The 112500-nt window shown below is 45.2% G+C and overlaps 4 protein-coding genes and 1 pseudogene across 6 annotated transcripts in view; all 5 read left to right on the top strand.

Moving 5' to 3' along the window:
• LOC149453303 (uncharacterized) overlaps nt 1–11326 on the top strand; it is a 15223-nt gene extending 3897 nt beyond the window's left edge. Inside the window, exons 2-7 of the mRNA XM_089688319.1 lie at nt 353–502; nt 618–761; nt 861–999; nt 1251–1450; nt 1994–2123; nt 9299–11326. Of these exons, the coding sequence (XP_089544445.1) occupies nt 404–502; nt 618–761; nt 861–999; nt 1251–1450; nt 1994–2123; nt 9299–10782 (2196 nt within the window). The 5' untranslated portion in view covers nt 353–403 and the 3' untranslated portion in view covers nt 10783–11326. The remainder of the gene's footprint in view (nt 1–352; nt 503–617; nt 762–860; nt 1000–1250; nt 1451–1993; nt 2124–9298) is intronic.
• A 29192-nt stretch (nt 11327–40518) lies between these two features.
• Nucleotides 40519–88180, top strand: LOC149453301 (uncharacterized). The gene is given in 9 exon segments (XM_089688566.1): nt 40519–40751; nt 40868–40965; nt 41083–41232; nt 41345–41488; nt 41587–41728; nt 41982–42079; nt 42725–42863; nt 45799–47883; nt 77047–88180. Coding segments are annotated over 9 exon segments (4527 nt in total). The 5' UTR covers nt 40519–40666; the 3' UTR covers nt 78633–88180.
• Nucleotides 66053–68182, top strand: LOC149453302 (uncharacterized). The gene is made up of 5 exons (XM_089688594.1): nt 66053–66247; nt 67118–67252; nt 67339–67450; nt 67567–67868; nt 67985–68182. The coding sequence occupies exons 3-5, from the start codon at nt 67378–67380 to the stop codon at nt 68180–68182; spliced, it is 573 nt and encodes a 190-aa protein (XP_089544720.1). The 5' UTR covers nt 66053–66247; nt 67118–67252; nt 67339–67377.
• A 3949-nt stretch (nt 88181–92129) lies between the features above and the next one.
• Nucleotides 92130–105996, top strand: LOC149453300 (uncharacterized). Of its 2 annotated transcripts, XM_089688200.1 has the most exons (10): nt 92130–92200; nt 92801–92935; nt 93022–93137; nt 93254–93351; nt 93518–93664; nt 93780–93923; nt 94023–94164; nt 97719–97816; nt 98568–98709; nt 102472–105996. In XM_089688200.1, the coding sequence occupies exons 3-10, from the start codon at nt 93053–93055 to the stop codon at nt 104706–104708; spliced, it is 3093 nt and encodes a 1030-aa protein (XP_089544326.1). In that variant the 5' UTR covers nt 92130–92200; nt 92801–92935; nt 93022–93052; the 3' UTR covers nt 104709–105996. The 2 variants fall into 2 exon arrangements, with proteins under 2 accessions (XP_089544326.1, XP_089544327.1); XM_089688201.1 differs by lacking the exons at nt 92130–92200; nt 92801–92935; nt 93022–93137; ... (3 more) ...; nt 94023–94164; nt 97719–97816 and adding an exon at nt 97826–98021.
• A 2356-nt stretch (nt 105997–108352) lies between these two features.
• LOC149453299 (uncharacterized) overlaps nt 108353–112500 on the top strand; it is a 17972-nt pseudogene continuing 13824 nt past the window's right edge. Inside the window, exons 1-7 of the transcript XR_016314679.1 lie at nt 108353–109376; nt 109490–109686; nt 109791–109940; nt 110056–110199; nt 110299–110437; nt 110691–110788; nt 111336–111474. The product of XR_016314679.1 is annotated as an uncharacterized LOC149453299 (transcript). The remainder of the gene's footprint in view (nt 109377–109489; nt 109687–109790; nt 109941–110055; nt 110200–110298; nt 110438–110690; nt 110789–111335; nt 111475–112500) is intronic.

Below are 112500 nucleotides of genomic sequence, written 5' to 3'. Positions count from 1 at the left end.
GCTGTCAGGGAAGTGAGAGACAGCACAGCTACTGCAGCTGTGCTCTGTCACTGTTTGCCGCCGATCGCCGGGACATAGCCGCTAAGGAGCGGCTGTGACCCGGCGACTGACATCTGCGGCAGAGAACCGCGGGACAAATAGGGCGGTGGCGCGCCTCGCGCGCGCCCCCTATTTGTTTACAAAACACACGTCTTAAAACGTAGTTTTGCCTGTGAGTGCCGCCCTGCCGCCATATATGTACAGTGGCTTTGCGGCATGCGGTTAAAAAGGTTTCTAAGCTATGAGAGGACATTTTTCTATGTTATTTCTTTTTCCTTTTTCATAAATGTATTCCATCATCTTTGGGGTTTAGGTTGAAGAACTGAAAGACATCAAAGCTGAGATTAAAGAGGAAGAAGAAGAGATGTCAAAGAGTGGAGCTCAGCAGTCTATGGAGGAGGGTGGTCCTCTTTATTCCCCAGATTCCAGACAGGAAGATCACACCATCCCTCACCACCATCAGGTAGATGGGACTAAGCAACTGAAACTCCGTGAGAATTCTAATCTTTAAGATGATGTTCTTCTATGTGATATCTTGCTCGTTTTTACAATTGTGTTCCAACATCTTTGGGGTTTAGGATGAAGAACTGAAACACATAAAAGTTGAGATTAAAGAGGAATTGACGCTGGTGATTGGAGCTCAGCAGTCTATGGAGGAGGGTGGTCCTCTGTTTTCCCGGGATTTCACACAGGAAGATCACACCATCCCTCACCATCACCAGGTAGATGGGAAGAACATAAAAGTGGCTCCAGACTGTATGAGATTATTCTCTTCTCTTATCCTATTGGTCGTCAAGTTTCCTTTCTTTTTGGTGGTTTAGCATGAAGAACAGATGTCTGTGAAAGATGAGGTTAAAGAGGAGGAAGTGATGACTGTGATGGGTCATCAGGAGTCTATGAAGGAAGTTGGGATGATGGTGACAACTAAAGAAGAGGAACCTTCTCTAGATATCAGCACAGGTGAGTAACGAACACTAAATACAGAAACTGTTCAAGGATATAGGTTGCTGATTGGGGATATGTAGACTTTCACATCAGTTAGTATGATCTCTACAAGGACGTCATGATGGACAATCAGCCGCCCCTCACATCACCGGGTAAGAGGAGACTATTGTAAAGGAGAGAGCAGTACGGAGGGTCCACCTGGATCCCCCATTATCTGATAAACACATAGAAACAGTGGATTCAGTCAGTGTGTGTGTTTCCTACAGATGGATCCAGTAATGGGAACCCACCAGAGAGATGTCCCCGTCCTCTGTATTCCCGGGATTCCACACAGGAAGGTCACACCATCCCTCACCATCATCAGGTAGATGGAACCAGTAATGAGAACCCACCAGAGAGATGTCCCTGTCCTCTGTATTCTCAGAATTCCACACAGGAAGATCACACCATCCCTCAGCATCATCAGGTAGGTGGGCATCTAAACCTAAATATGTACTTTATGCTTTTGAGATGACATTCTTCTATGTATTCTCTTGTTTTAATGTCTCCTTTTACATCTGAAATGCAGCTTTTGCCCCTCCCCCCACCCACCATCCCTGTTGCTAGCTCCTTTAAGCACCTTACAATCCCCACCCCCATTCTTCAGATCAGTAACACCTTCCTATCTTGTCCCTCCCCCAGCCTGTGACTGGATAGTGAAAGGAGAAGCAGCAGACTGATGAGCTCATCTCTGTCACTCTGCTCTCTCCTGCTATCAGCATGTCCCTTGTTAGAACAACAGCACAGTTGAGTGGCTCCTTGTTCTGCTGCTCCCTCTCCCAATCTGAGATTTTATATACAGAAACTGCAAGAGCCTGATACCGGGTCCCATTCAGGTACTTACACTGCTTACATTTATTTTTAACACATTTAGTGATGTAGTAGGAAACGCAAAGTTTCTGTCATTTGTGTCTTTTATATCTTCCTTGAGTTCATTTTAACAGATGTTTTTTATTATTTTGGGGTTTAGGGTGAAGTACGGATTACTATAAAATCTGAGGTAGAAGAGGAGGCATATGTGGGGGGGGATCAGCCGTCCACGGAGGTTGGGATGGTTATGAAGAATGAACAGGAAGAAATTTCCCCACCTATCAACACAGGTAAGTACTATGGAAGAAACGGGTCACAATCTCATTTTACTTCTGAGTAGAAGATTTGTAGTTTAAGGAAAAATGTGGGATAATTCTCAGATCTTCACATTGTCCTGCAGGCAGGTGCTAAATGGTTAAATATGTGCCTAATAAAGGGTTAATGTGTGGTGTTTCAAGGGTTAACACTTGGTGCTGTGATGTACCTTCCCCCACACGTGTCACTTCCTGCTTCTGAAGATATATATGCAGGAGGAGACCGGACCTTGTAGTCTACAAAAAAAAAAATGTAAGCCTGGGTAGAATTCCCCTGGAGGTAGACCAATGGTGCGCCAAAGCTCACAGTGTCTTCCCGGCACTTTGAACACCCTAGGAGTAGGAGAACTATGAAAACAGCCCCCCCTTCCTGGCTCGGGGACAGACAGAAGGGCAAGAAGTCAATTTCCAGGCAGGCAGGCAGGCAGTGGCACACACATGAAATTAACTACCAGACTCTGTGACGCTCCCGAGTCAGGCCCAGGTGGTCCCTCCAAAGTCCAGAACAGCACTGACAGTCTGACTTACAAACAGTCCCCTGCTTGCCTTTGTGCTCATCTGTGACCGTCCCACATTGTAACACGGGAGGCTTGGGCTCCATAACAGATGACATCACATACTGGCGCTCACGCTCAGTCCACCGCCTCCACCAAACCCGCCGCCTTCCCAGCTGCCCGAACACACACAGTAGCAGGAAGTGCACTCGGATGGTCTCCAATGTCTCCTGGACTGCACACGTGCAATTCTGAGCCATATTTTTCACTGGCATGCGTTCCCTGTTATGGGCACTGGCTGCCTGTAAAACCACAGCCGGTCGGTAACATGGCCTGTGGGACCAGGACCTCCATAGTGGGTGTCACCACATAGACAGGAGTGAGACCAACAAATGTTCGTTCGCTGATTTCCCTTCCCTAATAAGAGCCTGGAAGCGATGTGGACTGAGGATTGGTATAGCCGGCACTCGTCTCCCCGAAGAGTAAACTTCACTGAACGAGTAAAATGTGCATAGAAAACGGTTTACGCATTTCGGCAATAAGCCTTCGTCCTAGCAATAAAGTACAAGTCAGGACATTACATTCATATATACAAAATTTAATTGGTATATAATATTTAGTGTATATATACAGTATCTTACAGAAGTGCACTCAACTTCTTTAGTGGACCATGGCGAGGCCTGTTCTGAGTGGAACCTGTCCTGTTAGACCGCTGGATGGTCTTGGCCACCGTGCTGCAGCTCAGTTTCAGGGTCTTGGCAATCTTCTTATAGCCTAGGCCAGTGATGGCGAACCCGTGGCACGCGTGCCACAGCCGGCACGCCGAGCCTTATCTGTGGGCACGCCAGGAGAATCCAGCGGCGCGCTGTCTTCCCGGCTGTAGTGTGCGTGACAGCCGGGTCCCAAGTGCGCATGCACAAGAAGCAGTGCTCTTTGTGAATGGTAAGGCGGTACCTGGGACACATGACAGATCCCAGAAGCCGCCGGACCAATCACAAAGCGCAGCGCTTCTCGCGCATGCGCACTGGGCATCCGGCTGTCCGACGAGCGCCCACACTACAGAAGCCGGGAAGACAGCGCGCGGCTGGATAAAGGAACAGGTAAGATAAAAAAAAAAACTCTGCGGAAGTAAGAGCGGGTACCTGTCAAATTCAGGTACTCGCTCCCCCTCCCTCCCCAAAGGTCAGCAGTCATCTCTTTACTGTCCGCAGTCTCTGGTCATCCCTGTGCTGTCCGCAGTCTCTGGTCATCTCTGTGCTGTCCGCAGTCTCTGGTCATCCCTGTGCTGTCCGCAGTCCCTGGTCATCCCTGTGCTGTCCGCAGTCTCTGGTCATCCCTGTGCTGTCCGCAGTCTCTGGTCATCCCTGTACTGTGGCCGCAGTCTCTGGTCATCTCCTGTACTGTGTCCGCAGTCTCTGGTCATCTCTGTACTGTCCGCAGTCTCTGGTCATCCCTGTACTGTGTCCGCAGTCTCTGGTCATCCCTGTACTGTGTCCGCAGTCTCTGGTCATCCCTGTACTGTGTCCGCAGTCTCTGGTCATCTCCTGTACTGTCCGCAGTCTCTGGTCATCTCCTGTACTGTCCGCAGTCTCTGGTCATCTCCTGTACTGTGTCCGCAGTCTCTGGTCATCTCCTGTACTGTGTCCGCAGTCTCTGGTCATCTCCTGTACTGTGTCCGCAGTCTCTGGTCATCTCCTGTACTGTGTCCGCAGTCTCTGGTCATCTCCTGTACTGTCCGCAGTCTCTGGTCATCCCTGTACTGTCCGCAGTCTCTGGTCATCCCTGTACTGTGTCCGCAGTCTCTGGTCATCCCTGTACTGTGTCCGCAGTCTCTGGTCATCTCCTGTACTGTGTCCGCAGTCTCTGGTCATCTCCTGTACTGTGTCCGCAGTCTCTGGTCATCTCCTGTACTGTGTCCGCAGTCTCTGGTCATCCCTGTACTGTGTCTGCAGTCTCTGGTCATCCCTGTACTGTCCGCAGTCTCTGGTCATCTCCTGTACTGTGTCCGCAGTCTCTGGTCATCTCCTGTACTGTGTCCGCAGTCTCTGGTCATCCCTGTACTGTGTCCGCAGTCTCTGGTTATCCCTGTACTGTTAATTAGTTTGCACTACTGTACGAGTTGTTTTTTCTAAACCAAAAGCTCGATATTCAGGTTTCATTGCAGTGTTGGCACTTTGAAAGAAATAAGTTGGTTTTGGGTTGCAGTTTGGGCACTCGGGCTCAAAAAGGTTCGCCATCACTGGCCTAGGCCATCTTTATGTAGAGCAACAATTCTTTTTTTCAGAGTTCTTTGCCATGAGGTGCCATATTGAACTTCCTGTGACCAGTATGAGAGAGTGAGAGCGATAACACCAAATGTAACCCACCTGCTCCCCATTCACACCTGAGACCTTGTAACACCAGTCACATGACACCGGGGAAGGGAAAGGGCTCATTCTGCCCAATTTGGACCTTGTCACTTAGGGGTGGAGGCATTTTTGTTGCCAGCGGTTTAGACATGAATGGCAGTGTGTTGAGTTATTTAGAGGGAACAGCAAATTTACGTTATACAAGCTGTACACTGACTAAGTCACATTGTAGCAAAGTGTCATTTCTTCAGTGTTGTCACATGAAAAGAGAGAATCAAATATTGACACAAATGTGAGGGGGGGGACTCACTTCTGGGGGATACTGTGTGTGTGTGTGTGTATATATATGTGTGTACATATATATATATACAGTGGGGATCGAAAGTTTGGTCACCCCAGCTAAAAATTTGTATTAATGTGCATAAAGAAGCCAAGAAAAGATGGAAAAATCACCAAAGGCATCAAATTACAGATTAGACATTCTTATAATATGTCAACAAAAGTTAGATTTTATTTCCATCATTTACACTTTCAAAATAACAGAAAACAAAAAAAATGGCATCTGCAAAAGTTTGGGCACCCTGCAGAGTTAATATCTTGTACTGCCCCCTTTGGCAAGTATCACAGCTTGTAAACGCTTTTTGTAGCCAGCCAAGAGTCTTTCAATTCTTGTTTGAGGTATCTTTGCCCATTCTTCCTTACAAAAGTCTTCCAGTTCTTTGAGATTTCTGGGCTGTCTGTCACGCACTGCTCTTTTAAGGTCTATCCATAGATTTTAAATTATGTTGAGGTCAGGAGATTGTGAAGGCCATGGCAAAACCTTCAGTTTATGCCTCTTGATGTAATCCCCCGTGGATTTCGGGGTGTGTTTAGGATCATTATCCATTTGTAGAAGCCATCCTCTCTTTAACTTCAGCTTTTTCACAGATGGCATCAAGTTACCATACAAAATTTGCTGAAATTTTATTGAATTCATTTTTCCTTCTACTGTGCCACTGGCTGCAACACAACCCCAAAGCATGATTGATCCAACCCCATGCTTAACAGTTGGACAGAGGTTCTTTTCATTAAATTCTGTGCCCCTTCTTCTCCAAACGTACCTTTGCTCATTCCGGCCAAAAAGTTCAATTTTAACCTCATTGGTCCATATAACTTGTTTCCAAAATGCATCTATATGTTCATTTGCAAAGTTCAAACGATGATTTTTGTGGTGAGGACGTAGAAGAGGTTCTCTTCTGATAACTCTTCCATGAAAACCATATTTGTACAAGTATCTCTTTATAGTGGAATAGTGTACCACAACTCCAGTGTCTGCCAGATCTTTCTGGAGGGATCGTGCAGTCAAACGTGGGTTTTGAATTGTTTTTCTCACAATCCTGCGAGCTGTTCTGTCTGATATTTTTCTTGGTCTTCCAGATCTTGCTTTAACTTCCACTGTTCCTGATGACTGCCATTTCTTAATTACATTCCGAACAGAGGATATTGACATCTGAAAACGCTTTGCTAACTTCTTATAGCCTTCTCCAGCTTTGTGAGCGTCAACTATTTTCAGTTTCAGTTTTCTAGACAACTGCTTAGAAGAACCCATGGTGCTGATTGTTGGGGCAAGGTCAGATGAGTCTGGGCATTTAAAACCTTTGAGATTGACATAACCTGGTCTTCCCAGACAATGATTGAGAACAATCCATGACACTGGCAGGTCTCAGCTTTGCAAAGGGGGCAGTGCATGCTATAAATTCTGCAGGGTGCCCAAACTTTTGCAGACACCATTTTTTTGTTTTCTGTTATTTTGAAAGTGTAAATGATGGAAATAAAATCTAACTTTTGTTGACATATTATAAGAATGTCTAATCTGTAATTTGATGCCTTTTGGAGATTTTTCCATCTTTCCTTGGCTTCTTTATGCACATTAATACAAATTTTTAGCTGGGGTGCCCAAACTTTCGATCCCTACTGTACATACACACACACACACAGGTGAAACTCAAAAAATTTGAATATCATGCAAAAGTTCATTTATTTCAGTAATGCAACTTAAGAGGTGTAACTAATATATGAGACTCATTACATGCAAAGCAAGATGGTTCAAGCCGTGATTTGTCATAATTGTGATTATGGCTTACAGCTCATGAAAACCCCAAATCCACAATCTCAGAAAATGAGAATACTGTGAAAAGGTGCAATATTCTCAGCTCAAAGTGTCCCACTCTAATCAGCTAATTAAGCCATAACACCTGCAAAGGGTTCCTGAGCCTTTAAATGGTCTCTCAGTCTGGTTTAGTAGGAATCACAATCATGGGAAAGACTGCTGACCTGACACCATCATTGACACCCTCCATTAGGAGGGAAAGCCCCAAAAGGTAATTGCAAAAAAAGTTGGATGTTCCTAAAGTGCTGTATCAAAGCACATTAATAGAAAGTTATGTGAAAGGGAAAAGTGTGGAAGAAAAAGGTGTACAAGCAGCAGGGATGACCGCAGCCTGGAGAGGATTGTCAGGAAAAGGCCATTCAAACGTGTTGGGGACTTTCACAAGGAGTGGACTGAGGCTGGAGTCAGTGCATCAAGAGCAACCACACACAGACGGATCCTGGACATGGGCTTCAAATGTCGTATTCCTCTTGTCAAGCCACTCCTGAACAACAATGTCAGAAGTGTCTTACCTGAGCTAAAGAGAAAACAGACCTGGTCTGCTGCTCAGTGGTCCAAAGTCCTCTTTTCTGATGAGGCAACTTTTGCATCTCATTTGGAAACCAAGGACCCAGAGTATGGAGGGAGAATGGAGAGGCACACACTGCAAGATGCTTGAAGTCCAGTGTGAAGTTTCCACAGTCTGTGTTGATTTGGGGAGCCATGTCATCTGCTGGTGTTGGTCCACTGTGCTTCATTAAGTCCAGAATCAACGTAGCCGTCTATCAGGAGATTTTGGAGCACTTCATGCTTCCTTCCGCAGATGAGCTTTATGGGGATGCTGACTTCATTTTCCAGCATGACTTGGCACCTGCCCACACTGCCAAAAGCACCAAAACCTGGTTCAATGACCGTGGGATTACTGTGCTTGATTGGCCAGCAAACTCTCCTGACCTGAACCCCATAGAGAATCTATGGGGCATTGCCAAGAGAAAGATGAGAGACATGAGACCGAACAATGCAGAAGAGCTGAAGGCCGCTATTGAAGCATCCTGGTCTTCCATAACACCTCAGCAGTGCCGCAGGCTGATAGCTTCCATGCCACACCACATTGAGGCAGTAATTGCTGCAAAAGGGGCCCAAACCAAGTACTGAGTACATATGCATGCTTCTACTTTTTAGAGGTCCGATATTGTTCTATGTACAATCCTTGTTTTATTGATTGCATGTAATATTCTCATTTTCTGAGATTGTGGATTTGGGGTTTTCATGAGCCGTAAGCCATAATCATCACAATTATGACAAATCACGGCTTGAACTATCTTGCTTTGCATGTAATGAGTCTATCTCATATATTAGTTGCTGCACTGAAATAAATGAACTTTTCCACGATATTCTAATTTTTCGAGTTTCACCTGTGTATATATATATGTCTGTGTGTGTGTATACATTGTATACAGTCTGGGGGAGGGGGGACTCACTTCTGGGGGATATTGTGTATATATACACATTGTATACAGTGCGGGGGAGGGGGGATTCACTTCTGGGAGATCCTGTGTGTGTGTGTATGTATATGTATGTATGTATGTATGTATGTGTATATATATATATATAGTATACAGTGTGGAGGAGGGGGGGGACTCACTTCTGGGAGATGCTGTGTGTGTGTGTGTATATATATATTTTGTATACGGTGCGGGGGAGGGGTGGCTATGACGGAGGCTTATTGCCGAAACGCGTAAACCAGTTTCTGTGCACATTTTACTCGTTCAATAAAGTTTGCTATTCAGGAAGACGAGTGCCGGCTTCACCAATCCTCATCCAGTTGCCCCTGTGCTGGGAAGACACACAGAGCCAGAGCACCGACATTTCACCTCCGCGGGGAGGATCTCTGGGCAAAGCATCTACTTGCTCAAAGCCATGTGAGTGACATCACTTCCTGGTCCGATTGTCACTTTCCAGGGGCGCTGTGGCTGGGGACAAAAACAAATGGAGTGCAATCTACACTTCATTACCTTCAATCAGAGGCAGGAGAGACATGGACACTTTTTTGATCAATTTTGGAGGGAAAACAGGAGCCCAGCTGTGAGATCGACATTTCCACTTATTCCACTGACGAGGGAGGAGCTAAATCTCCAGTTATTTGTGAATTCTGACATTTCTTCCATTTCTCTCCATCAGATGGCGCTGATGTCAGGAATTCCTCACAGAGACATCTTCTATTATCTGCTGATTGGAAGTCAGAAGATAATGCCATCACGCAGGATTCTCCAGGAGTGAATCCAAATACACCCAATATCCATCACAGACCTTCCTGTCCGGAGACATCAATGGATCCCTCTGATCAGGCGGAATCTTCTGACCAATCACATACTAGGAGTGCAAATGTCCATTTAGGATCCCACACTGCAGAGAGATCAACAGATCCATCTAATCCCGAGGATTCTTCCACACCCCATGAAGGAGCTCACCGAGGGGACAATCTATTGTCATGTTCAGAGTGCGGAAAATGTTTCAGTAAGAAAAGATACCTTGTTAAACATCAGAAAATTCACACGGGTGAGCGTCCTTATTCATGTTCAGAGTGCAGGAAATCTTTCACTCAGAAAAGACACCTTGTTACACATCAGAGAATTCACACGGGTGAGCGTCCCTATTCATGTTCAGAGTGCGGGAAATCTTTCACTCAGAAAAGAGACCTTGTTACACATCAGAGAATTCACACAGGTGAGCGTCCTTATTCATGTTCAGAGTGCGGGAACTCTTTCGCTCATAAAGGAGATCTTGTTGTACATCAGAGAATTCACACAGGTGAGCGTCCTTATTCGTGTTCTGAGTGTGGGAAATGTTTCACTTCGAAAGGAGGACTTGTTGTTCATCAGAAAATTCACACAGTTGAGCGTCTTTATTCATGTACACAGTGCGGGAAATCTTTCATTCATAAAAGAGTCCTTGTTAAACATCAGAAAATTCACACGGGTGAGCGTCCTTATTTATGTTCAGAGTGCGGGAAATCTTTCGCTCATAAAGGAGATCTTGTTGTACATCAGAGAATTCACACAGGTGAGCGTCCTTATTCATGTTCAGAGTGCGGGAAATGTTTCACTCAGAAAGGAGAACTTGTTGTTCATCAGAGAATTCACACAGGTGAGCGTCCTTATTCATGTACACAGTGCGGGAAATCTTTCGTTCGTAAAGGAGAACTTGTTAGACATCAGAGAATTCACACAGGTGAGCGTCCTTATTCATGTACACAGTGCGGGAAATCTTTCACTCAGAAAATAGAACTTGTTGTACATCAGAGAATTCACATGGGTGAGCGTCCTTATTCATGTTCAGAGTGCGGGAAATGTTTCACTCAGAAAGGAGAACTTGTTGTACATCAGAGAATTCACACGGGTGAGCGTCCTTATTCATGTACACAGTGCGGGAAATCTTTCGCTCGTAAAGGAGTACTTATTGTACATCAGAGAATTCACACGGGTGAGCATCCTTATTCATGTTCAGAGTGCGGGAAATCTTTCCATAAAAAATATAATCTTGTTAAACACCAGAAAATTCACACGGGTGAGCGTCTCTATTCATGTTCAGAGTGCGGGAAATTTTTCACTAATAAAGGAGGCCTTATTAAACATCTTAGAATTCACACAGGTGAGCATGCCTAATCATGTTCAGAGTGCGGGAAATCTTTCAATAGAAAAGAAAACCTAGTGCTACACCAGTGTTTAAGAAATCTTTCTGTAGGAAATATTAGTCTTTTTAACAACAGAAACGTTTAATGTGGATGGTGGGAGGAGAGCTGTCAGAGAATGTAGTGTGGATGGTGGTGGGTGGAGAGCTGTCAGAGAATGTAGTGTGGATGGTGGGGGGAGAAGAGCTATCAGAGAATGTAGTGTGGATGGGGGGAGGAGAGCTGTCGGAGAATGTAGTGTGGATGGTGGGAGGAGAGCTGTTGGAGAATGTAGTGTGGATGGTGGGAGGAGAGCTGTCGGAGAATGTAGTGTGGATGGTGGGGGGAGAAGAGCTATCAGAGAATGTAGTGTGGATGGTGGGGGGAGAAGAGCTGTCGGAGAATGTAGTGTGGATGGGGGGAGGAGAGCTGTCGGAGAATGTAGTGTGGATGGTGGGAGGAGAGCTGTCGGAGAATGTAGTGTGGATGGTGGGGGGAGGAGAGCTGTCGGAGAATGTAGTGTGGATGGTGGGGGGAGGAGAGCTGTCGGAGAATGTAGTGTGGATGGTGGGGGGAGGAGAGCAGTCGGAGAATGTAGTGTGGATGGTGGGGGAGAGGAGAGCAGTCGGAGAATGTAGTGTGGATGGTGGGGGAGAGGAGAGCAGTCGGAGAATGTAGTGTGGATGGTGGGGGGAGGAGAGCAGTCGGAGAATGTAGTGTGGATGGTGGGGGGAGGAGAGCAGTCGGAGAATGTAGTGTGGATGGTGGGGGAGAGGAGAGCAGTCGGAGAATGTAGTGTGGATGGTGGGGGAGAGGAGAGCAGTCGGAGAATGTAGTGTGGATGGTGGGGGGAGGAGAGCAGTCGGAGAATGTAGTGTGGATGGTGGGGGGAGGAGAGCAGTCGGAGAATGTAGTGTGGATGGTGGGGGAGAGGAGAGCAGTCGGAGAATGTAGTGTGGATGGTGGGGGAGAGGAGAGCAGTCGGAGAATGTAGTGTGGATGGTGGGGGGAGGAGAGCAGTCGGAGAATGTAGTGTGGATGGTGGGGGGAGGAGAGCAGTCGGAGAATGTAGTGTGGATGGTGGGGGGAGGAGAGCAGTCGGAGAATGTAGTGTGGATGGTGGGGGGAGGAGAGCTGTCAGTGAATGTAGTGTGGATGGTGGGGGGGAGGAGAGCTGTCAGAGAATGTAGTGTGGATGGTAGGGGGAGGAGAGCTGTCAGAGAATGTAGTACTGACATTGAGAGAAGAGACACAACACCCGGCTGCAGAGTGTTTAGTGATGTGGACTCTACTGAGAACAATGGGTGGTGGGGCTGTAGACACTGATGATAAAGGAATGTCCCTACCAGGTTGCCATTACTGAGAATGCAATGTGTGGGCTGAGGACTTTTCTGCATTGTAATGTAAAATTCCACAAGAGACTGGATCTGATAAGAGCTGCATCTCCTTTAGGAGTTCATTCATAGTTGATGATAACATTCTCAAATACCATAGATCAGGACAATTACTCAGATCCAGGGCTCTATGCACTGAACACTTCCAGGAAGTTCCAAATGAATAGAGGAAATTTTTGATAAAAATGGGAAGATGTATTATCCATGAAATAGTGACTATACCTTAGTTATCTTACTATATATATATATATATATATATATATATATATATACACACACACCAATAACTTACAGTGATGTCAATTGTGTAAATTTACCATAAAGGATACTAAATAAAGGACTCTTGTGTTTACATTGTATCCATTTTAAAACATTGTTAATTCATGTATTAATGCAGTTACTATGTGTACTTTATAAATCATGTGCATCAATTTCAGTTTGGCTTTCATTCTTTTGTTTTTCCATTATTATAACTATTGATGAGATGAACTTACCTGGGTTTTATTCGGTGCCGGTTTAGCGAATGCTACTGAAGTTTGGATCCTGAAGGCAAACCTTGGATATCAGTGATGGCCATTTTCTGGGCTAATAGGCAAGGGATTGTCCAAGAAAGGGAGCTGGGCAGCTGCCAAATGTTAGATTTTATTTTTCAGTTGCATCTGTGACGTTGATGGTGACATGCTCAGCATTTGGCAGTCCCATCCACTGGCGCATTGTCTAAGGATTAGGGTGTATAACTTGGTAGTATCGCTTACACAAATCAATGTCAGGAGAAACCAGTGGGACACTTTCCTCCACAGACCAATAAAAGATGCGCCACGGCGGTCTCGTACCTTGATCTCCTTCATTTTTATGGCTACAAAGCAACCCACAGTCCACGTGTAGAAATCCCCTCCCCTTAATTTTGAGAAGGTCAAGTCCAGAATACAAGGCATTTTTTATTCATGAAAAGCTTACTTCGATCCTGGAGGATGAACATGATACATTTTTTTAAAGTCTGGCAGCCCTAGCTTGACTACCAACTGGTCTCTTGTTTTACTACGCACTTGCTTCATTTGTGATCCAAGAGTTTATTATGGTTGTCCTCCTACTTCGCCTTAGCTTTCGGGAACAGAAACCGCTGTGCCCCATGGCAAAACTTCCTCTGCCCCTTTTTTCCATTTTTTTTTCTCTTGGTTTTCAGAATCCTTCACCTACTTTCCCCCTCTCGCTTCAGGGTCATCCTTTTATTTTTTCTTACAGCAAATTTTGAGCCACTGATTTGCCACAAGATTTGCAGCACACCTTTCTTGGATAGCCCACAATTTCATAGGGAGAGAGTAAGCACAAATCAAAAATAAATGCATTTATCAGGAGACTGAAGATGTCACATTATCAAATTCAAAGATTGAATAGAATTGCACCACACTTGTCAAGCCTTCACTCGAGTTTTTCTTACCACAAATTTTGAGCAACTGATTTGCTGCACACCTTTTAAGTCTTTCTTGGATAGCCCACAATTTCATAGGGAGAGAGCAAGCACACAAAAAATGCATTTATCAGGAGACTGAAGATGTCACATTTTCAAATTCAAAGATTGAATAGAATTGCACCACCCTTGTCAAGCGTTCACTCAATTTTTTCTTACTGCGAATTTTTAGCCAATGATTCACCACAAGATTTGCAGCACACCTTTTAAGTCTTTCTTGGATAGTCCACAATTTCAGAGAGAGAGAGAGCAAGCACAAATAAAAAAAATGCATTTATCAGAAGACTGAAGATGTCACATTTCAAATTTAAAGATTGAATAGAATTGCACCACACTTGTCAAGCCTTCACTCGGTAAGGATGAAATTTATTAGAGAGATTGTAGATAGATAGCACTTAAAAGAAAAAAAATGGTTTCCTTTTTCACAGCCCAAATAAAGAAAAAATGCTTTTAGCAGGAGACTGAAGATGTCACATTTTCAAATTTAAAGATTGAATAGAATTGCACCACACTTGTCAAGCCTTCACTCGATTTGTTTCTTCGCACATTTTGAGCTACTGATTCGCCACAAGATTTGCAGCACACCTTTTAAGTCTTTCTTTATGTCAGTGTGGCTGCAGCTGCATTTTCTCCCTGAAGCCTAAAATATGGGTGTCCCTATAGAGGAGGTACAGCCAGCACTGAGCCCTGCTCCTTCTGCTGCACTCTGGCACCATATCTCTTCTGTTTATTGCAGATTAAGGTGGAACCCACCACCAGCTATACCGGGCACAAAGAGTGAAACTTTTTTTTCTCTCAGACAAGTGTAGTAGCTAGCTTATACTGTTGTCAGCTTGTGTTTTGGTGAATAAAAGTGTACCCCTGGTAGTAGGTCCAGATTCAGTCTGCAAAAATATAGAAGAGATGAGAAGGCCAAGCACTTCACAGCAAAGCTTAGAAGGAGGAGTAGACAGGAGTTGTATGGGCTCTGTATGCACCGACTGTCACCCCCTCTCCCAAAGTCTAGAACTTCATCTACATTTGTCAGTTTTGTTGGTTATTGGTGGCAGGGCCAGATATCCACCAACTGCTCCTCCTGGACTTATGCTCAAATCTAAACATGGACTGATTTATAGTTCAGACAATTCCTAAATATAGAGCCATTTATCCAACTCTTCATAAAGAGCCTCTGGTTTATAGACCGGATACGTCCTAAATATAGAGCCATTTATCCAACCGTCCATCCAGAGCCTCTGGTTTATAGACCGGATACGTCCTAAATATAGAGCCATTTATCTAACTGTCCATCCAGAGCCTCTGGTTTATAGACTGGATACATCCTAAATATAGAGCCATTTATCCAACTGTCCATCCAGAGCCTCTGGTTTATAGACCGGATACATCCTAAATATAGAACAGTTTATCCAACCGTCCATCCAGAGCCTCTGGTTTATAGACCGGATACATCCTAAATATAGAGCCATTTATCCAACCGTCCATCCAGAGCCTCTGGTTTATAGACCGGATACATCCTAAATATAGAGCCATTTATCCAACCATCCATCCAGAGCCTCTGGTTTATAGACCGGATACATCCTAAATATAGAACCATTTATCCAACCGTTCATCCAGAGCCTCTGGTTTATAGACCGGATACGTCCTAAATATAGAGCCATTTATCCAACCATCCATCCAGAGCCTGTTATCCTATAATAATCACATGCTGATAATATTATTATTATACAGTATTTATAAAGCACCAGCAGTTTGCTCAGTGCTGTACATTACAAAGGGAGACAATACATGAGACAGTACAATAACAATACAATGCGATACACGAGGGGTTCGAGGGCCCTGCTCCTTGGAGCTTACAATCTAGGAGGGAGGGGATAGTAGTACAGGAGGAGATCGCTGTGGGGGATGGAGTGGTAGGAAGAGTGGAGGAGATCGGCAATTATCAGGGGGTGGGGTAGGCTTCGCTGAAGAGGTGTGTTTTCAGGGTGTGCCTAAAGGAGAGGAGAGTAAATGATAGTCTGATGGATTGGGGTAGGGAGTTCCAGAAGATGGGTGATACCCTGGAGAAGTCCTGGAGGCGGGCATGGGAGAAGGAGACTAGGGAACTAGATAGTAGGAGGTCTTGTGAGGAGCGGAGAGTGCGTTTTGGGTGGTATTTAGATATCAGGTCGGTGATGTAGTTTGGGGTGGTATGGACAGCTTTGTACGTCAGTGTTAGGATTTTGAATTTGATCCGTTGGGCAATCGGAAGCCAGTGGAGGGATTGGCAGAGGGGGGTGGCGGAAACGGAGCGGTTGAAAAGGTGGATGAGTCTGGCTGCCATGTTCAGGATCGACTGAAGTGGGGATAGCCTGTGGTGAGGCAGGCCAGTGAGGAGGGAGTTGCAGTAATCGAGTCGTGATATGATAAGGGAGTGAATGAGTTTCTTAGTGGTTTCTGGGGTTGGGAATGGGTGGATTTTGGCGATGTTGCGGAGGTAGAGTCTGCATGAGTTTGTTAGCGATTGGACTTGGGGCTGGAAGGATAGATTGGAGTCAAGAATGACACCAAGTACTCTGGCTTGCGGGGTGGGCCTGATGGTGGCATTGTTGGACGTGATGGAAAAGTCAGTACGGGGGGGGTGCGCGGGCTGGGGGGAAAACGAGCTCGGTTTTGGAGTACTTTCCTATTATAGAGCGGATGGTGACATATAGAGTGGAACACGGAGACAGGAAGAGCCTGATTGTACCGACACAGGAAGTGATCCTACAATTGGGGAGGAAGTGGTACAAGGTGCTGACAGAAAGTGATAGGTAGACAGACAGGAATTGATGTAAAGGTCTAAAAAGGAAGTTTCCAGAGATGTGAGTTAGTAGGAAGAAGAGAGGAGGTGATAAGATCCTATTTTATATTTACACCTAGTAACACCCATCATATCCATCCTCTTCCTCCATAGTCACTGTAATGTCTGTCCTTTTCCTCCATAGTCAGGTCCATCCTCTTTCTCCATATTCAACGTGATGTCCGTCCTCTTCCTCCATAGTCACTGTGATGTTCATCCTCTTCCTCTATAGTCACCGTGATGTCAGTCCTCTTTCTCCATTGTCACCATGACGTCCGTCCTCTTCCTTCATAGTCACTGTGACGTCTTTTACCTCCAAGACAATCCTCCATCCTTCCTCTACACACCTAAATGAACTATTCTGGATAAAACAAAAGTATATATATATATATATATATATGAACCTTCACTCAACCCACTTTGGTTCGGTCACATGATTCGGCTTCCATGTGTCCGGCTGCATCATGGGAGCCTACAGGTAATGTCAGCTTCTGGCTTTTACAGACATTGTTGGTCTATTCTGCAGCTGAAGCCGGCTGGTAAGTATATACATTTTTTCATGCAGGATAGTTGGTGTAATGAACCACCTGGTGGGACCTCTAGTAACCCACAAGATAGGATTCCCCAGAGCACGGAGTCTAAGTCCCAGTCTGCTTGTTCACCAGGGCCCCTGATGGTGGGGATGGACTTGGAGCGGACCGAGACCAGGTTGCGGACCCTGGGTACACCCACCTGTGGTAGAGGGGACCGCCAGAGGTATCTGTAAGGACAGAGCCTGATGTGAAGAGACGGATGGCCTCGAGCGGGACGGATGCATGGATGGATGAGCAGAAGCGTGGTCAGACAAGCCGAGTCGGTAATCGTGGGAGCAGCGCGGTACAATGCAGTGGACAGAGAATAGTCGGGTCACTCGCCGAGTCAGTAACAGAAGATCCAATCCAAGAGGGGGCATCCAAGAGAGAGGTCAGGCAAGCCAGGGGGTCAGAGCAGGAGAAATCAACACAGTCAGGGACAATCCGGGTCAGCACCGATCAGATACAGAGGCTACAGGAACACAGGAAAGACCAAACGGCAATCCATGTCAGCGCAGAGCGGATTTAAATACCGGGTCCTGCGCTGTCATTGGTGCCAGGTGCGCGGCCGCGAGTGCGCATGCGCGAGTTTATCTTCGCCTGACATTACCCCCCCCCCCCTACAGGCAACCTCCAGGTGCCAAACCGATCTCTCCACTGCGGGTGGCTACGATAAAATTCCTGGACAAGCCTGGGGGCATGAACATTCAGGGCTGGTTCCCATGAGTTCTCCTCAGGACCATAAGCCTTCCATTTGATCAGGAACTGTGTCTGGCCCCCCCTTTTCCAGCAATTCAGGATCGCTTCCACCTCAAATTCCTCCTGTTCCTCAATAGTTATTGCTTCTGGAGGTCTGGACTCCCGATCAGGAAAGGGGTCTGGCATAGCTGGCTTCAGTAGCGACACATGGAAAACTGGGTGGATTTTAAAAGTTTCTGGAAGAGTAAGTTCATATGCCACCTTATTGATCATTTGCTTCAACCGGAATGGACCCACGAACTTCGGTCCCAGTTTCTTCGACGGGCAAGACATCTTCAAATTTGTTGTTGCCAGCCAGACCTGATCCCCAGGTTGCAACACCAGTTCTCCCCTTCTTTTCCTGTCAAAAGGCCTTCTTGTTCTCTTTTTTTTTTTTTTATTATTATAAATATTTATCAATTTTTCAATCCAAATACAAATCACTTTGACATTTCTATTAAAATGATAATCAAAACAGTATCTTCCAACTTGCATTATTTGTTTATATCAATCCCCTCTACCCTTCCCACTCCCCCCCCCCCCCCCCTCCACCCCTCCATTCCACTAGAGGGAAGTGCTGAGTCCTTCATCAATGAGGTAATGAGCCCAGCTGAAGGTAGTGGGCTCATTAAGACCTGTATAAAACTTCCCAGAGTGCTTAGGGAGTTGCTCCAACCTGGAACCAGATCTGTGCCTGAACTGTCTGGGCAGCTGACATCTTATCTGTGTGCAGAGACCAAAGCCTGTGTGGCTAGCCTCCAGTACTAGCAACTAGGTATAGCAGCAGGCTGTACCTAGTGGGTAGCTAGGGAAACGTGGTTGTTGCAGTAAGTAGCTGAGTTGGCCAGGATTTATTTTGATGTTTCTTTTTGGTTTGCCTTTTTTGTAAATATTGTACATAAATTGCACCTGTTTGTTTTTCACCTCCACTGTGGTTGTGCTGTGCCTGTTTTTTTTGTGTTGTGCACCCATCCAGGGGGTCACACACACCTGCTGCCGAGCTAACCCTGTTACATCTCGTTTACACTATGTATTTCTATTATTTCTAAATCCAATTCCAGGGGTATTATATCTTCATATATTTCACCTTTTCTCTATATTCTTCCCATCCTTTCCATTTTATATTATACATCTCCATCTTGTCCATATGCATATAATACAGTTTTTCTGTCCCACAGATCTGATTCATTCTGCCCATCCAATCCTCCTCAGTTGGCACCTCTCTTTTTTTTTTTCCAAAACCTAGGTATCAGGCTCTTTGCTGCGGTCAGATAATGCCATATCCCCGATCTCTTATATGATTTCACTGGGAGTTCTGAGAAATGGAGGAGACATAATTCTGGGTCTAATCCTATGTTAATTTTAGTGATTTTTCCCTATCAAATAAACTATCCTCCGCCAAAACACCTGTATTTCTGAACACTCCCACCACATATGATACCACGTGCCCACTTCTCCACAACCTCTCCAACATAACATTAGGGGTAATGTGCCATCTCATCAAACACTTATAATTTATTTCTACTTCCCTCATACTAATATTTTCGTGAATTAATGTGAGCATTTTCCTCTGCTCCTCCTCCTCTATTTCTCTTTCCCATTTCTCTATGTGTATTAGTTTTGTGTCAGTGTCTAAATCCATTAATATCTTGTGTATTTTTGCAATTCCGTGTCTACCATTTCCCCGTGTCTCCAATATTCTCGCAAATGGATTCAACTCTTTTCTAGTTCTTATAGGCTTTGGAAGACTCTCAAAAAAGTGTTTCAGTTGGTAATATCGTAGTCTATCCATCTTATTGAAAATTTCTCCCTTTTTTTCCTCCATGTCCTTATATGATCCAAATTCTTCCCCTACCATTATATCTCTCACTTGCGCCTCTTGTTTTATAATCCATTTCCCTGCGATAATATCCTTTCCAGGGGTGAAATATTTTGTGTTCCTTAATGGAATTAATTGTGAATTAAAAACCCATCCTTTTTGTCTGTGCAATAAATCCCATTCTCTTAAAATGTTAACAGTGTATGTACTAGTGCTATCCTCTAATCCCCTATATTGTGCAGGTACCCAAATAATCTTACTTAAATTTGTTCCGCTCAGTGTATTTTCAATTTTAACTCAGCTTTTCTCAGGATTGTGAGTCCAGTCAAAAATTCTCGCAATAATCTCTGCTTTATAGTATCTCTTAAAATCTGGTACCCCCAATCCCCCTCTTTCCTTACTTCTGGTCAGCATTTCATAGCATATTCTAGGCTTTTTGTTTCTCCATATGTATTTTATTATTTTTTTAAGTTCTTTAAAGTATGCCTCTGGGGGTTTAATTGGGATCATTTGAAATTTATATAATACTTTGGGTACAATTACCATCTTTATCAGGTTTATGCGACCTATCCATGATGGGTTTCCAGTTCCCACTCTCTTTAACTCTTCCTTAATCTCATTTAAAAATGAAATATAATTAACTTTATATAAGTTCTTAATTGAGGCTGATAGTTTTATTCCTAGGTATTTTAATTCTTTATCTTTCCAAACAAAAAGGAATTCATCTAGTAACTTTTTCTTTTTCACTATTTTTAAGGTTTATATTTAAGATTTCAATCTTTGTCGGGTTAATTTTTAAATTTGATAGTTCCCCATATTCCCTCAGTTTTTTCATTAAGTTTGGGAGTGATGTTCTGGGATTTCCAACATAAAACATCAAATTGTCCGCATAAGCCGCTACCTTATGCTCTCCGTCACCTATCCTTATTCCTTTTTATATCTATGTTCTTCCTAATCGTGGACAGTAAAGGCTCCAATGATAAAACATATAACAGTGGGGATAATGGGCATCCCTGTCTTGTACCGTTCGACATCTTGAAGTGCTCCGATCTTCCTCCATTTACCATTATGGCGGCAGTAGGGCCTCTATATACAGTTGCAAGAAAAAGTATGTAAACCCCTTGGGATTACGTGGAGTTTCGCATGAATTGGGCATAAAATGTGCTCTGAACGTCATCTAAGTCACAACAATAGAAGAACATAGTCTGCTGAACATAATACTAACAAACATTAGACGTTGCCATGGTTTAATTACACATAACATGTAAACATTCACAGTGCAGGGAGGAAAAAGTATGTGAACCTTTGGACTTAATAACTGGTTGACCCTCCTTTGGCAGCAATAACCTCAACCAAACATTTCCTGTAGTGGCAGATCAGACCTGCACAACGATCTGGAGTAATTTTGGACCACTCCTCTTCACAAAACTGTTTCAGTGTAGCAATATTCTTGGGATGTCTGGTGTGAATCGCTCTCTTAAGGTCATGCCACAGCATTTCAATCGGGTTGAGGTCAGGTCTCTGACTGGGCCACTCCAGAAGGCGTATTCTGTGCTGTTGCAGCCATTATTTTGTTGAATTACTTGTATTCTTTGGGTCATTGTCCTGTTGCATCACCCATCCTCTGCGGAGCTTCAATTGGCGGACAGATGGTCGTACATTTTCCTGCAAAATGTCTTGATAAACTCTGGAATTCATTTTCCCATCAATGACAACAATCCGTCCAGGCCCTAAAGCAGCAAAGCAGCCCCAAACCATGATGCTCCCTCCGCCATGTTTTACAGTGGGGATGAGGTTTTGATGTTGGTGTGCTGTGCCTTTTTTTTCTCCACACATAGTGTTGTGTGTTCCTCCCAAAAAACTCAATCTTGGTTTCATCTGTCCACAGTATATTTTGCCAGTAGTGCTGTGGAACATCCAGGTGCTCTTTTGCAAACTTCAAACGTGCTGCAATATTCTTTTTGGACAGCAAAGGCTTCCTCCGTGGTGTCCTCCCATGTACTCCATTCTTGTTTAATGTTTTCCTTATTGTAGATGTGTCAACAAAAATGTTAGCATGTGCCAGAGATTTCTGTAGGTCTTTAGCTGACACTCTGGGATTCTTCTTTACCTCATGCAGCATTCTGCGCTGTGCTCTTGCAGTCATTTTTACAGGACGACCACGCCTAGGGAGAGTAGCAACAGTACTAAACTTTCTCCATTTGTAGACAGTCTGTCTTACCATGGACACATGAACATCAAGGCTTTTGGAGATACTTTTGTAACCCTTTCCAGCTTCATGCAAGTCAACAATTCTTGATCGTAGGTCTTCTGAGAGCTCTTTTCTGCGAGGCATGGTTCACATCAGACAGTGCATCTTGAAACCAGTAAACCCAAAACAGGTGTGTGTTTTTTAAGGGCAGGACAGCTGTCAGCAAAACATCCAATATCATCACACTGATTGGAGTCAAGGTTGGCTCACTCCTGGCTCCAATTAGCTCTGGGAGAAGTCATTAAGCTAGGGCCTCACATACTTTTTCCTCCCTGCACTGTGAATGTTTACATGTTATGTGTAATTAAACCATGGCAACATCTAATGTTTGTGTAGTATTATGTTCAGCAGACTGTGTTCTTCTATTGTTGTGACTTAGATGACGTTCAGAGCACATTTTATGCCCAATTCATGCAAAACTCTACGTAATCCCAAGGGGTTCACATACTTTTTCTTGCAACTGTAGCTCTCCAATCCACTTTCTCATTCTATCTCCCATTCCTAACTCTTCTAGGGTGTCCATCATAAAACCCCAACTCACTCTGTCAAATGCTTTCTCAGCATCAATCGACATCAGTATCATTGGGGTTTTCCTTTTTTTACCTTCCTGTATAAGCAACAGTGATCTCAAACTGTTATCTCTGCCTTCTCTTCCTGGGACAAACCCCACCTGATCTCCGTGTATCCACTCCGGCATCAGGTCTTTCAGTCTATTTGCCAAAACCTTTGCGTATAGTTTAGTGACTACATTCAACAGCGCTATTGGTCTATAGCTCGGACATTGCAAGGGGTCTTTATCTTCCTTCTGGATTAGAACTATATTAGCCTGTAAAAATTCTCCCCTTATCTCCATCCCATTTCCCAGAGCATTCATATAGATCTTCAGCTTGGGTATTAAAAGATCTTTATATTTTTTATAATATTTAACCATATACCCATCCGGACCTGGGCTTTTCCCCCCCGCCATGTCTTTTAACGCTATTTTTATTTCCTCTGAAGTTATTTCTGCTTCTAGAGAGTTCAGTTGTGTTTCACTTAGTTTCGGTAGGCCTGCCTCCTCTAGGTATGTCCTTCTTTTTTCTCTATTTACTATTTCCATTTTATTTAACATATCCTGAGGTGTGATATTATATAGCTCATTATAATACTCTTTAAATATTCTAGCAATATCCTTGGTTGAGTGTACAAATTCCCCCTTGGGGTTTCTTATTTTCTCTATATAATTTCTATTTTTCTTTCTTAAAGTTCTCATTAAATACTTTCCCGGCCTATCTCCCCATTTATACCTTTCACTTATTATTTTGTTAAAGACTCTTCTTTTTTTCCTCCTCCATTACATTCTCTAGTTCTTCTTTCTTCTTTATTATTTTCTGCATTATCTCCTTAGATCTTTCTCTTTTATGAGCCTGTTCAAGATCATATATTTCATTTAACAATCTATTAATCTTTTCTCTCCTTTCTTTTTTGCCCCTATTGCAATGAGTAGACCTCTAATGTAGGCTTTATGTGCTTCCCATACTGTTGCAACCGACACATCCTCTGTTTCACTCTTCAAAAAACCATTTAATTTCCCTCTCAATTCTTTGGCCGATCTCTTCATCCATGAGAAGTGCCTCATTCATCCACCAGACATAGCCTTCTCTCTCTTCTCTACCCCATCTTAACTTCATTGCAACAGGGGCATGATCTGACAGGGAACTTCCTCCAATTTTTACTTCTACTACCAACTCTATTATTCGATGTTCTACCAATATGTAATCTAGTCTAGAGTAAGTCTCGTGTACATGTGAAAAAGTATAATCTCTCTCCTTCATATTCTTAATTCTCCATATGTCCACAAGTTGACACTCGTGCATCAGTTTCTTTAATAGTCTTAAGGACCTGCTCTCCTGCCTCCTTACACAGGAAGTGGTATCCATCCGCGGATCCATACAGATATTAAAGTCTCCTGCCAATATCATACACCCCCTTTTAAAGTCCATCAATCTCCAACACTTCTCTCAAGAACATCTCCGGCCTCTTATTGGGACAGTATATGTTAGCTATTGTACACTCAATTCCCTGTAATTTACCTCTCAAAAACAAAAACCTTCCCTCCAGATCCGTTATTCTCTCCTCCACCTCAAACCTTATATTCTTTGCAAAACCTATAGCAACCCCTTTTGCTCTTTTGATTGGTGAGTCCGCATAAAACCATGTTGGAAAATGTCTAGTCTTCAATCTAACCTTTGACTCCATTTCTAAATGTGTTTCTTGCAAAAATACCACTGAGGATGTTCTGTATTGTAGTTCTTTAAATAGCCTGAATCTCTTCCCTGGACAACTTAACCCCTTTTACATTATAGGTTATAAATTGGATTTCTTCCATCTTACTCTTCTCCTCTTAACTCCTTCTTTCTTATTCCTGCAGAGTGTTATTATCCCACTACACTTTTCCCTCCCCTTAGCCCTCACCCCTTCTCCCAGTGATCCCCTCTGTCCCCCCCCTCCCCCCTCTTTTTAGGCCTTCAATTTGCCTAACAATCATTTGTGGAGATAAAATCCACCTTTGATTTGATCTTTAGGGCTACACTCTTCCCATGGACGACTTCCCCTCTGTCCAAACCCCCCGTTGACCCCCCTTCTACATATACATCTCAGAAATGGAGGTAAGCCGGAGGGGTGAGGGAAGAAAAGGAGGAGGAAAGAGAGGGAAAAAAAGGAATCTCTCTCCCTTATATTTCTCCTTCTTTCTCTATTCTCCTGAATCTCTGCTCTATACTGCAGTTTTTCCTGAACTTTCTCCATATTAATTATCTTCTTTTCTAATTCGGAGATGACTTGGGTCTGATTTTTAACTTTCTGCTCCATTTCTTCCAATCTTAACAGCAACTGCCCCAAGTCATTCCGAATATTTACCATTTCTTGCTTTTTTGTTCTCTCCAATTCTTTAAACATTTCTGCCATCTATTTTTTATTTGGTATTTGTAGATCTTTTTCCACCTCTGATATTTGTTGACTACTTGTATCCAAATCCAGACTCACTCACCCTCCTTGCACTTCTCTTCTCGTGAGACGGCTCCAGGCTCCCTCCTCCAGTCCTTTCAGCAGGTCAGCTCCTCTCCGTCTCCTCTCAGGGGGACCCCCCCAGGCCTTTCTCCACTCTCTCCTTCCTCAGACCAGGCTGTTCTTCCCTCCGCAGCACCTCAACAGGTCTCCTGAGTAGCTGGTCGTCAAGCAGGTCAGCGTCTCTCCTGGTCACTGTCAGCCGCCGGCAGGCCGGCTTCCTCGCCTCCCAGGGATGCACCGCGGCCAGCCACGTGTCCTGGGAGTGCCTCCTCGTCTCCCGGCAACCAGGCACACTGTCCCAGACTCTTGCCGCCACTCTCCAGCTCCAGAGCTCTCCCTCCCGCGGGCCGCCGTCCATCCAAGGGAGCCCGCGAGACAAAGGTAAGTCTCAGCCTACTGGAGCTCTGCACTTCATTGGGGATTTGGGGTCAAGGGGGGGTCGGACAGAGGAGCCTCATACAAGAGCTCCTACATCAAGCTCTCCTCCGCCGCCATAGTCAGGCTCCGCCCTCTCAAAAAAAAGAAGAGGTTAAAACATCTTTGAACCCCTGTCTCTCTTGTTGTCCTCTTGAGCTTTCGCAATGGTTCCTGCAGTACCTTGTTGTTGGCAAAAAATTCAGCGTGCTTTGAGTGGCAGGAACTGAGCTTTCGGCGATCAAATCTGGCAGAAATGAGGGATGGAACCCATAGTTCGCAAGAAATGTTGACTGCCCCGTAGCTGAATGATTTGCGTTGTTATAGGCAAATTTAGCCTAAATTCAGGACGTGTAGCATCTCAAATATTGCTCCAACATTTGGTTTGTCATCTCCATCTGCCCGTTTGTCTGTGGGTGGTAAGTGGAAGAAAGGGACAATCTGATTCTTAAAGCTTCACATAATGCCTTCCAGAACTTCGAGGTGAACTGGACTCCCCGTTCTGAGACAATGTCTTCAGGAACTCCATGCAGTCTTACCACTTCTCTTATGAAGATCTGTGGAGTTTCCAAAGCTGATGGCGTATTCTTCAAAGGTAAGAAGTGGGCCATTTTCGACAGACTGTCCACAATTACGAAGATCGTGGTGTGGCCTTGAGACAAAGGAAGCTCGACTATAAAGTCCATTGCAATCATTTGCCACGGTCGATCAGGAATAGGCAGTGGGCGTAGCAAACCCCAGGCCTTGCTCCTAGAGGGTTTGTTCCTTTGGCAGGTGGCGCAGGTCTTGACGTAGTGCTCACAATCCTTGATCATACTTGGCCACCAGAATGTGTGCTGAAGTAATTCTAGAGTCTTTGCCATGCCGAAATGACCTGCCATCGGGTGATCGTGGCAGTGTCCCAGGACCAATGTTCGGACCTCTTCTGGTACCGCGATTAGGCCTTCCTTCCATAAGAGCCCTCCCTTGCTCTGGAGGGACACCCCAGGTGGACTTGGCATTCTCATGGATGCATCCTGCAGTCTAGAGCGCAGCTCCATCTGGAGGACAAGAACGTTTCCTGGGGATAAAATAGTGTCAGGCTTGGGGACCTCTTCAGGATCTTCAAACATGCACGAAAGGGTGTCGGGCTTCGTGTTCTTGGAGCCCGGCTTGTACGGGATGTGGAAGGAGAACTGGGAGAAAAAGAGGGCCCATCTTGCTTGGAGTGGTCTCAAATGTTTTGCCGTTCTCAAATATTCTAAGTTCTTATGATCGGTGAAGATCAGAATTGGATGCGTGGCCCCTTCCAGCAGGTATCTCCACTCCTCTAGTGCGGTCTTTATGGCCAGAAGTTCCCGATCTCCGATATCGTAGTTTTCTCTCTGCCGGTGCAAGTTTCCTCGAAGAGCGCCACTGGGTGCAGGAGCTCTTTGGTGCCCGTTCTCTGGGACAGGACGGCCCTTATGCGTTTTCTGAAGCATCTACTTCCAGGACATAAGGCAGGGAGGAATCAGGATGACTGAGAATGGGAGCGGTGGTGAACAGCTTCTTCAGAGTTTCGAATGCTGCTTGAGCCTCGGGCGTCCATTTGAAATGGACCCCCTGTTTGGTCAATTGGGTAATGGGGGAAACCAGGCCAGAGAAGCTCCTGATAAACTTTCTATAAGAATTTGAAAACCCAATAAAGCATTGTACGCCCTTCTTATCAGTGGGTACTGGCCAATCCAAGATCGCCGAGACTTTCTGTGGATCCATCGCAACCCCTGTGGTGGAGATGATCAGCCCCAGGAACGTAATACTGTGCTGCTCAAAGCTGCACTTGTCAGCCTTGGCGTACAGTCCGTGTTGGCGCAATCGTTTTAAAACACTTGTCACATGACCTCTTTGAGCTTCGAGGGAAGAAGAGAAGATTAATATGTAATCCAAATGGATAACTACGAAAACTTCAAGATAATCTCAGAATACATCGTTGATGAAGTGTTGGAATGTGGCCGGGGCATTGCAGAGTCCGAATGGCATGACCAAATACTCGAAATGGCCGAATCGAGTAGGAAATGCTGTTTTCCACTCATCCCCCTCCCTTATACGGACTAGATTGTATGCACCCCTTAAATCTAATTTTGTGAAGACCACTGCTGATTTCAGTCTCTGGAAGAGTTCTGGGACCAGGGGCAGTGGTAGCGATTTTTTTTTTTTTTTTTTTTATCGTGATCTTGTTTAAATCGCGATAATCAATGCAGGGCCGTAAGGACTTATCTTTTTTTCTCCACGAAAAAGATTCCGGCCCCGGCTGGTGACGTGGAGGGATGAATGAACCCTTTTCGGAGGTTCTCGTCGATGTACTCCTTGATGACCCCTAATTCTAGTTCAGACGGGAAAAATCCGACCGAACGGAATCTCAGAACCGGGTAGGAGGTCAATGGGACAGTTGTATGTTCGGTGTGGAGGAAGGACGTCTGCCCCCGTTTGTTAAAGACGTCCAAAAAACTATGGTAGGCCGGACAAATGGCCTGAATTAGATTGGAATCTCCGTCCGTGCAAGCTGAGTCGGTAATCGTAGGAGCAGCGTGGTACAATACAGCGGACAGAGAATAGTCGGGTCACTCGCCGGGTCAGTAACAGAAGATCCAATCCAAGAGGGGGCATCCAAGAGAGAGAGGTCAGGCAAGCCAGGGGGTCAGAGCAGGAGAAATCAACACAGTCAGGGACAATCGGGGTCAGCAACGATCAGATACAGAGGCTACAGGAACACAGGAAAGACCAAACAGCAATCCATGTCAGCGCAGAGCGGATTTAAATACCGCGCCCTGCGCTGTCATTGGTGCCAGGCGCACACCTAGTGCCCGTACTCCAGCGCGAGTCGGCACATTGCGCCTGCGCCGAGTCCTGCGCCGCAGCGGACCCTGACAGTTGGTATAAGTGTTAAGAGGAGGTAGGGAGTATTTTAACCACTTGAGCTCCTGAGGATTTCCCCCCCCCCCCCCCTTAATGACCAGGCCTTTTTTTGCTGTTTTGGCGCTGCACTAATTCAAATGATAATTGCGCGGTCATGCAATGCTGTACCCAAACAAAATTTACGTCCTTTTTTTTCACACAAATAGAGCTTTCTTTTGGTGGTATTTGATTACCTGTGCGCTTTTTGTTTTTTGCGCTATAAACAAAAAAAACACAAATTTTGAAAAAAAACAATATTTTCTACTTTCAGCTATAAAAAATATATCGTAAACTCAAAGTTAGTCATACATTTAAGCCAAAATGTATTTTGCTACATGTGTTTGGTAAAAAAAATCCCAATAAGTGTATATTGATTGCTTTGTGTGAAAGTTATAGCGTCTACAAACTATGGTATAGATAATTTGAAATTTACACAGCTTTTACTTTCTGACCGCACATCACATCTCTTGAGGTGCTAAAATACCAGGATAGTACAAACACCCCCAAATGACCCCTTTTCGGAAAGCAGACACCCTAAGCTATTTGCTGAGAGACATATTGGCCCTGATTTACTATTTGGCGTGGGCGCACGCCCAATTTTTATGGGCGACCGTCTATTTTTACCCCGCAACGAGATTTACTATTGAGCAGCGCCCATAAGCAGATGCCCAATCGAATTTACAAAAAGACACACGCCCGGACTCACAAAGCAGACTTGCTAAGAAGCATGTCTAACACCATGAAAAATCACTGCAGAGACATATTCACTTAGAAATTTGGTTTGCCAAATATCAGGACTTCACTTTAAACAATATCTGCTATTTCCAAAAAAATTAAGAATGTGTTAATCGTTTTTTTCCAAGGAAATCGACACAGTAAAAATCTAGACGCCCGTGCAGTGTCTTTGGCCGATATAAATGCGCATGTGCAGAACACATTTTAGGTGTCTGCCATGGGCGTTTGCTTTTTAGCCACTGCCCAATAGTAAATCTCACTGTGGATTCCTCTGACAGCCGGCACTCGGTCGCATCTACTGTGTTTAATAAACAGCACTAAGCATATCTTTATGTATTCTAATTTGATTTCCTTAGTTCTATTGATTCTATTTTTGTTTCTTATCCTTTATAATTATTTCTGTAATGATTTTACTTATTTCGAAGGTCTAGATAATATTTATTTTGACAGCTGAATGTAAAAATAGAGGTCCGCAATAAAAAAAACAAAACAGCGTGGGTCCCCCCTCTCATCGTTACCAAGCCCTTCAGGTTTGGTATGGATATTAAGAGGGAACTCCACGCTGAAATTTAAAAAAAACAGCGTGGGTCCCCCTCAATATCCATACCAGACCCTTATCCGAGCATGCAGGTCAGGAAAGGGGGGGGGGACGAGCGAGCGCCCCCCCCCCCTGAACCATACCAGGCCACATGCCCTCAACATGGGGGGGTGCTTTGGGGCAGGGGGGGCTCCCCCCCAAAGCACCTTGTCCCCATGTCGATGAGGACAAGGGCCTCTTCCCCACAACCCTGGCCTGCAGGCGGGGGGCTTATCAGAATCTGGAAGCCCCCTTTTAACAAGGGGTCCCCCAGATCCCGGCCCCCCCCCCTCCACGTGAATGAGTCTGCGATACATGGTCCCGCCACTCATTCACAAAAAAACTATGTGTGGTGTAAAAAAAACACAGTACAGGGTCTTTGACAAGTTCTTTATTAAAACAATGTCCCCCGATGTAGATCCGTCAATCGCGGCGACCCGAAAAAAGAAAAAAAAAGTTCCGCTTCTGTCGGAGGCTTCCAGCCTTGTGAAGAAAAGGCTAGCTGACATTTCTTATATAGGTATGGGGCGGGGCCAGCCGGGGACATCATCCGAGTGACCCGCCCCATGTCACATGCTTGCTGTTCCCGGCTGGCCCCGCCCCATACCTATATAAGAAATGTCAGACTGTCTCCTGCATTCAGCTAGTTAGCCTCAGTGGAGAGACAGGGTGACATTTCTCAAATAGGTAAGGGGCGGGGATGATGTCCCCGGCTGGCACCGCCCCATACCTATATAAGAAATGTCAGCTAGCCTTTTCTTCACAAAGCTGGGAGCCTCGGAGCGGAACTTTTTTTTTTTTCTTTCTTTCTTTTTAGGGTCCCTGCCGCCGCCGTGATTGACGTTGGATCTACTTCGGGGGACATTGTTTTAATAAAGGACTTGTCAAAGACCCTGTACTGTGTGTGTGTTTTTTTTTTTTTTTTTTTTTTTTTTTACACCACACTTAGTTTTTTTGTGAATGAGTTGCGGGACCATGTAGGGGGGGGGGCCGTAATCTGGGGGCCCCCTTGTTAAAGGGGGCTTCCAGAGTCTGATAAGACCCCCGCCCGCGGACCCCCACAACCACCGGCCAGGGTTGTGGGGAAGAGGCCCTTGTCCTCATCAACATGGGGACAAGGTGCTTTGGGGGGAGCCCCCCCCTGCCCCAAAGCACCCCCCCATGTTGAGGGCATGTGGCCTGGTATGGTTCAGGAGGGGGGGGGCGCTCGTCCCCCCCCCCCTTCCTGACCTGCCGGGCTGCATGCTCGGATAAGGGTCTGGTATGGATATTGAGGGGGACCGACGCTTTTTTTTTAATTTCAGTGTGGAGTTCCCCCTTAATATCCATAGCAGACCTGAAGGGCTTGGTATGGATGAGAGGGGGGACCCCACGCAGTTTTTTTATTTATTTAATTCACGGAAATAATTTAAAATTCAGCTGTCAGTGGGAAACCCCGAGGACAGCTGAAACATTCCTTCTGTCCCTGCAGAGAGCTCCGCTATTATATTTGACATTAAAAAGTATAGAGACTGCAACAAACAGATGTTTTTATTCGGATACATATAGATACAATGTTGCAACCTTTATACTTTTTAATGTCAAATATAATAGCGCAGCTCTCTGCAGGGACAGAAGTAATTACTTCGCTATTATATTTGCTGGCCATAGACAGGGCGAAAATCAGACAATTTTTTTTTACCATTGGTGGTAACGTCGGCCCATTGAACAACCGATTTTTCGTTTTTTTGTTTTTTTTTTAAAAACGGTCAGTTTTCGCCCCAGCTATGGCCTGCATTTTTTCTTTTTCTTCTTTTTTTTTTTTTTTTTAATTTTCTTCTTCTTCTTGCAGGTCATGGCTCATGTGCAGATTTTTTATCTGTTAAAAGATCAGCCACTTTGCCGATCATTGCAGCTAAAATTGGCCGATCTGCAAAATTGGCCGATTTTTATCCAAATTTACCAATTAAAAAAAGTTGCAAAATCCCCAAAAATGGCTGACCAATTAACCCACTAACGGCCCAAAAATCAGCCGATTTTTTTTATTTTTTTTTTTTTTTTTTTTCCCCCGGACGATTTTAGACCCATCTAAAGCAGGTCTAAAATCTGCCGATTTTTCTGCCGGAAAAAAAATCAAACGATTTTCGGGCCGTTAGTGGGTTAATTGGTCAGCCGTTTTCCGGGATTTTGGCACATTTTTTTTTTTTATCAGTAAATTTGGAAAAAAAAATTTCCAACTTTACTGATAAACAAAATATGCTAAAATCCCAAAAAATGGCCGACCAATTATCCCACTAACGGAAGAGGCCCTTGTCCCCATTAACATGGGGACAAGGTGCTTTGGGGGGGAGCCCCCCTGCCCCAAAGCACCCCCCCATGTTGAGGGCATGTGGCCTGGTATGGTTCAGGAGGGGGGGGCGCTCGCTCGTCCCCCCCCCTTTCCTGACCTGCCGGGCTGCATGCTCGGATAAGGGTCTGGTATGGATTTTGGGGGGATCCCCAAGCTGGTTTTTATTTAATTTCGGTGTGGAGTTACCCCTTAATATCCATACCAGACCTGAAGGGCTTGGTGTGGATGGGAGGGGGGACCCCATGCCGTTTTTATTTATTATGGTGCTGGTTTTTAAATGTAATTCTCCCTTTTTTTTTCTTCACTATAGCTCAGAAATTCACCTGTCACTTCCCCCAGCTAAAAGAGAAAGTTTTCTTGGAATTTTTATCCCTAAAGGAAACAATGTTTACTTTGAGTTTATTTAAAGATACAAAGTTTTCTGTAACTTCGGGGAAAGTGACTTCTAAGCTTGTGAACTATAGTGAAGAAAAAAAAAAAGGCTGGCATTTGAAAATCGGCGCCGACATACACTTTGTATTGCGAAAAAAATTATTTACAATTGTGTAAACCGAGGCATTATTTTCAATGGATTTTCATTCGTAAACCGAAAATTACGTAAACCGAGGCGTTGGTAAACCGAGGTACGCCTGTATTAGTATTGCAATACTTTGTATTGGGATACATAGAACCAACATACATCTGAATTGGCAACATAGCACAACATTTGTGTTGCATTTGAGATATCTGGCTAGTTACACTGACCTTGCCCAGGGACCTAGGATTGATTCACACCACAGAAATACAGGCAAGATTAGTGTTCAACAGCTCCGTGGATTAGTGGTTAGCACTACTGTCTCACAACGCTAGGGTTGTTGGTTTGAATCCCAACCACAGCAATGAATCTGCATGATCTCTGTGTGACTACCCTAACATACATGTGCTGGTGGCAGCATCTTTGCTTTCTGTTTAAATGATCCCTAGAATGTGAATTAGAATGAGGCCTTGTCTGTTCAAACACCTTTAAAGTAGCACCTTATGTGAATGTCAAACCATGGGATGAGATAAGAGCCTGGACTAATGATTGATTGGATAATGCTGGTTTGCACTCCACATCCTTTGGGAAAGTTTGTTAAACCATGAGAAGAGTGAGCGAAAGAGATGGATTAAAAAAAAATAATAATAATAATGGCATGGAGTCCCGTCCCCCCGTCAAATCCATAACAGACCCTTATCTGAGCATGCAGATACCACATGCCTTCTAGGATTTATTTCCTTTGTTGAATTGCCTGCTTGGTTCACACTAGATGTGATTTAAAATTGTGCTTTTTGTTGGCAATTTCACCGTGTTTTCTGTAGATTTACCAATGAGCTATTACGTTTTCAATTGTGGTTTGCATTGCGATTTCTATTGTAGTCTATATGTGAAATCGCTAACACTCTCCAACTTTACACAGTTGTACTGCTGAGTGGACAGTGATAGGGAGCACAGTACTGGATGAAATGGCGAAGGGGGGGAGCTGCTGGAATTATTTCTTCATATTAATAAGCTGGTGATTGGTTGTTAGGACCGCCTGGCTTCCGAGCAACCAATCACCAGGCACCTGGCAGCTCCCACCCTCCATTCAGTAGAGCGGAGAGTGATAAGGCAGCACAGTACTGGGTGAAAGGGCAGAGGGGGGGAGCAACCAATCACCAGACACCCAGCAACTCCAAATGTTACCCGAGGCAGCTCCCGCCCTCCATCCAGTACTGCCTCCCACTGTTCACTCTTCAGTTGGGGGGGAGTCACCGCCAAAGTCCTCTGTGTTCACAATCTACTGGTTGGCTGTCTGTGGTCGATAGGTAGATCGCGATCAATGTCTTGGCAACCCCGTCCTAGAGAATGTAGTACTGACATTGAGAGAAGAGAGACAACACCGGGGTGCAGAGTGTTTAGTGATGTGGACTCTGTTGAGAGAACAATGGGTGGTAGGGATGTAGACTCTGATGATCAAAGATTGTCCCAACTACGGAGTAACGCTGAGGACTTTTCTGCATTGTAATGGAAAAACTGGAAAAGACTGGATCTGATTAAGAGCTGCATCTCCTGTCCGAGTCCATTCATTCCTGGTGATAGATCCTCCAGCACTGTTGGTTGGGCTGACTTCTCAGATCTGAGCTCTGCTCTCTCTACTGAGTACTTTCTGGAAACACAGGGCAGAATTCCAGATGAAAAGAGGAAATTCCAATATCTTTTGATAAAAATGGGAAGATGTATTAGCCACGAAATAGAATTGCTATACCTTACAGCTATCTTACTATATACACTCACCGGCCACTTTGTGACGTCCACCTGTCCAAGTGCCTGGCAACACAAATTGCTCATCAGCCAATCACATGGCAGCAACTTGATGCATTTAGACGTGGTGAAGACGACTTGCTGAAGTTCAAACTGAGCATCAGAAAGGGGATTTAAGTGACTGTGAACGTGGCATGGTTGTTGGTGCCAGACGGGCTGATCTGAATATTTCAAAAACTGCTGATCTACTGGGATTTTCCCACACAACCATCTCTAGGGTTTACAGAGAATGGTCTGAGAAAGAGAAAATATCCAGTGAGCGGCAGTTGTGTGGAGGAAAATGCCTTGTTGAGATCAGACGTCAGAGGAGAATGGGCAGACTGGTTGGAGATGATAGAAAGGCAACAACTCCAATAACCAATTGTTACAACCAAGGTATGCAGAATACCATCTCTGAATGCATAATACGTCCAACCTTGAAGCAGATGGGCTACAGCAGCGGAAGACCACACTGGGTGCCACTCCTGTCAGCTAAGACCACACCTTTTGCCACTCCTGTCAGCTAAAAACGGGAAATGGAGGCTACAATTCACACAGGCTCACCAAAATTGGACAATAGAAGATTGGAAAAACATTGCCTGGTCTGATGAGTCTGGATTTCAGCTGTGACGTTCAGATGGTAGGGTCAGAATTTGGCGTAAACTACATCAAAGCATGGATCCATCCTGCCTTGTATCATTGGTTCAGGCTGGTGGTGAGGGTGTCATAATGTGGTGGATCCATCCTGCTTTGTATCAGCAGTTCAGGCTGGTGGTGGTGTCATGTGGTGGATCCATCCTGCCTTGTATGAATGGTTCAGGCTTGTGGTGGTGGTGTCATGGTGTGGTGGATCCATCCTGCCTTGTATGAATGGTTCAGGCTTGTGGTGGTGGTGTCATGGTGTGGTGGATCCATCCTGCCTTGTATCAATGGTTCAGGCTGGTGGTGTCATGGTGTGGTGGATCCATCCTGCTTTGTATCAATGGTTCAGGCTTGTGATGGTGGTGTCATGGTGTGGTGGATCCATCCTGCCTTGTATCAACGGTTCATGGATGTGCACCCGACAAATCTGCAATCATGTCAATATGGACCAAAATCTCTGAGAAATGTTTCCAACACCTTGGTGAATCTATGCCACTGAGAATGAAGGCAAAAGGGGGTCCAAGCCAAGACTGGCAAGGTGGACCTAATAAAGTGGACCTAATAGACTATCTATACCATTGCCTCGCTATCATTTCCAGGGATGTCAAACGTGGTAATTTATTATGAAAGGACACGAATGATACTAAATAAATGAGCCCTGTGTATATTGGAAACCATTTTAAAACCTTATTAAAAAACTAATGTATTCATGCCAATATTGTGTGTACTTTATACAATTGGGCACCAGTTTCGGTTTTGTTTTCATTTTTTTTGTTTTGCTATAATTATAATTTAGGGATGATACCTAGGTTTGATTCAGCGACCGTTTCTGAAGTTTGGATCCTGAAGCCGAACCTTCGATGCCAGTAATAGCCATTTTCTGGGCTAGTAGGCATGAGATTGTCAAACACCCGGAGCTGGGCAGTGGCCTGAGGGATATGTACCAATGCAAAAAAAAAAATTTAAATGATCGTTCAGCAGGAAGAGTGTCTTTTCAGGCAGCCTAAAGGTTAATAATAAAAAAAACAAAAATCTATTAATCTAAATTGCCAGAATCTGACTTGGTTGTGGCCAGCTCAGTGGATTGCTGTAGGAAAGTCCTGGATTCTTTCTTGGATACACAGAATATAACTGGATATATCATTTATAGGTAAAGTTGATCCAGGGAATATCCCATTGCCTGTCGGGGATCAGGAAGGAATTTTTTTTCTCTGCAGGAGCAAAGTGGATCATGCTTTACTGTTTTTTGTTTTGCCTTCCTCTGGATCAACTGTGGGTGTAGGATTATAACTTTTTTTATTTTATTTAATGATTGAACTGGATGGACTTTTTTCAGCTAGACTAACTATGTAAATGCTTAGGGGATGCCTCAAAACTATATGTGGTTTCACAGAACATTACAATTCTCAGGGAACAGCATTAGTTACAACATATTGTGGCATTAAATACAAATGCATACGTTGTCATTTTGTTGTCTTTTCTCATTGGCTGTAAAACAGCAGTGGCCACCCAATATGGCTGATTTTCATTCCAAAAAAAGTCTTCATTGGGTAGTTTTTTTTTTTTTTTTCAGCAATTTTTTGTTGCAATATCATACAATAAGTGGGCACTGGAAATAGAAGAGACAATACAGATACCAAATACTATGCAAAAAATATAGTTCATGCTATCACCTTTATGCACATTGCCAAAGAGTGGCAAAAGAAGTCACATGTGATCTTAGTTTTAGTACCTCTCTGTATTCTGTACAAAATTTGTCAGCCCATAAGGCATGAAAACACCAACCCACATTCCAGAGATGAGGCCAAACTTAAAAATGTCATTGCCATGTTTTAGAGACAACAGCCAAACATGGCGCAGTGGCTGGAGAGTATGGAAGCAAATTGATTTGGAACTTGGGCAGAAATCCAAGAGGGAGAGATTATTCAATGTTTGCTCTTGAAATAACAACTAGAGAATGTTTTTTTCAAAGAGAGGAGTCATTAATATTGTATAGACTTGCTTCCCATTTTGCAAGCATTTGTACTTGGTAACTATGAGGCGTATGTTACGTATAAATAATTTTGCTTATTATGTCAGAATCAAGAGCCAAAAATATTTCTCATACTCACTGCACACCATGTAAGTGTTGTTACTAGGCCACAATGTAAGATGGAGAGAAGTGGCCAGCTTACATGTAACTAAAGGGTTATTTTCCAGAGACACATACAAGAAGAAGAGGACATGTGAAAGGTCCCAGAAGACTATGGGGCCATTCACAAAGCGCAGCACTTCTTCCGCATGCGCAGTGGGCACCCGGCTGTGAAGCTGCAAGCTGTCAAAGCTGGGTGCCCACACTGAAGATGCCGGCACCAGGGAGTGAAGACGGCCAGTGAAACCAGCTGTGGTGAGGAAGGGAGAGAGCTGGCCGATTATATGTAAAAAAAAAACAAAACAATAAATAAAACTTGTCTTTTCCTTGAATGGAAGATTTGCAGTACACTTTTTCAAAGATAGTCCACAATTTCGCAGGGAGAGAGCAAGCACACTGCACTTAGAAATAAAAAAATAATCATGATAGAATTTGGGGTGCTTTTTAAATGTGAGTGTATTTATGTTGGAATTTTATTTAATAAAATAAAATCAGAGTATACAGAGAGCACTATTTTTGCTCCCATTTTGTATTTGCATGTACATTTGTTGGAGAGTGCAATAATGCTGGCGGACAGCAAGAGCCTGAAGGAGGGCAGATGCCTAATAGCCTATGGCGGGGCCAAAAGCGTGTTATGACCTTAATCTCTTACCAACCGCTCTACAGCAGATATACTGCTACATGGCAGCTGCTCTGCACAAAATCACATACATATACGGGATTTTGCATTTCTGGATAGGGATACACTAGCGCCGCATTAAGATCACTGCACACTGGTGGAGGACATCTGGGCCAAAATTTGAAGACTGGACATTTTTGTTTATGTATTATGCTACATCTAAATTTATGAAATATGGTATATAGACCGGATACATACTAAATATAGAGCCAATTATCCAACTGTCCATCCAGAGCCTCTGGTTTATAGGCCGGATACATCCTAAATATAGAACCATTTATCCAACTGTTCATCCACAGCCTCTGGTTTATAGACCGGATACATCCTAAATATAGAGCCATTTATCCAACCGTCAATCCAGAGCCTCTGGTTTCTAGACCGGATACGTCCTAAATATAGAACCATTTATAAAACCGTTCATCCAGAGCCTCTGTTTTATAGACCGGATACGTCCTAAATATAGAATCATTTATCCAACCATCCATCCAGAGCCTCTGGTTTATAGACCGGATACGTCCTAAATATAGAGCCATTTATCCAACTGTTAATCCAGAGCCTCTGGTTTATAGACCGGATACATCCTAAATACAGAGCCATTTATCCAACCGTCCATCCAGAGCCTATGGTTTATTGATCAGATACATCCTAAATCTAGAGCCATTTATCCAACCGTCCATCTAGAGCCTCTGGCTTACAGACCGGATACATCCTAAATATAGAACCATTTATCCAACCGTCCATCCAGAGCCTCTGCTTTATAGAGCAGATACATCCTAAATATAGAACCATTTATCCAACCATCCATCCAGAGCCTCTGGTTTATAGACCGGATACATCCTAAATATAGAGCCATTTATCCAACCGTCAATCCAGAGCCTCTGGTTTCTAGACCGGATACGTCCTAAATATAGAACCATTTATAAAACCGTTCATCCAGAGCCTCTGTTTTATAGACCGGATACGTCCTAAATATAGAGCCATTTATCCAACTGTTAATCCAGAGCCTCTGGTTTATAGACCGGATACATCCTAAATACAGAGCCATTTATCCAACCGTCCATCCAGAGCCTATGGTTTATTGATCAGATACATCCTAAATCTAGAGCCATTTATCCAACCGTCCATCTAGAGCCTCTGGCTTACAGACCGGATACATCCTAAATATAGAACCATTTATCCAACCGTCCATCCAGAGCCTCTGCTTTATAGAGCAGATACATCCTAAATATAGAACCATTTATCCAACCATCCATCCAGAGCCTCTGGTTTATAGACCGGATACATCCTAAATATAGAGCCATTTATCCAACCGTCAATCCAGAGCCTCTGGTTTCTAGACCGGATACGTCCTAAATATAGAACCATTTATAAAACCGTTCATCCAGAGCCTCTGTTTTATAGACCGGATACGTCCTAAATATAGAATCATTTATCCAACCATCCATCCAGAGCCTCTGGTTTATAGACCGGATACGTCCTAAATATAGAGCCATTTATCCAACTGTTAATCCAGAGCCTCTGGTTTATAGACCGGATACATCCTAAATACAGAGCCATTTATCCAACCGTCCATCCAGAGCCTATGGTTTATTGATCAGATACATCCTAAATCTAGAGCCATTTATCCAACCGTCCATCTAGAGCCTCTGGCTTACAGACCGGATACATCCTAAATATAGAACCATTTATCCAACCGTCCATCCAGAGCCTCTGCTTTATAGAGCAGATACATCCTAAATATAGAACCATTTATCCAACCATCCATCCAGAGCCTCTGGTTTATAGACCGGATACATCCTAAATATAGAGCCATTTATCCAACTGTCCATCTAGAGCCTGTTATTTTATAATCACATGCTGATAATAGACGGGACTCCTCCTTTAAGGACATTACTCTCAAGGTGGAGAACTTTCCTATTATAGAGCGGATGGGGACATATGGAGTGGAACACAGAGACAAGAAGAGCCTGATTGTACCGACAAAGGAAGTGATCCCACAAATGGGGAGGAAGTGATGTCAGGTGCAGACAGGAAGTGATGTAAAGGTCTAAAAAGGAAGTTTCCAGAGACGTGAGTTAGTATGAAGTAGAGAGGAGGCAGCAGAGGAGGTGGTAAGATCTTATTTTATATTTACACCTAGTAACACCTATCATGTCTGTCCTCTTCCTCCATAGTCATGTCCATCCTCTTCCTCCATAGTCGCCGCGATGTCCATCCTCTTCCTCCATAGTCTCTGTGATGTCCGTCCTCTTCCTCCATAGTCATGTCTGTCCTCTTCTTCCATAGTCACTGTGACATCTTTTATCTTCAAAAAAATTCTCCATCTTTCCTCTAAACACCTAAATGAACTATTCTGCATAAAACAAAAGTATATATATATGAACCTTCTCTCAACCCATTATAGTTCGGTCACATGATTCGGCTTCCATGTGTCCGGCTGCATCATGGGAGCCAACAGGTAATGTCAGCTTCTGGCTTTTACAGACATTGTTGGTCTATTCTGCAGCTGAAGCCGGCTGAAAATAGGTAAGTATATACATTTTTTCACGCAGGATAGTTGGTATAAGTGTTAAGAGGCGGCAGGGAGCATTTTAAGACTAGTTAGGCTTTAGCTGGAATTCTCCTTTAAACCTCACCCTGGAGATCACCTGCCTGCTGACTGGAGAGGTGAGGAGGATTCTGGGAGGTCACATGACATCACTCTTATCTCTATTAATAAAACATGGACTTAACCGGAGAGGTGAGGAGGATCTTGAGAGGTTAAATGACATTACTGGCTTCTTTCAGTGCAGAGCAATACTCTGGTGCAATCTGGTGACCATTTAATCATCACAGTGCCTTCACCTCATTCCCTGAAACCCAAGAGAAAGAATTGCAAGAAGATTCTAGAAGTCACCCAGAAGATCATTGATCTGCTGACAGGAGAGGTGAGCGGTGTCTGGAATTCTGGGACATTCTCCAGTAACAGACAAGGGATGTGTCTGGATGGTGACTGTATCATTGTGTGTGTCAGGTTCCTATAAGGTGTCAGGGTGTCACTGTCTATTTCTCCATGGAGGAGTGGGAGTATTTAGAAGGACACAAGGACCTCTACAAGGATGTCATGATGGACAATCAGCCGCCCCTCACATTACCGGGTAAGAGGAGACTTTATTGTAAAGGAGAGAGCAGTACGGAGGGTCCACCTAGATCCCCCATCATCTGATAAACACATAGAAACAATGGATTCAGTCAATGTGTGTGTTTCCTACAGATGGATCCAGTCATGGGAACCCACCAGAGAGATGTCCCCGTCCTCTGTATTCCCGGGATTCCACACAGAAAGATCACACCATCTCAGACCATCATCAGGTAGGTGGGACTGAGTAACTAAAACCTTAAAAAGATTTCTGAACTATGAGAGGACAGTTTAGTATGTTATTTATTTTTCCTTTTTCATAAATGTATTCCATCATCTTTGGGGTTTAGGTTGAAGAACTGAAAGACATCAAAGCTGAGATTAAAGAGGAAGAAGAAGATATGTCAAAGAGTGAAGCTCAGCAGTCTATAGAGGAGGGTGGTCCTCTTTATTCCCCAGATTCCATACAGGAATATCACACCATCCCTCACCACCATCAGGTAGATGGGACTAAGCTGGAACTCCGAGAGAATTCTAATATTTAAGATGATGTTCTTCTAGGTGATATCTTGCTCCTTTTTACAATTGTGTTCCAACATCTTTGGGGTTTAGGATGAAGAACTGAAACACATAAAAGTTGAGATTATAGAGGAATTGACGCTGGTGATTGGAGCTCAGCAGTCTGTGGGGGAGGGTGGTCCTCTGTATTCCCGGGATTCCACACAGGAAGATCACACCATCCCTCACCATCACCAGGTAGATGGGAAGAACATAAAAGTGGCTCCAGACTGTATGAGATTATTCTCTTCTTTAGCCTATTGGTCGTCAAGTTTCCTTTCTTTTTGTTGGTGTAGCATGAAGAACAGATATCTGTGAAAGATGAGGTTAAAGAGGAAGAAGAGGTGATGACTGTGATGGGTCATCAGGAGTCTACGGAGAACATTGTGATGATGGTGACAACTAAAGAAGAGGAACCTTCTCTAGTAATCAGCACAGGTAAGTAACGAACACTAAATACAGAACGTGTTCAAGGATATAGGTTGCTTATTGGGGATATGTAGGCTTTCACATCAGTTAGTATGATCTCTACAAGGATGTCATGATGGACAATCAGCCGCCCCTCACATCACCGGGTAAGAGGAGACTTTATTGGAAAGGAGAGAGCAGTACGGAGGGTCCACATAGATCCGCCATCATCTGATAAACACATAGAAACAATGGATTCAGTCAGTGTGTGTGTTTCCTACAGATGGATCCAGTCATGGGAACCCACCAGAGAGATGTCCCCGTCCTCTGTATTCCTGGGATTCCACACAGGAAGATCACATCATCCCTCACCATCATCAGGTAGGTGGATCCAGTAATGAGAACCCACCAGAGACATGTCCCCATCCTCTGTATTCCTGGAATTCCTCACAGGAAGGTCACACCATCCCTCGCCATCATCAGGTAGGTGGGAATCTAGACCTAAATATGTACTCTATGCTTTTGAGATGACATTCTTCTATGTATTCTCTTGTTTTAATGTCTACTTTTACATCTGAAATGCAGCTTTTGCCCCTCCCCCCACCCACCATTCCTATTGCTAGCTCCTTTAAGCACCTTATAATCCCCACCCCCATTCCTCAGATCAGTAACACCTTCCTGTCTTGTCCCTCCCCCAGCCTGTGACTGGATAGTGAAAGGAGAAGCAGCAGACTGATGAGCTCATATCCCTGTCACTCTGCTCTCCTGCTATCAGCATGTCCCTCGTTAGAACAACAGCACAGTTGATTGACTCTTTGTTCTGCTGCTCCCTCTCCCAATCTGAGCTTTTATGTACAGATACTGCAAGAGCCTGATATCGGGTCCCATTCAGGTACTTACACTGCTTACATTTATTTTTAACACATTTAGTGATGTAGTAGGGAACGCAAAGCTGCTGTCATTTGTGTCTTTTGTATCTGCCTTGAGTTCATTTTAACAGATGTTTTCTACTATTTTGGGGTTTAGGGTGAAGAACGGATTAATATAAAATCTGAGGTTAAAGAGGAAGAAGAGGAGACGTATGTGGGGGGGGATCAGCCGTCTGCAGAGGTTGGGATGGTTATGAAGAGTAAACAGGAAGAAATTTCCCCACCTATCAACACAGGTAAGTACAGGCACTATGGAAGAAACGGGTCACAATCTCATTTTACTTCTGAGTAGAAGATTTGTAGTTTAATGAAAAATGTGGGATAATTCTCAGATCTTCACATCGTCCTGCAGGCAGGTGCTAAATGGTTAAATATGTGCCTAATAAAGGGTTAATGTGTGGTGTTTCAAGGGTTAACACTTGGTGCTGTGATGTACCTTCCCCCACACGTGTCACTTCCTGCTTCTGAAGAGATATATGCAGGAGGAGACCAGACCTTGTGGTCTACAAAACAAAATGTAAGCCTGGGTAGAATTCCCCTGGAGGTAGACCAATGGTGCTCCAAAGCTCACAGTGTCTTCCCGGCACTTTGAACAGCCTAGGAGTAGGAGAACTTCGAAAACAGCCCCCCCTTCCTGGCTCGGGGACAGACAGGAGGGCAAGAAGTCAATAGGCAGGCAGGCGGTGGCACACACATGAAATTGACTACCAGATTCCGTGACGCTCCCAAGTCAGGCCCAGGTGGTCCCTCCAAAGTCCAGAACAGCACTGACAGTCTGACTTACAAACAGACCCCTGCTTGCCTTTGTGCTCATCCGTGACCATCCCACATTGTAACACGGGAGGCTTGGGCTCCATAACAGATGACATCACATACTGGCGCTCACGCTCAGTCCACCGCCTCCACCAAAATCACCACCCTCCATCCAGGCTGCCCGAACACACACAGTAGCAGGAAGTGCACTTGGATGGTCTCCGATGTCTCCGGGACTGCACATGTGCAATTCTGAGCCATATTTTTCACTGGCATGCTTTCCCTGTTATGGGCACTGGCTGCCGCTAAAACCACAGCCGGTCGGTGACATGGCCTGTGGGACCAGGACCTCCATGGTGGGTGTCACCACATAGACAGGAGACCAACAAATGTTAGTTCGCTGATCACCCTTCCCTAATAAGAGCCAGGAAGCGATGTGGACTGAGGATTGGTATAGCCGGCACTCGTCTCCCCGAAGAGTAAACTTCACTGAACGAGTAAAATGTGCATAGAAAATGGTTTACGCGTTTTGGCAATAAGCCTTCGTCCTAGCCATAAAGTACAAGTCAGGACATTACATTCATATATACAAAATGTAATTGGTATATAATATTTGGTGTATATATACAGTATCTTACAGAAGTGCACTCAACTTCTTTGGTTGACCATGGCGAGGCCTGTTCTGAGTGGAACCTGTCCAGTTAGACCGTTGGATGGTCTTGGCCACCGTGCTGCAGCTCAGTTTCAGGGTCTTGGCAATATTCTTATAGCCTAGGCCATCTTTATGTAGAGCAACAATTCTTTTTTTCAGAGAGTTCTGTAGAGATGTGCTGGTTGCTTTAAATCTTAAACAGCAGTTACAAAGCATTTTTTTTATTTTCCTTCTTTGTAAGTGACAGGAAAAGCAGGACTGTGCTCTGATTGGTTGTTGCTACAGCTGAGAAGGATCCACCCATAGCAGCACTGTTGCAGTTGGACTTATGATTGGCTGTGGAGGAAAGGAGAGAGGAAAAAGGAAGAAGAAGTGTTAGGGATGCGGGTGTGACCAGAAATGTGTGGACTGACACAGGGAAGTAGCAGGCTTCAAGAACACAGGCGTAGTCAGGGCTGGAGAGGTGGAATGGTCAGGCAGGCCGCAAGGTACTGTCAGGCTCCACCCAACGGGATCTCTAGTGGTCCACAGCACGGGGTTTCCCAGGACGCGGAGTCTACGTCCCAGTCTGCCTTTTCACCAGAGCCCCTGATGGTGGGGATGGACTTGGTGCAAGACTGGAACCAGGTCGCGCCCCTGGGCACCCCCGGCGGTGGTAGAGGGGTCCCGCTGAGGGTGTGTGCCCGGGATGAGCCTGCTGTGAAGGGGATGACAGGTCCCGATCCGAGCGGGATGGATGGATGACTGCTAGGAGTGAGCGAGGTCAGACTAGCCGGGTCGGTATCGTGAGGGCAGCGTGGTACAGGAGGAGCAAGCGGAGAATGGTTGGGTCACAAGCCAGGTTCAGCAGGTAGCGGGCAGCGCGGTACCAAGGATCAGGCAGAAGGATGGTCAGGAACGAGCCGGGGTCAGAGCAGGAGAGGGTCAGCATAAAACAGAACAGGCAGAGTTTGGCAACAAGGAAACGTACTTACAGGAACAGGAACAAGATACAGGATACAAGGGCTCATGGGAAACATTTACACCAAGGCACAGATCACAGGCCTGGTCATTCCTTAAATACACCTGCTGTAAACAGCCCCAGGTGTTGGCTGACTGCAGAAGTGAGCTTCTGGCTGCTGAGAGCACCCGCTGGTCAGTCCTGGTACTGCAGCCCACACGGCAGGTGAGTCCCACCACCAGTGCTGAGTCCATTCCTGACAAGAAGCACTTCTAGGAGATGCTGTGTGTGTATATATAAATATATATATATATATATATATATATAGACACACACATTGTATACAGTGCGGGGGAGGGGTGGCTATGACGAAGGCTTATTGCCGAAATGCGTAAACTGTTTTCTGTGCACATTTTACTCGTTCAATAAAGTTTGCTATTCAGGAAGACGAGTGCCTGCTTCACCAATACTCATCCAGTTGTCCCTGTGCTGGGAAGACACACAGAGCCAGAGCACCGACATTCTACCTCCGCGGGGAGGATCTCTGGGCGGAGCATCTAATTGCTCAAAGTCATGTGAGTGACATCACTTCCTGGTCCGTCTGTCACTTTCCAGGGGCGCTGTGGCTGTTGACAAAAACAAATGGAGTGCAATCTACACTTCATTACCTTCAATCAGAGGCAGGAGAGACATGGACACTTTTCTGATCGATTTTGGAGGGAGAACAGGAGCCCAGCTGTGAGATTGACATTTCCACTGATGGGGGGAGGAGCTAAATCTCCAGTTATTTGTGAATTCTGACATTTCTTCCATTTCTCTCCATCAGATGGCGCTGATGTCAGGAATTCCTCGGAGAGACGTCTTCTATTATCTGCTGATTGGAAGTCAGAAGATAATGCCATCACACAGGATTCTCCAGGAGTGAATCCAAATACACCCAATATCCATCACAGACCTTCCTGCCTAGAGACATCAATGGATCCCTCTGATCAGGGGGAATCTTCTGACCAATCACATATTAGGAGTGCAAATGTCCATGTAGGATCTCACACTGCAGAGAGATCAACGGATCCTTCTAATCCCGAGGAATCTTCCGCACCCCATGAAGGAGCTCACCGAGGGGACAATCTAGTCTCATGTTCAGAGTGCGGGAAATGTTTCAGTAAGAAAAGATACCTTGTTAAACATCAGAAAAATCACACGGGTGAGCGTCCTTATTCATGTTCAGAGTGCGGGAAATCTTTCGCTCATAAAGTAAACCTTGTTGTACATCAGAGAGTTCACACTGGTGAGCGTCTTTATTCATGTTCAGAGTGTGGGAAATCTTTCACTCAGAAAAGCTACCTTGTTACACATCAGAGAATTCACACAGGTGAGCGTCCTTATTCGTGTTCAGAGTGCGGCAAATGTTTCACTTCGAAAGGAGAACTTGTTGTTCATCAGAAAATTCACACAGTTGAACGTCCTTATTCATGTTCAGAGTGCGGGAAATCTTTCATTCATAAAAGAGCCTTTGTTAAACATCAGAAAATTCACACGGGTGAGCGTCCTTATTCATGTTCAGAGTGTGGGAAATCTTTCGCTCATAAAGGAGATCTTGTTGTACATCAGAGAATTCACACAGGTGAGCGTCCTTATTCATGTACACAGTGCGGGAAATCTTTTGCTCATAAAGGAGCCTTTGTTAAACATCAGAAAATTCACTCCGGTGAGCTTCCTTATTCATGTTCAGAGTGCGGGAAATGTTTCACTCAGAAAGGAGAACTTGTTGTTCATCAGAGAATTCACACAGGTGAGCGTCCTTATTCATGTTCAGAGTGCGGGAAATCTTTCACTCATAAAGGAACCTTTGTTAAACATCAGAGAATTCACACCGGTGAGCTTCCTTATTCATGTTCAGAGTGCGGGAAATGTTTCACTCAGAATGGAGAACTTGTTGTTCATCAGAGAATTCACACAGGTGAGCGTCCTTATTCATGTACACAGTGCGGGAAATCTTTCGCTCGTAAAGGAGAACTTGTTGTACATCAGAGAAATCACACAGGTGAGCGTCCTTATTCGTGTTCAGAGTGTGGAAAATCTTTCACTTATAAAGGAATCCTTGTTAAACATCAGAGAATTCACACGGGTGAGTGTCCTTATTCGTGTACACAGTGCGGGAAATCTTTCGCTCGTAAAGGAGAACTTGTTGTACATCAGAGAAATCACACAGGTGAGCATCCTTATTCGTGTTCAGAGTGTGGGAAATCTTTCACTCAGAAAGGAGAACTTGTTGTACATCAGAGAAATCACACCGGTGAGCGTCCCTATTCGTGTTCAGAGTGCGGGAAATCTTTCACTCAGAAAGGAGTACTTGTTGTACATCAGAGAATTCACACGGGTGAGCGTCCTTATTTGTGTTCAGAGTGCGGGAAATCTTTCCATAAAAAATATCATCTTGTTACACACCAGAAAATTCACACGGGTGAGCGTCCTTATTCATGTTCAGAGTGCGGGAAATCTTTCATTCATAAAGGAGAACTTGTTGCACATCAGAGAATTCACACGGGTGAGCGTCCTTATACGTGTTCAGAGTGCGGGAAATCTTTCATTCATAAAGGAGAACTTGTTGCACATCAGAGAATTCACACGGGTGAGCGTCCCTATTCATGTTCAGAGTGCGGGAAATCTTTCATTCATAAAGGAGAACTTGTTGTACATCAGAGAATTCACACGGGTGAGCGTCCTTATTCGTGTTCAAAGTGTGGGAAATCTTTCCATAAAAAAAATCATCTTGTTAGACACCAGAAAATTCACACGGGTGAGCGTCCTTATTCATGTTCAGAGTGTGGGAAACCTTTCACTTATAAAGCAGCCCTTGTTGTTCATCAGAGAATTCACACGGGTGAGCGCCCCTATTCATGTTCAGAGTGTGAGAAATCTTTCACTCGGAAAGGAGACCTTGTTAAACATCAGAGAATTCACACAGGTGAGCGTCCTTATTCATGTTCAGAGTGCGGGAAATCTTTCAATAGAAAAGAAACCCTAGTGCAACACCAGTGTTTAGGAAATACTAGTCTTTTTAACAGAAAAGTGTAATGTGAATGGTAGGACGAGAGCTGTCAGAGAATGTAGTGTGGATGGTGGAGGAGGAGAGCTGTTAGAGAATGTAGTGTGGATGGTGGGAGGAGAGCTGTCAGAGAATGTAGTGTGAATGGTGGGGAGAGGAGAGCTGTCAGAGAAGGTAGTGTAGATGGTGGGAGGAGAGCTGTCAGAGAAGGTAGTGTGGATGGTGGAGGAGATCAGTCAGAGAATGTAGTGTGGATGGTGGTGGGAGGAGAGGTGTCAGAGAATGTAGTGTGGATGGTGGAGAAGAGCTGTCAGAGAATGTAGCGTGGATGGTGGGAGGAGGAGAGCTGTCAGAGAATGTAGTGTGGATGGTGGAGGAGGAGAGCTGTAAGAGAATGTAGTGTGGATGGTGGGGGGGGGAAGCTGTCAGAGAATGTAGTGTGGATGGTAGGAGGAGAGCTGTCAGAGAATGTAGTGTGGATGGTGGAGGGAGGAGAGCTGTCAGAGAATGTAGTGTGGATGGTGGGAGGAGAGCTGTCAGAGAATGTAGTGTGGATGTAGGGGGTTGGAGAGCTGTCAGAGAATGTAGTGGGGATGGTGGAGGAGAGCTGTCAGAGAATGTAGTGTGGATGGTGGGAGGAGAGCTGTCAGAGAATGTAGTGTGGATGTAGGGGGTTGGAGAGCTGTCAGAGAATGTAGTGGGGATGGTGGAGGAGAGCTGTCAGAGAATGTAGTGGGGATGGTGGAGGAGAGCTGTCAGAGAATGTAGTGTGGATGGTGGTGGGAGGAGAGCTGTCAGAGAATGTAGTGTGGATGTAGGGGGTTGGAGAGCTGTCAGAGAATGTAGTGGGGATGGTGGAGGAGAGCTGTCAGAGAATGTAGTGGGGATGGTGGAGGAGAGCTGTCAGAGAATGTAGTGGGGATGGTGGAGGAGAGCTGTCAGAGAATGTAGTGTGGATGGTGGTGGGAGGAGAGCTGTCAGAGAATGTAGTGTGGATGTAGGGGGTTGGAGAGCTGTCAGAGAATGTAGTGGGGATGGTGGAGGAGAGCTGTCAGAGAATGTAGTGGGGATGGTGGAGGAGAGCTGTCAGAGAATGTAGTGGGGATGGTGGAGGAGAGCTGTCAGAGAATGTAGTGTGGATGGTGGTGGGAGGAGAGCTGTCAGAGAATGTAGTGTGGATGGTGGTGGGAGGAGAGCTGTCAGAGAATGTAGTGTGGATAGTGGGGGGAGAGCTGTCAGAGAATGTATTACAGACATTGAGAGAGAAGAGACACAACAATGGGGTGCAGAGTGTTTAGTGATGTGGACTCTACTGAGAGAACAATGGGTGGTGGGGATGTAGACACTGATGATAAAGGAATGTCCCTACCAGGTTGCCATTACTGAGAATGCAATGTGTGTGCTGAGGACTTTTCTGCATTGTAATGTAAAATTCCACAAGAGACTGGATCTGATAAGAGCTGCATCTCCTTTTGGAGTTCATTCATAATTGATGATAACATTCTCAAACACCATAGATCAGGATAATTACTCAGATGTATGGCTCTATGCACTGAACACTTCCATGAAATTCCAGATGAATAGAGGAAATTTTTGATAAAAAGGGGAAGATGTATTATCCACGAAATAGAGTGACTATACCTTACAGTTATCTTACTATATATACATATATATATATACATATATATATACACACCAATAACTTACAGTGATGTCAATTGTGTAAATTTACCATAAAGGATACTAAATAAAGGACTCTTGTGTATAGATTGTATCCATTATAAAACATTAAAAAACATGTGTATCAATTTCAGTTTGGCTTTCATTCTTTTGTTTTTCCATAATTATAAATATTAATGAGATGAACTTACCTGGGTTTTATTCGGTGCCGGTTTAGCGAATGCTACTGAAGTTTGGATCCTGAAGCCAAACCTTGGATATCAGTGATGGCCGTTTTCTGAGCTAATAGGCAAGGGATTGTCCAAGAAAGGGAGCTGGGCAGCAGCCTGAAGGATGTGTACAAATGCTACAAATAAAATGTTAAAAATGATTTTTCAGTCACGCCTGTGGGGTTGATGGTGACATGCTCCGCATTTGGCGGTCCCATCCACTGGCGCATTGTCTATGGATTAGGGTGTATAACTTAGTACTATCGCCTACACAAATCAATGTCAGGAGAAACCAGTGGGACGCTTGCCTCCACAGACTAATAAAAGATGTGCCATGGTGGTCTCGTACCTTTGATCTCCTTCATTTTTATGGCTACAAAGCAACCCACAGTCCACGTGTAGAAATCCCCTACCGTTAGTTTTGTGGAGGTCAAGTCCAGAATACAAGGCATTTTTATTCATAAAAAGCTTACTTCGATCCTGGAGGATGAACATGATACATTTTTTTTAAGTCTGGCAGCCCTAGCTTGACTACCAACTGGTCTCTTGTTTTACTACGCACTTGCTTCATTTGTGATCCAAGAGTTTATTATGGTTGTCCTCCTACTTCGCCTTAGCTTTCGGGAACAGTAACCGCTGTACCCCATGGCAAAAGTTCCTCTGCCCCTTTTACCATTTTTTTTTTCTCTTGGTTTTCAGAGTCCTTCACCTACTTTCCCCCTCTCGCTTCAGGGTCACCCTATTATTTTTTCTTATAGCAAATTTTGAGCCACTGATTCGCCGCAAGATTTGCAGCACACTTTTTAAGTATTTCTTGGATAACCCACAATTTCATAGGGAGAGAGCACGCACAAATAAAAAAAAATACATTTATCAGGAGATGAAGATGTCACATTTCAAATTTAAAGATTGAATAGAATTGCACCACACTTGTCAAGCCTTAACTCGGTAAGGATGAAATTTATTAGAGAGATTGTAAATAGATAGCACTTTTAAAAGAAAAAAAAAATGGCTTCCTTTTTCACAGCCTAAATAAAAAAAAAATGCTTTTTATCAGGAGACTGAAGATGTCACATTTTCAAATTCAAAGATTGAATAGAATTGCACCACACTTGTCAAGCCTTCATTCGATTTTTCTCTTACTGCAAATTTTGAGCCAGTGATTTGCCACAAGATTTGCAGCACACTTTTTTAGTCTTTCTTGGATAGTCCACAATTTCATAGGGAGAGAGCAAGCACAAATAAAAAATGAATTTATCAGGAGACTGAAGATGTCACAAGTCAAATGTAGATTGAAGAGAATTGCACCACACTTGTCAAGCCTTCACTCGATTTTTTTCTTACCGCAAATTTTAAGCCAGTGATTAGCCACAAGATTTGCAGCACACCTTTTAAGTCTTCTTTTTTATGTCAGTGCTGGCTGCAGCTGCAGTTGCACCTTCTCCCTGAAGTCTAAAATATGGGTGTCCCTATAGAGGAGGTATAGCCAGCACTGAGCCCCGCTCCTTCTGCTGCCACCATATCTCTTCTGTTTATTGCAGATTAAGGTGGAACCCACCACCAGCTATACAGGGCACAAAGATTAAAACTCTCTGCTATCACATTTGTTTTCTCTCAGACAAGTGTAGTAGCTAGCTTATAGTGTTGTCAGCTTGTGTTTTGGTGAATAAAAGTGTAGGTCCAGATTCAGTCTGCAAAAAAATAGAAGAGATGAGAAGGCCAAGCACTTCACAGCAAAGCTTAGGAGAAGGAGTAGACAGGAGTTGTATGGGCTCTGTATGCACGGACTGTCACCTCCCCCCCCCCCCCCAAAGTCTAGCACTTCATCTACATTTGTCAATTTTGTTGGTTATTGGTGGCAGTGCCAGGTATCCGCCAACTGCTCCTCAGGGACTTATGCTCAAATCTAAACATGGACTGATTTATAGTTCAGACAATTCCTAAATATAGAGTTATTTATCCAACTCTTCATAAAGAGCCTCTGGTTTATAGACTGGATACGTCCTAAATATAGAACCATTTATCCAACCGTCCCTCCAGAACCTCTTGTTTTTTAGACCGGATACGTCCTAAATATAGAGCCATTTATCCAACCGTCCATCCAGAGCCTCTGGTTTATAGACCGGATACATCCTAAATATAGAACCATTTATCCAACCGTCCATCCAGAGCCTCTGGTTTATAGACAGGATACGTCCTAAATATAGAACCATTTATCCAACCGTCCATCCAGAGCCTCTGGTTTATAGACCGGATACCTCCTAAATATAGAACCATTTATCCAACCGTCCATCCAGAGCCTCTGGTTTATAGACCGGATACATCCTAAATGTAGAACCATTTATCCAACCGTCCATCCAGAGCCTCTGGTTTATAGACCGGATACATCCTAAATATAGAACCATTTATCCAACCGTCCATCCAGAGCCTGTTATCTTATAAAAATCACATGCTGATAATAGACAGGACTCCCCCTTTAACGCCATTATTGTCAAGGTGGAGAACTTTCCTAATATAGAGCGGATGGGGACATATGGAGTGGAACACAGAGACAGGAAGAGCCTGATTGTACCGACACATGAAGTGATCACACAATTGGGGAGGAAGTGGTGTCAGGTGCAGACAGGAAGTGATGTAAAGGTCTAAAAGGAAGTTTCCAGAGATGTGAGTTAGTAGGAAGAAGAGAGGAGGCAGCAGAGGAGGTGTTAAGATCTTATTTTATATTTACACCTAGTAACACCCATCATGTCCGTCCTCTTCCTCCATAGTCATTGTAATGTCTGTCCTTTTCCTCCATAATCAGGTCCTTCCTCTTCCTCCATAGTCACCGTGATGTCCACCCTCTTCCTCCATAGTCACCGTGATGTTCGTCCTCTTCCTCCATAGTCACTGTAATGTCTGTCCTTTTCCTCCATAGTCAGGTCCTTCCTCTTCCTCCATAGTCACCGTGATGTCCATCCCCTTCCTCCATAATCACCGTGATGTCTGTCCTCTTTCTCCATAGTCACCGTGATGTCCGTCCTTTTCGTCCATAGTCTCTGTGAGGTCCGTCCTCCTCCTCCATAGTCACTGTGATGTCAGTCCTCTTTCTCCATTGTCACCATGACGTCCGTCCTCTTCCTCCATAGTCACGTCTGTCCTTTTCCTCCATAGTCACTGTGACGTCTTTTATCTCCAAAAAAATTCTCCATCCTTCCTCTAAACACCTAAATGAACTATTCTGGATAAAACAAAAGTATATATATATGAACCTTCTATCAACCCACTATAGTTCGGTCACATGATTCGGCTTCCATGTGTCCGGCTGCATCATGGGAGCCTACAGGTAATGTCAGCTTCTGGCTTTTACAGACATTGTTGGTCTATTCTGCAGCTGAAGCCGGCTGAACATAGGTAAGTATATACATTTTTTCACGCAGGATAGTTGGTATAAGTGTAAAGAGGAGGTAGGGAGTATATTAAGACTAGTTAGGCTTTATCTGGAATTCTACTTTAAACCTCACCCTGGAGATCATCTGCCTGCTGACCGGAGAGGTGAGGAGGATTCGGGGAGGTCACATGACATCACTCTTATCTCTATTAATAAAATACAGACCTGACTGGAGAGGTGAGGAGGATTCTGAGAGGTAACATGACATCACTCATGTCTATTAATAAACACAGACCTGACTGGAGAGGTGAGGAGGATTCTGGGAGGTCACATGACATCACTCTTATCTCTATTATTAAAACACGGACCTGACCGGAGAGGTGAGGAGGATTCTGGGAGGTCACATGAAAAAACATTACTGTTTTCTTTTAATGCAGAGCAATACTCTGGTGAAATCTGGTGACAATTTAATCATCACAGTGCCTTCACCTCATTCCCTGAAACCCAAGAGGAAGAATTGCAAGAAGATTCTAGAAGTCACCCAGAAGATCATTGATCTGCTGACAGGAGAGGTGAGCGGTGCTGGGAATTCTGGGACATTCTCCAGTAACAGACAAGGGATGTGTCTGGATGGTGACTGTATCATTGTGTGTGTCAGGTTCCTATAAGGTGTCAGGGTGTCACTGTCTATTTCTCCATGGAGGAGTGGGAGTATTTAGAAGGACACAAGGACCTCTACAAGGACGTCATGACGGACAATCAGCCGCCCCTCACATCACCGGGTAAGAGGAGACTTTATTGTAAAGGAGAGAGCAGTACGGAGGATCCACCTAGATCCCCCCCCATCATCTGATAAACACATACAATCGAATTTACTAACAAGACACACGCCCGGAATCAGACTCACAAAGCAGACTTGCTAAGAAGCACATCTAACACCATGAACACATGTTCACTTAGAAATTTGCTTTGCCAAATATCAGGACTTCACTTTAAACAATATCTGCCATTTCAAAAAAAATTAAGAATGTGTTAAAAATATATTTTTTAAAGGAAATCGACACAGTAAAAATCTAGACGCCTGTGCAGTGTCTTTGGCCGATATAACTGAGCATGTGCAGAACACATTTTAGACGTCCTCTGCAGGTGCTTGCTTTTTAGCCACTGCCCAATAGTAAATCTCACTGTGGATTCCTCTGACAGCCGGCACTCGGTCGCGTCTATTGTGTTTAATAAACAGCACTAAGCATATCTTTATGTTTTCTAATTTGATTTCCTTAGTTCTAGTGATTCTATTTTTGTTTCTTATCCTTTATAATTATTTCTGTAATGATTTTACTTATTTCGAAGGTCTAGATAATATTTATTTTGACAGTTGAATGTAAAAATAAAGGTCCGCAATAAAAAAAAAAAAAAAAAACCAGCGTGGTGGCCCTTCAGGTCTGGTATGGATATTAAGGGGGAACTCCACGCCGAAATTAAAAAAAAAAAACAGCGTAAGGACCCCCTCAATATCCATACCAGACCCTTATCCAAGCATGCAGCCCGGCAGGTCAGGAAAGGGGGGGGGGACGAGCGAGCGCCCCCCTCCCCCCACTGAACCATACCAGGCCACATGCCCTCAACATGGAGGGGTGCTTTGGGGCAGGCAGGGGGACTCCCCCCCCCAAAGCACCTTGTCCCCATGTCGATTAGGACAAGGGCCTCTTCCCCACAACCCTGGCCGGTGGTTGTGGGGGTCTGTGGGCGGGGGGCTTATCAGAATCTGGAAGCCCCCTTTAACAAGGGGGCCCCCAGATCCCGGCCCCCCCCCCCACGTGAATGAATCTGCGGTACATGGTCCCGCGACTTATTCACAAAAAAACAAAGTGTGGTGTAAAAAAAACACAGTACAGGGTCTTTGACAAGTCCTTTATTAAAACAATGTCCCCCGAAGTAGATCCAACGTTAATCACGGCGGCGGCGGTGGCGGCGACCCGAAAAAAAAAAAAGTTCCGCTCACGTCGGAGGCTTCCAGTCTTGTGAAAAAAAGGCTAGCTGACATATCTTATATAGGTATGGGGCGGGGCCAGCCGGGAACAGCAAGCATGTGACATGGGGCGGGGTCACTCAGATGATGTCCTGGCTGGCCCCGCCCCATACCTATATAAGAACTGTCAGCTAGCCTTTTTTTCACAAGGCTGGAAGCCTTGGACGGGAGCGGAACTTTTTTTTTTTTTCTTTTTTCGGGTTGCCGCCACCGTGATTGACGTTGGATCTACTTCGGGGGACATTATTTTAATAAAGGACTTGTCAAAGACCCTGTACTGTGTTTTTTTACACTACACTTTGTTTTTTTGTGAATGAGTAGGGGGGCCGGGATCTGGGGGCCCACTTGTTAAAGGGGGCTTCCAGATTCTGATAAGCCCCCCGCCCGTAGACCCCCACAACCACCGGCCAGGGTTGTGGGGAAGAGGCCCTTGTCCTCATCAACATGGGGACAAGGTGCTTTGGGGGGGGAGCCCCCCTGCCCCAAAGCACCCCCCCATGTTGAGGGCATGTGGCCTGGTATGATTCAGGAGGGGGGGGCGCTCGCTCGTCCCCCCCCTTTCCTGACCTGCCGGGCTGCATGCTCGGATAAGGGTCTGGTATGGATATTGGGGGGGCTTCCACGCTGTTGTTTTTTTAAATATTCGGCGTGGAGTTACCCTTTAATATCCATACCAGACCCGAAGAGCTTGGTATAGATGAAAGGGGGAACTCCACGGCAAAATTTAAAAAAACAAACAGCGTGGGGACCCCCTCAATATCCATACCAGACCCTTATCCGAGCATGCAGCCCGGCAGGTCAGGAAAGGGGGGGATGAACGAGCGCCCCCCCCTCCTGAACCATACCAGGACACATGCCCTCAACATGGGGGGGTGCTTTGGGGCAAGGGGGGGCTCCCCCCCCAAAGCACCTTGTCCCCATGTTGATGAGGACAAGGGCCTCTTCCCCACAACCCTGGCCGGTGGTTGTGGGGGTCTGCGGGCGGGGGGCTTATCAGAATCTGGAAGCCCCCTTTAACAAGGGGGCCCCCAGATCCCGCCCCCCCCCCCCCCACGTGAAGGAGTCTGCGGTACATGGTCCCGCTACTCCTTCACAAAAAAACAAAGCGTAGTGTAAAAAAAACACAGTACAGGGTCTTTGACAAGTCCTTTATTAAAATAATGTCCCCCGAAGTAGATCCAACGTCAATCACGGCGGCGGCAGGGACCTGAAAAAACAGAAAAAAAAAAAAAGTTCAGTTCCCGTCGGAGGCTTCCAGCCTTCTGAAAAAAAGGCGGGGGACATAGCACAACATTTGTGTCACATTTGAGATATCTGGCTAGTTACACTGACCTTGCCCAGGGACCTAGGATTGATTCACAACACAGAAATACAGGCAGGATTAGTGTTCAACAGCTCTGTGGATTAGTGGTTAGCACTACTGTCTCACAATGCTAGGGTTGTTGGTTTGAATCCCAACCACAGCATTGAATTTGCATGATCTCTGTGTGACTACCCTAACATACATGTGCTGGTGGCAGCATCTTTGCTTTCTGTTTAAATGATCCCTAGAATGTGAATTAGAATGAGGCCTTGTCTGTTTAAAGTAGCACCTAATGTGAATGTGAGACCATGGGATGAGATAAGGGCCTGGACTAATGATTGACTGGATAATGCTGGTTTGCACTCCACACCCTTTGGGAAAGTTTGTCAAATCATGAGAACAGTGAGCAAAAGAAGAGGATTAACAAAATATAATGGCATGGAGTCCCCGTCCCCCCCCAAATCCATAACAGACCCTTATCTGAGCATGCAGATATCGCATGCCTTCAAAGATTTATTTCCTTTGTTGAACTGCCTGCTTGGTTCACACTAGATGTGTTTTAAAATTGTGCTTTTTGTTGGCAATTTCACCGTGTTTTCTGTAGATTTACCAATGAGTTATTGCGTTTTCAATTGTGTTTTGCATTGCGATTTCTATTGTAGTCCATATGTGAAATCTCTACAAAATGCTGAAAAAGTTAGACAAGAACTACTTTTGAAATTGTGCTGCAGCAAATCGCTTACGTTAAGACATTCACATCCACATTCATTAGATCGGATATCAGGTACAATTTCAATTCCCAAATCGCACCTGAAATCGTGCACCCTGGATGCGACTTGGCATGCGATTTGCATGGCATGCGACTTGCAAATTGTATGCCAAGTCGCACCCTATTGTCTGCTATTAGAGCAGTCACATGGGTGTGATTCCAACACTGATTTCTAAAGTAGTACACGTACTACTTTTATGACGATTTGCATAGATATCTGTGTCAGATGTCTTGCAAATCGTAAGGAAATCAGCATCTTCAATGTACGTCGCACAATTTCTAAATCGGCTTTGATGTGACCGCGGTGTAAGGCCTTTTTATGTTTGATTTCCTGAGTGTTTTTCCGATTTATGGGAAATGCCGCATACTAGCAAAAGTGAATTGACATTTTCAGTATTACATGCGAGATGTGGTCATGTGATTGCCTTAACTCATGCGATAATCTGGAGTGAATTGTGCCCATAGGGCCAAGAAATATTGCCAATAGGGTTCCCTTTCACATTCCTGTTCAATGTTCTGTTGTATGCTGCACAGGTACATGTCACTGTGGCTTTCTTTCTGACTCTGATTTGTGGGGCCTGTATACCAAGGGTTAACACAGGTGGGAAGATAATTGATCAGGTGCAAACACTTTCTCTGACCAAATGAATGACAGTGGTGGGTGTGGCCTACCTTATATATAGAGATGCAGTAGTGGGTGATTTTTGCCTGGTTTAGGCACATTATTTTTGCATGTCCTTGTCTGTGGTGGTTTGGGGAGGAAGAGATATTGTGGTGAATTGCCCCAGGCCACACTCACGCTGCGTTTTGATGTGGGCTGTAAATGTTTTGCATGTTCTTCCTTCTAAGGTGTGTTTGTGCGTTATTGTACAATGATTGTGTTTATTATCTTTGCATTGTAATCCTAACACATGTCCATTGCTCTGCTCTTCCACGTTTGCTTTATTTAGAATGAAATGCAGTTTTCAGACAAACATGGTGAGAAATGTATGTGTGGGGGAGGTGTTTATATTTTGGCATGTATGTGTTTTTATATTGATATTTTGATCTGCAGCTTGTTTTGTGAATAAGCCCAAGTGATATTAACCATTTGTTTCCTGCTGTAACCTGTGAAAGCACAGTTCATTATAAGTATAATCTTTTAGATTGTAAGCTCTTATGAGCAGGACCGTTCTATTTTAGCAACATCAATCCTGCTTTTTTTTTTTTTTTTTTCACACCAAGATATTGAATGTAGCTTTTTGTTGCTGTTCAAATAAATGTGGAATGTGTATTTGATCAATAAACATTTGTACTATGTATTTTTTGGGGGGATTATTTCATGTTCTAGTTGTATGTTGCACAGTGGCTAAATGGTTAGCACTTCCACCTGGCAGTACTAGGGTCGTTGGTTCGAATCCCAGCCATGGCACCTCCTGCCTGGAGGTTGCATGTTCTCCCTGTGCCTGTTTTCTCCGGGTACTCCGGTTTCCTCCCACACTCTAAAGACATGCTGGTAGGTTAATTGGATCCTGTCAAAATTGGCTCTAGTATATGTATGAATGTAAGTTAGGGCTCTTAGTACGCCCCTTGAGGGTTAGGGACTGATGTGAATTTACCACATCTATATGTAAAGCGCTGCGTAAATTAAGAGCGCTATATAAGTATCTGAAATGTACTAGTACCCATAACACTTATTTTTGCTGGCTATATAATATGCCCGAATCTTCCTTGTTAGAGTGCACATGTGCAAGTATGTCCAAAATAAACCAAAAGCCCCCTATTGCATGACAAGACCATGTTATGTACCAATGAATAGGTCGTGTTCAATGTGCAGCTAGCATTCTTTTTCTACAATCCTCTTAACCGTAATAAATTGGGCCCCCAATTTATGTTGACTTTGGGCCTTTACTATCAAATATATATTCGCCAATGTCATATACACACAGTATAGCTGCAAACATACATTCACCAATGCCAAATCTACAATAGAACTGCAAACATATATTTGTCATACAGTCATGGCCGAAATTGTTGGCACCCTTGATATTTTTCCTGAAAATCAAGTATTTCACACAAAAAAGGTATTGCATTAACACATGTTTTGCTATACACATGTTTATTCCCTTTGTATGTATTGGAACAAATATAAAACAGAGGCAGAAAAGCAAATATGACATAATGTCACACAAAACCCCAAAAATGGGCTGGACAAAAGTATTGGCACCCTTAACTTAATATTTGGTTGCACACCCTTTGGAAAACATAACTGAAATCAGTCGCTTCCTATAACCATCAATAAGCTTCTGACACCTCTCACCCGGAATTTTGGACCACTCTTCCTTTGCAAACAGCTCCAGGTCTCTCTTATTGGAAGGACACCTTTTCCCAACAGCAATTTTAAGATCTCTCCACAGGTGTTCAATGGGATTTAGATCTGGGCTCATTGCTGGCCACTTCAGAACTCTCCAGCGCTTCTTTGCCATCCATTTCTGAGTGCTTTTTGACGTATGTTTGGGGTCATTGTCCTGCTGGAAGACCCAGGATCTTGGACGCAAACCCAGCTTTCTGACACTGGGCCCTACAGTGCGACCCAAAATCCTTTGGTAATCCTCAGATTTCATGATGCCTTGCACACAGTCAAGGCACCCAGTGCCAGAGGCAGCAAAACAACCCCAAAACATCATTGAACCTCCACCATATTTTACCGTAGGTACTGTGTTTTGTTCTTTGTAGGCCTCATTCCGTTTTCGGTAAACAGTAGAATGATGTGCTTTACCGAAAAGCTCTATCTTGGTCTCATCTGTCCACAAGACGTTTTCCCAGAAGGCTTTTGGCTTACTCAAGTACATTTTGGCAAACTGTAGTCTTGCTTTTTTATGTCTCTGTGTCAGCAGTGGGGTCCTCCTGGGTCTCCTGCCATAGCGTTTCATTTCATTTAAATGTCGACGGATAGTTCGCGCTGACACTGATGCTCCCTGAGCCTGCAGGACAGCTTGAATGTCTTTGGAACATGTTTGGGGCTGCTTATCCACCATCCGGACTATTCTGCGTTGCAATCTTTCATCAATTTTCCTCATCCGTCCACGACCAGGGAGATTAGCTACAGTGCCATGGGTTGCAAACTTCTTGATAATGTTGCGCACTGTGGACAAAGGCAAATCTAGTTCTCTGGAGATGGACTTGTAACCTTGAGATTGTTGATATTTTGCCACAATTTTGGTTCTCAGGTCCTCAGACAGTTCTCGTCTCCTCTTTCTGTTGTCCATGCTTAGTGTGGCACAGACAGACACACAATGCAAAGGTTAAGTGAACGTCTCTCCTTTTTATCTGCTTTCAGGTGTGATTTCTATATTGCCCACACCTGTTACTTGCCCCAGGTGAGTTTACAGGAGCATCACATGCTTGTAACATTCTTATTTATCCGCAGTTGTGAAAGGGTGCCAATACTTTTGTCCAGCCCATTTTTGGAGGTTTGTGTGACATTATGTCGAATTTGCTTTCTTTCCTCCCTTTTTTTGTTTTGTCCCAATACACACAAAGGGAATAAACATGTGTATAGCAAAACATGTGTTAATGCAATACGTTTCGTGAGAAATACATGATTTCCTGGAGAAATATCAAGGGTGCCAACAATTTCGGCCATGACTGTATACACAATGAAGCCACATGTAAAATTGCTATGGTGCACAAATAAACGCCAAGACGGCTGTTGGAGGAGGTGCTAGAGCAGCTGTCCTACCGGAAATACGTCATGACGTTTGCGGAAGGACGTTTGCACACACCCGGAAGTGTGAGTGGATGGGAGTGTAGTTAGGAGAGTTTAGTGGTAATTTGTAAGTCTATTTTTTAGTTTTGTGAATTGTTCTTTTGTGGAATTCCAGACCACATCTGGACATGGCGAGATCGCTGTTCTCCACCAAGGAGCTGATCCTGATTTGCTGTGGAAACATTACTAATAATTGTATTTTCAGTTGAAAACATGTCCAATTCCTAGATCCATTGAGGTACATAGCAGAGGTTCAAGGTTCTTCCTAACTATACAGGTGGTACAGACACAAGCATACACCCAGGGCCACTGTTAGATATCACAGGGCCCCATACAGCATACCTGACAGCCCCCATCGCCAGAGAAAATATCCAAATTATATTTATGGTAAAAATACACTAAAAACATTATTAATGGACATAATCCCAACCATATTCCTGTGAAATCTAAATGATAAAACTGTGCTGAGTTCATAAATAAAGCTGTGGGTGTAATTGAGGTTTTGGGGCTCATGGGTGCTGTGGCCTGTAGAGTGGGAATCAGTGGTTTGTCTTTGTGGCTATTGCCGTTTGCAGGTAACCTATGTTACACTATGGAATTGCTGCAGGTCACAATTTGACAAGCATATGGGTGCAGGTGTACAGACAGTGAGCATTCAGGGACACTTCCCCACGCCTTCACACCTGTCAGATTAAAACCTGTGTTCATACAGCTGCTGTGTCCCCATAGTGTAACAGGTGGCTCTAGCCACATAAACAACCCACTCATTCATGCTGTAAAGGCCAGAGGACCTGTGTGAATGGGGCATTTTTTACTTTTTTATTTTCCTCAGCTCGTTAATTTCAATGGCCTGCCTAATGTGTGGGAACATGCAAAAATACTGCAGGCATATTATTTTAAAAGTGTGTTGCGCCTAACCATGCACATCTGCAAAGGGCATTGCATTTCTTTGCTGTGCTGGAAAATGTGTGTTCTTGCATGCGTTTCTGCACCACCAATGGTGTGAACAAGTCTTAAGGGCCAGTTCACACTAGATGTGTTCCTGATCCGTTTTTGCATGCCCTTTTGGCATGCATGTTTTGGTGTGTTCCAGTACATTTTGGATGCATTTTGGACACGTTGCATTGCATTTTTGTATCCCTTCCAGTTAGATTTTTCTACTTTCTTTTTATTCAATTTAATTAGGGACATGTGCGTTTTAGTACATTCAAGGACATTTCAATGTGTTCCAGTACAGTTCTGTGCAGAAACAATGCAGCGTGGTCAACTTTGTTTACAGCACCTGCAATGCACTGAAAATGCAAGCGCTGATGTGAACTATGACATTAACAACCATATAACCTTCTTTCTGTGCGTTTGTGATGCCGAAAAAGCAACTGAAACACATGTAGTGTGAACTGGTCCTAAAGATTATTAGAGGTAAGGGAAGGGGCTGACCAGGGATTGTGAATTCAATCAGACTAGTGGTGATATACAATCAGCAATCGTATAATAATGTGAGATCTGAGCTGTAGCTGATAAAAAATGAGACACATTCACTTGATCAGTAAATAGTTAAAAAGAGTGGGGCGGTGATCCATAGATTTGCATATGGGATAGGTGATGATGGGGTGGGGGAGGGGGTCAAGTTGTATAAGGAGACAGATTTAAAAGAAGAGAAAAAAGTTACAATGAAATATACACAGCATGAAACGTGCAAATTTCGTAATTGGCAGAAGAACAGGATGCAGGTAACATTCATCCACTTTCTAGTCATTAGGCAAAATCATAATTGATTGATCAATATTCCTGGCACTGACACAACCCAGAAAATTGATCTCCATTTTTTTAACGTTCATAAATGTCAAGGAGCTTATAATCTAAGAGCAGAAACTCAGCCATGTAACTAGGTCCAATGAACCTAACAGCATGTCTTTATAAGTGTTGGCAGAAACACATCCATACAGGGAAAGCATGCAAACTGGGATGTAGCCATGACTGGGATTAGAACCCATGACCCAAGTGCTGTAATTTCTGAGCTCTAACCACTAAACCACTGTGGGAGACAGTTTGAGATACAATGTAGAATAGTTACATTGTTTAAAAATGATAAAGCGAGCGCTGGTCAAACTATATAGACTACTAAAATGGTATTACACAAGATAAATATAACCACGAACAGTAGTGCATGAACTCGTGAAAGGTCATCCACCCCTGTGAAAGTGTACTACACTATTAAGCACCTTTCTGGCTCCTGTGGCTGAGCTAATTCCTCCCCAGGACCATTTGGGCACCCACCCTGATGGATGGATGGAGCTGGATGACTAACCCATAGCTGCCAGCATACCGCTGCACCCCCAGATGTGTGATGTGTATAACCCATGCGCATTAATACTTTTGTTCTGGTGAGTGTAGACCAGTCCCAAGGGTGGTTTACCTTTCACGAGTTCATGCACTACTGTCCGTCACGGAGAGACCACATGTGCCATTCATAAGCACTCTCTGAGTTGGTACTCTGACATGAAGGACATTCCATTATTCAGGAATGATTATATGAACTTATTTTAGCACCATATACCATTTTACATCATTGTTGCAATTATTTGCACTTTTTAGTTTTTACATGCGTTCATTATTGATCACATGCATTTATAGCCCTGCACTTGTCTTTAAAATAGAATAGTTACGTGATTAAAGAGAATGAAGATATATAATTATCTTGGGATTTGAGATATAAGTGTGAAAATGTTTAACATTTGAAAATAGAACGTATGACATTCATTAGTAAATGCATTAGTTTCCTGATCATTTTGGAGAAACAGCAAAAAAAAAAAAAAAAATTCTAATATTGGTGTACTATTTGTTATTCTAAATATTCTCTTTTGCTAAGACAAAAACGCCAATGCTAATAAAGCTCATGTTTGTGCGCCATCTAGCGAACATATCCGGTATTGCACCTAAAAATGTGCCAGACCTGATTCCACATTTACTAATAGCAAAGTAGAAGTTGGTTAATGAGATTGCTAGACACCGCTCAGAAGACTGACAGGTCTTGATTGATTTAACTGAGTCTGCCTGAATGGTTAGAGTCTGATAGTTGACTCACGTCTTAGTGAATCAGGGCCGATATGTCCTAAATATAGAACCATTTATCCAACTGTCCATCCAGAGCCTCTGGTTTATAGACTGGACATGTCCTAAATATAGAACCATTTATCCAACTGTCCATCCAGAGCCTCCGGGATACAGACTGGATACATCCTAAATATAGAGACATTTATCCAACCGTCCATCCAGAGCCTCTGGTTTATAGACCAGATACATCCTAAATATAGAACCATTTATCCAACCGTCCATCCAGAGCCTCTGGTTTATAGACTGGATGCATCCTAAATATAGAACCATTTATCCAACCGTCCATCCAGAGCCTCTGGTTTATAGACCGGATACGTCCTAAATATAGAACCATTTATCCAATCGACCAGCCAGAACCTCTGGTTTATAGACTGGATGCATCCTAAATATAGAACCATTTATCCAACCGTCCATCCAAAGCCTCTGGTTTATAGACCGGATACGTCCTAAATATAGAACCATTTATCCAATCGACCAGCCAGAACCTCCGGTTTATAGACCGGATACATCCTAATTATAGAACCATTTATCCAACCGTCCATCCGGAGTCTCTGGTTTATAGACCGAATACATCCTAAAATAGAACCATTTATCCAACTGTCCATCTAGAGCAGTGGTTCTCAACCTTCCTAATGCCGCGACCCTTTAATACAGTTCCTCATGTTGTGGTGACCCCCAACCATAAAATTATTTTCGTTGCTACTTCATAACTGTAATTTTGCAGTGGGAGGAGTAGTGCCACATCATTGGTGTCAGTGAGAGGAGTAGTACCACATCACTGATGTCAGTAGGAGGAATAGTGTCCCATCGTTGGTATCAGTAGGAGGAATAGTGCCACATTGTTGGTGTCAGTGGGAGGAATAGTGCCCCATCATTGGTGTCAGTGTGGGAGGAATAGTGCCCCATCATTGGTGTCAGTGGGGGGGGGAATAGTGCCCCATCATTGATACTAGTGTGGGGGGGAATTGTGCCCCATCATTGGTGTCAGTGGGGGAGATAGTGCCCCATCGTTGGTGTCAGTGGGGGGAGGAATAGTGCCCCATCGTTGGTGTCAGTGGGGGGAGGAATAGTGCCCCATCGTTGGTGTCAGTGGGGGGAGGAATAGTGCCCCATCGTTGGTGTCAGGGGGGGAGGAATAGTTCCCCATCGTTGGTGTCAGTGGGGGGGGGAAAATAGTGCCCCATCATTGGTGTCAGTGATGGGGCACTATTCCTCCCACTGACACAAATGATACTTACCTTGCTGACTCCTGCTCCAGACTGGGCTCACTCCCTCCCTCTCCCATCTACAGCATACCTGGCTGTAGCAGCACCATCTGCACACTACAGACACTTACCTGTCAGCTGTCTTCCTTCTCTGGCCGCTCCCTCGCTCGATCTTCTTTGATCTTCGTGCTGCTGCTTGGCTCCTCCTCCTCGCTGATGATTGGCCACCTGTGTGCCTCTCCTGAGCTACAGTTCCGGCGGCCAATCACTGGCGAGGAGGCGGAGCTGTTGAGTGATCCCGGGGATGTGGCCAGATGACAGGGGCGGCATGTGATCACACACATCGCGGTCCAGGGAAATGTGGACGTATCTGCATGTGGGCGGACCCGCCTGGAGACTGATAGAGGAGCGGTTTCTCGGTTCCTAAGACCATCGGAAATATGTGTTTTCCGATAGTCTTAGGAGACCCCTGTGAAAGGGTTGTTTGACCCCCAAAGGGGTCGCGACCCACAGGTTGAGAACCGCTGATCTAGAGCCTGTTATTTTATAATCACGTGCTGATAATAGAAGGGACTAACCCTTTAATGACATTACTGTCAAGGTGCACAACTTTCCTATTATAGGGCGGATGGGGACATATGGAGTGGAACACAGAGATAAGAAGAGCCGGATTGTACCGACACAGGAAGTGATCCCACAAATGGGGAGGAAGTGGTGTCAGGTGCAGACAGGAAGTGATGTAAAGGTCTAAAAAGGAAGTTTCCAGAGACGTGAGTTAGTATGAAGCAGAGAGGAGGTGGTAAGATCTTATTTTATATTTACACCTAGTAACTCCCATCATGTCCGTCCTCTTCCTCCATAGTCAGGTCCATCCTCTTCCTCCATAGTCACAGTGATTTCCATCCTCTTCCTCCATAGTCTCTGTGATGTCCGTCCTCTTCCTCCATAGTCACTGTGACATCTTTTATCTTCAAAAAAAATCTCATCTTTCCTCTAAATACCTAAATTAACTATTCTGGATAAAACAAAAGTGTATATATATGAACCTTCTCCCAACCCACTTTGGTTCAGTCACATGATTCGGCTTCCATGTGCCCGGCTGCATCACGGGAGCCTAAAGGTAATGTCAGCTTCTGGCTTTTAAAGACATTGTTGGTCTATTCTGCAGCTGAAGCCGGCTGAAAATAGGTAAGTATATACATTTTTTAAACGCAGGATAGTTGGTATAAGTGTTAAGAGGAAGTAGGGAGCATTTTAAGACTAGTTAGGCTTTAGCTGGAATTCTACTTTAAACCCTGGAGATCATCTGCCTGTTGATCGGAGAGGTGAGAAGGATTCTCGGAGGTCACATGACATCACTCTTATCTCTATTAATAAAACATAGACCTGACTGGAGAGGTGAGGAGGATTTTGGGAGGTCACATGACATCACTCTTATCTCTATTAATAAAACACAAACCTGACCAGAGAGGTGAGAAGGATTCTCGGAGGTCACATGACATCACTCTTATCTCTATTAATAAAACATAGACCTGACTGGAGAGGTGAAGAGGATTCTGGGAGGTCACATGACATCACTCTTATCTCTATTAATAAAACACAGACCTGACCGGAGAGGTGAGGAGGATCTTGAGAGGTTAAATTACATTACTGGTATCTTTCAATGCAGAGCAATCCTTTGGTGAAATCTGGTGACCATTTAATCATCACAGTGCCTTCACCTCATTCCCTGAAACCCAAGAGACAGAATTGCAAGAAGATTCTAGAAGTCACCCAGAAGATCATTGATCTGCTGACAGGAGAGGTGAGCGGTGCCGGGAATTCTGAGACATTCTCCAGTAACAGACAAGGGATGTGTCTGGATGGTGACTGTATCATTGTGTGTGTCAGGTTCCTATAAGGTGTCAGGGTATCACTGTCTATTTCTCCATGGAGGAGTGGGAGTATTTAGAAGGACACAAGGAGGTCATGATGGACAAACAGCCGCCCCTCACATCACCGGGTAAGAGGAGACTTTATTGTAAAGGAGAGTGCAGTACAGAGAGTCCACCTAGATCCCCCATCATCTGATAAACACATAGAAACAATGGATTCAGTCAGTGTGTGTGTTTCCTACAGATGGATCCAGTCATGGGAACCTACCAGAGAGATGTCCCCGTCATTTGTATTCCCGGGATTCCACACAGGAAGATCACACCATACCTCAACACCATCAGGTAAATGGATCCAGTAATGGGAACCCACCAGAGAGATGTCCCCATCCTCTGTATTCCCAGGATTCCACACAGGAAGATCACACCATCCCTCACCATCATCAGGTAGATGGATCCAGTAATGGGAACTCACCAGAGAGATGTCCCCGTCCTCTGTATTCCCGGGATTCCACAAAGGAAGATCACACCATCCCTCACCATCATCAGGTAGGTGGGACTGAGCAACTAAAACCTTAAAAGGTTTCTAAGCTATGAGAGGACAGTTTTCTATGTTATTTCTTTTTCCTTTTTCATAAATGTATTCCATCATTGTTGGGGTTTAGGTTGAAGAACTGAAAGACATCAAAGCTGAGATTAAAGAGGAAGAAAAAGAGATGTCAAAGAGTGGAGCTCAGCAGTCTATGGAGGAGGGTGGTCCTCTTTATTCCCCAGATTCCATGCAGGAAGATCACACCATCCCTCGCCACCATCAGGTAGATGGGACTAAGCAACTGGAACTCCGAGAGAATTCTAATCTTTAGGATGATATTCTTCTATGTGATATCTTGCTCCTTTTTACAATTGTGTTCCAACATCTTTGGGGTTTAGGATAAAGAACTGAAACACATAAAAGTTGAGATTAAAGAGGAATTGACACTGATGATTGGATCTCAGCAGTCTATGGAGGATGGTGGTCCTCTGTATTCCCGGGATTCCACACAGGAAGATCACACCATACCTCACCATCACCAGGTAGATGGGAAGAACATAAAAGTGGCTCCAGACTGTATGAGATTATTCTCTTCTCTTAGCCTATTGGTCATCATGTTTCCTTTCTTTTTGGTGGTTTAGCATGAAGTACAGATGTCTGTGAAAGATAAGGTTAAAGAGGAGGAAGAGGTGATGACTGTGATGGGTCATCAGGAGTCTATGAAGGAAGTTGGGATGATGGTGACAACTAAAGAAGAGGAACCTTCTCTAGATATCAGCACAGGTGAGTAACGAAAACACTAAATACAGAAACTGTTCAAGGATATAGGTTGCTGATTGGGGATATGTAGGCTTTCACATCAGTTAGTATGATCTCTACAAGGATGTCATGATGGACAATCAGCCGCCCCTCACATCACCGGGTAAGAGGAGACTTTATTGGAAAGGAGAGAGCAGTACGGAGGGTCAACCTAGATCCCCCATCATCTGATAAACACATAGAAACAATGGATTCAGTCAGTGTGTGTGTTTCCTACAGATGGATCCAGTCATGGGAACCCACCAGAGAGATGTTCCCGTTCTCTGTATTCCCGGGATTCCACACAGGAAGGTCACACCATCCCTCACCATCATCAGGTAGGTGGACATCTAGACCTAAATATGTACTCTATGCTTTTGAGATGACATTCTTCTATGTATTCTCTTGTTTTAATGTCTACTTTTACATCTGAAATGCAGCTTTTGCTCCTCCCCCCACCCACCATTCCTGTTGCTAGCTCCTTTAAGCACCTTACAATCCCCACCCCCATTCTTCAGATCAGTAACACCTTCCTGTCTTGTGCCTCCCCCAGCCTGTGACTGGATAGTGAAAGGAGAAGCAGCAGACTGATGAGCTCATCTCTCTGTCACTCTGCTCTCTCCTGCTATCAGCATGTCCCTTGTTAGAACAACAGCACAGTTGAGTGGCTTCTTGTTCTGCTGCTCCCTCTCCCAATCTGAGCTGTTATGTACAGATACTGTAGGAGCCTGATACCGGGTCCCATTCAGGTACTTACACTGCTTACATTTATTTTTAACACAGTTAGTGATGTAGTAGGGAACACAAAGCTGCTGTCATTTGTGTCTTTTATATCTGCCTTGAGTTCATTTTAACAGATGTTTTTTATTATTTTGGGGTTTAGGGTGAAGAACAGATTAATATAAAATCTGAGGTTAAAGAGGAAGAAGAGGAGACGTATGTGGGGGGGGATCAGCCGTCCGCGGAGGTTGAGATGGTTATGAAGAGTGAACAGGAAGAAATTTCCCCACCTATCAACACAGGTAAGTACAGGCACTATGGAAGAAACGGGTCACAATCTCATTTTACTTCTGAGTAGAAGATTTGTAGTTTAAGGAAAAATGTGGGATAATTCTCAGATCTTCACATCGTCCTGCAGGCAAGTGCTAAATGGTTAAATATGTGCCTAATAAAGGGTTAATGTGTGGTGTTTCAAGGGTTAACACTTGGTGCTGTGATGTACCTTTCCCCACACGTGTCACTTCCTGCTTCTGAAGAGATATATGCAGGAGGAGACCGGAGCTTGTAGTCTACAAAAAAATAAATGTAAGCCTGGGTAGAATTCCCCTGGAGGTAGACCAATGGTGCTCCAAAGCTCACAGTGTCTTCCCGGCACTTTGAACAGCCTAGGAGTAGGAGAACTACGAAAACAGCCCCCGCCTTCCTGGCTCGGGGACAGACAGGAGGGCAAGAAGTCAATGGGCAGGCACGCAGGCAGGCGGTGGCACACACATGAAATTGATTACCAGACTCCGTGACGCTCCCAAGTCAGGCCCAGGTGGTCCCTCCAAAGTCCAGAACAGCACTGACAGTCTGACCGACAAACAGTCCCCTGCTTGCCTTTGCGCTCATCCGTGACCGTCCCACATTGTCACACTGGAGGCTTGGGCTCCATAACAGATGACATCACATACTAGCGCTCACGCTCAGTCCACCGCCTCCACCAAAATCACCGCCCTTCCGGCTGCCCGAACACACACAGTAGCATGAAGTGCACTCGGATGGTCTCCGATGTCTCCGGGATTGCACATGCGCAATCCTGAGCCATATTTTTCACTGGCATGCTTTCCCTGTTATGGGCACTGGCTGCCCCTAAAACCACAGCCGGTCAGTAACATGGCCTGTAGGACCAGGACCTCCATGGTGGGTGTCACCACATAGACAGGAGACCAACAAATGTTCGTTCGCTGATCTTCCTTCCCTAATAAGAGCATGGAAGCGATGTGGACTGAGGATTGGTATAGCCGGCACTCGTCTTCACGAGTAAAATGTGTATATAAAACGGTTTACACGTTTGGGCAATAAGCCTCCGCCCTAGCCATAAAGTACAAGTCAGAACATTACATTTATATATACCAAATTTAATTGGTATATAATATTTGGTGTATATATACAGTATCTTACAGAAGTGCTCTCAGCTTCTTTGGATGACCATGGCGAGGCCTGTTCTGAGTGGAACCTGTCCTGTTAGACCGCTGGATGGTCTTGGCCACCGTGCTGCAGCTCAGTTTCAGGGTCTCATAACCTAGGCCATCTTTATGTAGAGCAACAGTTCTTTTTTTCAGAGAGTTCTTTGCCATGAGGTGCCATGTTGAACTTCCAGTGACCAGTAGGAGAGAGTGAGAGCGATAACACCAAATGTAACCCACCTGCTCCCCATTCACACCTGAGACCTTGTAACACGAGTCACATGACACCGGGGAGGGGAAAGGGCTCATTGGGCTCAATTTGGACCTTGTCACTTAGGGGTGCACTCAGTTTTGTTGGCAGCGGTTCAGACATTAATGGCGGTGTGGTGAGTTATTTTGAGGGGACAGCAAATTTACATGTTATACAAGCTGTACATTGACTAAGTCACATTGTGGCAAAGTGTCATTTCTTTAGTGTTGTCACATGAAAAGAGAGAATCAAATATTGACACAAATGTGAGGGAGGGACTCACTTCTGGGGGATACTGTATATATATATTGTATACAGTCCGGGGGAGGGGGGACTCATTTCTGGGAGATACTGTATATATATATATATTGTATACAGTGTGGGGGAGAGGGGGACTGACTTCTGGGAGATACTGTATATATATATATATATATATATATACTGTATACAGTGTGGGGGAGGGGGGGACTCACTTCTGTGAGATACTGTATATATATATATTGTATACAGTCCGGGGGAGGGGAAGACTCACTTCTGGGAGCGTCAACTATTTTCAGTTTCAGTTTTCTAGACAACTGCTTAGAAGAACCCATGGTGCTGATTGTTGGGGCAAGGTCAGATGAGTCTGGGCATTTAAAACCTTTGAGATTGACATCACCTGGTCTTCCCAGACGATGATTGAGAACAATCCATGACACTGGCAGGTCTCAGCTTGGCAAAGGGGGCAGTACAAGATATTAACTCTGCAGGGTGCCCTAACTTTTGCAGACGCCATTTTTTTGTTTTCTGTTATTTTGAAAGTGTAAATGATGGAAATAAAATCTAACTTTTGTTGACATATTATAAGAATGTCTAATCTGTAATTTGATGCCTTTTTGGAGATTTTTCCATCTTTCCTTGGCTTCTTTATGCACATTAATACAAATTTTTAGCTGGGGTGCCCAAACTTTCGATCCCCACTGTATATATACATTGTATACAGTGTGGGGGAGGGGGGACTCACTTCTGGGAGATGCTGTGTGTATATATATATATATATATATTGTCAGGGCTCCGGGGTGTGACCAGAGGTATGTGACTGACGCAGGGAAATGCAGGCTTCAGATAAGTTATAAACAATATCATTTATTCAAGACTAACAATACAAACATAAACGCAGTGCAATACTAAAACATAACACAGTGCAAACGAACCAAACCACCCACAGATAACAATACATACAATGCAAGCGTCGTCAGGCAGGCCGGGTCAATAACAAACGGGCAGGTAGGAGCAGGAGGAGCAGGCAGAGAGTAGTCAGGTCACGAGCCGGGTACAGCAACTAACAGGCAGGTAGGTACAGGGGGGTCAGGCAGAGAATGGTCGGGGTCACAAGCCAGGGATCAGAACAGGAGAAGTCAGCAGAGGTCCAGATCAAGCAGGGTTAGCAACAAGACAGGAACAGGAACAGGATGCAGGAACAAGATACAGGGCCCAGGAAAAACACACACCAAGGCAGAGTCTGCAGGTCTGGCCATCCCTTAAATACACCTGCATAAGCAGTTTCAGGTGTTTGGCTGGCTGCAGGGTTGAGTCTCTGATTGCTGGGAGCACCCGCTGGCCAGCCCTGGTACTGCAGCCCATAAGGCAGGTGAGTCCCACCATTGCTGGCCAGTCCATTCCTGACAGTACCCCCCCCCCAAGGAGCGGCCTCAGGACGCTCCAAACAGTCCTAGCTGGGCGAAATGTTCCACCGCCCGGGTCTGGTAACTGGCGGGATATCAAAGACTGGCACATCGGGCAGGACTCCGGGCAGCGGCACACCGGGCAGAGGCACATCGAGCTGGACTCCGGGCAGCGGCACATCGGGCTGGACTCCGGGCAGCGGCACATCGGGCTGGACTCCGGGCAGAGGCACATCGGGCTGGACTCCGAGCAGAGGCACATCGGGCTGGACTCCGGGCAGAGGCACATCGGGCTGGACTCCGGGCAGAGGCACATCGGGCTGGACTCCGGGCAGAGGCACATCGGGCAGGACTCCGGGCAGAGGCACATCGGGCAGGACTCCGGGCAGAGGCACATCGGGCAGGACTCCGGGCAGAGGCACATCGGGCAGGACTCCGGGCAGAGGCACATCGGGCAGGACTCCCGGCAGAGGCACATCGGACAGGACTCCCGGCAGAGGCACATCGGGCAGGACTCCCGGCAGAGGCACATCGGGCAGGACTCCCGGCAGAGGCACATCGGGCAGGACTCCGGGCAGAGGCACATCGGGCAGGACACCGGGCAGAGGCACATCGGGCAGGACTCCGGGCAGAGGCACATTGAGCTGGACTCCGGGCAGAGGCACATCGAGCTGGACTCCGGGCAGAGGCACATCGAGCTGGACTCCGGGCAGAGGCACATCGAGCTGGACACCGGATCACCAGGCGGAGCGGCGGGCACCGGGCCCCCAGGAGGGGCGACAGGCATCGGGCCCCCAGGCGGGGCGACAGGCATCGGGCCCCCACGCGGGGAGACAGGCATCGGGCCCCCACGCGGGGCGACAGGCATCGGGTCACCAGGCATCAGGTCATTTGGCTCGCCAGTGGGCACCGCGTCATCTGGCAAGGCAGTGGGCACCGAGTTACCAGGCACGACAGTAGGCTCCGAGTCAACTGGCATGACCGTGGGCACTGGGTCAGACATTGGATCGTCTGGCCCGACAGCGGGCATCGGGTCACCAGGCATGACAGCGGGCACTGGGTCATCAGGCATGGGATTGTCTGGCTCGACAGCGGGCATCGGTTCACCAGGTATGACAGCAGGCACTGGGTCACCAGGCATCAGGTCATTTGGCTCGCCAGCGGGCACCGCGTCATCTGGCAAGACAGTGGGCACCGAGTCACCAGGCACGACAGTGGGCTCCGAGTCACCAGGCATGACCGCGGGCACTGGGTCATCAGGCATTGAATCGTCTGGCAAGACTGCGGGCACCGAGTCGTCTGGCAAGACTGCGGGCACCGAGTCAACTGGTGGAACAGCGGGCTTCGAGTCGTCTGGCAAGACTGCGGGCACCGAGTCGTCTGGCAAGACTGCGGGCACCGAGTCAACTGGCGGAACAGCGGGCATCGAGTCACCTGGTAAGACTGCGGGCACCGAGTCGTCTGGCAAGATCGCAGGCACTGAGTCAACTGGCGGAACAGCGGGCATCGAGTCAACTGGCGGAACAGCGGGCACCGAGTCGTCTGGCAAGACTGCGGGCACCGAGTCGTCTGGCAAGACTGCGGGCACCGAGTCGTCTGGCAAGACTGCGGGCTCCGAGTCGTCTGGCAAGACTGCGGGCACCGAGTCAACTGGCGGAACAGCGGGCATCGAGTCACCTGGCATGATAGGATTATCAGGCTGCATCAGTTCATCAGGCCGGATCAGTTCATCAGGCTTGGTACAGACATCAGGCTGGATCAGTTCATCAGGCTGGGTACAGACATCAGGCTGCATACAGACATCAGGCTGGGTACAGACATCAGGCTGGATCAGTTCATCAGGCTGGGTACAGACATCAGGCTGGGTACAGACATCAGGCTGGGTACAGACATCAGGCTGAAGTGCGGGCGCCGAGGCACCAGGCTGAACCACGGAAGGCAGGTTCTCAGACAGCAGGCTCACCGGTTTGGATACTGGCAGGATGGTACTGGTTGGAAAGAATTTTTGCTTTTTTCTGGTTTTAACTACTGGAGCACTGCAAGTAAACGCAGGTCTGCAAACGAATGGAGCAGCTGGAGACAGAGAAGAGCTGGAGGATGGAACAGGGGAGGGAACAGTTGCTACAGAGGGCTTCTTTACAGGGTAAAGGCAAGATAGGTGCAGCGAGTGGGAACAGGGTACTGACATGCGGTAGATAGCCAAGTATACTGGGCTGTAACTGGAGGTGCTGTTGGGAATGCAGGAATAGAGCTTTGAGGAAATAGATTAGAAGCAGGACTGGGTTTTTGTAGGCTGACTGAGGCTGGGTGCAACAAATCTGTCCATGTCTGCAGTATGGGTTGAACAAAGCTGAGCTTACACAAAGCCTGTCTGACCAAAGACTGCACTGCGTTTATACAATCTCTTAGTATCTGTGGTGAACATGCAGAATAACGCTCCAGAAAGTAATCCACATCATCCTCTAATAACCATACCAGGGACTCTACCTGGTCGGCACTAAATGGTGGCAAAAATTCATCCCTGCATTCGGGGGTACCAGATGAAACCAACTCAGCACAAACCCGAATCAATGGCTGCACCTCAGAGAATTCTGTGCCCTGATCTACTAGAACATGAGCGATCCGTATTCACTCTAGTAGTTGATCCCTGGGATACTCCTTCAGAGTCTGATAAGCATACTCTCTGTCATCAAACACTAGCAGAGACAAATACACAACCTCATCAAGATCCATCCTTCCCAGCAACAAGCCAAAATGGCTTCCCTGTGCAGCCACTTCTGGTCAGGATTGGCCTTGGTGTAATGTCAGGGCTCCGGGGTGTGACCAGAGGTATGTGACTGACGCAGGGAAATGCAGGCTTCAGATAAGTTATAAACAATATCATTTATTCAAGACTAACAATACAAACATGCAATACTAAAACATAACACAGTGCAAACGAACCAAACCACCCACAGATAACAATACATACAATGCAAGCGTCGTCAGGCAGGCCGGGTCAATAACAAACGGGCAGGTAGGAGCAGGAGGAGCAGGCAGAGAGTAGTCAGGTCACGAGCCGGGTACAGCAACTAACAGGCAGGTAGGTACAGGGGGGTCAGGCAGAGAATGGTCGGGGTCACAAGCCAGGGATCAGAACAGGAGAAGTCAGCAGAGGTCCAGATCAAGCAGGGTTAGCAACAAGACAGGAACAGGATGCAGGAACAAGATCCAGGGCCCAGGAAAAACACATACCAAGGCAGAGTCTGCAGGTCTGGCCATCCCTTAAATACACCTGCATAAGCAGTTTCAGGTGTTTGGCTGGCTGCAGGGTTGAGTCTCTGATTGCTGGGAGCACCCGCTGGCCAGCCCTGGTACTGCAGCCCATAAGGCAGGTGAGTCCCACCATTGCTGGCCAGTCCATTCCTGACATATATACATTGTATACAGTGCGGGGGAGGGGGGGGGACTCACTTCTGGGAGATGCTGTATGTGTATATATATATATATATATATATATACACATTGTATACAGTGCGGGGGAGGGGGGACTCACTTCTGGGAGATGCTGTGTGTATATATATATATATATATATATATATACACACACATTGTATACAGTGCAGGGGAGGGGTGGCTATGACGAAGGCTTATGGCCGAAACGCGTAAACCATTTTCTGTGCACATTTTACTCCAGCACCGACTTTCCACTTCCGCGGGGAGGATCTCTGGGCGGAGCATCTACTTGCTCAAAGCCATGTGAGTGACATCACTTCCTGGTCCGAATGTCACTTTCCAGGGGAGCTGTTGCTGGGGACAAAAACGAATGGAGTGCAATCTGCACTTCATTACCTTCAATCAGAGGCAGGAGAGACATGGACACTTTTCTGATCAATTTTGGAGGGAGAACAGGAGCCCAGCTGTGAGATTGACATTTCCACTTATTCCACTGACGGGGGAGGAGCTAAATCTCCAGTTATTTGTGAATTCTGACATTTCTTCCATTTCTCTCCATCAGATGGCGCTGATGTCAGGAATTCCTCAGAGAGACGTCTTCTATTATCTGCTGATTGGAAGTCAGAAGAAAATGCCATCACACAGAATTCTCCAAGAGTAAATCCAAATACACCCAATATCTATCACAGACCTTCCTGTCCGGACACATCAATGGATCCCTCTGATCAGGGGGAATCTTCTGACCAATCACATACTAGGAGTGCAAATGTCCATTTAGGATCCCACACTGCAGAGAGATCAACAGATCCATCTAATCCCGAGGAATCTTCCGCACCCCATGAAGGAGCTCACCGAGGGGACAATCTATTCTCATGTTTAGAGTGCGGGAAATGTTTCAGTAAGAAAAGAAACCTTGTTACACATCAGAGAATTCACACGGGTGAGCGTCCCTATTCATGTTCAGAATGTGGGAAATGTTTCCATAAAAAACATCATCTTCTTAGACACCAGAAAATTCACACGGGTGAGCGTCCCTATTCATGTTCAGAGTGTGGGAAATCTTTCACTCAGAAAGGAGAACTTGTTACACATCAGAGAATTCACACAGGTGAGCGTCCTTATTCGTGTTCAGAGTGCGGTAAAAGTTTCAGTAAGAAAGGAAACCTTGTTAAACATCAGAGAATTCACACGGGTGAGCGTCCCTATTCATGTTCAGAGTGCGGGAAATGTTTCCATAAAAAACATCATCTTGTTACACACCAGAAAATTCACACGGGTGAGCGTCCCCATTCATGTTCAGAGTGCGGGAAATATTTTGCTCATAAAGGAGACCTTGTTGTACATCAGAGAAATCACACAGGTGAGCGTCCTTATTCATGTTCAGAGTGTGGGAAATCTTTCACTCAGAAAGGAATCCTTATTAAACATCAGAGAATTCACACAGGTGAGCGTCCTTATGCATGTTCAGAGTGCGGAAGATCTTTCCATAAAAAACATCATCTCGTTACACACCAGAAAATTCACACAGGTGAGCGCCCCTACTCCTGTTCAGAGTGCGGGAAATCTTTCATTCATAAAGGAGACCTTGTTGTACATCAGAGAAATCACACAGGTGAGCGTCCTTATTCATGTTCAGAGTGCGGGAAATCTTTCATTCATAAAGGAGCCCTTGTTAAACATCAGAGAATTCACACCAGTGAGCGTCCTTATTCATGTTCCGAGTGTGGGAAATCTTTCATTTATAAAGGAGACCTTGTTGTACATCAGAGAAATCACACAGGTGAGCGTCCTTATTCATGTTCAGAGTGCGGGAAATCTTTCACTCAGAAAGGAATCCTTGTTAAACATCAGAGAATTCACACGTCTGAGCGTCCTTATTCGTGTTCAGAGTGCGGGAAATCTTTCCATAAAAAACATCATCTTGTTACACACCAGAAAATTCACACGGGTGAGCGTCCCTACTCATGTTCAGAGTGCGGGAAATCTTTCATTCATAAAGAAGGCCTTGTTAAACATCAGAGAATTCACATGGATGAGCGACCTTATTCATGTTCAGAGTGCGGGAAAGCTTTCATTCATAAAGGAGCCCTTGTTAAACATCAGAGAATTCACACCGGTGAGCGTCCTTATTCATGTTCAGAGTGCGGGAAATGTTTCACTCAGAAAGGAGACCTTGTTAGACATCAGAAAATTCACACAGGTGAGCTTCCTTATTCATGTTCAGAGTGCGGGAAATGTTTCACTCAGAAAGGAGACCTTGTTAGACATCAGAAAATTCACACAGGTGAGCTTCCTTATTCATGTTCAGAGTGCGGGAAATGTTTCACTCAGAAAGGAGACCTTGTTGTTCATCAGAGAATTCACACAGGTGAGCGTCCTTTTTCATGTTCAGAGTGCGGGAAATCTTTCACTAATAAAGGAGGCCTTGTTAAACATCTTAGAATTCACACAGGTGAGCATGCCTAATCATGTGCGGGAAATCTTTCCTATAGAAAGATTTCCTAAACACTGGTGTTGCACTAGGTTTTCTTTTCTGTTGAAAGATTAGTCTTTTTAACAACAGAAAAGTGTAATGTGGATGGTGGAGGAGAGCTTTAAGAGAATGTAGTGTGGATGGTGGGAGGAGGAGAGCTGTAAGAGAATGTAGTGTGGATGGTGGAGGAAAGCTGTCAGAGAATGTAGTGTAGATGGTGGGGGAGGAGAGCTGTCAGAGAATGTAGTGTGGATGGTGGGAGTTGAGCTGTCAGAGAATGTAGTGTGGATGGTGGAGAAGAGCTGTCAGAGAATGTAGTGTGGATGGTAGGGGGAGGAGAGCTGTCAGAGAATGGAGTGTGGATGGTGGGAGGAGAGCTGTCGGAGAATGGAGTGTGGATGGTGGGAGGAGAGCTGTCGGAGAATGGAGTGTGGATGGTGAGAGGAGAGCTGTCGGAGAATGTAGTGTGGATGGTGGGAGGACAGCTGTCGGAGAATGTAGTGTGGATGGGGAAGGAGAGCTGTCGGAGAATGTAGTGTGGATGATGGAGGAGAGCTGTCAGAGAATGTAGTGTGGATGGTAGGAGGAGAGCTGTCAGAGAATGTAGTGTGGATGGTAGGAGGAGATCTGTCAGAGAATGTAGTGTGGATGGTGGGAGGAGAGCTTGTGAAGAACTGTCCCTTTGTGATAACATTTTGCCCTTTCTGTTTCAGTTTTTTCCCCTTGGTAAAGCTGTATATGTTTAGCAGCTGTTATGTAGACAGACATTCTACACTGTTTGTTTAGGGAAATGTGACCTTGTAGTCTTTCACTTCTATAGAGTTCATACTGTATTTTTGGGTTGTAGGGTTTTGTTGTAGGTGGGGAAAACCCGGTGCCAGGCTGTCTTTTGGGGGTGAAACTGTATATACTGAACTGTGTTCAATAAAGATTGATTCATTTCACCCTACATGAAGTTCCGACTCGTGGCTTGGGATAGCAGGGAAGGATTGGTTTTGAGCTCTAATACCGGCCTTGGCAGAGCACTGGAAGACCTGCAGGACAAGGGGACCATTGGCTGAGACGCATCGCTCCGCACGAGGAACCCCAGGCGGAATGGTTCTGCCACAACTGGTTGGCACGGTTGGATCTTTCCTCATTGCGAAGAAAGTCCAAACTACCAACCCCATCTTTTTCACGGAGACATCCCTGCTCAGCCAGATGGATATACGGGACCTCCGGAAGCCAGCTCTCCAAAGCCTGCTTGTCGCTCGGGGCGGTATCGCTGGCTCCAAGATCAGAGAGGAAATGGACGAGATTATGGCCCTGGACCAAGCGGATGCGCAACCCACTTTACCTGATGCACACTCCGCTACGCTTGAAGCGAACACTGCTCCGCCAGAAGCGAACTCCGCTTCACAGGAGGAGTTGGAGGAACAGAGCAGCTCATCGGCCCCTGAAATGCCAGGCCCACTTAGCACCGTACCGAGACCCCTATAACATTTGGATTTAGGACAAGAGGTGGAGTGGCGTTTGGCTCTGTTCGGCAGCGCTCCCACCTCCAAACAGATTTCCAAGGCCCTGGATGATGCCACCCAACTGCAGCTTTGTCGCTCCCGGTCATCAACCGAGGGCTCGGTCTGGGAGAGGATTACCTCCCGCCTTCTCCAGACTGCAACCGGACCAAAGAAAATTCCCTACGCTGCTTTTAAATCTTTCTCAGAGGCGAATGAGGACATTGGCAGCTTTCTTCAGGACTTTGAACGGTTGTGCACCATCCATGGTGTGGCAGCCCAAGACCGAGTCCCCATTTTGAGCAGAAAGCTAACCGGTCGGGCTGCAGACGCATTCAGGACTGTACCCGACAGTTACTGCTTGGATTATGATTTTGTTAAGGAACACTTGCTGGCCCGCTACGATCTCACCCCAGAGGCATACCGCTTAAAGTTCCGGGCACTCAAGAAGAAACCCCAGGATACCTTCACTGAATGGGGACATCAATTATAACATGCCCGCAGCTTGGTCCAAGGGTGTCAGATCACCAAGCTGGAGGAACTGTTACAACTGCTGTTACTGGAGCAGTTTTACAATGGACTTCCAGGGGATGTTAGACATTGGGTCTGGGACAAACGCCCCGTAACTCTAGCCGACGCTAGTCGCTGGGTAGATGAGTACCTGGACAACAGGAGGCTAACCGAGCCCGCCATTCCCCCTGCACCTCGTCCACAACCAGTGGTGCCCACTCCGGTCACCCGAGAATGCCTCAGACGACCCACACCTTCTGATCCAAAGCGGTCTGGCCAATGCCGTTATGGCTACAACCAAACAGGGCACATCCGCATTCATTGCCCCCGGGATTCTCCAAGGCCCCAGAGTAGCCAACCCTCTCGGCGCACTTCCAACCGACCCACCACTACCTATGGCCGAGCCTCTGCCTACTCCCTACAGGACCACCCCAGTGACACCGCCTCTTCATGGAGGAATTTTACAAACGAGGATGAGGACATCGGGGTCTTTCATGAGGCTAACCCTCTCCAGGCTGCCACCCCGGACAATCGCTGACATCACCAACAGGTTGTCCATGTTAACAGCCGTTGGGCCCAAGGATTACGGGGCACTGGGGCCACACTCATCCTAGTCTAACTGGTACCAGACTGGGCCAAGACCAGGCGGTCTGTGGCCGTACGGGTAACAGGAGGCCATGTCTACCGGATTCCTACTGCAAGGGTTCATCTGGACTGGGGGGCCGGGCCAGGGATGTTAAAATTGGAGTAATGCAGAACTTACCAACTGAGGCTCTCCTTGAAAATAATCTGGGAGTCCTGGTCTCCACTTTTGGCACCGAGACCCGTTCTGAAGCTCATCCAGTCACCACTCCCCACCAAACTAGAGAGTATGCTGCCGCTCCACCTGCCGAGGTTCCGGTAAGAGTTGAATACCCACCCCCTGCTGAGCTTGTCCCTGCCCTGACCTGGGATTCCCCAGCTGATTTTGCTAAAGAAACAGCCAGTGACCGGACCTTAGACCCCTATAGACGGAGGGCTGAAAGTGATCCTGAGGGATTGGGAGATGTAAGGTATGAGTGGGACCAGGGCAAGTTGTACAGGGTCCACAGGGGAGCAGGGGTGGGCGCTGCCCAAATACCTCACTGGCAGATGGTAGTACCAAGGAAGTATCAGCGTGACCTCTTCCAGATTGCGCATGATATTCCCCTTGCTGGGCTTTTGGGCAAGCGACGGACCCTGCATCGCTTAACCCACAGTTTCTTCTGGCCAGGAGTATCAGGGGACGTTCGGGACTACTGTCGGTCTTCTGAGGTCTGCCAGAAGGTAGGGAAGCAGAGATACAGGCCCAGGGCCACTCTGAGGCATAGTCAGGGAACCTTTCAGTCGTATCGCCGTGGACCTAGTGGGGCCCCTGAAACGGCCTAGTCCCACAGGCAAGAAGTATATCTTGACCACTGACGACTACACCACCCAGTATCCGGAGGCCGTAGCGCTGAGAGATGTGCAGGCAGAAACAGTTGCTCAAGCCCTGCTGCAGATCTTAGGTAGGATTTCCTCTGGAGATCCTGACCGACCAAGGCATGCAGTTCACGGCCGAGCTTGCCCAACATCTTTGGAAGTTGTGTGGGATCAGACCGCTGTACAGCTCTCCCTACCACCCCCAGACCAATGGCCTCTGCGAACGGTTTAACAGTACGCTGAAACAGCTCCTCTGAACGTTCACCATGTCCCATAAGAACTGGGAGCGGCATCTTCCCCACTTCCTGTTCGCCTACCAAGAGGTACCGCAGGAGTCCACTTGGTTCTCTCCCTTCGAGCTGCTGTACGGCCGGAGGGTTCGGGGACCCCTGGATCTCTTACGCGAACACTGGGAGGGAGCAGTGGCCGAGGAGGGGACCTCGGTGGTGGCCTATGTGCTGGAGCTCAGGGAGAGACTACAACAGTTAACGACCCTAGTACAGGACAACCCGGAGGCCACCCAGAGCCGACAGAAATGGTGGTACGACCGGTCTGCCTGAGACCGAACGTTTCACTTAGGACAGAAAGTGTTGGCCTTGAAACCAGTCAGGCATGACAAATTACAGGCTGCCTGGCAGGGCCCATACCAAGTGGTGGAGCAACTCTGTGATACCACGTACATTGTAGCTCGCTGTTCAGATTGAAGGATCTGGCGAACCTTCCATGTGAATATGCTGAAACCGTTCATCGAACAACAGGAGGGGAGTGTAGCTGCTATTTGCGCTCCGGCTACCGATGACTCAGAAACGCTTCTTCTGCCGGGGCTGCCGGGGGACGGATAGTCCCAGCTGAGTGTAGCGGATGTAGATATCAGCACATGGCTGCCTCCATAGGCCAAGGAACAAGCCCGCCAACTGCTCCAAGAGCGCCGAGGGCTGTTCTCGTGTCTGCCCGGTTACACCACCACAACTGCCCACCGGGTAGACACGCAGGGTCAGGCCCCCCTGAAGCAGGCAGCCTACCGAGTGCCCAAGTCCGTCAGAGAAGGGATGAGAAGAGAGATTAAGGAAATGCTGGATTTAGGTGTGATAGAACCCTCTGACAGTCCCTGGGCCTCCCCAGTAGTCCTGGTACCCAAGGATGGAACCGCCCGCTTCTGTGTGGACTACCGCAGGCTCGATGACCGGATCGTGACCGATGCATACCCCATGCCCCGGATAGACAAGCTGTTGGACTGGATGGCCAGAGGTAATTTTCTTACCACTATTGATCTCTGCAAGGGGTACTGGCAGATTCCGCTGGATGCGGACGCAGTACCGAAGTCGGCATTCGTCACCCCTTTCGGCTTGTACCAGTCCAGGGTCATGCCATTTGGGATGAAGAACGCCCCGGCTACCTTTCAGAGAATGGTAGATAAGCTGCTGGATGGGCTGCAGGACTTCTCCTGTGCCTATCTAGACGATATAGCTCTCTACAGTGATAGTTGGGGGGATCACCTCCGACACCTCAGGGAAGTGCTTGATCGCATTGGGCAAGCAGGGCTGACCATCTGACTGGACAAATGCCATGTTGGGGTGTCCGAGGTCCAATATCTAGGACATCAGGTAGGATGTGGGAAGCAACGACCGGCACCGGCAAAGGTGGAAGCGGTAGCAAATTGGCCCACTCCCCGAACCAAGACCCAGGTCCTTGCCTTCCTAGGCACTGTGGGGTACTACCGTAAATTCATCCCCAACTACAGCGCCATTGCTAAACCCCTAACGGATCTGACCCGGAAGAATCTGCCCCGACAGGTTGTGTGGTCCCCAAAGTGTGAAACGGCTTTCCAAAAGCTCAAACATGACCTTATCCATGCTCCCATTTTGGTTGCTCCTGACCCTTCCAGGTGGTTGTGTGTTCACACAGATGCCTCCACCTTTGGACTGGTTGCTGTTCTGAGCCAAATCGGGGACGACGGGAACGACCATCCAGTGGCCTACCTAAGTAGAAAGTTGTGAGGTGGCCTATGCTGCTGTGGAGAAAGAGTGTCTTGTCTTGGTATGAGCCCTCAAGAAATTGCAGCGCTACCTGTACAGGCGCTCCTTTACAGTACTCACCGATCACAACCCCCTGGTATGGCTAAACCGGCTCTCTGGTCATCTGCTGCGGTGGAGCTTGGCCCTCCAACCTTATAACTTTACCATCCAGTACCGACCGGGGAAGCAAAACACCAACGTGGATGGGTTGTCCCGGCAAGTGGAGTTGGAGAAGTAACCCTCTGAACCGACCAGCCCTAAGCAGACCCGTTTGAAGGTCTCACCGGGTCTGACGGGTGTTACATAACGGGGGAGCCTTGTGGCAAACCGTCCCCTTGTGATAACATTTTACCCTTTCTGTTCTGGTTTTATCCCCTTGTTAAGTGATCTTCCCATTCTCCCCTTGGTAAAGCTGTATATGTTTAGCAGCTGTTATGTAGACATTCTACACTGTTTGTTTAGGGAAATGTGACCTTGTAGTCTTTCACTTCTATAGAGTTCATACTATATTGTTTGGTTTTGTTGTGGGTGGGGAAAACCTGGTGCCAGACTGTCTGGTGGGGGTGGGGGTGAAGCTGTATATACTGAACTGTGTTCAATAAAGATTGATTAATTTCACCCTACACGAAGTCCCGACTCGTGATTTGGGATAGCAGGGAAGGATTGGTTTAGAGCTCTAATACTGGCCTTGGCAGAGCACTGGAAGACTTGCAGGATAAGGGGACCATTGGATGAGACACATCGCGGAAGCCCAGGTGGAATGGTTTAGCCACAGAGCTGTCAGAGAATGTAGTGTGGATAAGAGGAGAGCTGTCAGAGAATGCAGTGTGGATGGTGGGGGGAGGAGAGCTGTCAGAGAATGTAGTTTGGATGGTGGTGGAGAGCTGTCGGAGAATGTAGTGTGGATGGTGGGGGTAGGAGAGCTGTCAGAGAATGTAGTCTGGATGGTAGTGGGAGGAGAGCTGTCAGAGAATGTAGTGTGGATGGTGGAGGAGAGCTGTCAGAGAATGAAGTGTGGATGGTGGGGGGAGGAGAGCTGTCAGAGAATGTATTGTGGATGGTGAAGGAGATCTGTCAGAGAATGTAATGTGGATGGTGGAGAGGAGCTGCGGGAGATCATAGCATTGATGGTGGGAAGGTTCTGCTGCTGTGGAACACATTTCATGTATGGTGTCACACTCTCCTGTTCATGCTCCAGTTCCCGGTCATTTCTTCTCTGTCCAATCACCTGCTTCCTCCAGCATGCAGCCTATCACAGAAGGGGCACTATCCTAAAGAGCTAGCGTGTGGATTTCTCTCTTTAAGCAACATGCCCACACACTAGCAGTGAGGCCCCCTGTGTTCACATCCTGCTCCTGTGATTGTCATGTTCCCACGGTCTGGATTCCTCTCCAGTGGCCCTGTGCTCTCCTTCCAGCTTCCATTCTTCCTTCACCGCCTCGTCTTCCTCTGCAATTCAGCCTCTATCTGCTTGAGAATGCATCACATGTCATAGTGGAGTCCTGTGCCCCCCTTCAAATCATCCCCCCCAAAGTAATGGACTCTGCCCCCCCCCCCATGGCAGTCTTCTGCTCCCCTATGGCAGATTCTTCTGCCCCCCCCCCATGGTAGTGTCCTCTGCCCCCATTGCAGTATTCTGTGCCCCTTCTTTACATCACCTTCCCCCCCCCAAAGTAGTACCCCCTTCACATCAAACCCCCCTCCCCAACTGTAGTGACCTCTGCCTCCACCCCGCCTTCCTCCTTAGTAGTGTCCTGTACTACCCTTCAAAATTTCACCCTTCCCCCACATTGTACTGTCCATCCTCTGCCCTCCCCTTCCCCCAAGGCAGTGTCATCTGTCCCCTTCACATCACCACCTCCCCCCCCCACACACACACACAAACACACACAAAAACCCCCACCAGTGTTTAGGTAACACTCTCCAACCTTACACAGTTGTACTGCTGAGCGGACAGTGATAGGGAGCACAGTACTGGATGAAATGGCGAAGGGGGAGAGTTGCTGGAATTATTTATTCATATTAATAAGCTGGTGATTGGTTGTTAGGACCGCCTGGATTCCTAGCAACCAATCACCAGGCACCTAGCAGCTCAAAAAGATATCGGAGGCAGCTCCCACCCTCCATTCAGTAGAGCGGAGAGTGATAAGGCAGCACAGTACTGGGTGAAAGGGCAGAGGGGGGGAGCAACCAATCACCAGGCACCCAGCAACTCAAAATGTTACCCGAGGCAGTTCTCGCCCTCCATCCAGTACTACCTCCCACTCTTCACTCTTCAGTTGGGGGGGAGTCACAGCCAAAGTCCTCTGTGCTCACGATCTACTGGTCAGCTTTCTGTGGTCGATAGGTAGATCACTATCAATGTCTTGGCAACCCCGTCCTAGAGAATGTAGTACAGATATTGAGAGAAGAGACACAACACCGGGGTGCAAAGTGCTTAGTGATGTGGACTCTGCTGAGAGAACAATGGGTGGTAGGGATGTAGACTCTGATGATCAAAGATTGTCCCAACTACGGAGCAACGCTGAAGACTTTTCTGCATTGTAATGGAAAACTGGAAAAGACTGGATCCGATAAGAGATGCATCTCCTGTCTGAGTCCATTCATTCCTGGTGATAGATCCTCCAGCACTGTCAGTTGGGCTGATTTCTCAGATCTGGGCTCTACTCTCTCTACTGAGTACTTTCCGGAAACACAGGGCAGAATTCCAGATGAAAAGACGAAATTCCAATATCTTTTGATAAAAATGGGAAGATGTATTATCCACGAAATAGAATTGCTATACCTTACAGCTATCTTACTATATACACTCACCGGCCACTTTGTGACGTCCACCTGTCCAAGTGCCTGGCAACACAAATTGCTCATCAGCCAATCACATGGCAGCAACTTGATGCATTTAGACGTGGTGAAGACGGCTTGCTGAAGTTCAAACTGAGCATCAGAAAGGGGATTTAAGAGACTGTGAATGTGGCATGGTTGTCGGTGCCAGACTGGCTGGTCGGAGTATTTCAAAAACTGCTGATCTACTGGGATTTTCCCGCACAACCATCTCTAGGGTTTACAGAGAATGGTCCGATAAAGAGAAAATATCCAGTGAGCGGCAGTTGTGTGGAGGAAAATGCCTTGTTGAGATCAGAGGTCAGAGGAGAATGGGCAGACTGGTTGGAGATGAAAGAAAGGCAACAGTAACTCCAATAACTGATTGTTACAACCAAGGTATGCAGAATACCATCTCTGAATGCATAATACGTCCAACCGCGAAGCAGATGGACTACAGCAGCGAGAGACCACACCAGTTGCCACTCCTGTCAGCTAAGACCACACCGGGTGCCACTCCTGTCAGCTAAAAATGGGAAATGGAGGCTACAATTCACACAGGCTCACCAAAATTGGGCAATAGAAGATTGGAAAAACGTTGCCTGGTCTGATGAGTCTGGATTTCAGCTGTGACGTTCAGATGGTAGGGTCAGAATTTGTCATAAACTACATGAAAGCATGGATTCATCCTGCCTGCTATCATTGGTTCAGGCTGGTGGTGGGGGTGTCATGGTGTGGTGGTGTCATGGTGTGGTGGATCCATCCTGCCTTGTATCAACGGTTCAGGCTGGTGGTGGCTCTGTCATGGTGTGGTGGATCCATCTTGCCTTGTATCAATGGTTCAGGCTCTTGGTGGAGGTGTCATGGTGTGGTGGATCTATCCTGCCTTGTATCAATGGTTCAGGCTAGTGGTGGTGGTGTCATGGTGTGCTGGATCCATCCTGCCTTGTATCAACGGTTCATGGATGTGCACCCGACAAATCTGCAATCATGTCAATATGGACCAAAATCTCTGAGGAATGTTTCCAATACCTTGGTGAATCTATGCCACTGAGAATGAAGGCAAAAGGGGGTCCAAGCCGGGACTGGCAAGGTGGACCTAATAAAGTGGACCTAATAGAATGTATATACCTTTGCCTCGCTATCATTTCCAGGGATGTCAAACGTGGTAATTTATTATGAAAGGACATGAATGATACTAAATAAATGAGCCCTGTGTATATTGGAAACCATTTTAAAACCTTAATAAAAAATTCATGCCAATATTGTATGTACTTTATACAATTGTGCACCAGTTTTGGTTTTGTTTTAATTTTTTTTGTTTTGCTATAATTATAATTAGGGATGAGTCAAATGTACCTGGGTTTGATTCAGTGACCGTTTCTGAAGTTTGGATCCTGAAGGCGAACCTTCGATGCCAGTAATAGCCATTTTCTGGGCTAATAGGCAAGAGACTGTCAAACACCCGGAGCTGGGCAGTGGCCTGAGGGATATGTACCAATGCTAAAAAAAATAAATACATTTAAAATGATCGTTCAGCAAGAAGAGGGTCTTTTCAGGCAGCCTAAAGGTTATAACTTTTTTTTTTTTTTTTACTTAATGGTTGAACTGGATGCACTTTTGTCTTTTTTCAGCTAGACTATGTAAATGTAGATGCCTCAAAACTATACGTGGTTTCACAGAACATTACAATTCTCAGGGAACAGCATCAGTGACAACATATTGTGGCATTAAATACAACTGCATACGTTGTCATTTTGTTGCCTTTTCTCATTGGCTGTAAAACAGCAGTGGCCACCCAATATGGCTGATTTTCATTCCAAAAAAAAGTCTTCATTGGGTTGTTTTTTATTCAGCAATAATTTGTTGTAGTGTCATACCATAAGTGGGCACTGGAAATAGAAGAGACAATACAGATACCAAATACTATACAAAAAATATAGTTCATGCTATTACCTTTATGCACATTGCCAAAGAGTGGCAAAAGAAGTCACATACGATCTTAGTTTTACTACCTTTCTGTATTCTGTACAAAGTTTCACAAAATTTGTCAGCCCATAACACATCAAAACACCAACCCACATTCCAGAGGTGAGGCCAAACTTAAAAACGTCATTGCCATGTTTTAGAGACAACAGCCAAACATGTCGCAGTGGCTGGAGAGTATGGAAGCAAATTGATTTGGAACTTGGGCAGCAATCCAAGAGGGAGAGATTATTCAATGTTTGCTCCTGAAATAACAACTAGAGAATGTTTTTTTAAAGAGAGGAGTCATTAATACTGTATAGACTTGCTTCCCATTATGCAAGCATTTGTACTTGGTAACTATGAGGCGTATGTTATGTATAAATAATTTTGCTTATTATGTCAGAATCAAGAGCCAGAAATATTTCTCGGACTCACTGCACACCATGTAAGTGTTGTTACTAGGCCACAATGTAAGATAGAGAGACGTGGCCAGCTAACATGTAACTAAACGGTTATTTTCCAGAGACACATACAAGAAGAAGAGGACATGTGACAGGTCCCAGAAGACTATGGGGCCATTCACAAAGTACAGCACTTCTTGCGCATTTGCAGAGGGCACCCGGCTGTGAAGCTGCAAGTTTTTGTAGTTGTTGACTGTTGTTTTATTTTTTTATAGGTGGAACTCTGCTTTTAGTCTTTTTGATAATCTGCTATTTCAAAGGGAGAGAGCCAGCAGATTATATGTAAAAAAAATAAAAAACAATAAATAAAACTTGTCTTTTCCTTGAATGGAAGATTTGCAGCACACCTTTTCATATATAGTCCACAATTTTGCAGGGAGAGAGCAAGCACACTGCACTTAGAAATAAAAAAATAATCATGATAGAATTTGGGGTGGTTTTTAAATGTGAGTGTATTTATGTTGGAATTTTATTTAATAAAATAAAATCGGAGTATACGGAGAGTGCTATTTTTGCTCCCATTTTGTATTTGCATGTACATTTGTTGGAGAGTGCAATAGTGCTGGCGGACAGCAAGAGCCTGAAGGAGGGCAGATGCCTAATAGCCTATGGAGGGGCCAAAAGCGTGTTATGACCTTAATTGCTTACCAACCGCTCTATAGCAGATATACTGCTACATGGCAGCTGCTCTGCAAAAAAACACATACATATACGTGATTTTGCATTTCTGGGTAGGGATACACTCGCGCCGCATTAATTTCACTGCACACTGGTGGAAGACATCTGGGCAAAATTTGAAGGCTGGACATTTTTGTTTATGTATTTGTATTATGCTACATCTAAATCTATAAAATATGGTTTATAGACTGGATACATACTAAATATAGAACCATTTATCCAACGATCCATCTAGACTAGAGCCTCTGGTTTATAGACCAGATACATCCTAAATATAGAACCATTTATCCAACTGTCCATCTAGAGCCTCTGGTTTATAGACCGGATACACCCTAAATATAGAGCCATTTATCCAACTGTCCATCTAGAGCCTGTTATTTTATAATCACATGCTGATAATAGACGGGCAACAAATATAAATAAAAATATTCCCCCTCCGCTCCACTAGTATAAACAGACAAAACCCTAGATTGATGCAAGCTGCTACCACCTATTCCCAATACCTCAGGATGTATAACATAAATAAACAATATTGGTGAAGCGCTTCAAATATAAAAACTCGATGTGTATAGTACAATAATGTTAAATACGCATAAAGTGGCCCCACTGTATGGATAAACGAAATAAATGAATAAACTAGTGCTTAATATTGCTCAAATATATGAATACCAAGTGCTAAAGTGCAGACAGGTCATGAAGTTGCTGACTATTATTATTAGTGCCAAAATAAAGTATTTGCGAAGTAAATAATAAATACAAGAAAATATATTGCACACTCTAAATAAAAGTGACAAGTGCTCTAAAAAAATGACTATAAATATGGATCAAAATAGAGTCCATAATAAAGTGCAATAACAGGTGCTTGACAGTTGATGTGCAAACAACGCGATATCAGTGCTTCAATTCTTCACTCCAAACATGATGCGTGTTAACATGCCACACATGTACATCTTAATCCGAAAGTGGCTAGAGTGCCTCCTCACCTTATCAATGCAACCCCTAAGGGCCACAATGCTTTAAGCAATAGTGCTCCACACAACTGGAGATCTCTGTTAATTGGCTCCTGTAGTACCACTCAGCCTCCTCTGCCAGGTCACTTTTGCCCTCAGATGGTCACAACACCAGGAATATCATAAGGCCGTAAAGAGGTAGACAAAGAGAGCCTCCATAGTGAAGTACCGTTTAATCCAATAGCAGACAAAAATAAGCCAAAAGGAACACTCACAGTGTTTGCAGGTATCATACAGCAGGTTTCCCATGTGCTGTGGGTGTACTGCAAGGTCCTGGGTGTCCAAAGATGGCGTCTACCGGATATGCGTTACCGGAAGTACGTCACCATGCTCTACGCGTTACTCCACGATGTCACGTGGCTTCGACAGTATCTGATCCTGGCAGAGGAGGCTGAGTGGTACTACAGGAGCCAATTAACAGAGATCCCCAGTTGTGTGGAGCACTATTGCTTAAAGCGTTGTGGCCCTTAGGGGTCGCATAGATAAGGTGAGGAGTCACTCTAGCCACTTTCGGATTAAGATGTCCACGTGTGGCATGTTAACACGCATCATGTTTGGAGTGAAGAATTGAAGCACTGATATCGCGTTGTTTGTTTGCACATCAACTGTCAAGCACCTGTTATTGCACTTTATTATGGACTTTATTTTGATCCATATTTATATTCATTTTTTTAGAGCACTTGTCACTTTTATTTAGAGTGTGCAATATATTTTCATGTATTTATCGTTTACTTCGCAAATACTTTATTTTGGCACTAAGAATAATAGTCAGCAACTGCATGACCTGTCTGCACTTTAGCAGTTGGTATTCATATATTTGAGCAATATTAAGCACTAGTTTATTCATTTATTTTGTTTATCCATACAGTGGGGCCACTTTATGCATATTTAACATCATTGTACTATACACATCAAGATAATAGATGGGACTCCCCTTTAATGACATTACTGTCAAGGTGGAGAACTTTCCTATTATAGGGTGGATGGGGACATATGGAGTAGAACACAGAGACAAGAAGAGCCTGATTGTACCGACACAGGAAGTGATCCCACAAATGGGGAGGAAGTGGTGTCAGGTGCAGACAGGAAGTGATGTACAGGTCTAAAAAGTAAGTTTCCAGAGCTCTGAGTTAGTATGAAGTAGAGATCAGGCAGCAGAGGAGGTGGTAAGATCTTATTTTATATTTACACCTAGTAACACCCATCATACTGTCCTCTTCCTCCATAGTCACCGTGATGTCCATCCTCTTCCTCCATAGTCTCTGTGATGTCTGTCCTCTTCCTCCATAGTCATGTTTGTCCTCTTCCTCCATAGTCACTGTGACATCTTTTATCTTCCAAAAAATTCTCCATCTTTCCTCTTAAACACCTAAATGAACTATTCTGGATAAAACAAAAGTGTATATATATATATATATATATTTATGAACCTTCTCTCAACCCACTTTGGTTCGGTCACATGATTCGGCTTCCATGTGTCCGGCTGCATCATGGGAGCCTACAGGTAATGTCAGCTTCTGGCTTTTACAGACATTGTTGGTCTATTGTGCAGCTGAAGCCGGCTGAAAATAGGTAAGTATATACATTTTTTTCACGCAGGATAGTTGGTATAAGTGTTAAGAGGAGGTAGGGAGCATTTTAAGACTAGTTAGGCTTTAGCTGGAATTCTACTTTAAACCTCACCCTGGAGATCATCTGCTTGCTGACCGGAGAGGTGAGGAGGATCTTGAGAGGTTAAATGACATTACTGGTTTCTTTCAATGCAGAGCAATACTCTGGTGAAATCTGGTGACCATTTAACCATCACAGTGCCTTCACCTCATTCCCTGAAACCCAAGAGAAAGAATTGCAAGAAGATTGTAAAAGTCACCAACGAATTCCATGATCTGCTGACAGGAGAGGTGAGCGGTGCCGGGGATTCTGGGACGTTCTCCAGTAACAGACAAGGGATGTGTCTGGATGGTGACTGTATCATTGTGTGTGTCAGGTTCCTATAAGGTGTCACTGTCTATTTCTCCATGGAGGAGTGGGAGTATTTAGAAGGACACAAGGACCTCTACAAGGACGTTATGATGGACAATCGGCCGCCCCTCACATCACCGGGTAAGAGGAGACTTTATTGTAAAGGAGAGAACAGTACGGAGGGTCCACCTAGATCCCCCTTCATCTGATAAACACACAGAAACAATGGATTCAGTCAGTGTGTGTGTTTCCTACAGATGTTTCCAGTAATGTGAACCCACCAGAGAGATGTCCCCGTCCACTGTATTCCCGGGAATCCACACAGGAAGATCACACCATCCCCCACCATCATCAGGTAGATGGATCCAGTCATGGGAACCCACCAGAGAGATGTCCCAGTCCTCTGTATTCCCGGGATTCCACACAGGAAGATCACAGATTTCTAAGCTATGAGAGGACATTTTTCTATGTTATTTCTTTTTCCTTTTTCATAAATGTATTCCATCATCTTTGGGGTTTAGGTTGAAGAACTGAAAGACATCAAAGCTGAGATTAAAGAGGAAGAAGAGATGTCAAAGAGTGGAGCTCAGCAGTCTATAGAGGAGGGTGGTCCTCTTTATTCCCCAGATTCCATACAGGAAGATCATATCATCCCTCACCACCATCAGGTAGATGAGACTAAGCAATTGGAACTCCGAGAGAATTCTAATCTTTAGGATGATATTCTTCTATGTGATATCTTGCTCCTTTTTACAATTGTGTTCCAACATCTTTGGGGTTTAGGATGAAGAACTGAAACACATAAAAGTTGAGATTAAAGAGGAATTGACGCTGGTGATTGGAGCTCAGCAGTCTATGGAGGAGGGTGGTACTCTGTTTTCCCGGGATTCCACACAGGAAGATCACACCATCCCTCACTATCACCAGGTAGATGGGAAAAACATAAAAGTGGCTCCAGACTGTATAAGATTATTCTCTTCTCTTATCCTATTGGTCGTCAAGTTTCCTTTCTTTTTGTTGGTTTAGCATGAAGAACAGATGTCTGTGAAAGATGAGGTTAAAGAGGAGGAAGAAGTGATGACTGTGATGGGTCATCAGGAGTCTATGAAGGAAGTTGGGATGATGGTGACAACTAAAGAAGAGGAACCTTCTCTAGATATCAGCACAGGTGAGTAACGAACACTAAATACAGAACGTGTTCAAGGATATAGGTTGCTGACTGGGGATATGTACTGTAGGCTTTCACATCAGTTAGAAATGTTGATGATATATGAGCGCTGGGTAATAAAAAGATAGAAAGCAGCCAGCATCCAGAGGAAAACCTCAAATACCTCCAATGTGAAATACAATAGACAAACATAGGATGCAGTGCTGAGAGATGTCACATAAATTAATGTCACATAAATTAATGTTACATGAATTAATGTTATATAAGTCTAGCATCAGGAGAATAAGTTCTTAGTAAAACCCATACGGTGCAACGTGACAGTGGTGATGAATAAAACATGAAGATAGTGACTTTCGTGGCTGTTGTGGCTTATGGAAAATGAATGTACATTGCAATAACCAGATAGCACAAATGATTGTGCGTTGGATTAAATAAGACCTACTCCACGGTGCTCGGGGTTCGGGAACTCTGTATAGTGATGAAGTCGTCAGGCAGGGATTAGCCACCAGGTGTCATCCATCCAGGACAGGTTACCTCTCTCCAATATCACCACATCAGGCAGATCAGGTATAACAATATCCAGCAGTGTCAATCTTGGCCACCAGGAGGATCCCATATTTAACCACTTGCCTACCAGGCACTTATACCCCCTTCCTTACCAGGCCAATTTTCAGCTTTCAGCGCTGCCGCACTTTGATTGACAATTGCGCGGTCATGCAACATTGTACCCATATGAAATTTTGATCATTTTTTTCTCACAAATAGAGCTTTCTTTTGGTGGTATTTAATTGCCACTGGGCGCTTTAATTTTTGCGCTATAAATAAAAAAAAGTGCAAAAAATTTGAAAAAAAAAAAAAAAATTTCTTTGTTTCTATTATAAAATTTTTCAAACAGGTATTTTTTCTCCTTCACTGATGTGCGTTGATGAGGCAGCACTGATGGGCACTGATAGGCGGCACTGATGGGCACTGATAGGCAGCACTAAAGGGCACTGATAGGCAGTACTAATGAGGTGGCACGGATAGGCGGCACTGATAGACAGCACTAATGAGGTGTCACAGATAGGCGGCACTAATATGCAGCACTGATAGGCGGCACTGATGATGGGTACTGATAGACGGCGCTGACTGGCATCACTGCTGGGCACTGACTGGCACAACCCCTGGGCACTGACTGGTGGCACTGACTGGCAGCAAATGCTGGGCTGCACTGGTGGGTGGCACTGGTGGGCAGCACTGGTGGGTGGGTACAGGTGGGTGGGCACAGGTGGGTGGCACTGGTGGGCACAGGTGGGTGGGCACAGGTGGGTGGCACTTCTGGGCACAGGTAGGTGGCACTTCTGGGCACAGGTGTGTGACACTGCAAAGTGGCACAGGTGGGTGCACTGCTGGGCACAGGTGGGTGATCTGCTGGGCACAGGTGGGCGGAGCTAGTGGGCGCACTGCTGGGCACAGGTGGGCGGAACTTGCGGGTGGCACTGCTGGGCACCGATCATCAGGGCACTGATCATCAGTGTCCTGATGATCGGTGCCGATCCCCACTGTGACAACTGCCGGTTCTCGGCAGTACTTTTCTCACGATCTGATAGCGTGAGGAAAGTGCAGCCGAGAACCGGCACTTGCATTTCCCTGTGATCAGCGTGTCATTGGACACCGCTGATCACGTGGTAAAAGGCCGCTGGGATCAGCCTTTTACCACATCACATGATCAGCTGTGTCCGTAGGACACAGCGATCACGGAGATCGCCGGGTGCGCGCCCCCTGGGGCGCGCAGGAGAGCGCGTTCTGGGGGGACGTCATATGACGTCCACCCAGAACTGGCCGGCCGCAGTGAAGCCGTCATTCGGCTATCTGCGGTCGGCAACTAGTTAAGCATGGATCCAATGCAACAGAGCACCTTAGGGGAAGGGGGCTCAAAAGTGCCAAAAATGAGCCCAAAAGAGAAAATGCTCCAATAGTGTAGTACTTTAATAATCAAAATGAGGTAATAACAGCAAAAAATGATAGGTAAACATACACTTACATGCCAAAATTCCCTCCCTTTGATAAAGTGTTATGAATTCTGAATTCAAGCCACAGTACACTGTGAAGACAGTGAAGCATGGTTGTGCAAGCATCATGATATGGGGATGTTTCTCATACTACGGTGTTGGGCCTATTTATCGCATACCAGGGATCATGGATCAGTTTGAATACATCAGAATACTTGAAGAGGTCATGCTGCCTTATGCTGAAGAGGAAATGCCCTTGAAAACACCAGTAAACGTGCAACATCTTGGTTCCAGACCAACAAGATTGACGTTATGGAGTCTAATATTCACTTTTCTTCAATTTTTTTAGAGGAACAACACAAATTTGATCTATTTTTCTTCATGTTTTGATTTGGATTAGAATGTGTAGTGTTCCCAATGCATTTGTGTGTATGGAAATAAAAGCTATTAGAAGGATTTTGAGCTTTATTCACTTTTTTCAACACACTGCTATTGTTTTGCACACAACTGTATACATTGTATACAGACCGGGGGAGGGGGGGACTCACTTCTGAGAGATACTGTGTGTGTATATATACATTGTATACAGACCGGGGGAGGGGGGGACTCACTTCTGGAGGATACTGTATTCATTATGTATATACAGCAAAAAAAGTAAACATACACTTACATGCCAAAATTCCAATATGGCTGCCTAAGCATGAATAGGGCCATGCGGTGGGTGAATGGTGATTAGGGGCAACTCACTAACGCATTTTGTGTCATAACACTTTATCAAAGGGAGGGAATTTTGGCATGTAAGCGTATGTTTACCTATCATTTTTTGCTGTTATTACCTCATTTTGATTATTAAAGTACTACACTATTGGAGCGTTTTCTCTTTTGGGCTCATTTTTGGCACTTTTGAGCCCCCTTCCCCTAAGGTGCTCTGTTGCATTGGATCCATGCTTAAATGTGGGATCCCCCTGGTGGCCAAGATTGACACTGCTGGATATTGTTATACCTGATCTTCCTGATGTGGTGATATTGGAGAGAGGTGACCTATCCTGGATGGATGACACCTGGTGGCTAATCCCTGCCTGACGACTTCATCCCTATACAGAGTAACCAAACCCCGAGCACAGTGGAGTAGGTCTTATTTACTCCAACGCACAATCATTTGTGCTATCTGGTTATTGCAATGTACATTCATTTTCCATAAGCCACAACAGCCACGAAAGTCACTATCTTCATGCTTTATTCATCACCACTGTCACGTTGCACCATATGGGTTTTACTAAGGACTTATTCTCCTGATGCTAGACTTATATAACATTAATCTATGCGACATTAATTTATGTGACATCTCTCAGCGCTGCATCCTATGTTTGTCTATTGTTTTTCACATCAGTTAGTATGATCTCTACAAGGACGTCATGATGGACAATCAGTCGCCCCTCACATCACCGGGTAAGAGGAGACTTTATTGGAAAGGAGAGAGCAGTACGGAGGGTCCACCTAGATCCCCCATCATCTGATAAACACATAGAAACAATAGATTCAGTCAGTGTGTGTTTCCTACAGATGGATCCAGTCATGGGAGTCCACCAGAGAGATGTCCCCGTCCTCTGTATTCCCGGGATTCCACACAGGAAGATCACACCATCCCTCACCATCATCAGGTAGGTGGATCCAGTAATGAGAACCCACCAGAGATATGTCCCCATCCTCCTGTATTCCCGGAATTCCACACAGGAAGGTCACACCATCCCTCACCATCATCAGGTAGATGGATCCAGTAATGGGAACCCACCAGAGAGATGTTCCTGTCCTCTGTATTCCCGGAATTCCACACAGGAAGATCACACCATCCCTCACCATCATCAGGTAGGTGGGCATCTAGACCTAAATATGTATTCTATGCTTTTGAGATGACATTCTTCTATGTATTCTCTTGTTTTAATGTCTACTTTTACATCTGAAATGCAGCTTTTGCCCCTCCCCCCACCCACCATTCCTGTTGCTAGCTCCTTTAGGCACCTTACAATCCCCACCCCCATTCTTCAGATCAGTAACACCTTCCTGTCTTGTCCCTCCCCCAGCCTGTGACTGGATAGTGAAAGGAGAAGCAGCAGACTGATGAGCTCATCTCTCTGTCACTCTGCTCTCTCCTGCTATCAGCATGTCCCTTGTTAGAACGAAAGCACAGTTGAGTGGCTCCTTGTTCTGCTGCTCCCTCTCCCAAACTGAGCTTTTATGCACAGATACTGCAAGAGCCTGATACCGTGTCCCATTCAGGTACTTACACTGCTTACATTTATTTTTAACACAGTTAGTGATGTAGTAGGGAACGCAAAGCTGCTGTCATTTGTGTCTTTTATATCTGCCTAGAGTTCATTTTAACAGATGTTTTTTTATTATTTTGGGGTTTAGGGTGAAGAACGGATTAATATAAAAACTGGGATTAAAGAGGAAGAAGAGGAGACGTATGTGGGAGGGGATCAGCCGTCCATGGAGGAGGTTGGGATGGTTATGAAGAGTGAACAGGAAGAAATTTCCCCACCTATCAACACAGGTAAGTACAGGCACTATGGAAAAACGGGTCACAGTCTCATTTTACTTCTCAGTAGAAGATTTGTAGTTTAAGGATAAATGTTAGATAATTCTCAGATCTTCACATCGTCCTGCAGGCAGGTGCTAAATGGTTAAATATGTGCCTAATAAAGGGTTAATGTGTGGTGTTTCAAGGGTTAACACTTGGTGCTGTGATGTACCTTCCCCCACATGAGTCACTTCCTGCTTCTGAAGAGATATATATGCAGGAGGAGACCGGACCTTGTGGTCTACAAAAAAAAAATGTAAGCCTGGGTAGAATTCCCCTGGAGGTAGACCAATGGTGCGCGAAAGCTCACAGTGTCCTTCCCGGCACTTTGAACAGCCTAGGAGTAGGAGAACTACGAAAACAGCTCCCCCTTTCTGGCTTGGGAACAGACAGGAGGGCAAGAAGTCAATGGGCAGGCAGGCGGTGGCTATGAAATTGACTACCAGACTCCGTGACGCTCCCAAGTCAGGCCCAGGTGGTCCCTCCAAAGTCCAGAACAGCACTGACAGTCTGACCGACAAACAGTCCCCTGCCTGCCTTTTCTCTCATCCGTGACCGTCCCACATTGTCACACGGGAGGCTTGGGCTCCATAACAGATGACATCACATACTGGCGCTCACGCTCAGTCCACCGCCTCCACCAAACCCGCCGCCCTCCTGGCTGCCCGAACACACAAAGTAGCAGGAAGTGCACTCGGATGGTCTCCGATGACTGCACACGTGCAATTCTGAGCCATATTTTTCATTGGCATGCTTTCCCTGTTATGGGCACTGGCTGCCCGTAAAACCACAGCCGGTTGGTGACATGGCCTGTGGGACCAGGACCTCCATGGTTGGTGTCACCACATAGATAGGAGACCAACAAATGTTCGTTCGCTGATCTCCCTTCCCTAATAAGAGCCTGGAAGTGATGTGGACTGAGGATTGGTATAGCCCGCACTCATCTCCCCGAAGAGTAAACTTCACTGAACGAGTAAAATGTGCATAGAAAATGGTTTACGCGTTTTGGCAATAAGCCTTCGTCCTAGCCATAAAGTACAAGTCAGGACATTACATATATATATACCAAATTTAATTGGTATATAATATTCAGTGTATATATAGAGTGTCTGCCAGAAGTGCACTCAACTTCTTTGGTGGACCATGGCGAGGCCTGTTCTGAGTGGAACCTGTCCTGTTAGACCGCTGGATGGTCTTGGCCACCGTGCTGCAGCTCAGTTTCAGGGTCTTGGCAATCTTCTTATAGCCTAGGCCATCTTTATGTAGAGCAACAATTCTTTTTTTCAGAGAGTTCTTTGCTATGAGGTGCCATGTTGAACTTCTAGTGACCAGTATGAGAGAGTGAGAGCGATAACACCAAATGTAACCCACCTGCTCCCCATTCACACCTGAGACCTTGTAACACGAGTCACATGACACCGGGGAGGGGAAATGGCTAATTGGGCCCAATTTGGACCTTGTCACTTAGGGGTGGACTCACTTGCCAGCGGTTTAGACATTAATGCCGGTGTGTTGAGTTATTTTGAGGGGACAGCAAATTTACATGTTATACAAGCTGTACACTGACTACGTCACATTGTAGCAAAGTGTCATTTCTTCAGTGTTGTCACATGAAAAGAGAGATTTAAATATTGACACAAATGTGAGGGGGGGACTCACTTCTGGGGGATACTGTGTGTGTGTGTGTGTATATATATATATATATATATATATATATATATATATATATATACATTGTATACAGTCTGGGGGAGGGGTGGACTCACTTCTGGGAAATACTGTATATATACACAGTTGTGTTCAAAATAATAGCAGACAGACATCACTAACCTGATCAATCACTGTTTTTGGTAGAAATGATATTTCTACATGGCAAATAATTTACTAGCAGGTGTAGTAGAGTAATAGAAATCCAACAGACCCAACAGTCATGACATGCATGCTGCTGATTCTGTGTAATTGAATCACTAATTGAAAGGGGCATGTTCAAAATAATAGCAGTGTGGAGTTCTATTAGTGAGGTCATTCATTCTTTGAAAAACAGGTGGCAATTATTGCCCTTATTTAAGGAAGGAACGCAGCAAATGTTGTACATGCATTTCTCTCTGAAATTCTGAGGAAAATGGGTTGTTCCAGACATTGTTCAGAAGAACAGCGTACCTTGATTAAAAAGTTGATTGAAGAGGGGAAAACATATAAAGAAGTGCAGAAAATGATAGGCTGCTCAGCTAAAATGATCGCAAATGCTTTAAAATGGCAACCAAAACCCGAAAGACGTGGAAGAAAGCGAAACACTACCATTGGAATGGATAGAAGAATAGCCAAAATGGCAAGGACTCAGCCAACAATCAGCTCCAGGAAGATCAAAGAAGGTGTAAAGTTACCTGTGAGTACTGTTACAATTAGAAGACGCCTATGTGAAGCCAAGCTATCTGCAAGAAGCCCCCGCAAAGTCCCACTGTTGAAAAAAAGACATGTGCTGAAGAGGTTACAATTTGCCAAAGAGCACATTGACTGGCCTAAAGAGAAATGGCGCAACATTTTGTGGACTCATGAAAGTAAGATTGTTCTTTTTGGGTCTAGTGGCCGGAGACAGTTTGTCAGATGACCCCCAAACACTGAATTCAAGCCACAGTACACTGTGAAGACAGTGAAGCATGGTTGCGCAAGCATCATGATATGGGGATGTTTCTCATACTACGGTGTTGGGCCTATTTATCACATACCAGGGATCATGGATCAGTTTGAATACATCAGAATACTTGAAGAGGTCATGCTGCCTTATGCTGAAGAGGAAATGCTCTTGAAAACACCAGTAAACGTGCAACATCTTGGTTCCAGACCAACAAGATTGACGTTATGGAGTCTAATATTCACTTTTCTTCAATTTTTTTAGAGGAACAACACAAATTTGATCTATTTTTCTTCATGTTTTGATTTGGAATAGAATGTGTAGTGCATTTGTGTGTATGGAAATAAAAGCTATTAGAAGGATTTTGAGCTTTATTCACTTTTTTCAACACACTGCTATTGTTTTGCACACAACTGTATACATTGTATACAGACCAGGGGAGGGGGGGACTCACTTCTGAGAGATACTGTGTGTGTATATATACATTGTATACAGACCGGGGGAGGGGGGGACTCACTTCTGGAGGATACTGTATATATATTCATTGTATAGAGTGCGGTGGAGGGGGGACTCACTTCTGGGAGATGCTGTATATATTTATATACATTGTATACAGTGCGGGGGAGGGGTGGCTATGACGAAGGCTTATTGCCAAAACGCGTAAACCATTTTCTGTGCACATTTTACTCGTTCAATAAACTTTGCTATTCAGGAAGACGAGTGCCAGCTTCACCAATCCTCATCCAGTTCCCCCTGTGCTGGGAAGACACACAGAGCCAGAGCACCGACATTCCACCTCCGTGGGGAGGATCTCTGGGTGGAGCATCTACTTGCTCAAAGCCATGTGAGTGACATCACTTCCTGGTCCGACTGTCACTTTCCAGGGGCGCTGTGGCTGGGGACAAAAACGAATGGAGTGCAATCTACACTTCATTACCTTCAATCAGAGGCAGGAGAGATATGGACACTTTTCTGATCGATTTTGGAGGGAGAACAGGAGCCCAGCTGTGAGATCGACATTTCCACTTATTCCACTGACGGGGGAGGACCTAAATCTCCAGTTATTTGTGAATTCTGACATTTCTTCCATTTCTCTCCATCAGATGGCGCTGATGTCAGGAATTCCTCGGAGAGAGGTTTTCAATTATCTGCTGATTGGAAGTCAGAAGATAATGCCATCACACAGGATTCTCCAGGAGTGAATCCAAATACACCCAATATCCATCACAGACCTTCCTGTCCGGAGACATCGATGGATCCCTCTGATCAGGGGGAATCTTCTCACCAATCACGTACTAGGAGTGCAAATGTCCATTTAGGATCTCATACTGCAGAGAGATCAACAGATCCATCTAATCCCGAGGAATCTTCTGCACCCCATGAAGAAGCTCATCGAGGGGACAATCTATTCTCATGTTCAAAGTGTGGGAAATGTTTCAGTAAGAAAAGATACCTTGTTACACATCAGAAAATTCACTTGGGTGAGCGTCCTTATTCATGTTCAGAGTGCGGGAAATGTTTCCATAAAAAAACTCATCTTGTTACACATCAGAGAATTCACACAGGTGAGCGTCCCTATTCATGTTCAGAGTGCGGGAAATCTTTCACTCAGAAAGGAATCCTTGTTACACATCAGAGAATTCACATGGGTGAGCGTCCCTATTCGTGTTCAGAGTGTGGGAAATGTTTCCCTTTGAAGGAAGAACTTGTTGTTCATCAGAGAATTCACACAGGTCAGCGTCCTTATTCATGTACAGAGTGCGGGAAATCTTTCATTCATAAAGGATACCTTGTTAATCACCAGAGAGTTCACACGGGTGAGCGTCCTTATTCATGTACACAGTGCAGGAAATCTTTCGCTCTTAAAAGAGAACTTTTTGTACATCAGAGAAATCACACAGGTGAGCGTCCTTATTCATGTTCAGAGTGTGGGAAATCTTTCACTTGTAAAGGAGACCTTGTTAAACATCAGAAAATTCACACGGGTGAGCGTCCTTATTCATGTTCAGAGTGCGGGAAATGTTTCACTCAGAAAGGAATCCTTGTTACACATCAGAGAATTCACACGGGTGAGCGTCTTTATTCGTGTTCAGAGTGCGGGAAATCTTTCACTCAGAAAAGAGACCTTGTTACACATCAGAGAATTCACACAGGTGAGCGTCCTTTTTCGTGTTCAGAGTGCGTGAAATCTTTCATTCATAAAAGAGCCCTTGTTAAACATCAGAAAATTCACACGGGTGAGTGTCCTTATTCATGTTCAGAGTGCGGGAAATGTTTCCATAAAAAATCTCATCTTGTTACACATCAGAGAATTCACACGGGTGAGCGTCCTTATTCATGTTCAGAGTGCGGGAAATCTTTCACTCATAAAGGAGACCTTGTTATACACCACAGAATTCACACGGGTGAGCGTCCTTATTCATGTACACAGTGCGGGAAACCTTTCGCTCGTAAAACAGAACTTGTTGTACATCAGAGAAATCACACAGGTGAGCGTCCTTATTCATGTTCAGAGTGTGGGAAATCTTTCGCTTGTAAAGGACACCTTGTTAAACATCAGAAAATTCACACGGGTGAGCGTCCTTATTCATGTTCAGAGTGCGGGAAATGTTTCCATAAAAAATCTCATCTTGTTACACATCAGAGAATTCACACGGGTGAGCGTCCTTATTCATGTTCAGAGTGCAAGAAATCTTTCACTCAGAAAAAAGACCTTGTTACACATCAGAGAATTCACACAGGTGAGCGTCCTTATTCGTGTTCAGAGTGTGGGAAATGTTTCACTCAAAAAAGAGACCTTGTTACACATCAGAGAATTCACACAGGTGAGCGTCCTTATTCATGTTCAGAGTGCGGAAAATCTTTCACTCAGAAAGGAATCCTTGTTATACATCAGAGAATTCACACGGGTGAGCGTCCTTATTCGTGTTCAGAGTGCGGGAAATGTTTCACTTCGAAAGGAGAACTTGTTGTTCATCAGAAAATTCACACAGTTAAGCGTTCTTATTCATGTACAGAGTGCGGGAAATCTTTCATTCATAAAAGAGCCCTTGTTAAACATCAGAAAATTCACATGGGTGAGCGTCCTTATTTATGTACAGAGTGCGGGAAATCTTTCGCTCATAAAGGAGATCTTGTTGTACATCAGAGAATTCACACAGGTGAGCTTCCTTATTCATGTTCAAAGTGCGGGAAATCTTTTAATTTGAAAAAAAACCTTGTTATTCATCAGAGAAATCACAGAGGTGAGCGTCCTTATTCATGTTCAGAGTGCGGGAAATCTTTCAATCCAACAGAAAAGTGTAATGTGGATGTGGAGGAGACCTGTCAGAAAATGTAGTGTGGATGGTGGGAGGAGAGCTGTCGGAGAATGTAGTGTAGATGGGGGAGGAGAGCTGTCGGAGAATGTAATGTGGATGGTGGAGGAGAGCTGTCAGAGAATATAGTGTGGATGGTGGGAGGAGAGCTGTCAGAGAATGTAGTGTGGATGGTGGGAGGAGAGCTATCAGAGAATGTAGTGTGGATGGTGGAGGAGAGCTGTCAGAGAATGTAGTGTGGATGGGGGAAGAGAGCTGTCAGAGAATGTAGTGTGGATGGGGGAAGAGAGCTGTCAGAGAATGTAGTGTGGATGGTGGAGGAGAGCTGTCAGAGAATGTAGTGTGGATGGTGGAAGAGAGCTGTCAGAGAATGTAGTGTGAATGGTGGGAGGAGAGCTGTCTGAGAATGTAGTGTGGATGGTGGTGGGAGGAGAGCTGTCTGAGAATGTAGTGTGGATGGTGGGAGGAGAGCTGTCAGAGAATGTAGTGTGAATGATGGGAGGAGAGCTGTCTGAGAATGTAGTGTGGATGGTGGTGGGAGGAGAGCTGTCAGAGAATGTAGTGTGGATGGTGGAGGAGAGCTGTCAGAGAATGTAGTGTGGATGGTGGAGGAGAGCTATCAGAGAATGTAGTGTGGATGGTGGGGGGGAGAGCTGTCAGAGAATGTAGTACAGACATTGAGAGAAGAGACACATCTCCGGGGTGCAGAGTGTTTAGTGATGTGGACTCTACTGAGAGAACAATGGGTGGTGAGGATGTAGACACTGATGATAAAGGGATGTCCCTACCAGGTTGCTATTATTGAGAATGCAATGTGTTTGCTGAGGACTTTTCTGCATTGTAATGTAAAATTCCACAAGAGACTGGATCTGATAAGAGCAGCATCTCCTTTTGGAGTTCATTCATAGTTGATGATAAAATTCTCAAACACCCTTTATCAGGATAATTACTCAGATCTAGGGCTCTATGCACTGAACACTTCCAGGAAATTCCAGATGAAAAAATGTTTGATAAAAATGGGAAGATGTATTATCCACGAAATAGAGTGATTATACTTTACAGTTATCTTACTATCTATATATATATACATACACACACACCAATAACTTACAGTGATGTCAATTGTGTAAATTTACCATAAAGGATACTAAATAAAGGACTCTTGTGTATACACTGTATCCATTTTGAAACATTGTTAACAATTCATGTATTCATGCAGTTACTGTGTGTACTTTGTAAATCATGCGCATCAATTTCAGTTTGGCTTTCATTCTTTTGTTTTTTCATCATTATAAATATTGATGATATGAACTTACCTGGGTTTTATTCGGTGCCGGTTTAGCGAATGCTACTGAAGTTTGGATCCTGAAGCCAAACCTTAGATATCAGTGATGGCCATTTTCTGAGCTAATAGGCAAGGGTGATTGTCCAAAAAAGGGAACTGGGCAGCGGCCTGAAGGATGTGTGCCAATGCTTTAAAAAAATGTTAAAAATTATTTTTCAGTCGCGTCTGTGGGGTTGATGGTGACATGCTCCACATTTGTTGGTCCCATCCACTGGCGCATTGTCTATGGATTAGGGTGTATTACTTGGTAGTATCGCTTACACAAATCAATGTCAGGAGAAACCAGTGGGACACTTGCCTCCACAGACTTATAAAAGATGTGCCATGGTGGTCTCGTACCTTTGATCTCCTTCATTTTTATGGCTACAAAGCAACCCACAGTCCACGTGTAGAAATCCCCTACCCTTAGTTTTGTGGAGGCCAAGTACAGAATACAAGGCATTTTTATTCATAAAAAGCTCACTTCGATCCTGGAGGACGAACATGATACATTTTTTAAGTCTGGCAGCCCTAGCTTGATTACCAACTGGTCTCTTGTTTTACTATTCACTTGCTTCATTTGGGATCCAAGAGTTTATTAGGGTAGTCCTACTTCACCATAGCTTTCGGGAACAGAAACCGCTGTACCCCGTGGCAAAAGTTCCTCTGCCCCTTTTTCCATTTTTTTTTTCTCTTGGTTTTCAGAGTCGTTCACCTACTTTCCCCCTCGCTTCAGGGTCACCCTTTTATTTTTTCTTACAGCAAATTTTGAGCCACTGATTTGCCACAAGATTTGCAGCACACCTTTCTTGGATAGCCCACAATTTCATAGGGAGAGAGCAAGCACAAATCAAAAATAAATGCATTTATCAGGAGACTGAAGATGTCACATTTTCAAATTCAAAGATTGAATAGAATTGCACCACACTTGCCAAAATAAAGAAAAAATGCTTTTATCAGGAGACTGAAGATGTCACATTTTCAAATTCAAAGATTGAATAGAATTGCACCACACTTGTCAAGGCTTCACTCGATTTTTTACCGCAAATTTTGAGCCAGTGATTCGCCGCAAGATTTGCAGCACACCTTTTAAGTCTTTCTTTGTTATGTCAGTGTGGCTGCAGCTGCATTTTCTCCCTGAAGCCTAAAATATGGGTGTCCCTATAGAGGAGGTACAGCCAGCACTGAGCCCCGCTCCTTCTGCTGCACTCTGGCACCATATCTCTTCTGTTTATTGCAGATTAAGTTGGAACCCACCACCAGCTATACTGGGCACAAAGAGTGAAACTGTCTGCTATCACATTTTGTTTCTCTCAGACAAGTGTACTAGCTAGCTTATAGTGTTGTCAGCTTGTGTTTTGGTGAATAAAAGTGTACCCCTGGTAGTAGGTCCAGATTCTGCAATAAAATAGAAGAGATGAGAAGGCCAAGCACTTCACAGCAAAGCATAGGAGGAGGAGTAGACAGGAGTTGTATGGGCTCTGTATGCACCGACTGTCACACCCCCTCTCCCAAAGTCTAGAACTTCATCTACATTTGTCAGTTTTGTTGGTTAGTGGTGGCAGTGCCAGATATCCGCCAACTGCTCCTGTGGGACTTATGCTCAAATCTAAACATGGACTGATTTATAGTTCAGAGAGTTCCTAAATATAGAACCATTTATCCAACCGTCCATCCAGAGTCTCTGGTTTATAGACCGGATACGTCCTAACTATCGAACCATTTATCCAACCGTCCATCCAGAGCCTCTGGTTTATAGACCGGATACGTCCTAAATATGGAACCTTTTATCCAACCGTCCATCCAGAGCCTCTGGTTTATAGACCGGATACGTCCTAAATATACAACCATTTATCCAACCGTCCATCCAGAGCCTCTGGTTTATAGACCGGATACCTCCTAAATATAGAACCATTTATCCAACCGTCCATCCAGAGCCTCTGGTTTATAGACCAGATACCTCCTAAATATAGAACCATTTATCCAACCGTCCATCCAGAGCCTCTGGTTTATAGACCGGATACATCCTAAATATTGAGCCATTTATCCAACCGTCCATCCAGAGCCTCTGGTTTATAGACCGGATACGTCCTAAATATAGAACCATTTATCCAACTGTCCATCTAGAGCCTGTTCTCTTATAATAATCACATGCTGATAATAGACGGGACTCCCCCTTTAATGCCATTATTGTCAAGGTGGAGAACTTTCCTATTATAGAGCGGATGGGGACATATGGAGTGGAACACAGAGACAGGAAGAGCCTGATTGTACCGACACAGGAAGTGATCCCACAATTGGGGAGGAAGTGGTGTCAGGTGCAGACAGGAAGTGATAGACAGACAGGAAGTGATGTAAAGGTTTAAAAAGGAAGTTTCCAGAGCTGTGAGTATGAAGTAGAGAGGAGGCAGCAGAGGAGGTGGTAAAATCTTATTTTATATTTACACCCATTATGTTTGTCCTCTTGCTCCATAGTCTCTGTGATGTCCGTCCTCTTTCTCCATAGTCACTTTGAAATCTTTTATCTTCAAAAAAATTCACCATCTTTCCTCTAAACACCTAAATGAACTATTCTGGATAAAACAAAAGTATAATATATATATATATATGAACCTTCTCTCAACCCACTTTGGTTCGGTCACATGATTCGGCTTTCATGTGTCCGGCTGCATCATGGGAGCCTAAAGGTAATGTCAGCTTCTGGCTTTACAGACATTGTTGGTCTATTCTGCAGCTGAAGTCGGCTGAAAATCGGTAAGTATATACATTTTTTTTCATGCAGGATAGTTGGTATAAGTGTTAAGAGGAGGTAGGGAGCATTTTAAGACTAGTTAGGCTTTAGCTGGAATTCTACTTTAAACCTCACCCTGGAGATCATCTGCCTGCTGACCGGAGAGGTGAGGAGGATTCTGGGAGGTCACATGACATCATTCTTATCTCTATTAATAAAACACGGACCTGACCGGAGAGGTGAAGAGGATCTTGAGAGGTTAAATGAAAAAACATTACTGTTTGCTTTCAATGCAGAGCAATACTCTGGTGAAATCTGGTGACCATTTAACCATCACAGTGCCTTCACCTCATTCCCTGAAACCCAAGAGAAAGAATTGCAAGAAGATTGTAGAAGTCACCAATGAATTCCATGATCTGCTGAGAGGTGAGCGGTAACGGGAATGCTGGGACGTTCTCCAGTAACAGACAAGGGATGTGTCTGGATGGTGACTATATCATTGTGTGTGTCAGGTTCCTATAAGGTTTCAGGGTGTCACTGTCTATTTCTCCATGGAGGAGTGGGAGTATATAGAAGGACACAAGGATGTCTACAAGGACGTCATGATGGACAATCAGCCGCCCCTCACATCACAGGGTAAGAGGAGACTTTATTGTAGAGAGCAGTATGGAGGGTCCACCTAGATCCCCCCCATCATCTGATAAACACATAGAAACAATGGATTCAGTCAGTGTGTGTGTTTCCTACAGATGGATCCAGTCAAGGGAACCCACCAGAGAGATGTCCCCGTCCTCTATATTCCCGGGAATCCACACAGGAAGATTACACCATCCCTCACCACCATCAGGTAGATGGATCCAGTAATGGGAACCCACCAGAGAGATATCCTAGACCTCTGTATTCCCGAGATTCCACACAGGAAGATCACACCATCCCTCACCATCAGGTAGGTGGGACTGAGCAACTAGAACCTTAAAATGATTTCTACGCTATTTTTCTGTTATTTCTATTTTCTTTTTCATAAATGTATTCCATCATCTTTGGGTTTAGGTTGAAGAACTGAAAGACATCAAAGCTGAGATTAAAGAGGAAGAAGAAGAGATGTCAAAGAGTGGAGGTCAGCAGTCTATGGAGGAGGGTGGTCCTCTTTATTCTCCAGATTCCATACAGGAATATCACACCATCCCTCACCATCATCAGGTAGATGGGACTAAGCAGTTGGAACTCCGAGAGAATTCTAATCTTGAAGATGATACTCTTCTATGTGATATCTTGCTCCTTTTTACAATTGTGTTCCAACATCTTTGGGGTTTAGGATGAAGAACTGAAACACATAAAAGTTGAGATTAAAGAGGAAGAGACACTGGTGATTGGATCTCAGCAGTCTATGGAGGAGGGTGGTCCTCTGTATTCCTGGGATTCCACACAGGCAGATCACACCATCCCTCACCATCATCAGGTAGATGGGAAGAACATAAAAGTGGCTCCTGACTGTATGAGATTATTCTCTTCTCTTATCCTATTGGTCGTCAAGTTTCCTTTCTTTTTGTTGGTTTAGCATGAAGAACAGATGTCTGTGAAAGATGAGGTTAAAGAGGAGGAAGAAGTGATGACTTTGATGGGTCATCAGGAGTCTATGAAGGAAGTTGGGGTGATGGTGACAACTAAAGAGGAACCTTCTCTAGATATCAGCACAGGTGAGTAATGAACACTAAATACAGAACGTGTTCATGGATATATATTGCTGATTGGGGATATGTAGGCTTTTACATCAGTTAGTATGATCTCTACAAGGACGTCATGATGGACAATCAGCCGCCCCTCACATCACCGGGTAAGAGGAGACTTTATTGTAAAGGAAAGAGCAGTACCGAGGCTCCACCTAGATCCCCCATCATCTGATAAACACATAGAAACAATGGATTCAGTCAGTGTGTGTGTTTCCTACAGATGGATCCAGTCATGGGAACCCACCAGAGAGATGTCCCCGTCCTCTGTATTCCCGGAATTCCACACAGGAAAATCACACCATCCCTCACCATCATCAGGTAGGTGGGCATCTAGACCTAAATATGTACTCTATGCTTTTGAGATGACATTCTTCTATGTATTCTCTTGTTTTAATGTCTACTTTTATATCTGAAATGCAGCTTTTGCCCCTCCCCCCCACCCACCATTCCTGTTGCTAGCTTCTTTAAGCACCTTACTGATCTGAAGAATGGGGGTGGGGATTGTAACACCTTCCTGTCTTGTCCCTCCCCCAGCCTGTGACTGGATAGTGAAAGGAGAAGCAGCAGACTGATGAGCTCATCTCTCTGTCACTCTGCTCTCTCCTGCTATCAGCATGTCCCTTGATAGAACAACAGCACAGTTGAGTGGCTCCTTGTTCTGCTGCTCCCTCTCCCAATCTGAGCTTTTATATACAGATACTGCAAGAGCCTGATACCAGGTGCCATTCAGGTACTTACACTGCTTACATTTATTTTTAACACATTTAATGATGTAGTAGGGAACACAAAGCTGCTGTCATTTGTGTCTTTTTATATCTGCCTTGAGTTCATTTTAACAGATGTTTTCTACTATTTTGGGGTTTAGGGTGAAGAACGGATTAATATAAAATCTGAGGTTAAAGAGGAAGAAGAGGAGATGTATGTGGGGGGGGATCAGCCGTCTGCGGAGGTTGGGATGGTTATGAAAAGTGAACAGGAAGAAATTTCCCCACCTATCAACACAGGTAAGTACAGGCACTATGGAAGAAACGGGTCACAATCTCATTTTACTTCTGAGTAGAAGATTTGTAGTTTAAAGGAAAAATGTTAGATAATTCTCAGATCTTCACATCGTCCTGCAGGCAGGTGCTAAATGGTTAAATATGTGCCTAATAAAGGGTTAATGTGTGGTGTTTCAAGGGTTAACACTTGGTGCTGTGATGTACCTTCCCCCACACGTCACTTCTTGCTTCTGAAGAGATATATGGAGGAGGAGACCGGAGCTTGTAGTCTACAAAAAATAAATGTAAGCCTGGGTAGAATTCCCCTGGAGGTAGACCAATGGTGCTCCAAAGCTCACAGTGTCTTCCCGGCACTTTGAACAGCCTATGAGTAGGAGAACTACGAAAACAGCCCCCCCTTCCTGGTTTGGGGACAGACAAGAAGGCGAGAAGATAATGGGCAGGCAGGCAGGCAGGCGGTGGCACACATATGAAATTGACTACCATACTCCGTGACGCTCCCAAGTCAGGCCGAGGTGGTCCCGACAAAGTCCAGAACAGCACTGACAGTCTGACCGACAAACAGTCCCCTGCTTGCCTTTGCGCTCATCCGTGACCATCCCACATTGTCACACGGGAGGCTTGGGCTCCATAACAGATGACATCACATACTGGCGCTCACGCTCAGTCCACCGCCTCCACCAAACCCCCTGCCCTCCCGGCTGCCCGAACACACACAGTAGCATGAAGTGCACTCGGATGGTCTCCGATGTCTCCGGGACTGCACATGCACAATTCTGAGCCATATTTTTTACTGGCATGCTTTCCCTGCTATGGGCACTGGCTGCTCATAAAATCACAGCCGGTCAGTGACATGGCCTGTGGGACCAGGACCTCCATGGTGGGTGTCACCACATAGACAGGAGAACAACAAATGTTCGTTCACTGATCTCCTTTCCCTAATAACAGCCTGGAAGAGATGTGGACTGAGGATTGGTATAGCCGGCACTCATCTTCACGAGTAAAATGTGTATATAAAACGGTTTACGC

This window comes from Staurois parvus, unplaced genomic scaffold (genome assembly GCF_062004578.1).
Source record: "Staurois parvus isolate SC_StPar_1 unplaced genomic scaffold, SC_StPar_1.0 ptg000449l, whole genome shotgun sequence".
Classification (NCBI taxonomy): Eukaryota; Metazoa; Chordata; class Amphibia; order Anura; family Ranidae; genus Staurois; species Staurois parvus.
Note: the sequence above shows the minus strand (reverse complement) of the source record. Positions and strands in the feature narration are given on the sequence as shown.

Bases quoted from the DNA above. Each gene is read 5' to 3' on its own strand.
- LOC149453300 (XM_089688200.1), top strand. From the start codon at position 93,053: ATGGAGGAGTGGGAGTATTTAGAAGGACACAAGGACCTCTACAAGGAC. The intron at 93,665-93,779 runs GTAGATGAGACT...TTTGGGGTTTAG, and splicing joins TCATCCCTCACCACCATCAG to GATGAAGAACTGAAACACAT. The intron at 94,165-97,718 runs GTGAGTAACGAA...TGTTTCCTACAG, and splicing joins TTCTCTAGATATCAGCACAG to ATGGATCCAGTCATGGGAGT.
- LOC149453302 (XM_089688594.1), top strand. From the start codon at position 67,378: ATGGAGGAGTGGGAGTATTTAGAAGGACACAAGGAGGTCATGATGGAC. The intron at 67,451-67,566 runs GTAAGAGGAGAC...TGTTTCCTACAG, and splicing joins GCCGCCCCTCACATCACCGG to ATGGATCCAGTCATGGGAAC. The intron at 67,869-67,984 runs GTAGGTGGGACT...GTTGGGGTTTAG, and splicing joins CCATCCCTCACCATCATCAG to GTTGAAGAACTGAAAGACAT.